The following is a 144,179-nucleotide window of genomic DNA, read 5'->3' as shown; positions in this document are numbered from 1 at the left end:
TTGTTTCTTACTTCCCTTGCTTAAATTGAGACTTTTATATGATTGTTTTATATTTTCTTTTAGCATTTAAGTAAACTTTTTAAACACTTAAGTGAGTGCCCTAGAGTCTACAATATACGTTTTTAGCTAATACAGGTTAATGTTCAAATAACACCATCCTGCTTCATAATTAGTGCCAGTACTCTGTAACAGAGTATTATTAATTCTTTTGTCCTAGTTCTTATGATTTTAGTTATTCATTTCACTTACACAATTTATGAACTCCACATTATTACTATTACTTTAAGCAGGGTTATCTTTTGATCAATTAAAAATAACACCCCCAATTTTATTTTATCTTTATTCATTTTCTTTCTCTTTTTTCCTTTATGTAAATCTAATTTTTTTTTTCTTGGAACGATGTCTAATTAATTACACTATTGTCTTAATAACTTTGAAGCTCATTTTAATGTGAACTATGATATTTTATCTTTTTTTACAGAATATTTAGAGCAGAGCTTTCTGAATCTTAGAGTCTAACTTTTATACGTTCATTTTTATTATTAAGAAATATATTTAAATATAATTATGGAAAGCGACTTTTATTCTTCAGATAGTCAAAGGTGTCATGCCAAAGTTGAAAGCATAGGTTTTATTACAGGTGCTTAAAAAGATCTAGAAACTAAACTAATGTTTTTACAGGAAATTAATCATTACCCCCATAAGCATATTTTCTTAGAATGCATATCCTTTACATAAACTTATTCAGGAATAAGGCAGTAGCTCCCTGTGTCTGTTGCAACTCTCCTTAGCAGGAAGCTCCAGGAACTGTCTATTGTCTGCTGTTCTAAATAGAGAAATTGTAGCCAGTAAACATTTCATCTTTTGATGTGTTCAGGTGTTTGTGGCTTATCTCTCCTCTACATTTGGAATTTCCAATTTGGCAACCCATTCTATTTTCTCCTTGGAACCTAAGTAGGGATCATTAAAAATAGTGTCTTGGCTCCCCTGATTGAAAAGAATGGTTTGAATGAAGAAGAATAAATATTAAACTGAGGATGGATTTCTTTCCACTAAGACAGCATTAAATTAGAAGTTCCTCTCTTTGTAGTTCAAAATATATTTGTCCCAAGTTTATCTTTATTGCCACTCTTCTTTTTCCCTTATGAATATGCTTGCCAGTAAGTTTGAAAAGACAACCCTGTACTTTACTCCAAAACAGCTTAAGCTCTCTGTAATGTTCACATCTGTATTCTGTTTTTCCCCCCAGGCATTCAAAGTTAACGTTTGTGAAAACCCCTTTCCCTGAGATATTGTGGAATAATTGGATGGCACAAAATGACTAAAGATCTCTGCTTCTCATTAAATGTCTTTGAATATGATATCATTGAGTTTAGTCATTGTTTTTCATGATGTATTTTGTGGTAAATTGTCACACTTAATATTCTTTTTTTGTTTTTGAATGTCTCCGTGGGTCATGAATTGGATACTAAGAACCAGACAGTCTGACTCCAGAAAACTAGAAAGCTTTTATGAAAGGATTTCTATGTAAGGCAAGGATTTCTATTAGTGCATGATGGCCAAATAAGAAAATACACTCAGCAAGAATAATAGCGTATAATTTTGTAGCATACTGCACTAGATACACATAAAATATTGTTATGAAAATAATATTTTTGTTAATATTAATTTATGTGTTAATAACATAAAGGAGAATAAATACATCCATCCCTGGTATGTAGGTTAGCTTTTTTTTTTTTTTTAAGAAAGAGGTAAATCAAGGAGATTCTTCTGTCATAAAAATAATGTATTTTGAAATTCTCAGCTTTCATAGATCAACTAGTGGAGTAATATTAAACTCTTCAGATGTTAATTTATATTTCTTATTTGGATGTAAAGGGACTGAGCATCATTGTATGAACCAAGAAAATTGGAAATCTTTCTATCAATACATACTTCTCTTAATTCATCATGTGTACTGTTTGTAGCTTCACACATATAGCCTATGGTAGTTCCCATTGCCTCCAATAATACTTATTTTTAATTTGTAAGTTATCAGCTCCATGGCAACTCTTAGGAAATACTTCGTTTAATAAGGTGGTAGATTTCTAGAAAAAAAATTTAATAATCTGGAAAAAATATAATAAAACTCACAGAAAAGCAAATATACTTTAAGGCCGATTTGGTGTCATATGGTATCATCTTGTATTGTTGCACACCATAGCAATACCAAGTAAATGAAGAATTGAATGATTCCATGACAAAATACCAGTGATCATGACTTCTGCACTTTTCTACAGAAAAGAAAAGTTGAAAATGCACTAAAGTGGGGTGTCTGAATGGCTCAGTCAGTTGAGCATCTGCCTTCGGCTCAGGTTATGATCTCGGGGTTCTGGGATGGAGTCTTACATGGTTTCCCTGTCTGAAGGGAGTCTGCTTCTCCCTCCCCCTCTGTGTGCTTGTTCTCTGTCTCAAAAATGATTAAATAAATCTTTAAAAAAGAGAGAAAGAAAATGCACTAAATTTCTGGGTTGATATTCTTTGAAATATATTATGATCATAGAAATTAACCATAACATTTCATAATAGTCTGTATTAAATAAATAACCTAGCTACTTTCTATACCCTTGATAAATTTCTTTCATATCTTCTCTGGATAAATACTGTATTAGGGTTCTTTTTTTTTTTTTTGTATTAGGGTTCTTGAGAGAAACAGACCAATAGAAGCTATATGTGTATCCATGTGTCTCACACACACACACACACATCTGTATATTTATATGTTCTTAAAAAAACATAAAATGTAAAGAAAAATTAGCTAAATTATGCTTAACATAATAAAGAACCATCACTGCCTTCCATTCATTAAAAGAACCAGATTTTAAAGAAAACATTTAAGTTGCTTTTATATTAATAATGGAATTAGCTCTTGTGGTTATGGAGGCTTGCAAGTCTGAAATCTGCAGGGTGGGCTGACAGGCTGGAGAGCTGCAGAATTCCCTCTTGCTCCGGAAGGACAATCTTTTGTTCTATTCAGGCTTTCAACTGATTTGATGAGCCCCACTCACATTATTAAGGGCAATCTGCTTTACTCAAAAAGTCCATTGATTTAAATGAAAATCTCATCCAAAAACACCCTCACAGAAACATCTAAAATAATGCTTGACCAAATATCTAGTCATCGTGGTGTAGACACGTTGACACATAAAGTTAACTGTTATAAATACATTTGGAGTATGTGACTATACAATGAAGCAACCACTGTATTCACTGATTGCTAAAAAAATAGGGAAGGGGGAAAAAGACACAAAATGCCATAATATGTCTTATTATTTTTTTTAATTTTTATAATTGTTGATATAATGTAGATCCAGCTTTTCTTTCATTTCACAAAAGATGGTTTTTAAGTTGTTGTTGTTGTTTTTTTAAAGATTTTATTTATTCATGAGAGGCACAGAGAGAGGCAGAGACATAGGGAGAGGGAGGATCAGGTTGTCTACAGGGAGTCTGATGTGGGACTTGATCCCAGGACTCAAGATCATGCCCTGAGCTGAAGGTAGATACTCAACCAATGAGCCACCTAAGTGCCTGGTTTCCAAGTTCTTTAAAACAAAACAAAACAAAACAAAAACTTGTAAAGTGTAGAAGGAAAAATTAGATAAACTAAGCTTAAATAATAAAAACAATTATCATCTAGATTTTAATTCAATAAAGAATGATTATTATCTAGATTTTAATATACTTACCTAAGTTGCTGTATCACACAAATTTAAATAAAGTCTAATTTCTCTTGCTGTATATATCATAAAGTACCATTCTCATTTAGTTCAGAAATGTTTATGATAAAATTTGATGGACTTATTTCTCAAATATTGCAATTAGCGAGGAAGATAACAACTTGAGTAAATTTGTAGGATCTGGATATTAGTTTATCCCAACATATTTGTAATCACATTACCCTGTTAAGGAAAATGACAACTGATAGAAGTTCGAGAATTTTAATGGAAGATACTTTAGGGAAGCTATGCATATATAAATCCATGTAAACAAATCTCTTGTCTTACACTTTTGTCTTTTTTTTTTAAGGATTATTTATTTATTTATTTATTTATTTATTTATTTATAAAAGGCAGAGAGAGAGAGAGAGAGGCAATGCAGAGACATAGGCAGAGGGAGAAGCAGGCTCCCTGCAGGGTACCCAATGTGGGACTTGATCCCAGGACCCCAGGATCACGACCTGAGCCAAAGGCAGATGCTCAACCACTGAGTCACCCAGACGTCCCTTTTACACTTTTGTCTTATGCTACATGTTGAGTGTTGATTAAATGTCTTAGATATTTCCATCTTTAAATAGGAAAAAAAAAATGATTGTGAGAATTGCTATAAATGTGCTGGAGACTGTTCAGTGTCAATAATCACATGTAATTATCAAGAAGGCAATATAAGTCTTGATGTAAGATCTTGCAGCCTGAATTACTAGGCCGTAATTGAAGTGGGTTGTTTTTTAAGGCACAGTGGACATATCTTACTTGCATGGCTAAGAAAGAGAAGGAAAGGCCTGAAAAAAGGAGACCATCCAGTTATAGCAGTATCTGATATAGGAAATCTGTGGGAAACTGACATATTGTGTGTTGGGTAGCATGTGTGGGGGGCATCTCACACCTTTTCTGAGATATCAGAGCAAAGTTTGGTTAACAAAAGAAGGGATAGGGCTTTGAGAATGATGGTGTTGAGAGATACACATTATTTATTAGTTTTGTCTGATAGTAATACTGCATGTAATCTCCTGAATTAAAAAGTGTAGGACAACTTACTCCCTGACTTAATAGAAAAACAAACAAAAAACCTAAATGGCACTATTTGAGGTTGAACTATAAATAATTTTAGTTCTAGTAGTTGGTTTATTTTGTTTTGTTTTTTTTGTTTGTTTGTTTTTTTTTCATTTTTTATTTTTTTATTTTTTTTTCTGGCTCAGAGATTGGTGACTAAGACAGGAAATAGATGGCAAATATTATTTAATTTTTTCAGTATTGGGATGATATTTGAATGTCCTTTGAATTACCAAATGACTAGCAACCTCAAAAGTGAAATACATAGAATAGAGAAACTACTACTCCAAGCAATACATCAATCTACATGTGTAAAAGCTCTGATCTCCCAGCTAAAAGGTGAGTAATCTTTGGAAATAGGTAAAATTTAAACTTTAGCTTTCTTCTCTGTAAAATGTACTTCATAATATCTCCTGTAAAGACTTATTATAAAGATTAAAGTAGGTTTGTGTGGGAAATGTTGATGTCTTTCTATAGTCTACATATAGCAGTAAACAAAACAGTCAAAGTGCTTGCCTTTGGAGATCTTTCATTTCACTGGCTAGGGTGAGGATAAACCCATAAAAATTGTGGGCAAAATAGATAAAATATACCAAAAGTACACTTATATCTTGGTGAGCCCTGAATAATGTATAGAACTCTCGAATTATATTGTACAACTTAAACTAATACAACACCGTGTGCTAATTACACTTCAGTAAAAAGTAATTGTGTGATAAACCCAAAGACAAAAACCACAACACAGGATAAGGGGAATGGGCACAGCTGTCTCCAGATATGTGTGAGTGGGGGCGGGGGGAGGTTGATTCTATTTTATGTGGTTTGGTCAGAGAATACTTTAATGATGAGGAGTCATTTGATAAAAGTGTAAAGACTCAAAGAGAGGGAAGTGAATAGCATATTTCGTAATCAGCAAAGAGGGTTTGGAGAACAAAGGAAAAAAAAATAGGAGATGAAGGTAGACATACCAGGGGGTTAGGGGATACCTGGTCCTTTAATCACTCTTGGGAACATGACTCCACTGAATGCCATAGGTAGTCAGGGGAAGGTTTTGAGTAGGGGAAAGGCATCATCTACAATACACATTTTAAGAGGGTCACTGTGGCAGCTCTATTGAGAATAGGCTGAAGAGAAGAAAAGGAAGACACCTTCCCTTAAGTGTTTGCTGCTATGGTATCATTATCATCACTTAAAAATACTATATATTTAAAAGAGAAAATACATTTCTTTTATATAAAGTAAATTAAGCTAAATGCCGGTATGTAAAGTGCTTCTTTGTGAAAAAGTAAATTTTGTTTGTTCATTTAGCATACTTCCTTTGTTTGTTCATACTTTTTTAAAAATATTTTTATTTATTTTATTCATGAGAGACACACAGAGAGAGGCAGAGATACAGGCAGAGGGAGAAGCAGGCTCCATGCAAGGAGCCTGATGTGGGACTTGATCCCAGGACCCCAGGATCACATCCAAGGCAGGCGCTCAACCACTGAGCCACTCAAGCGTCCCTGTTCATACCTTTTCTATAATAAAATTTCTACTTTTAGTGGCAGCTGGGCAAAGCAGCCAAAACTGGAATGGAAGTGGTAACAAAGTTTTAATGTAATTTATGTAATATTTTATATTTTACTGTCAATATTTCCATAGCTTTTTTATTTCTGTTGGCAAATAAGGTAAACAAAAAGAAATCTTATCAGCTCATACATCTGATATCACCCATTGTGATCCACAAAAAAATCAGGACCTCCTTCTCGTTTTTCTCCTTGCTATTATCTATATCCTTGCAATGCAATTTTGTTTACGTCTACTTTTCAGGGCACTGGGATTTTACAAAGATATCAGTGATTTCATATGCAGCAACAATGGCTTCTATTCTGTCAAAATGTACAGCTATCGGTTTGTATTATTATGAATGTTTAAGATTTTAGACCTACAACATGTAATTTAAGTCCTCTGGCAACAGTGAAGCCTTATGTACCATCATTTATATACTGATTTAGCCAAAGATCAATAAATGCTCGATGGTACTTCTATATAGACATAGTCTTAATCTGTGGCTTTCTAAAACCCATCTCCTGAGAATTTTCACCACAGAATCAATATTCATGTTTATCCTCACGATGACTGATTTATATTTTGAGAGATCGCACCCCAGCATTTTAAATGTATCCCACAAAGCAAGCAGCCATCCATCAATGTACTATGAGTACTTGGAAAGTTTGCATCTAATTATTAATAAGAAGCCAGAAGGAAACAAAAGTGGTTTTTTTTTTTAAGATTTTATTTATTCATGAGAGACACAGAGAGAGGGAGAGACATAGACAGAGGAAGAAGCTGTCTCTCTGCTGGGAGCCTGATGCAGGGCTGGATCCCAGGACATGGGGATCCCAACCTGTGCCAAAGGGAGATGCTCAACCACTGAGCCACCCAGGCATCCCAAAAGTAATTTGGTTTTATTGTTATATTTACATAGTCAAATATTAAGGAAATAGATTCAAAGTCTACATGATTCACTCACTTATAGGATGCTAGCATTCTTGGATGAAAACCTGTAAAAATGTATAATGTGAAAAGAGCCAAAATTGTTTTGATATTCAAAAATAGTTCAACATGTGTGAAAAAAAAGTTGACAAGTTTAGGGATATAAAATGGAACCAGTGAAGAAATTATTTCTTATAATTATTTTCAATAATTATTTTTATTCTTATAATTATTTCAAATAATAATGTTTCCTTCCCCCCCTTCCTCCATTCCTTACTCTCTTTTCTCCCTTCCTCTTTCCTTTCTTTTTTTACCTTTTTTTAAGATTTATTTATTTACTCATGAGAGACACAAAGAGAGAGAGAAAGGCAGAGACACAGGCCTAGCACTTTTCAGGAGCCCGATGCAGGACTCAATCCTGGATCCCGGGACCAGGACCTGAGCTGGAGGCAGCCGCCCAACCACTGAGCCACCCAGGCATCCCTCTTTTTTTTTACTTTGGTGGGAAGGCCTACAGTGTTACATCAGTTCTGTAAGATAAGAATGGGAAACTAGACTATAAAGGAAAACTATGGATAAAATCTTTCTAATTATTAGAGTTGTTTTCAGGCCCAAATTTTATATGATAAAAGTGGCTTTTTATATAAGTGGGTGAAACATAGAAGGTATTAGGAATCAGGAGCTACCACAATTAAACAGACACAAATGGGTTATCCTTTAAAAGGGCCCAGCAATAGTAGCATCTCAGAAAAATAAACATGCCTCAAGTTTGGCGCAGAGATTCTGGGTCCCCAGGACTGAGAATTTGATTGCAGCAACCAAGGAGTTGAGGGGCAGTAGATTTGCACCTCTGACTTTGTCTTTCTGTGCTGCCATCACAAAGTAGCTTAGACTGTGTGGCTTAAACAACAGACATTTGTTTTTTCACAATGAAGGAGACTGGAGGTCTGAGATCTACATGCTAGATTGGTCAGGTTCTGGCCAGAACCTTCTTCTGGGCTTGCAGACAGCTGCCTTCTTGCTGTGTGCTCACAGGGCTTTTCCTAGGTGTATGAGGATAGAGAGAAAGAGCAAACTCTTCCCATGTCTCTTCTTTTAAGGTCCTGATCCCATCACAAGGGTCTCGCCCTCAAGACTTCATCCATACTTATTTACCTCATAAACACTCTCATCTCTAAATACCGGTATACAAGGCTTGAAAACATGAATTCTGCGAAGACAAACACATTCAGTCCATAATGCCTTCAAAACATTCCCTGTGATTCATGTTTTATTCCCTGGAATTTTCAGATATGGGGCCAGGCTGGCTGGCCCTATTATATAAGGAAAAAATAATTAGAAATAACTGACTCCTAATTAGTAGCCAAAGTTCCTGCAACTCTGAACAGGGATGCTTAACCGGTCAGTTTTGTTTTGTTTTTTGTTTTTTTTTTTTCCTCACAGAGAAGAGAAATCAAACATCGAAAGACAGATATTTGAAAAACAATAGCAAGATCCTTTAATAAGTATTAACCAGGGTATTGTCATTTAAGTAAACAAATTAAAAGACTCTCACGAAGAACAGGAGCTGAGTAAAAGAACTGTTAAAGAGAAGAAATTCTGGAAAATGCCTGCTTTCTAAAGTAGACACTTCCTGGTGATAGTCCCCTAAAAGTTAATAACCCCCCAGGTAAGTCCAGCCATTCATTTTATGAGTACAGCCAATTTGAGTAAATAGAGGTAACTAAAGTCTGTTACAAGAGAGTGAAGCATCATTTAATTCCAATGAACTTTATGTGTTCAATGCTCTTTTAAAGTTAAAGTATTTATTGGAATATGAAAATAAACAAATGGTGGGGTATTTTGATTATACATCTATGGCCAATTCCTATTATTCAAGTTATGCAAAGATTCTTTACATCAGGGCACGTAATCCAAACAGTCCAGCTATTTAACAACAAAGCAGACAGATTCAGTGAAAGTTCAAGAGGTCATTTCTAACTTCAGCTTCAAAATTGTGTCCTGAACATAGGTTTCTACTTACCTCCCTCCCCAAACACAATTTAGCTGAAAGAACCAAAGGAAAGTGTGAGAAACCAATAAAAGTAATGGGAATAGAAAGCATTTTGTCAACAGCCTATCTTTACAGCGACAAAATTCTATAAAAAAGCAAAAAAACCCAAAAAACAAAAAAAACAACCACCACCACAACAAAAACTGAGCTAGAATTCACCCTGGTGAAGTCTGGGAACCCGACTGGCACAGAGGAGGATGAGTGTAGCAGTGAAAGCTCTTTTTTTCAAGAGATCCCCAGAAAATGTGACCTTTGTACAGGGCAAGAACTGGGAAGAGAAGAAAGGCTGAGGCCAAAGTTAGAGTAATTAGCTGATTGACCATAAAACGTTTGGATCCATGATCCTTCTAAGCTTTCATCGTGTCCCTCTGTAGCCCCAAGAGTAACCTTCATGAAACTCCATAAGTAAAATGGCAACTTTCCTCTGCATCTTCTTACTGTGTCCTTTGGCATTAGAGAGAAACAGGAAAAGGCTGCTTTGAATCTTATTGATAAGGTCAGAAAACATACAAAGAAAAAGAGAAAGTTTAACGATAAAATGAATTATAATACATAAATCCAGATTCATTTTTTTTAACTTTTTTATTCACATGGGCTATTTTCTTTATGACCACTCCAACTGACCACTTTGTGTAAATACTCCCTGCCCACTTAGCCACACGGCCACAGCCAGGTGATACACACAGTGGAGGGATAGATGTGAAGCAGACTTTCAAAGCTGGATAGAAATATTATGCTTTGCAATTAAGAAAGCCAATGCTTTACTTATGTCTGTATTACTCATTTAAAATCATTAGTCATTGGAAAAGCAAAGAAACAAGAATACACAGAAAAATAATGTTCATAAAATAACTGATCCGAAGGACAACTGGGTGGCTCAGTGGTTGAGTGTCTGCCTTTGGCCCAGGGCGTGATCCCGGGGTTCTGGGATCGAGTCCCACATTGAGCTCCCTGCATGGAGCCTGCTTCTCCCTCTGCCTGTGTCTCTGCCTCTCCCTCTGTGTCTCTCATGAATAAATAAAATTTAAAAAATAAATAATCTAAATAAATAAATAGATAAATATTCGTTAAAAATAACCAATCTGAGGAGGAGCAGATATAGAGATAAAAAATAACTTGGATTATTTCCTCATGAAAGTCTGCAGAAAGTTTGAGGCATGTTGCAATATTAAGGAAGGTTAGTTACCAAGAAAACAAAATAACAAGAGAATAAGAATTCTCAAAAAATATGAGTATCATTAATGTATGTGGAATGGGATAATTCGACTTGGATAACGGTTATATCTGGCTTCTCATCTGGTGGGGAGTTATAAATATTAGTCATTCCCAATTTTGTAAAAAAGAAATATTTAGAGTGTTATTTAAAAATTAAAATTAATTGCTAAAAAATGTAAATCACGTACACTACCCTCCATTAGCAGTGGAAATATCATTAAATTTCAGTAAACTCTGAAAAGTAAAGTGAAAAAAAAGAAAAAGAAAAATTTACAAGGAGGCTTAGAAAATAAAATATATAAAATATAATAGCGGGTCCATGTCCAACACATTAAACATTTTCATTAAAATGACTTACTCTATTGAAAGGCAAGAACTCTCAGATTATTATTTTTTGTTTGCAGAAGTCTTGAGAAATATATTCACAAAAAAATGATATAGGTTTTGAACATAAAAGAACAAAGAACGCTAAACACATCAGAACAATAGGAAAAATAGCATACTTACTCTGATGCCAAGTTAAATATTGAATAGAAAAAGTAAAGTATATATTCTTAATGCTGCCAGCTAGCAAGATGATATATTCTTTATGCTGCAAATAATGCCCCATTACTATTTATTTAATTAAAATAAATAAATAATTGACTAAACCCATAGTATTGGGGGGAACACCCAAGGTAGAAAAGTATTATGCAAGGCCACTGCCTACAAAGTAAGAGCTGCAATTCTAGCATCTAAACACATGACACCTCTGCCTGAAGGAGTGTGACTGGCTTCCCACGGAGAACCATGAAAAGATGTGCAAGGATGTGTAAGGTGTGATTGGAATGGGGAGAGTGAAGAGGCCAGCATCAAAGGGACCCTGTCGCACTCTGAGGAGCAACGCAGGCACCGGTCGGGGCCCACAGCCAGTGGGTTCCTGTGGCCACTGCCCATGTGTTTGTCGCAGTGAAACCTCTGCTTCACCTCCACTGCCCAAGGCCTCTCTCCACTCACCTTAAGCCCTTGGGGTTCTCAGTTGAAAGTCAATCAAAAGCGTCCTGAAAGGACAACTCCGAAATTTAAGTATTGGAAAATTAACAGTGACACAGCTATTTTGGAACCCAGAGTTCCATCACAAGTCAAAGCTAAATTTCCTAAAGTTTCAGAGAACTGTTTCAGTCACATTATAATAACCATTTCTGCTCAGGCTTCATCCCTGATATTGACTCAGCTATCCACTGCTTGATATGCTAACATCTCCTCTCTGAATATCCGCTGTCAAACTCTTGAAGGTGTGTATGATTTAAAAACAAACAAACCAACAAAAAGAACACTCTGGCATTAAGGAACAAAAAGACCATTTCTATAATTAGCATTTATCCTTCCCTTAAGTGTCTGCCTTCTTTAAGACAATCCAGTGGGTGTATTGACTGTGATTCCAACTTGTAATTATATCTGGTCATTGTTTCAGTACAAAGAATAATATTGTTACCTGCTTAGTGTGTGAGGGATATTACACATTATGTTTTTTCACACATAATTGGATTTGATTCTCATAAAAACTCTTGAGGTCGATGTTATTAGGCTGATTTTTGAATCAAGGTTTCGGGGTTTGAAGGGTTTGACAAATTGACAAGTCCTTACATATACAATGTGGCAGAGCTTGAATTTGAACATATTTCAGTCTGATGTCAAATATATCCTCCTTACCACCTCATTATACTGCTTTGCAAATTCTCCTGTGAAAAATTTAAACTAAGCAAATTATTCTGCACCTTGCAGCCTTCATCTTTACGAAATATGTCCCTGCATCCTCCCATTCCCGAGGGGGACAATGGATGATGGAAGTTAAAGCAGACAGTCTGAGTGATGAACTTGTTTCTGCTTTAAACTTCCTAATTCTTCTCCATTTTGCACCAATCATGTTATTTATTTGCCAAGTAAGAAACAACAGCTTTGGGCATCTGGGTGGTTCAGTCAGTTAAGCATCTGCCTTCAGCTCAGTCCATGAAACCAGGGTCCTGGGATTGAGCCCTATGTCAGGCTCCCCTTGCTTGTTCTCTCTCTTAAATAAATAAATAATTAAATAAATATCTTTAAAGGACAAGAAAACAACAGTTTCCAGAAGAAAAACCCATCCGAGGAATAAAAAGGATCATCTAGGGTTAAAAAAAGAAAAGGAAAATTAGTGAATGTAACAAATATACGGTTTCTTTTTTCACTTGTATTTTTGGTAGAATTTTTCTAATTTACAAAATGTAAGGAAATATTTTTAATGTATAGCTGTTTATCATCTACAGCTCTTACAAAATAGATCCTCGATGTTTGAAGTATCTATGTGTCTGCAAACCTAAAATCCAGAATAATGCTGTATATAGTTTCTCATTACAGCAATTTTTGATGGGAGCATGTTAAATAATAGGCATTCTTAAGATGAAGAAGCAGCAGGCTCTGTGTTTAGACAGATTCCCCTTTATTATAAGGAATTTAGTATGCTTAGTTTTCTGAGAAGAAGCTGTACTTATTTCTGAGTTAAGATGGGATTTTATTTCTTGTGAACTTATCTATAATGAAATTCCTTTTGTAGTAAAATGGAATAGAATTCCATAAATGTTTAGAGAATGGCAAGAAACCAATTAAAATTCCCTTTGAATGGAAAATTGAAATTGCACTTTCACGAAACTGTCTGTTGAAAATAAACCCATTAATAGAATAATATTTCAGTTTCATGACAAGCTCTCATCACTTTTAGACTAAATAGAATTAGGCTAACTTAAAATATTATAAGAATGTCGATTGTGTTGGAATAAAAGAGCTAAAATAAAAATTGCCAGCAAATATTTTTCTTAAAGACTGATGGTAATCTTTATCATGAATCATATGAATTTATCTTGTATTGTTTTGATAGTAATATCAGTTAAGCCAAGCGTCTGTGCGTCTAACAATTAGTCATCTTCAACAGTCTCTCCAAACTTAGATTATAATTGTTTTTTCCCACATAAGTGGAAAGAATATTTCCCAGCAACGGTTTTCCAGAATTCCATATCTTAAAACATTTTAGTTTAATAATTGCTTCACTCTAAAATTAAATGAATGAATTTACATGCAAATAGACATTGACAAAGCTACACCTTATCCTATGTCTACATCTATATCTAGCTTACATCTATGCACCTACTTGTTACCTGTATCTGTTCTTAATCTTAGACCTACTAGAAAGTCTTCCACACCACACAATTTGTTTTGACAGTTTCTGCATCAAAGGCAATAAATGTTGGTTAAATGACAAATGTATGTATGTGGAGGAAATTATTTGACTCCTTAAATGTACTAAACAATATACTTCCCAAACAAATTTTTTTTTCAATCTTCCAGGAAAACAATGAAAAGAACCCAAAGACCTGTCTGGAATTAGGTTCTATCTGAAGTCTGGCCCTCAAGGTAATTGTTAGACCATTTGTCATGTAGTGGATTTACTGATCCTTTTTAAAATTTTTAATTATTCTAACTTGTAATTTTTTGAGCAGAGAGCAAGGTTTATTTCCTTCCCTGGAAATTACCATTATTGTAGAGAGAAGTCCTTTATTGCAAAACTCCTTTCCTTTTATCACCTTTACTTGCCAGGGCTGTAAGATTGCTGGAATGATTTTGATGATTTGGGACATTGGAAACAGACAACAGAATCTAGAGGAAAAAAAAAAAAAAAGGAATCTGGAGCATAGCTTCTTCATTTTCCCTGTCTTTTAGTAGCTCTCTACTCTTCTGTTCCTCTCTATCCCTTCATGCCTTAATTTTTCAGCAATAAACACTGTCACTATAGCAGAGATTACTCTCCTAATGTGTGACTGGCTATGAAATGGTGAGAAGTCTGTCTCATTCCCAGATTCAGTTTTTGGAAAACATCAGATATGAGCAGCATTCTCCATCAGCTTATTCTCCAACAAAGAAAGACCCTCTGGTTTCAGATAAACCTTATAGCTTTGTCTAATTTCTCAATAAGTTCAGCGCTCTGGCAAGGAATAAATGACAAGGCAATAATAATAATTTTAGTGAGAATACATGTGCCAGTCACTGTCCTAAACACAACACACATATAAATTCAGGTCATTCACAAATTAATCTTACTAGTTAAGTGCTTGCTATAAAGCCTCATATCTAGTAAGTGGCAAAGACTTGTTTCAAAACCTAAGCAATCTCTTCAATAAATGGTGCTAGGAAAATTGGACATCCACATGCAGAAGAATGAAACTAGACCACTCTCTTGCACCAGACACAAAGATAAACTCAAAATGGATGAAAGATCTAAATGTGAGACAAGATTCCGTCAAAATCCTAGAAGAGAATACAGGCAACAACCTTTTTGAACTCGGCCACAGTAACTTCTTGCAAGATACATCCACGAAGGCAAAAGAAACAAAAGCAAAAATGAACTATTGGGACTTCATCAAGATAAGAAGCTTTTGCACAGCAAAGGATACAGTCAACAAAACTCAAAGACAACCTACAGAATGGGAGAAGATATTTGCAAATGACATATCAGATAAAGGGCTAGTTTCCAAGATCTATAAAGAACGTATGAAACTCAACACCAAGGAAACAAACAATCCAATCATGAAATGGGCAAAAGACATGAAGAGAAATCTCACAGAGGAAGACATAGACATGGCCAACACGCACATGAGAAAATGCTCTGCATCACTGGCCATCAGGGAAATACAAATCAAAACCACAATGAGATACCACCTCACACCAGTGAGAATGGGGAACATTAACAAGGCAGGAAACCACAAATGTTGGAGAGGATGCGGAGAAAAGGGAACCCTCTTGCACTGTTGGTGGGAATGTGTACTGGTGCAGCCACTCTGGGAAACTGTGTGGAGGTTCCTCAAAGAGTTCAAAATAGACCTGCCCTACGACCCAGCTATTGCACTGCTGGGGATTTACCCCAAAGATACAGATGCAGTGAAACTCCGGGACACCTGCACCCCGATGTTTCTAGCAGCAATGTCCACAATAGCCAAACTGTGGAAGGAGCCTCGGTGTCCATCGAAAGATGAGTGGTTAAAGAAGATGTGGTTTATGTATACAATGGAATATTCCTCAGCCATTAGAAACCACAAATACCCACCATTTGCTTTGATGTGGTTGGAACTGGAGGGTATTATGCTGAGGGAAGTCAGTCAATTGGAGAAGGACAAACATTATATGGTCTCATTCAAACGTGTGGGAAATATCAGAAACATAAAGACTCCTAACTCTGGGAAACGAACTAGGGGTGGTGGAAGGGGAGATGGGCGGGGGGTGGGGGTGACTGGGTGACAGGCACTGAGGGGGGCACTTGATGGGATGAGCACTTGGTGTTATTCTGTATGTTGACAAATTGAACACCAATAAAAAATAAATTTATTAAAAAAAAAAAACCTAGGCAATCTGGTTCCCAACTTCACTACTTCTCTTATTAGAACTCTAAATCCCCTAACTCAGAGATAATTTCAATGACAAAAACACTACCACCAACAAATAAAACAAAACAAAGCAAAAAACCCTGAAACCACTTTCATTTTGAATCAACCCCACTTTGATTTTGTTTTCCTTACAAAATAATTTTATTTCCTATGGAAAACAGAATCAGTTCTGGCATCAATAAAACTGATTTTGTATTTTTCTTCTCTTTGTCAAAGATTTAACTTATGCTTCCTATTTTCTTATTTTCTTTTGAGTTTTTTTTCTTGAAATTTACGTATCAGGCTCTTAAGAAATCGAATCGATGGAAATATATATACACTTAAATAATTACACTTTCAATAAATATTTTTTTTTCTGAATTTACATTATGGTTACATAGTGACTAGCATTGATAAAATTTCCATAAATATTGAATTAATTTTAGATACAGAAAATTTAATGAAGAAATACATCTAATAATAAGTAAACCAAAGAGCATTGATTAAATGTTTTTTAAAAAAACGTCTTCAGGGATCCCTGGGTGGCGCAGCGGTTTGGCGCCTGCCTTTGGCCCAGGGCGCGATCCTGGAGACCCGGGATCGAATCCCACGTCAGGCTCCCGGTGCATGGAGCCTGCTTCTCCCTCTGCCTGTGTCTCTGCCTCTCTCTCTCTCTGTGTGAGTATCATAAATAAATAAAAAAAATTAAAAAAAAAGTCTTCATTCAGAAGCTTACCTAAAATAAATGGTTTTAAATATTCATTACATACATATCATGCATGTACCAACACACATTAAGGGGGGGAAGAAAATATATACTTCATAAAGAACTTAAACCTGAGCAAAGCAAAATCAAGAATAATAATAACAATAAGAGAAGAGAGGAACTAAAATCATATATAGCATATATTAGATATATACAGGTTTTATAGAAATGCTATCTGGAGAATTCATGAGAACTTCTTAACTGAGTAACTACCATATGTAAAGTGAATTTTCAAAACAATAGTTGGTTTTGTAGCATACAGAGCATAGGCATCATGGAAAAGGGGAGCAAATAGTAACTACAGCTGAGAAATATTTAGTGAATGTTCAGCAACTTGCTTTCAGTTGTATCACTTTAAAGTATTCATTCCATTCCATTCTCATTCATTCCACTGTGTTTCCTTAATATCCATGACATCCATTATTAATACAGTGCTCTAATTTCTTCTTCTCCTGAGAAGGTTGGAGATTGTCATATTGTGACACTGAATTGAAAGGATACCAGCTCCTAGCACCTTTTGCAGGGTGGCCCAGGAGCCTGTCCTCAAAGTGCCACAAAAGATAAAGACAGAACTCTCTCTGACTCGCCAGTGCTTAAATGATCAGAGGCAGGCTCACTCACCCTGACTCCTCTTTATATCCTGATGACATTTCATAACACCTAAGTTTTAAGTATTATGAGCTGCAATCTCCGGCTCATAACTACAGTCAAAACTACAAAATAAGTTTTGTATTTTAGACATTTTATGTCATTTTCTAGTATGAATTTAATTGATAAAATTTTTTTTTCCAGAATGGCAATATGCAGAATTATAAGAAAAAGAATAATACAGCAGAGGAGTCAAGTGTAACTCCTAATTCCCAGGCTCCATGCTGTAAATATAGATTATGCTGCTATATAACTGCAATGGATTTTAAAAAAAAATCCTGGTATAACATGTTTAAGTCCAGACTCCATATCCAGTTGTACTATCTTTCCCTGCCCTATAGTTGCATAATCTGAGAGAACATTAAATAAAAAGTGAGAGAAAGGTATTTTTTGCAGAGGTCTTTGCAACTTTCTAGTTATAGTTTCTGTTCCATAAAACACTCTTGTAAAGATTGAAAGCAGTTATTATGAAATTCAAAGTGTGCATACTTTTCTTATCCTTTTGCATGACTGGATTTTTATAACCTTTCACAAGTAACCAATTAAAACTTTATATAGAGAGCAAGATGAAGAAGAAATATTTACTGCCTTGATTTAAGTTAAATTTTACCTTGTAAGTAAACCACTCCTACAAGACATAGTGCCTTCTCTTATTGAATTATATGCATTTAAATGTAGACTTTGAAAAACAGCCAAGGCTGTGTGGGAAATCTTTCCACTAATAACAAACAAGAGACTGAAGCTCAGTCAACTACAGTATTTTTTTCTGTAAGGTGAGGTTTTAATAGATACTTTTCAGGATATTGACTTTCAGATTATAATGCTTTTATTTCAGAGTGTTAACATGATGGAGTCAAAGGAAGAGGTGGTAAAAATAAAATCTTGGCAAAACTGAAGCACCTATATTATTTAGCTTCAGAGCTTCTATTTAATTTTGTTTTTTTTTCCCCTCTGAACAATGTAAATCATTCTCCAAGTGAGCATATTCCCTATCTCTTTTTTTTCTTCTTGTATCAGTACAGCTGCTCTTGTCTTCCTGCAGGACATGCAATAACGTACAATTAAATGCAGGTGCTTTGGAAAAAGAGTGCCCTTGTTCTTTATAATGATTTGTGGTTAGTAATAAAAAGAAAGGAAGAAAAGTAAAAGTGTCTGTTTAGTAAAGCATGAGATCCCCTAGGCCTGAAAATGAAGGTCTGTTTCTTAGTAAGGACGTGAGCCCCTTGAACATGTAAAAAAAGTACTCTTATTAAATTGTTTTATATGGAGAAAATTAAATAACAATCATGGGAAATCATAATTATTTATGTGAAAGAAAGAAGAGAGGAGAGAAAAAGAGAAAAAGAAAAGAAAGAAAGAAAGAAAGAAAGAAAGAAAGAAAGAAAGAAAGAAAAGAAAGAAGGAAGGAAGGAAGGAAGGAAGGAAGGAAGGAAGGAAGGAAGGAAGGAAGGGAAAGAAAGAGAAAGAAATAAAGAAAAGAAAGAAAGAAAGAAAGAAAGAAAGAAAGAAAGAAAGAAAGAAGAAAGAAAGAAAGAAGAAAGAAAGAAAGAAAGAAAGAAAGAAAGAAAGAAAGAAAGAAAGAAAGAAAGAAAAAGAAAGAAAAAAGAAAAAAGAAAAAAGAAGGGAGGGTGGGTGAAGGTAATAAAAGAAAAGAGAGGGGGTGGGGAAGAATTAAGGAAGAGACAGAAGACAAGAGAGAAAAAATATGTTGGCTTCTATAAAAATAGTAGGGCCAAAATATTTTGCCTCTAAATTTTATATATATATATATATATATATATATATATATATATATAATTCTTGAGAGACACGGAGAGAGAGGCAGAGACATAGGCAGAGGGAGGCATAGGCAGGCTCCTTATGGGCATCCCGATATGGGACTTGATTCCAGGACCCTGGGATCACGCCATGAGCTCAAGGCCGACACTCAACCACTGAGCCATCCAGGCATCCCTAGCCTCTAAAATTTAACACAGTACTGCTCTCCTACTATGTAAACAAACAAAAGAGAGTTTTTTCTTACTAAGTATTTTGTGGATGGAAAAGTCGTAATTGTTACGCACTAATTATTGTCTATTATGATAAAAGTTTTTCACTCTTTTGTATTTTTATTCATCCTTACACAAGCAGTGAATGAATATGACATATTCATCTCCCTCACAATGTATATCTACATTAAACACAATTTTATAGTTACCCAAGTAGATACCCTAACAGGTACTCTTGAAACAGCAAATTAAGAAAATCAATTCATGTATTATGTTCTATTTCTAAATTTAGTGTTCTATTCATTTAATTCCTTTGCCTTTGTTGCACCTATCATACATAGTTTATGTTATTAGAGTTTTAATATTTGGTAATAAAACCCCACACTATTATATTTCTATCTCAAAAAATGCCTTGCATATGCCTTTTTATCTTCCAAATAAATTGACAATTACACATTCCAAAAGAATTTCTCCTCTTTCAATTGAAAACAAATTATATTTTGCAGCAAAATCTTTTCTATAATAAGAAACAATTAATTTCTCTAATTATGTGTACAGTTGACCTTTGTATAATACAGGTTTAAGCTGTGCCAATCCAGTTATACATAGACTTAAAAAAAAAAAAAGAGTTGACTGCAAAAGCCACAAGGCATTCATTTACAACGGAACACCTTGGGTGGCCTTCAAGGGCTACTTGAAGTCTCCAAGGACTGAATGGAAGGCTACTGGGGCACATGTCTGCACCTGCTGCCCCCAGAGTATGTGTGGTCCCTCTCTGCTAGTATCCTTGGGCCCCAAACCTGGGAAAGCTGATGGTCACCCAGGGTGTCAATGGAGTGGTTGGGTGTGGACTCCTTTGTGTTATTGATAAGACTTCTAGTCAACAGTAGGCTACTAATAGTTAAGTTTTGTGAGGTCAAAAGTTCTATGTGGATTTTCCACTATGTGGGAGTGAGTGCCCTAATCCTTCTGTTGTTCAAAGGTCAACTCTTTTTCTTTAATTTTCAATGAATTATTTTATAATTTTTTTAGACCTAGAGATAAAATGCAGTGATATTTAAGAACTTAGAAATTGTAATCAGAGTAATATGGGTTCAAATATTAAATCTGCTGTTTAAATTCACGACCCTGAATTTATACTGGAGATGGGCTCTGTTATTGTATTACTAGATCCTGATAATTGTAGATCCTACTTCTAATCAGATCAGAAAAATGAAGATAAGGGAGCCCAGACAACAGATACAATTAAAAAAGGAAAGGACAAGGGGTTTCAAGTAATTAATCAGAGATATCTGGTGCAGTCCACTACACCCATCACAGTTCCTTGTACCTTCATTATTACCATCTCCAGTATTACAAGAGGGGATTTATTATGGATGAAGACTCCATAATTCTTCTTGGAGACAGAAAGTATAATCTGTCACAGAGTCCACTTCAAGGTGGTATCTTTAAGAAACAAGCTACAGTCCTGTTATTTAGTGTAATTGCTCTTATAGCTAAAAATATGTCTCATCATCTGCCTTCCCCATAACCTATTTTGATTTCTCTTACATCTGGGCAACATTTTGGTCATTCAGCGATGCTTCTATGATAAGAGGACTGCTATGGTCTGAATGTTTGTGTCCCCTCAAAATTCATAAGTTGAAACCTAATGGCCAATGAGGGCATACTTGGAAGTAGGCCTTCTTGAGGAGGTGATTAAGTCATGAAGACTGAATCTTCATGAATGGAATTGTGCCCCTACAAAAGGTACGCTAGAGAGCTCCCCTGATTCTTCTACCATGTGAAGTCACTGTGAAAAGATGTTATCTATGAATCAGAAGGTAAGATCTCACCAGAAACCAGGTCTGCTGGTGCCCTGATCTTGGACTTCTCACAATTTTTAGAATTGTGAGAATTACATTTCTGTTGTTTATAAGCCAACCAGTCTGTGTGTGTGTGCGTGTGTGCGTGTGTGTGTGTGTGTGTGTGTTTAACAGTGCAAACAGACTCAGTCAGTGACACCCATATCCTGCTGCAGGTATCTGAGTCTTAGTAGCTTTGTTTTCTATTACCCCTGGACATACACACACCACCAAGTGCCCAGTGAATCCCCTAGATTCTAGGTACTTTCCTTACTGTTGCAATTGTATAGTGTCGGTTACAGCTTCTTGTCAAAATCAGGATCTATTACCATTTCCAGGAAATTCACTCCTTCTTTTGCCCTCTGGCCCATATGCCAAAGAATCCAAAGTGACCAGTGGGGAGTGGCAGCTCCACATTCAGTGGGCTACTTACTGTGTTCCCTGGCAGAAATAACTTCTCCTTCTTCCTAATGAGCTAGAAACCTTAATCCAGTTTTTGGGATGGAATGAATAATTCATTATCATGCATGTGGGTTATTGGGAGTGATGGTGAGAGGGGCCATTTTTTATTTTTACCTTTCCTCCTGACCCCATGTATTGTAGCTATTGGGTATATGGTACAACATCATGGAATATTGTTTAATTCATTGAATTTAAGATGCCATTGTTTATAAGACACTTGTATTTTTTTATATGTTACCAAAAGACAAAATTAAATTGCCAGTTAAACTATCACACAGTGTTTTCATATCACGATTTTTTTAAATTCATTTTATACCCATTGAATGAGTTGATATTGTATTTCATGGACTCTAAGACTAACCATTATTTAATATATCATTATGAAAAAAATAGAGATGCCTGCGTGGCTCAGCAGTTGAGCATCTGCCTTTATTTAGTTCGGGGCATGATCTCGCAGTCCCAGGATCAAGTCCCATATGAGGTTCCCTGCATGGAGCCTGCTTCTCCCTCTGTCTCTGCCTCTGTGTGTGTGTCTCATGAATAAATAAATGAAATCTTAAAATATATTAAACAATTGGAAAATAGAAATTTAGCATACCATTGATTGTAAGTTCTACTTTTATTCTAGAGATATTAAGAAATGAAAAATAATGTGACTCTAACACCTGATACTATAAAATAAAGAGAGGAGGGAGATGATTATGCCTGATGCTGAGGGAGAGGTTGTACTCTAACATATTGAATGGTAGAAATGTGAAATATTTTCAGCCTTTTTTGGAAATCAGTCTGTCAATATCTATTACAATTTAAATGCCCATGCTCTTGAACATAACACTTCGAGTTCTGAGAATTTGGTAGCTGGAAATAGAAATTCTACTTCAAAAACTTTATGGTCAGTAATATTTACTATAGATTTGCTTATAGTACCAAAACATTGTTGACAACATGAATGCCCAACATATTTGAGTTTGAGAATAAGTTGTGGCCATACAAACAATACACAAGTATTAAGGCAATAAAATAATTAGAATAATAAAAACATGATTACATACAATAATTTCAAAAATATATTGTTAAGAGAAAAACTTATGTAGCATGAACCAGTTTTGATTAAATAATACAAAATTCTCCTTGTACATTTTGTATATCACTTTGTTGGTATGGAGAAAAGGGTGGAGTAACTAAATGAACTCTACGGGGGGAAAACACATAATAGGTCTTTTAAAAATAGAGCATTTTTGATATTAAATTATTGGAGAATGATTAATACATAATTCCACCTATGAATGCTTTATAAAATATGTGAATATTGATTCTGTACTTTGCAAAGTGCAGTTCGCCTTTGCAAAGATGAAAAGGATTATACTAATGAAAATATTCATTTGATCTCTTTATAAATCTGGATGGATTTCTTGGATTCTATTGGTTCTGTATGATGTCTCTAGTAAAGTTTTTAGAAATAAAGTTATAATTATCTATGCATGGTGAATTACATCTTTCATCTTTATAAAGCTACCCTCTTGTTGCTTTGAATACTTTTATTCAAAACTATATATTTTTTCTGATATTTGTAAAATAAACAATGAAAGTATTTAATAAGGAATTGGGCCCATATTACTATAGCTGATCTGAATTTGAAAACCTTGAGTGAAGTATTTGAGTGTATGAGAGAGGCAGTAAGGGATATAAGAAACGGTTCACTCAACCATATATTAATTTAATGCTTTTTCAGAGTGGTTTGAACTTTATTTTCTAGTTATTAGTTAGGGGAAAATACATATCCTACTTTTCTCATATTATCTGAAGCAGATAGAATTTAAACCAATATTTTGCCAAGATATAAGCACAGAGAAATACATTTCCAGAGTATAACCTAGTGCAAGCTCAAGGTACAAAACAAATAGATTGAAATAATAAACCCACAACTGACCAGTTTATGATCCTAAAGATTTACTGAAGTTCACTGTATCGTCGTTCTCTCATGTTAAAATAAGAATAGTAAAAATACATACCTGAAAGAGCTATCGTAATACCATGCATGTATAAGAGCTATTTAATGAGGGTGGACATACTTCCCGTGGAGAAAATACTCTGAATAGTCATTAATAAACACTCAGTAAGTGCCAGCAGTTACTGTTGTCATTATAAATATCCACTCAAGAAAGGCTGGTAGGACAATGACAGTTACTTGACCTAGTTTCTCTGATGGACAATGTTAACATGTTAAAATAAACAATGGACTTATGTCCACATCCATCTCTCTTTTGGTCTTTCTTTCCTTTTTTTTTAAGATTTTATTTAATAATTCACGAGAAACACACACACACAGAGTCAGAGAAACAGGCAGAGGGAGAAGCAGCCTCCCTGCGAGGAGCCTGATGCAGGACTTGATCCCAGGGCTCTGGGATCACGACCCAAGCCAAAGGCAGACACTGAACCACTGAGCCACCCAGGTGCCCCTTTCCTTTTCTTTTTATCTCTGTCTTTCTATAAACTACTTTCATGTTGTAAACTTTCTCAAACATTAACCCTGATATCCAAGTATTTAAAAAGTAGAAACAAATTTTCTATCTTTATTGTATTTCTATAGCCCGATACATAATACAGTGAAGACCCGAATATTGACATTATTAGCCTCTGAACGTTGAAAATTTATGTCATCCAGAGAAGAAAGGAGACAAATAAAACACAGAAGAAAAAGGAAATATCATTGGCGTCAGCTTGGCCATTATTTCCGTTAGTCAGTGCTGGTTTCCCAGAAGCTACAGCTACAGCTTATTAATATAAACAGTTTACAGAAGTTTCTCATCATGAGGTTACTTGCACATACTACTCCTGGCATCACAGAGAAATATACATTTTGGATGTTGCCTTTATGTTTAGTAGAATTTGAGAGATTTTAAGCTTCTAACAAATGTTAAATGTGTGTGTGTGTGTGTGTGTGTGTGTGTGGTGATAGGAATTAACCTGTGGACCTTATCTAATGCTTGTCTTCCCTTGGCTGTTCCTTATTTGCATCTCTTTCCTCTTAGAATGTACTATATGCCAATCATGGAAACTGAAATCTTAGACCTGCCACCAGCTGGTCACATGGATCTCTGTTCACCCTCACTGCACATTAATTTTGGACATTTGACTGGATTTGGAAACCTTGAGGGTGATACTAAAAGAAAAGGTTTTTGCTGTGTATTTTCCACAGTCTCAGGCTCTTGCTGGTCTTTCTGTACTTCTTTTTTATATATTCTCCCAGACATTTTTTTATCTGTGTCATAGTGACTGTTATTACTGCTAAGATTCTTTATTCTGATTGTTTCAGCTCCTCAGAAATGATGTCCATGTTTCAACATTTTCTGAACTGGAGAATTATCCTCTAAAGATCACTGGGTTGAGACTTGAGGGTTAGAAATCTGGGACAAACGAGGGCTCAGTGAGGAACAGTTTATGTTTAAAGGCTAAAACACTTCCCCACAAGGAAATCTCTAGACCTACATGACCTCACTGATGAACTCAATTCAACATTTAAAGAGGAAAATATCAATTCTACACAAACTCTTCCAGGAAATTGAGCAGGATGGAAAATGTCTCAACTCATTGTATAAGGCCAGGAATATCATGATGCCAAAAGTAGATTATGACACTGAAGGAAATAAAAGTTACATCGCAAAAAACTGTAAAAATTCTCAGTAGAATTTTAGCAAATTGAATCTTTCAATAAAAAATAATAACACACAATTACCAGTATGGTTTTTCCAAGTTGATTTGACACATGTAAAGTAAATTAATTCACTATATCAAATTTAAAAAATAAAAAAAAATCACACAACCCTCTCAATAAATGCACCCATCATTGAACTGGAAATTTTAGTTAATATAATACTATAAAAATAAATTAAAGAATCCAAATTCTAAAGGAAAAAAGTTTTTTTCTGATGATCTTCTGTATCTTTATTTGCAAATAGCACAATCATCTATTCAATGTAATCTGTGAAACCTACTGAAACTAATAAATGAACTGAACAGTACTACTAACAAGTGAGTGAAGAAACCAGTATCTTTATGCAAAAATCAATTGCATTTTTATGTAATAGTAATATATAAATCAGAAATTGCATTTAAAATCATATCATATTCAATAGTATCAAACACATGACATACTTAAGGATAAATCTAACAAAGATATAAAAGATGTGTGCATTGGAAGTCATAAAACACTAGTATGATAAAGAAGATCTAAATAAATAAAAAACATAACTTGTTTATGAGTCAAAAGACTTGATATTGGTAGGGGACAATTTTGTTCAAATTGATATAAAGATCTGAAGGAATTTTAACCAAATTCCCCACAGGTACTTTGCAAAAATCAAAAAATTAATTTTAAAATCTATATGGAAATCAAAAATCCTATAATACTCAAAACAGCTTTGACAAAGAACTAGTAGGAACAACACTCCTTTTTTTTAATAAGGTATTATAAAGTAATAATAGTAAAAATATGTGGTATTGGTACAAATTCAAATAAATAGAGAAATAGAACAAAATATGGTATGGTGATATAGTCACAAAAGAAATTCAGTGAAGAATGGTACACTTTATAAAAACAGTGTTAGAAAAAAAAAGTGTTAGAATACTTGAATATTCATACACGAAAAATTTACTTAGACCTGTGCCTCACACCACATACAAAAAATAAGTCAAAATGAACCAGAGATGTAAATGTAAACCTTAAAACCTATAAAAATTCTAGAAGAAAATCCATATTGCCATGTATTAGACAATGATTTCTCAGATATGGCAACAAAAATATGCTCCATCAAAACAAAACTGAAAAATTGGGACTTCATCAAATTAAAAATCTGCTCCTCAGAGACACTGTTAGGAAAAAAGAAAGGACAATCCACAAATTTGGAAAAATATTTGCAAATCACACATATGATAAATAACTTTTATCCAGGTTATATAAAGAACTTTCAAAATCAGTAATAAAAAGAAAAAGCCAGTTTAGAATGAGCAGAATATTTGAACACACACTTCACCAAAAAGATAAATACAGGGTAAATAAGCCCATGAAAAATATTTAAATACGCTGTTTATTAAAGAAAAGTAAATGATATATCACTACATGTGTGTCAGAATGCTAAAATTTAAAAGTCCAAGCAGACCAAAAGGTGGTGAGGATAGAAAGAAATTAGAATTCTCATTCACTGAGACACTCAGGAAAATGGTTTGGCAATTTCTTTAATATTAATAATACTTCTACATACTTTATGATCCGGCCATCCTCCCCCTCACTATATACCTATGGGACATGCAAGCATATGCCTATACTTTTGCATGAATATTCATTGAAGCTTTATTTGTATTAACACAATCTAAATGTTCATTACAATGCAATGGAGAAGCAAATGGATAAACATCCATGCGTTGGCATATTGCCCAATATAAAAATGAGTACCTGCTACAAGATAAATGAAGTCTTAAAACAATTTTACTGAGGGAAAAAGTCATACTCTTCAAACAAGAATGGATACTGTATAATCCTATCTATATAAAATTTTAGAATGTGCAAAATAATCTAAGTGGATATAAAAGGAGATGAGTGGATGCCTGCAGATCTGAAGAGGATAGGAAGAGGGAGGAAGGGAAATAATATAAGGGGCAAGAGGAGGTTTTGGGGGGCAATAGTATATTCAGTATGGTTTTGTAGTAATGGTGTCACAGGTATGCATATATGTCAAAACTTGCGTGATTTATGCAATTTATTGTATGTCAATTACTCTGCAAAAATTCTGTTGGAATATTTTAACTTCGGATGTACTAACTTTGTGTTATTTTATAATATTTAAAGTAATGAAAAACTTTGGTTTCAGCTCCTGAAGAAGAAATTCTGATGTTATGTAAAATTCTAAATGAACTCCTCTGACACTGCAAAATAAAATATTGGAGTGAAAAAAAAAATCAATACAACCTAGGTATTTAGTAATGTAAATGATTATTAATAAGAAGTAGAATTAATTCAGTATTTATTATTCCCAACCCCCCTTTTTAAAAGATTTTATTTATTTTTTCATGAGACACACACACACAGAGAGACAGAGAGAGAGAGAGAGACAGGCAGAGACACAGGCAGAGGGAGAAGCAGGCTCCATGCAAGGGAGCCGGACATGGGACTTGATCCCGGGTCTCCAGGATCAGGCCCTGGGCCAAAAGCAGTGCTAAAAAGCTGAGCCACCGGGGCTACTCCCAACCCCCTTTTTAAGAGCATTCCATATATATTATTAACGTACAAAATCTTATTCTCATTTTTTCTAGGGGACTCTTGGATAATCAACTTGATAACCAGATGGATTTTTTTTTTCCATGCCATAATTTTACTTTTACCTGAAAAGAGTCTGGATCAATAATCTCACTCTATTATTTCTAGAGTCTAGACTTGGAGAGTCACTTTCTTCCAAGATATAATTTTCATATGCTCTGATAGGTAAGTGAGCAAAATAATGTAATTTTTGTCTCTCTTCTCTGTCTGGAAAATTATTCATGCATGCCACTTTTAATATTTTTATTAGACTATAGGAAAAAAAAGATTGCCTTTGACTGTCAAAACATAAAGGTGTGGTAGTAGATAAGTTCTAATTAGATATCATTACTGTCAATTATCTCAAATATGTATGAGGTTAAGGCACATTTAACTCTTTGGAAACAATTCTTGCAAAAATTCAAGAAGCTTAACCATTTAAAAATTTATTTTTTGTCTGCTCAGTCTATGTTGCCTGAATCTCATGTCTAGTGTTCCTGGACACAAAAGTCGATATTTTATTTTGAATATTTAGTACCCAGGAAAGTAAATAGCACATGCATGGGCCCAGTGTGTGCTAGTTTAACTCAACTGGATGCAAATGAAATAGGAGTCTCAACTTGCTCTAAGAAGTCTTGTTTTTCATCATATTCATTTATCCCTCTGTTTACCCCATTTATTATTCATTATGAGAATTGCATCGGATTTTGTTAATGAAGTCACATTAAGATAGGAATACAGAAGGAATAGTATTTCAATGTTGTTTCATATGCAATGATTCTCATGAGTTTTGAAGTTTCTGCTTTAGCATTTCGTTATCATCTCATATTGCAAACATCATTCATCAAACCAGGAAGTTTTAATTTCCTGATTGAAGAGCTATCCTTTAGATCCTGTTCATACCTTCATATTTAACCAACACACAATTCACCCTAATATTGTTGGTACTTAATTTAATCACTTTATATAAAACATTGCAACAACTTTGATCTTTGATTTATATTTTATTTCTTCCAAATCTGTGAAACTGCTATATAAATGAAGTTTAATTACATCTATATTGATCATTTATATATTAATACTCTAGTACAGAATGTCAAATATTCAACTTTAATTCAAACAACTCTGTTATTTCTAATATTTATTTTATCTACTCCTCACACTTTCTATATCTTTAATATTCATATTACATTGAATATAATATAATCACATAAGCACAGAAGTTGGGAATTCAGTTTTTTCCAGAATATTTTTCCTTTATATAAATTTTCTTTAGCAGGGGTTAAACTATTTGAATAGTTGTCAGAGGAAAATAGTGTGAAAATATGTTTTTAAAATGCTCAGAGCACAAAATTAAAAAGACATATGCAAATATACAATATTGAAATTTTTATCTTTTGTTAAGGCTCAAAGTGTTGTCAATATCTTTTATAAAATCCACACTATCATTTTAACTCATTTTTATGGTGTAACCATTGAAAGAAAGATGAAAATCTTTCTGTATGCCATATATTCAATATTTATTGAGTGTTATATAATAGATAAAGAAAAATCAGTAATTGGTATTGTCCCAGTCCCAACAAAAGTGATACCTCTGTTTCCTTTTCTCCTATCGTAGTGCCCAGATTGCTGAGGGTGAATATAGAAGTTGGACATTGACTTAAAAAAAATATATTGGCTGATCTTATTTGTGATCATTTCCTAATAAAATGCAATCTAAATTATAAAACATTATAAAATTACAATGACTAAAGTAAAAACTTTGATTCCAGACTGTTCAGTTTGTCAGAAATTTTATCATTGAGTTTCAGGGCAGGGAACTCTGACATTTTAGATTTCTGAAAACATTTAGATCATTGAAGAGAAAGGACCGAAATCCACAACAAAATTTTAAAAGACTTTGTGTCCACTTAATTTTATGTTAAGTTTTAAAATATTTAAGTGTAAATACGGTAAATAATATTTTAGTTTCTATGATTAAATATCCAGGCAGGCAGGGGGAAACCAGTGAAACTAATTCCTGTAATCTTCCTGACCAAAGATAAATTTATCAGATTTATTTTAAGACAAAATTAAACATCAAGTCTAGGCATCAATTCTCAAGTTTATTATTATAATGAATTAGCAGAACATCATTTGATATTATTTTTCTAGATTAAAAAAATAAACATTAAGATCTACAAGCAGAAAATAATTGTGTTCCTATGAAAAACCTACCAGGTTTGACAGTTAATATGCTTCTCTAGAGGTTGGTGAATACTTTCATATACTCTTTTTCATTAGAATAAAAATAAAAATTAAGTTAAAAACAACTGAGCCCAGGTGGCTCAGTTGGTTGAGCATCTGCCTTAGGCTCAGGTATGATTTCATGGTCTTGGAATTGAGTCCTCTGGTTCTCAGCTCAGGAGGGAGTCTGCTTCTTCCTTTCCCTCTGCCTCTCCCCATTACTTGCACACATTGTGCTCTCTCTCTCTCAAATAAATAAATGAAGTCTTTAAAAAAAAAGTTTAAATAACAAAGACAACAATGTCACCATTGAAGTAGGTTACCCGAAGCTAGTAGGGATCTGTGTGTATACTATTGTGTCTTGAAAATGGATATCTCTCCTTATATTTTTAAGTTATATGTTTGATATAAGGTGGCTTTTGTAAATTCAACTAAGAGCAAAGATTTTAACTTACTTTGAATTTATACTGACTCCTTTGCCAAACCATTCATTAATAAAAATGTAACAACTATTATGAATTTGACAATAAATATCTTTTATCAGAACAGTGATGGGAAAGATACAGATGCAGTGAAACGCCAGGACACCTGCACCCCAATATTTATACCAGCAATGTCCACAATAGCCAAACTGTGGAAGGAGCTTTGGTGTCCATCAAAAGATGAATGGATAAAGAAGATGTGGTTTATGTATACAATGGAATATTACTCAGCCACTAGAAAGGACAGATACCCACCATTTGTTTAGACATGGATGGAACTGGAGGGTTCTATGCTGAGTGAAATAAGTCAATTGGAGAAGGACAAACATTATATGGTCTCATTCATTTGGGGAATATAAAAAATAGTGGAAGGAAATAAAGGGGAAAGAAGAAAAAATGAGTGGGAAATATCAGAAAGGGAGACAAAACATGAAAGACTCCTAACTCTGGGAAACAAACAAGGGGTGGTAGAAAGGGAGGTGGGTGGGAGGTGGGGGTGACTGGGTGACGGGCACTGAGGGGGGCACTTGATGGGATGAGCACTGGGTGTTATGCTATATGTTGGCAAATTGAACTCCAATAAAAATAAATAAATAAATTTTTAAATAGAACAACCATGGGAGGTAATATATCAGAACATCCATGGAAGGTAATAAAATTATATCCAATCATAATAAAATATCTGAATAATTGTATAAAAATGAGTCTTGATTATATATGGATGGATTTTTATTTCTAAATTTAACAAACATAAGAATTTAGATCTAAGAAGACTTTAAAATCTAAACTCTATTCATATCAATGCTAAATTTGATTAATTAAAAGTATTCCAAATGACATAAACTTTATGTAAATAGATCATAATAAAATAAATACAATCTTTAAACCCTAATGATATACTCTGACATCATTCTATTATGGTGTATAACTCTGCAACTTTAAAAATATAGAGCTCTATCCAATAGAACTCTCTCCTAATATAATACATTATATTATTTCTTCTATAAATACATCTTGTATTTTCAGAAGCAACTTGAGCAATTCTCTTTTTGTTAGAATGACTTGATCCATCAGTTCAATAGTATAGTAGCTGAATGCATCTCTTTCTTAGGCTTTTAACCATATAAGCATCCATGCAATTGCTGATCTAATAATTTCAATTCTCTCTATGCCTCTTTGTCTCTCTAATAATTTCAGTTCTCTCTCTGTCTCTGTCTCTCTCTCTCTCTCTCTCTCTCTCACACACACACACACACACACACACAAATACTCACAGAGCATCTCTACCCCTATCATTTAAAGATTGGCTGTGAATCAAGAAGATGTCCACCCAGATTAGAGCAAAGTCCTGGAGGTACTTGGTTGGTTCAGGAAGAATTATTCCTATTTAATATGAGTATTCATAGAAGGGGACACACAACATCAGACATATAAAGTCCTGAGGGGTTAGATATGATCAATAAGACAGAACAGAGCTTAATACACATGTGAAGTTTCTTTGTCATACATTAGCTGAAATTTATGTTCAGATTTCTTTTAAAAATAACATACATAATTAAAATATATAATATATAAAATTCTTAAGGGAGAAATTTTTTAAAAATTCTAAGAATATAAAAGATAAACTAGAAAAATTCAGAAGAGAAGACAGACTGTAAAATTTTTCAGAGGGACACCTGGGAGGGGACTCAGTGGTTGAGTGTCTGCCTTCAGCCCAGGGCATGATTCCAGTGTCTTGGGATCGAATCCCACATGGGGCTCCCTGCATGGAGCCTGCTTCTTCCTCTGCCTCTGTCTCTGCCTCTCTCTGTGTGTCTCTCATGAATAAATAAAATCTTTAAAAAATTTTGCGTAAATATTTCTTTTTAAGATTTCAAAAAAGAACAATCTCTGCTCCAAACAGAGTTAATGACAATGAACATCAGCTCAAGTGAAAGTGAGCAAACTAAATGAGAAATAAAAAAAAAAAAAAGTTGTTCAGAGAGACATTTCACAGATGTGAATGATCATTAATTATACCCCATATATCAGATCCCTGGGTGGTTCAGCGGTTGAGTACCTGCCTTCGGCTCAGGGCATGACCCTGGGGTCGTGGGATCAAGTCCCACATCAGGCTCCCTGCATGGAGCCTGCTTTCTCTCTGCCTGTGTCTCTGCCTCTCTCTCTCTCTGTGTCTCTCATGAATAAATAAATAAATAAATATCTTTTAAAAATCATACCCCGTATATCCACATTCCCAATACATCCATAATTAGGATCACTGAGGAAGAGAAACAGATAAAGTGGTTACAGAAAAAGAATTCAAGAAATTTTTACAAAAATAATAGAAGACATCATTTTATAGCACAATGTATTACATACTATTCCAAGTGAGATTCACTGGATACCAACCAAAACTGTGCCAGATTTGTAAGATCAAGAATAAATCCCTTGAGAATATAGGAAATAAAATCATCTCCTTAACACACACACAAAAATAAAAGGATGGAAGGAAGGAGAGAAGGACAAAAAAATGCTGACTGACTTCAGATATTACTTCTGCAATTCAGAACGAGAAGAAAATAAATAGTGACTATAAAGCCTTTTGGGAAAGAGACAGTGATCAAATAATTTAAAAAGAGTAAGACCATCATTTACATATAAAAAAGCATAAGACAAACATTTTCAGACATTGTAAAACTTTTAGAAAATTTTGTTTTCCATCTTGAGAAAACTGCTGGACCACTGGTTTCAGTCAACTGAAAAATAAAACAAGCCATAGAATGACACCAGGAAGATGGAAATATAGGAATTTCTAGTGTCTGTCCTCTCCCAGAAATATCAATTTCAGTAACTGTCCATGCACAAAATACCTTCATAGAAGAGGATTCCAAGTGAGGAATTACAGCTTTTGAGTGAAGTGCAGAAAGAAGAAAGCTGCATTGAAGAATGTAAGAAATCTAGATTAACATTATGCCTATCACTCACTTCTTCCCCAAGCCCAGGATACCCAGCATGGAGAGAAATACCCACTCCACGTTTAGCAACCTACTTCACTGCAGACCTCAGCACCAGAAGCTCTAGCACCAGGCAGACCAGGCACCTAGCAAGCTCCTGTGAACCCAGGATCACAGCCTAATCCAGAGTTGGCCAGCTGCCATTGCACTGGGCCCTTCTATGGACCCCTGGGAACCCAGGTTCCTGGCCTGGCCCAGCACCAGGCAGGCCCCAAAAACGAGTCTCCAAACCAGTTATGCAAATTAACTTAACAAACAATGATAGAAGAAATAAAAAGAGAAACCAAAAAAATATCTTTAAGAAAATGAAAATGAAATTGAAAAAACAAAACAAAGCAAAACAAAAACAAAAAAGACAACAACAAAAAAAGAAAATGAAATTGAAAATTCAACATATAAAAATTATGTGGTAAGGAAAAGCAGTTTTAAGAGGGATATTTATAGTGATAAATGCCTATAAAGAAAAAAATAACAAATAAGCAATCTAAATTTACAACTCAAGGAACTGGAAAAAGAATAAACTAAGCCCAAAGTTAGCAGAAGGAAGAACATAGTAAAAATTGAACAGAAATCAACAAATTAGGGAATAGAAAAACAACAAAAGAGATCAATAAAACTAAGAGCTGATTTTTTAAGTGATAAACAAAATAAACCCTTAGATTAACAACAACAATAAAGAGAAGACTCAAATAAATAAGATTAAAAATGAAATTAAAGACATTGCTTTTGACATTACAGAAATATAAAAGATAAAAAGGGAATACCATGAACATGGTATCATTATATACCAATAAATTGGAAGACCTGGAATAAGTGGGATAAATTCCTAAAACATGCAATCATGAAGAAATAGAAAAATTGACCAGAGCCAAAACACATAAGGAGATTGAATCAGCTTCCTTACTGATTCAATATCTACATAGAAAAGCTCAGGACCAGATGGCTTCACTGGTGATTTTTTTTTTAATTTATTTTTTATTGGTGTTCGATTTACTAACATACAGAATAACCCCCAGTGCCCGTCACCCATTCACTCCCACCCCCCGCCCTCCTCCCCTTCCACCACCCCTAGTTCGTTTCCCAGAGTTAGCAGTCTTTACGTTCTGTCTCCCTTTCTGATATTTCCCACCCATTTCTTCTCCCTTCCCTTATTTTCCCTTTCACTATTATTTATATTCCCCAAATGAATGAGAACATATAATGTTTGTCCTTCTCCGACTGACTTACTTCACTCAGCATAATACCCTCCAGTTCCATCCACGTTGAAGCAAATGGTGGGTATTTGTCATTTCTAATAGCTGAGTAATATTCCATTGTATACATAAACCACATCTTCTTGATCCATTCATCTTTCGTTGGACACCGAGGCTCCTTCCACAGTTTGGCTATCGTGGCCATTGCTGCTAGAAACATCGGGGTGCAGGTGGTTAAAAATAGACCTGCCCTACGACCCAGCAATTGCACTGTTGGGGATTTACCCCAAAGATACAAATGCAATGAAACGCCGGGACACCTGCACCCCGATTTTTTTTTTAAAATATTATATACTTCTTTGAGGGAGAGAGCATGGGGGAAAGAGCGAGAGAGAGAGAGAGCGAAGGAGAGAGAGCATGAGCAGGGGGAGAGGGAGAAGCAGGCTCCCTGTTCAGCAGAAGCTCGATAAATATAAAAACAAATTATTAGAAAAAAGCATCAATATGTGGATGGCTATATTCAGCTAGGGACAAAACTATAAACCCCGATATATAAATACTAAATACTAAAATATAAATACTAAAAAGTAAAATTATATTTGCATAGCAATAATATTACTGGAAAAACTGAATTTGAAAAACACATACTGGAAAAAATTTTGCAATGTATACAAGTGACTAATGTTCTGATAAAACAGCGAGAAAAGATCAACTCAAAAGAATGATGGGCAAAACATATTTGACAAAAATAATATATAAATGACTATAAAATTTAAGGAAATAAGTATTTCCACATATGGAAATTGTGGAAATTTCATTACATATGAAATGGGAATTAATCATGAAAAAGAAATGAAAATTAAATAGGTAAAAAGATGTATCTACCTGTCTATCTATCTACCATCTATCTATCTATCATCTGTCATCTATCTGTAATGATTTGTTCATGCAAAGAAAGGCATTGATTTGACCAATCCTAAAAGGTTTCAGGGAGATATAAAGAGATAAAATAATAATGATGATTGAGTTATTTGCTAAAATGGTATTCTCATTGACACCTATACTGCCTTTTAATAAATAATGCTATTATATTAATTCCCCTTTTTAGAACACACTTTTCAAATCAAAATTCTTTATGTTACTAATTTTTATGTGTGTTTATTGTTTTCTTTCACTGTTGGAATGTAAGCTATTTAAGGTAAAGGTCTCTTCTGTTCACTGATGGATGCATTTCAAGTATGTAATAGCATGCCTCACTTACTACGAACTAAATAAAACTGTTGAATGAATGAATGAATGAATGAATAAATGAATGAGTGAATAAATGAATATGGGAAAATAGAGAAATTTATCACAATAATATGCTTTATATCAATTGATTATAATGTGGAAAGTAATTATTAAAGCAAAATAAAAACAAAATTTTTAGAAAAATGCTATTTCAAATGATGCCTTTATAGACAAAAAGAACAGAAAAAAATAGAAATAAAGAAATATTTATAGAGGTATTGCCAATTACCAGGATTCTTAGTGTGTACACAAGCGTTGCCGCAAATCGGTTTTTCACAAACTTATGTGATCTGAGGGCTGCACTGACATTGGACAGGCAAATAAAGATGTGGGAAGCTGGTACAATCTAACTGCTCTTGGTTGATGAGCATGTTGAACCTGTGAAGTTCCCTGAATAGATCCCAGGGTGGAAGTAAGGGTTGATTTAGTGATTTAAAACTAATTCCTATGCTTGAGCTTGAAACTAAGTTTAATTGCCATCTACCAGCTTTGAAAATGTGCAAGACCCATGAGAGTTCAACAAATTACAACCATAAAAAATGAACACATAGAAATTGACTTGATAAGGACTTATGATAGGTTTCTGAGTTAGTTCAATCGCGGACCTTGTCATAATTCAGTAGTGAGATATATATGCTTAGACATAAGATGCCAACTAAAATTATATTTGAAATGTGAAACAAAAGAAAATATTAATTGGCTAAGGAGATCCATTTTATTACACTGACAATTACATGTCATTCTACTTTTTTTTTTCTTTTTCACTCCACAAAAATGCATCATGAATACATTTACATGTGATAAAGGAAAAGATAATGTGAATTGCAATAATGTAGCCAGTTGAATTGTGCTCCTATCAAAAGTGAAAAAATAACATCCTTAATCCCACATTGAGTCCACTTAATGAGAAAGCTGGCAGGTAGACATTTCTTGTTTAAAGCCCTAAAGATTTTGCCAGTATGACATTTTGGAATATATACTAACTATTCAACTTACAAAATAATTGAAAATGGGGAATCTGTCAAAATGGGGGTTTCTAGAGATTTAAAATAAAAAGAAAGGTATGGGCTTTTTAGTATACTATTTCGTGTTATCTGCTATGCTAGCTAATCAAAGATATGATTATCCTTTCATTTGCATAGCCTCAAAGACTATTTAATATTTCAAAGTCAATTTGATAGGTTGATAATAGTCTGTGGCATGTTTGGGCCCCGTATGGATATCATATCATAACAGGACACTAGTGAAGTGGTCTTTTTTAGATCCTGACATGTCATTTGGGGAGGTGACACTCTCATCCATCTGTCCTGATGGCATAATGCCCAATCCTGGGTCAGCTGAAGTACTTCTCTGGAGTTTAAATAATGACTTTTCTTGCTTTTCAATTTTTCAAGTGATTTAAGTGTTCACAAATTTGACAACCATCCACTTCAAAAAATTCAAATATTCTGAAAATAAGTACAGGGAACGTTGTGTCAACGAGTATGTGTTCTTTAAATGTCATGAAGTAGCTAGTGGAAGTGAGTTCAACAGTGAATGTTCCACAGTCTCTTTCTATTGCTGGTATTGTTGTTGTTGAAATTATAGAAAAAAAAATAGCAGTAATGGCAATGTGAGGGTGGATCTTATTACCTATGCACCTTCCCCTAAGTCAATGGAATGGAACACCCAATTCAGGAGATGTTACTTGGCAGTCTTTTAGCACAGCTCCTTAAACAGTAAGAAGCATCTCAGACATGTAGGCAGCACTGTCCTTATGACATTCAAGAAAGCCACTTGTTTTGAAATTACGGGGGGAAAAAGTCACTTTACATATTGTTAGGTGGGAAGTTTTGGTGGGGAAAGGTTCAGTGAAGAGAAACAAAAGCAATATATTTTTTCCAAATCCCTGAATATTTAAAAATGCACTAAAATTTTAGATTTCCATGTAAGTTGGTATGCTTTGTCTGACATGTTTAGTCATTTTCCTAAGCAATCAACATAATTTTCCCCATAAACTGCGTATTTTTTTAAGATTTTATTTTTTCATGAGAGAGAGACAGAGAGAGAGAGGCAGAGACAGAGGCAGAGGGCGAAGCAGGCTCCAAGCAGGGACCTCCATGTGGGACTCAATCCCGGGTCTCCAGGATCAGGCCCTGGGATGAAGGTGGCGCTAAACCCCTGAGCCACCTGAGCTGCCCATAAACTGTGTATTTTTAATGCAGCATGAATTATTCCAATATATTTGGATACCATTGTTTACTACAAGCCAATGCATTATTATTTTATTGATAGTATGGCCTTCTATTCCTTAATGAATGAACTTGGCGTTTTTCTACTCAGTACTGCCCAACAGTGCCCAAGGAGTCTGTAATGACACTCCTATGGCCAATGGCACCAGAAAAAGGCAGACCCTCTGTGCTGAAATGGATGAACTTGTTGCCCTATTCATCAGGAAGTGGTGGGAAATCATCATTAATTTTAGTTCATATGTTTTTACTTCTACTTTAAGCCCCTTCATGACACCTCTTGAGATTATATGAATTATTATATCAGCAGGTATGAGGTACTGAAGCATGCAATTTCATGCAGGGAGAAATCAAGCAGTTGAACCATTAAAATTAATGCAAATAGCCTGTTTCTATTTAAGAAAGAAAAGGGGGAGGGTAATGTTGAGGAAGAATTATACGTAGTATAACAGAATTGTCCAAAAGCTACACTTAAAATTTTGTATTGTTTTAATTGAAAGTAATTATATTTTTGTAATAGTAATTTTCTTCCTATGAGTATTAATTCATTATAAATTAGCTATAAAAAGATCAGTTCAAATGTCTAAATTTACTTTTATTTCCATTTACTATAAACACAAGATTTGTTTTCAACCTGTTTTCCAGCAAGCCAACAGGAATTTTTGAAATCTATTTTTTTTATACTTATGATCCTGTGCTTTATGTAAGCCACACCCGCCAGAGTGAAATACATTGTGTTCCTTGAAGCATAACTCATCTCCTCTTGAAGCAAGGTCTTCAATGAGGATGCCTGCTACAATGTGACCTAACGCATAGTCAGAAAAGGCTTCCCTGTACCTAGGTCACCTGGGTGGCTCAGTGGTTCAGCATCTGCCTTCAGCTCAGGGTGTGATCCCAGGATCTGGGATCAAGTCCCACATCGGGCTCCCTGCAAGGAGCCTGCTTCTCCCTCTGCGTACGTCTCTGCCTCTCTTTCTCTCAATTTGTGTCTCTCATGAATAAATAAATAAATATTTTAAAAAATACTAAAGCTTTAGGTTCTGTCTTTGGCAATTGGGGAGAAGTACTATATTTAGCACAAAACATATTAAATCATCTTTTGTATCACAGACTCTTCTCACAGAACATAATAATCTTTTGTACAGTCTCACATAGCCTAGAATTCTTTGATTCTTTCTACATCCCTCAATCTCCTCCTTACTTATTAACATATAACATGAAAATGTCCAAACTGTGTATTTCCAATGTAAGCTGCTTGTATGTATAGTTTGGTTAGGTGGATCTCATCCTTTATGTGGGTTCTAGTTTAGCCACGTCTCCCTCCAGCAATCTACCACCTTTCTGATTTTCAGTATCTTCATATTAAAAGAAGGAAATAGCCCCTGTTCTTTCCTTAAAATATATAAAGAAAACCACTTTATAAATTTTTAACATATTTTAAGTTTAAAGAATCATGGTAAATATCCTATAACATAGACAAAAATTCTATCATATTTCGGGATCCCTGGGTGGCTCGCTGGTTTAGCACCTGCCTTCGGCCCAGGGTGTGATCCTGGAGACCTTGGATCAAGACCCACATCAGGTTCCCCACATGGAGCCTGCTTCTCCCTCTGCCTGTGTCTCTGCGTCTCTCTCTCTTTCTCTGCCTGTCATGAATAAACAAAATCTTTTAAAAAAATTCTATAGTATTTCAATCATATGATTGACTTTTATCAACCTCTGATTATAGAACCCAAAATCACTAAGACTTTTTTCAAATGCTTATTTTTCACATTTGTAATCATTTTGGTTGTGACTTAGAGAATTCTTACTAGATAAATGAATCACCTAGTATTATGGAGAGTTTCAAAATACATAGCATCCGGATTGACTCTGACACTGAAACAACACAAGGAGAATGGCTGATGATAATGCCTTTTCCTACCATGAGCAGCAGCTGATGTTATTGCTTGCTGCTTGCTTTCCACTGCAAAATAATTATCTGGAGCAGATAAGATCACAAACTGGTTAATATCACAAGCCTGCCCCTGCTGCTAATATGATCTTATCAGTTACTGACTGATCACTTTCTAGGGAAGAGTATCAGCTTGTGCTCCCCTCAAACTTAAAAAAAAAAAAATGATCCTAGGTGTAAAGCAAATACTATACACTACAATAGTACAATGAGCTTTTACGTTTTCTTTTATTCTTTGTTAAATATTTTGCTCACAGAGCTTGTGTTTACCTCGTGGGACTGTTGCCAAAGGCAGAGGTTCAATTCCATGTGCTGAAATATATCATCATGTTTTGGCATAATTGCATTTCTAATGGGCTCTCAGAGAAAGGAATGCATAAGTGCCAATTACAGCATGGTACAAATAAAGCATTATTATGTGCTCTGGAACAATCTGCATAATGGCAATATAGTCATATTATATTATGTTCAGTTATTTCTATTTCCTCTGTCTGAATCTCTCTGTCAACAAATGATTTTTTAAAGAATGCCCCAAATGTGATTTGAATGCTATAAAGATAATTTCTTTGTCAATGAAGTATGTATAATAATGTATATAGGATTATATAAGTATATGTATAATTGTGCATACATATATAGAGAGAGAGAGAAAGAGAGAGATCAGAGATACATATATAAACATCCTATACAGATATAGGTATTTTTCCCCACACACAGATACAGGTATAGTTGTATATTTCAAATATCTCTCTGATTATAGTATTTTGATTTTCTAAACTACTGTATTACGCATGGGAAGATAACTACACATAGCCAGTTCCAGACTGCTTGATATGTGATATGAAAAAGCGATAGAAAACAAACACCTGGACAGCAAAACTCTACCATAATAATTCAAAAAGAAATGTAAAAATTGAACATAAGTACTGAAATGCCATATAGATTGTTCCTAATGTTTGAAGGAAAACCTAATTTATTGTTGAAATAAATATTATGCTATAGGTGAAAAAATATATTACTTATTTTCTTCAAGTCAAAACGCCTTTAAGGATTATAGGCTATTGAAAGTGTTATGGTGAATCAAGAAGATGCTCCTGCTAATGCCAAACATTGAACACCTGCAAAACATTTTCTGATCTTGATCTACATGACAAGTTACAAAGAATATTTTTCACTTCAGATTTTACCAAGTTAGAACCTATTTGACAATATGGCAGCACCACTCAGGAAAGGACCTTATTGGTTTGGGCATCTAGTTAAAAGTGAGACAAACCATAATATGTTTGTGCTAAAATGACCGCTGTTCTTAGAGTGTTGCCCTTGAGCAACAAATTTAAATCTGTCAGTGGGGAATAGATTGTTTTTTCAGGGTAACAGGCTATTGATTTGGGGAGAAAATTGCTTAATAAAACTTTATTTCAAAATATGTATACTTTCGCAAACAGATTTATATGGAAGGTGTTTAATAATTATAAATATTAAATATTTAAACAATATTAAATGTAAAACATAACAGGGAAGAATAAATACTTGTTTCATTAAGAAAGCCCAAATGGTATATTGTGAGGAAAATATATACAGTAAAGATCGTAAAAATGTCAGATAATCCTTAGAAGAAAAATGGGATGGCAGTCTGGAGAAGAGGGAAGGATTGGAAATGAGAGATATCATCTTACATACTATGGGGTGTGTAATGAAGATTTTCCTTGAGTTAAGAACTTTTGAATTCTTTAATTGAAATTTTCTAGTAGATAAAGAAAAAAGTAATTATATGCTACATCCATCAGCAGACAAAAATATTGTTTTAGAAAAGTTTTCATGTTCTAACAGTGTCTCTTCACTTAACAAAAGTTTTAATAGCATCTTATTTTGTTCTAAAAGCAATAAACCACTTCCTGTGGAAAAAAAATTATATGCTTGTTCAGTGGCTTAAAAAGTCAATCATCTTACTGCTGGATTAGCAAACATTAGAGGTCATCGAAAGCTCCAAATGTTAAACTCAAAATGTATTAATGACTTGAATATAAGACCTGAAACTGTAAGATTTCTAGAAGAAAACATAGAAGGCAAGTCCTTGACATCAATCTTGGAAATGATTTTTAGATTTGACAACTAAAAGCAAATATAAACTACTGAGACTACATTGAACTAAAAATACTTCTGCACAGAAAAGGAAACTATCAACAAAATGAAAAGGCAAATAGTTAAATGGATGAAGACATTTGCAAATCATATATCTGGTAAGGAGTTAATATACAAAATACATAAAGAACTCCCACAACTTGATAACAAACTAAAAGAATCTGATTTAAAAATGATCAGAGGATCTATACAGATATTTTCCAAATAACACATACAAATGGCCAACAGGTGATGGAAAGGTGCTCATCATCACTAATCATCAGGGAAATGCAAATTGAAACCACAATGATATATTACTTCAGTTTTTTTGAATGGCTATTATCAAAAAGACAAGAGATAGTATGTGTTAGAGAAAATTTGGAGAAAAGGAAACCATTCCCTTGGTAGGAATGTACATTGGGGCAGCCACTATAGACAGTACTATGTAAGTTCCTCAAAAAACTAAAAGTAGAACTATCATGTGATTCATCAATTCTGGGTATTTATCTGAAGAAAATGAAAACATTAACTCAAAAAAGTCACCTGCACTTCTATGTTTAGTGCAACCTTATTTACAATATCCATGATACAGAAGCAACCCAGTGTCCATCCATAGATGAATGAATAAATTTCACACACACACACACACACACAGAGACAGACACACACAACACACACACACACACACACAAATATTAGTCATAAAAAAAATAAGAGCTTGCCATTTGCAACAGCATGGATGGACCTACAAGATATATACTAAGTGAAATGAGTCAGAAAAGACAAATGATTGAAGATGTGTGATTGAAATATGATTTCAATAAAATGTAGAATTTAAGAACAAGACAAATAAGCAAATGAAAAAAATAGACAAACATAAAACCCAAATTCTTAAACACAAAGAACATGGATGGATTTTTTTTATAAGATGTCTTTTATTTATTCATGAGAGACACAGAAAGAGGCAGAGACATAGGCAGAGGGAGAAGAAGGCTCCTGCAGGAATCTGATGTGGAGCTCCATCACAGGATCCCAGGATCATGACACAAGCCAAAGGCAGACACTCAACCATCAAGTCACCCAGGTGCCCCACATGGATGGATCTTGAAGGGATTATGCTAAATGAAGTCAGAGAAAGACATAATCTCTCTTACATGTGGAATCAAATAACAACAACAAAAACCGAACTCAAATACGGAGAACCAGAGATATGGAACTCAACTAAAGTTGAGTAGAGTAGGAATTGCTAGAGTAGGAGAATAATTGAGGGAAATGAATGAAGGTGGTCAAAAGATACGAACTTTTTTTTTCTTTACCCCTAATTTTCACCGTGTATTAACTAAAGACAAGGATATTCTTATATTTAACCACAGTACAATTATCAAAATATGGAAATTAACACCAATTAACATTAGCTACAGACCTTATTAGAAGTGTACCATTTGTCCCACTAGATCTTTTACAGCAAAAAAAAAAAAAAAAAAAATATTTTTTCTTGGTCCAGAATCCAATCCAGGATAACATGTAGTCGTATCTCTGAAGTTTTCCTTAATCTGGAATAGTATTTCAGTCTTTGTTTTTCATGACGTAGACTTTTAAAGAATAAAGGCCTGTTATTTTGTAGACTGTCCCTCAACTTGGGTTTGACTACTATCTCTTTGTTATATTTACATTATGCATTTTTTGAAGAAATCCTCAAGCATGATGTTTTCTCTTCCTCAGTGAATCTAATCAGGAAACATACAATATTTTTCCTATAACTGATAATACTCAAAAGGACATTTTTGAGACAAATAGGGAAAACTGAAAACATAAGATATTAAGAAGTTATTGCTAATTTTGTTAGATGTCATAATGGTATGTGTTTATGTTTTTTAATAATGGCATCGATCTGTTAGTGATATGTGCATTGCAGAAGACAAGAGGCTTGATGTCCAGTTATAGGGAGTTTGGTTACTTTACGCAGGAAGCAGTAATAATAATAGAGTCAGATCTTGACTTTTCTGAAATTGTTTCCAATTTGTACATTCTCCAGGTCTTTGACCATTTTTTCTTTCTTTTGGTCACTACTTCTACAGTTTACATAAATAGTGTAATATACATACATATAAAATATACACACATATACAAACTTATAAAATAACTAAATCCTGGGGTTTTAATGTATACAGTATGATGACTGTAGTTAATGACACTATATTGTATATTTCAAAGTTGCTAAAATTCTCATCACAAGAAAAAAAAACTACAACTATAGTCAGTGATGAATGTTAACTAAACTTATTGGGGTGATCATGTCACAACACATACATATATCATCAAATCATTATTTTGTACACCTGAAACTAATATGATGTTATGTCACTTACACCTCAATAAAAAAGCTACAAGTGAAATTTAGTGTTCATGATCACTGAAAACCTTTGTCGAATCTACTAGATTTTATGTGGTTTCATTACATCGCACTTAATTGATCATATTTTATAATTGCATGTATATAAACGATATTTGGGTACCCATGTAGTAGTTGTATGTTAGAAATTTCAAGCAAATGTGTTGTCAGTGGAGAGTTTTCATAATTGTATACACATTTAGAAGCTATATGTGTAACAATATATTACTTTAATGTCAATGAGAAAATTCAATCAAATACGTTGTTGGTAAAAAGAATAATTTTTTCCTCTACAGGTGACTGTTCCTTCTAGCTTTAACTAAGTACTTCTTGTAAAAGGAAATGCCTTTAATTTCGGCTACTAAGAACCAGAGAGTATCATACCATTTTGCATATTTCTTTTGATACTAATAATGAATTGTAAAATATCATTAACGTGAAACTGCTGTGGGTTTTCCGTGAATGCTATTATGTCAAAGCGTTATTTGTGCACTTTCCCCAAAGAAGACAATCCATCTTGTTAGTTCTTTAACCATATTGTGAAAGCAGAACTATATTCTGTGCATTCTTAGTTGACATTAAAATGATCTGTTAGTTGTGCCTAGCAGAATGTCATCCTTTCTGCATTATATATTTAGATTAACTCACCCAACAACTTCAGACCAACAGTGTGTTCCTGCCTACCCATCTGTCTGTAAGAGTGAAAACTAAGAGGTGGGTTTACTAATTTGTTAAAATATCTTCTCCACATGTCTTAAACTATGAATAAAAAAGCTGTATTTCACAAATGACTGTGTTCCTTTTAACGGTATATTTGAAGCTCTTAGGTCCTAAAAATATGACCCAGTTAGAGTTAGTATCAGAATATGTAAAAGAAGATTATGACCATCCACATATCAAATATAGTTAATTATTTAATCTGTTTACTTGTCTCCAGTCTCTCTATACTTAAATTTATATAAACATATAATTTTCAAGTAATTTCTCTGTCAAAAATTTGCATGGGTTTCTTATTTCATTCATCTAATAAGCATGACCTCTTTGAATTTACTCTCAAGACCTCTATAATATGGTCTTCCTGTGTAAACTGCTCCCTCGAGTTGGCTCTCTTCATACTTTGATCCTTTTTACATACTGTACTCATTAACCACTTTTAATGGGTTTCATTGTGGCTGACGTTTTTTTTTTATTCCTTCCTTTTGTTCATAATATTTTTATTTCTAAATACCCACTCTCAATATTCTATTAGCTTTTTCTGCTTTCTTCACTCAAAGAGTCTTTCTTCTGTCTCTAAAAGTTGATCAATTCAACAGTTAGTCTCTGTCAGCAAATTGATAATATATCAATAGCAATACTTTCTCTCTTTATTCCAAAAATCTAGTAATGGAAGATTATTGCTATTAAAAAATCCCATTTTAAAAAAGATACCATAAGGAGAACGAAAACAGATGACAAATAGGACAAGCATGTTAAGTATTATGAATTGAAAGAACTCTTACCGGCATAAAAATAATAGCATCTAACAAGGAAATATTAAAGAAAATGTATTAATAATTCACAGAATTAGAATCTTTAAGTAAATGTGCTTATGTTTTCCATCATGAAATACAAAATAATACTTAAAAATGAATGCCATTTAAGTTTTTCAACAAGAAATCCTTGTCTTTCTCCAGTTATAAGGAACAGTGAGGAGAAATGGACATTGTGATATATTGCTGGTACAAATAGAAATGGGAAGCAAGTTTTACACAGAAGTAAAAACTTTAAAATATTTATATGGCTGTGGTAACAATGCCACAATTGTACCTTTTCCCTAGAGAAATAATGAAAATAATTTGAAAGTTTACATACATGAAAAATCACCATAACATAATTTGTGTTACTAAAAATTCAGTCTACAGCTATAGGTGGATAGTTAAAATGAAGCTAGAATATTTACTTGTAGGGATACTGAATAGTTATTGAAATCATACTGAAATGATGATAAATGTAGCCATATAACCCAACTTAACTGATGCAGCTAATATCAAATATGCTTTTAAATAATTAATTATTTATTTATTCATGAGACACACTGAGAGAGAGGCAGAGACATAGGCAGAGGGAGAAGCAGGTTCCCCGTGGGGAGCCTGAGGCAGGACTTGATTCCAGGACCCCGGGATCATGCCCTGAGCCAGAGGCAGACACTCAACCCCTGAGTGACTTGGGTGCCCCTAATATCAAGGACTCTTTTCAATTATTTCATGTAATTACACACTTATTAACACATTTTCTATTATTATTTCTACTATTTAAGAATACATTCATGGATAATGATTTGTTCTATATCTTCTAGTCTAGATTTAGGATCCAGGATGTCCTTCTTTATTACAACTTCCCACTGTCCATGTGTGGTTTGTGTGTTCTGTCCTCATTATTGATCTGTATCTTTCAATTCACTCTTTCTTTTTTTTTTATTATCCAAGTTCAGATCTGCATTATCTTTCCTCTGAGTCCCTTTTTTGTACTTCTTGCTCTTCTCCCTATCTCCAGACTTATTCAATTAAAATTCACACTTCAATGGCCTGCCTAGAAGATCTATGCATAATGTAAATCAGATTGTATCACTTTCCTTAAAATTTAGTTTTAGGATAAAATCTAAGTTCCTTGACCTTCCATGACAACTTTCATCTCCTGTCTCCCCATGTCGCTCTGTTTAAGCTTCATTAATACACATTGCCCACCGTTCCTCCATTCTGTGCTATAATGCTACTTTTGCTTATTAAAATTATTTTCTCTATTTCATTCTAAAACATGTTTTATTTTCTCAAACTTATATTTTTAGATTGAACTTACAAATATATATTTAGTAATGTCAACCTGACCTCATCCAAACTTCTCTCTGTGATAATATTTTTGCTAATTTGATCAATGATGATATGTCAAAGAAAAACTGAGGACCACTATTCCTTCTAAGTTGTCAATATCCTGTCAACTTTAATAAATGAAGGTAAATGGCCATATATCTGAGGCTGTGACTGGGATCCAAACATGATTTTATAAAAAAACTAACTGACCTAAGTTTTAACCTTTGATGTCTTTAAGGAAAAAGGGCACAAAAGAATCTATTCATTAAATCAGGGAAAAAATAAAATCTTTCCAAAATATTATGTAAAATGATTAACTAACAACAAATAGTTAAGACTACTGTCATATATACTAAAAAAAGGAAAATCTCAGTGTCAAAGAGATATCTGTACCTCACCTCCATTTTTACTGCAGCATTGTTAACAATAGCCGAGGATGGAAACAACCTAAGTGTTCACTGAAGGATAAATGGATTTATTTATATGTATATTCAATATTATATGTATATGTATTATATGTATATACAATAGAATATTATATGTCTATACAATAGAATATTATATGTATATACAATAGAATATTGGTCAGCTATGAAAAAGAATGAAATCTTACTATATTTGAGAATATGGTTGGATGTAAAGGGTATTATGTTAAGTGAACTAGGTCAGACCAAGAAAGAAATACTGTACAGTTTCACATATATGTGGTATATGTGGTCAAAAGATACAAACTTCCAGCTGTAAGAGAATTATCTTATGGGGACATAATACACAGAATGATGACTATAGTTAACAGTGCTGCATCCAATCTTTGAAAACTGATAAGAAAGTAGAACTTAAAAGTTTTCATCACAAGAAAAAATGCAATTATGTGAAGTAATATGAGGCAATGAATGTTGACTAGACTTATTGAGGTGATTACTTCACAATATACGCATATAAGAAATCATCATGTTGTACCTAAAACTAATGCAGTACGTGTCAATTGTATATCAGTAAAACTGTAAAAAAGAAAAAAAAAAGACCGTCGCCTAGTATTCTAAAACTATAAATGTAAAATTTAGATGATTTAAGACTGAAAAAGATATGCTGGATTTTGGGCTCTTCTAAAATCTATACTACAATAATATTTATATCGTGGCAGGTCCTAAATTAAAACAGAGTTAAACTAACTGGTATTTTTAAAAATATAAAAACTAATATCCAAAATTAAAATTATTTTCGATCTGTTAAGATCTACATCACCTGTATCAGAGTTCAGGAAACTGTGACCCAAAGGTCAGATGCTTTTTTTTTTTTTCTTTTCTTTTCTTTCTTTCTTTTTTTTTTTTTTTATAAACAAAGTTTGTAAGAGCACAGCCAGACCCATTCTTTTACTTATTGTCTTTGGCCACTTCTTCACTACAAGGGCTGAACTGTTGAGTATTTATTTACAAGAGAGCTTGGATGACACTCAAAGCCTATTTACAGCTTCTTTACAAAATTGTGTGCCGACCCCTGACCAGCTTATATGTTTTGTTCAAATCTGACTCCACTTCAAAACAACATGAAGGAATCAGGATTCACTCATTCTCCATAAGTTTCCTACAGTTTCTATACTCCATCTATCAGTGTCATTTATTGATTCATAAACAGTTTACAGATTTTTCGGGGGTGAGAAGAGGGTTTTTTTTAGCTGTTTCCTTTATTCATTTTTTTGTTTTTATTTCCATGAGTCATACACATTCCAAAGGAAAAATTTTAAAAAATTAAATTTAAATTATTAAAATTTTAAATTATTAAATTATTAAAAATTTAATTTTAAATTATTGGTTCTAAGTATATAGAACTCACTGATTTTGGTTTTTAACTATTTTTAATTAAATTTGTTATTTCTTTTCTTTTCAAAGCTTTATTTAAATTCTAATTAGTTAACATATAGTGTAATATTATTTTAAGAGTAGAATTTGTGATTCACCACTTACATATAATACTCAGTGTTCATCGCAAGTGCCCTCCTTAATGACCATCCCCCTTTTAGCCCATTCTCCACCCATCTCCCCTCCGTGGAGATTAAACAAGTTTGATCTACACATTGTATAATCTCTCAGTATATATCTCACTACTATCCTATCTATGACAACTGATTATTCAGCTTTGGACCTAAATTAACCCTCTCATCTGATGAATAAGAAAGCTTCAGTACTTTGGGAAGATAATTTTTCCAAGTTAGACAACACATTAAACATGTTTTTACATACTACCTCCAGTTTATTTGAATCTAAGTATCTCACTGGTAACACTTAGTATGACACTATGAGATAAAAACTGTTTTTTTTTTAAAGCTTATATATTATTTTATGTGAAAAAAGGAAAGGAAGGGTCTACCAGTTACAAAATCCAAGCCAGAGATAATTCCACAGCATAAGAAGCCTCACTTATTTTCAATTCTGTCTTTAATTAATATTAAAGCAGCTTTAACATATTGCAGCTTTATAAAGCTTCTAACCACAGGGGCTAGGCAATCATTTATTTAATATGTTTTCCAAATAGAATGTTTGCTCTATGATGTCAGGGAATGTGTCTCATTCACCCAGAATCTAACAGCACGCAGCGGGCACTCAGAACACCACCTGTTAAATGAATGGACTGATGTTAGGTAACCAGATCCTCCCTACAACATTGTGAGGTGCTAACGTTCCCAATTCCCAAAGAACGTGGGGAAGACCAGAAATATCCCATGACTTATCCTAGAGCACACAGCTTTGATAAAGAGACAGGATTTAAAAACAAGAAACAACAACAAAAAACTATATCCTCTGTAACACACGTGTCTCTTTGTTTATAGGGTATTTCCTTTCTTTAGAAAAACACAGAAACTGGAATTGGTTGACTTAGGGAAATATTTTTATATGAAGAATTCAGTGAATGGGAAGAAATAATTAGAACATATTTTTTAAATGTTCTTATTGTTTTTAATCTGTATAGCCCAAGACCCAAAAATAAAACTGGGCTTAAACTGGAGATAATTCAAGTAGGCATAGTAAATTTTTTTCTTAATCTTTCATTATCTTCATGACTGGGACTCAGCGCAGATATCATCTGCTTACTTTTGCATTTTAATTATCACCACATGCTAACTGCATTAACTACCATAAAAACAGGATGCGTAGCCAAGAGTTGGAATGTAGTTACTCCACCCACAGAGAAGCAACGTAGACTCGTAAAAGATTGTCCAGTGGCTCTTCTTAACAACGTGTATAAGGGAGGATGCAGAAACGTTTTCAAAATCACTATATGTAAAACGTTTTGAGTATGGATATTATATCTAAGATTCATTGATGATTTTATTTTATTTTTTTAGATTTTTATTTATTTTATTTGAGAGAGAGAAATAGCAGGAATGAGAGGAGAGGCAGAGAGAAAGGAGGAATCAGACACCCCACTGAGCAGGAAACCTGATGTGGAACTCCATCCCAGAACCCCGGGATCATGACCTAAGCCTATGGCAGACGTTCAACCAACTGAGCCCCCCAGGTACCCCAAAGATTCATTGATGATTTTCTTTGATTATATCTCGTATATAATTTCAATGTTTTTAAAGGCTTGAATATCACTATAGCCATAAAATATGGCCCCAATATGTATCATACATGGAAGAAGATTTTTTCCACCAAAGAATTTGATTATTTCAATAAATGCAGAGTTAATTAAGATGAAAGACGTGAGAGGCAATGTTGAGTTTAAAAATTCAGCTCTTTTTTTATCCTTAAATATTTTATTCTTTTTTTTTTTTTTCAAAATGGACAATGTGCAATCATTCGGTTTATTTTGCCGAGAACATTGTGCTAAATTTTATTACAAAAATTGTGATAAATATTTAGAAGTAAAGAATTATATATTAAGAAAATATTTTTTAAATATGTAAATATGACCATTTGCTCACATACCTGATCTTACTCTCCAGTCCCTACATAGGTTATACTAATATCATGTGGCCCAAGCTTTGACTATAAATCACAATACTAGAATAGATTACCCGGCACGGCCCAAGGTCACCAAGTAAGCAAAACAGTCCTGTTGAGGAGGACATTCTATAGGCTACCAGGATTCCCTTCCAGGAGCTGGAGGCAAAGGGCCAAACCTTTCCTTGGCCAAGGTCAATCTTTTACTGCATATTGCCTTTCTCCTCTGGATCAAATTATTTCTGTGCTTTGGGATCATTCCCATCAGCATACTAATATGTCATAGAAGGTAAATAAATATCAAATTAAAAAGCAGCGACAGCAGTAATGCAAATTCTCTTGTGATCCATGTCCTTCCTCAGATACTACGTCATTTCTTTATTATATTTTTTATGTAAAACATTTTGAATTCTCCAGTCAGGGTGTGTTCTATCACTAGCAATCTCCAGGGCATCGGTAGAAAGTTTTTTCAGTTCAGAATCAATGTAATACCACACTGACTATATTGAAGCCAAGTCATTGTCAGACAATAACTCCAATGTGCTTCAGAGAATCCAGAGCTCCTTTGATTCACCCTGGGCATAGTTACTAGAGTCAGCAATATCAGGCAGTCTGTTGAAGTGTTGGCAGCTAAAAATATATGTGGAGGATATTTACACTAGCAATCAATTCTTTTTATTTGATGCAAGTTCTGTTTTCTAGTTTATTCTGTTCTTTCATGCAGGTTTATTCCATTCGATGTTGTAAGTATTTATCTTATAAATAGCTGGGTATGCAATTTTCTTTTAAATTAGTTTTTAATTTGTAGCTGTTTCTCAGTATTTTTCAAGATCCGTGAGAAGATTTTCATACCTTCCCATCACTGTTTTATGAATTTCAGAAAGTTAACAGAGTTAATGATTAGTACAGCTCCAGATTAATTTTGAAAAATCAAATCTCCAGACTAGAAGAAGAATCACAATACGAAAAGTAATAGCATAGTACAGCAAGCTAATTTCCTGTTGCTGTTACAGATTCACTCACTAAAAATATCAGGACAATCTTATTTTATAATTTTAACACAATAGTGAAGAGCTGTTGTAATAGAGCAAGTATTTATGATAATTAGGTTTTGCTGAATAATGTGGTTCTTCAAAGATGATAGTTGTGGATATTGATTTTCCAAATGGACTGAGTCATTGATTGAATGCAATTTGAAGAGGAACCGAATTAGTCTCTTGAATTTACCTGGGGCTGCTACCAGTGGAATACATTATCCCAGGAATCCCATAGCTGTGTTTCACAGGTCAAGGACTCCCCCTGTCTTTTAGTTCACTTGTGGAATCATTTCTTAGTTAATAATGTTTACCCATAAAACCATAGGTGACTACAAGGGGTTGTTCAATGATTGATTTTTTTTTCTTTGCTTAGATAAACAAATTCCAGAATAGAATTAAGAAGGCTAAGCTTTTTGATTCATACAACAAAATGAGGAAGTAGGATGTTGATTACATTTTACAAATATAAGCTATTATTGGGACATAAGATAGAGATTATTCCTGCAGAGATCACTGGCATAACAGTAAAACAAACAAATAATCCTCAGGGAGCAGACTATGGAAAACACCTTCACGTGAAAAGCAGTAGATTATTCTTTAATTCCTCTTCAGCAAAAAAGCACTTATCCACTGGGACTAGTGCAAATGTAGGCAAGTTAGTGAACTATTGTATTTCTAAGACTTTGAATATATATATTTTTTTGTATTTTAGTCTTTCTGAAATTGGAATATCAAGCATTCGGTGTGCATACTTAATATGATACGTTTAAATTCTGTGAGTAAATTGATCATCTATTTACAATAAATAGGAAAAATCTTAAACTCTATAGATATATCATGCATTTAGTGTTTTTATTGTGACCTATTTATAATATACAGAAAAAGTCAAGGAATAAGATGTCAACTACTAATACTTTGTTTTACTTGCATCTAACAAAAATGACAAAAAAAATTAAATTTTCTCTCTGATATGTGTACCAGAGAGATTTCAAGCTTTTTTTCCCCTCCATCTATTAGGAAAGACCAAAAATCTCCAGTTTTACAGACATAATTCAAGTACATATTTTTATATTATTTCATGACTATAAGCCTACAAATGCTTGCTATAAACATACTACATACATTTTGAATAACAAATTGATTCTAATATGCTTTTATATACATAATATCTGTGAAATTATAGTCAATGGGATCTTATGACAATAAATGGCAACATTTTGTTTTCTTGTGGTAAATAATATGATGTTATTTTATCTTCTCCATTTTCAATATGCCTTATTATTTTATTTCTATTTTTTTACCTTTATGAAACCATTCATTTATTTTAAGCAATATGTCTTTTTTTCTCTGTAATAGATACTATATTTTGTTTTACTTTATAATTCATATGGTGAAGTTTCAATCATTACATGACCACAAAATTTTCATATTTATTTACACTTCTTAACACAATAGGCACACGCATGTACATTTATATAAACACAGAATTTTTTTAACCTAGGGATACGTACTTTTTTCAGTTTTGAATGGTTCTAAAATATTAGGTAATCAAATACCATTCCTGCGCCAAATCTTTCATTTCAGTATTTCACACCTGCTGTATGTTTGACCAAATCATTTTATTACCTCTTTCACTTATTTACTCATTATTTCTCAATATAGTGTTTTTGAGTCTATTTTCCATTTTGAAAATGTTTTACACTGTCCACGAAAGGATTTATGCTGTCGACTGAGCCTCATTTTTATTTCAATATCTATTAATTTATTTCCAGCATTTAGAATGGACATTTTTATTAAAGTTATGCCAAATCTTTCATTTTCTTTCTTATGGTTCTGACTTATAGTTACCTACTCATTTTCACTATTCCATCTTTCCTTAATACTATCTTAATTACACATAGTTTCTATTATTTACGTGGCTATGCTGTTTATTATGGGATTTTGACATACGACAGTAGTATAAGTACAACTTAGCTGTGTTCCTAAACATACTAGAACTTTGCATAGCCTGTTGTATTATTGTCATCATGCATTTTGATTCTAAATATATTACATCATCATCAACATAATGTGTGATGTAATGTAGTCAACATCATGGCCCATGTATTACCCTTTCATCGCTTTGTGTCCCTTCTTGTATTTCTGAGTTCCTTTGTGGTATCATCTCTTCTGCCTGAAAAATGCCCATTGGGTTTCAAATAAAATATTTTAGTGCAACTATTCTGTATGTTTATTTTATATTTTTTGCATATTTATTGTATTAAAAATTTAAACCTTTCTATCTGGTATAGAATTCTACATTGGCAGTCACTGTCTTCTAATAGTAAGGCGGTCAGTTGTCTTCTGGCTGGCATTGTTTTATAAAGCTTGCAGCCAGTATTGCTAGGGCTTTCTAAAGGAAACGTGTATCTTCCTCTAGCTGCTTTTAATATTTTCTCTTCCTATTTGGTCTACATCCATTTAACTATAATAAGCCTGGTTGTGCTTCCTACGTGCCTTTTCTTCTTTGGGATTCATAGAATGTCTTTAGTCACTGACTGATGACTCACCAGTTTGGGGAACTTTCATTAATTGTGCTTGCAGTATTGCTTCTTCCTCCTTATTATGCCTGTCCTCTCTCTCTGGAGCTCCATTTGCAGATATGTAAGAACTTTCCCTGTGTACCAAATGGGAATATCTTCATCATGGACTCCTGACAACTCTTCATGCCCACACTAAACACAAAAGGAAAGCTCAAGCACAGTCTGACCTATGTTTGGACAGAATACCATGTGATCATTCACCTGGAAGTCTAATGAGGAGCTACCACAAGGCTATTTCTCAACTGTTGATTGATTTTCAGAAGGTTCCTTAATTTGTAGGAGGCTGCCACACGGCAGTTAACCATCTGCTCTCATGGTTCCAGGGAGGTATTGTTTTTTTTAATTTTGTACCCTTTTTTTTTTTTAAATTTCTTTTTATTGGAGTTCAACTTGCCAACATATAGCATAACACCCAGTGTTCATCTCATCAAGTGCCCCCCTCAGGGCCCTTCACCCAGTCACCCCAAACCCCCGCCCACTTCCCTTTCCACCACCCCTTGTTCGTTTCCCAGAGTTAGGAGTCTCTCGTGTTCTGTCTCCCTCTCTGATATTTCCCACTCATTTTCTCTCCTTTCCCTTTGTTCCCTTTCACTATTTTTTATATTCCCCCAATGAATGAGACCATATAATGTTTGTCCTTCTCTGATTGACTTATTTGAGTGTAAGTGGAGACTATGAAGTTACTTCCCTGAAGGTTAGAATCTATCCTCTGTGCCATCTGTCATCTGGCTTCCCCACTTTGATCATTTTATGAAACAGGGTACAAGAGGTGCTGATAATATGCTGATCTTGCCTATGCTATCCATCGAACTAATAAACTATATAAATACACGTGGGCTCACTGTTTCCTCTGTGGCCAAATCTATGGAATTGTGACAAAACAACCTAGCAGTTAAGCAGTCACTCTTGCTTAGAGACCGCTTGACTGCTTGGCATTTCCTTTGTTTCTTATGCTCTGTTCTACATTTTTAAAAATTATTTTTTCTACTCTGCTTTTATTTTGTCTTCCTGGCCAACTTGGCAATCTTGTGCTATATGAAATCTACTGTTAAACACATCAAATTCTTATTTTAGATAACATATTTGTTTTCATTTCTATAATAAACTTGATTATTTTTCCAATCTAATCCTTGTTGGACCTTATCCATCTCATTCTCTATTTTGTCCAACTTTTCTTGGTTTTATTGAACATATTAATTAGAGGTATTTTAAATTATTTGTCTTATAACCCTGCCATTTGGATCATCCATGGTCAGTTTCTACTATGAGTTGTATTCCAAGTATTCAGTCATATATTTGTTTCTTTTTTCTTTTGCAATGTTTAGTAATATCAATTGCAATAGCAGACATTTGCCTAAAAATGTACATGTTCCCTATCATATTTAGCACTATAGATAGGGATATTCTAGTCTCTGCTATGTGTGTATGTGTAAAATTTACATATGTATATGACTTGAAACATCAATTAGTTTTATTACTTTCTCATATTATCATATTTATTTATTTATGATATTATGAGATGATAATAAATCGTATTATCATGTGATATCATATTAGTAGATTTGTTTTGTTTTGTTATTTTAGATTTATTTATTTATTTATTCATGAGAGAGAGAGAGGCAGAGACACAGGCAGAGGGAGAAGCAGGCTCCATGCAGGGAGCCGGATGTGGGACTCGATCCCAGGTCTCCAGGATCACGCCCTGGGTTGAAGGTGGCGCTAAACTGCTGAGCCACCCAGGTTGCCCATATTAGTAGATATATTGTTAATTTGACTCCATTTGCTTACCCTCACACCCAGTCCAGACACACATGTTATAATGATGTTTTCTGATTCCTTCCTTTCAGCAATATTAGCTTATCACTTCAGTTACATAGCCAGTGGTAGGTGTGGCTTGGTTCTTATCTACCACAGTATGTCCTTGTGTCTTTTTTTTTCCCACTTTACAAAGTCATAATTCCCAGACATCTAGTTAATGAGGAGATGCTTCTTTTACTTTTTCATGTGAGAGAGAAGACTTAATTTCACCTTAGTAATTGGATTTCAGGGATGAGCCGCATGCTCCAACGTCACCAATACTTCACTACTGCCAAACTAAAGTAGAGTTCATTTCCACTCTCCAGTTCGATTGAGGTTTTGTTTTTCAGTGGACACTGAGGTTGCATCCATTTGGATAATCTCTTGAAAATTTGATTTCAACATGGTATCTATTTTTAAAAAAAAGACATTTTAAAGGGAAGTCTAATATGCCACTTTAACCTGATGTCCCTTAATTTTTATTTAATTTGAAACTTACATATTAAAAATGTATATGTGGAGATATTTCAATAATACCTTAAACTTAATACTTAAAATTTCTTTTGCATATTTTATAGTGAATGAACAAATAAGATTGCAAAATTCTATCAATAATTAATAATTAGACATTACTCTTATATAAACTTCTACTTGGCTGAAAAATCATAGTGTGAAAATAAATACAGCAAATACCCAGCCAGCATTCACAGACGTGTAAGTATATTTTAAATAAGTTATAAGGCTGTCTTTTCTGAATGGATAGATATCTAATCCTTTTGTTTAGTTCCAGTGTGCTGTGATAGAGAATAAATAATTTGGATATTATCTATGCAAACATCTATTTGTAATCAAGTTGTTTTAGTTAATTCAGGTGCTTTATTCTTCTACTAACATATGTGTTGTGACTTATTAAACAGAAATAAAACCTATTGTTTAATCTATTAGAATTTATATCCTAAATCTGTTTTGAGTTTGATATATTTTACATATTTCCTTTTACCTCAATATCCTTACTAATACTGTAGAATGGTTACTTTTGATTTGATTTTTTTACCTCAAACTCATCTCTATTTTAACTTTCACTTGAAGAGATCAAAACAGTTTATTTATTTATTTATTTAAATTCAAGTTAGTTAACATATCTGTACTATTGGTTTCTAGAGAGTTTAGTGATTCATCACTTACATATAACACACAGTGATCTCCGAACAAATACCCTCCTTAATGCCTATCACCTATTTAGCCCATCCCCCTACATACCTCTCCTCCAGTAATTCTCAGTTTGTTAGTTATGAGTCCCTTATGTTTTGCCTCCTCTCTGTTTTTATATTATTTTATTTTTCTTTCCCTTCCCCGATGTTCATCTGTTTCTTAAATTCTATATGTGACTGAAATCTTATGGTATTTGTCTTTCCCTGACTTATTTCACTTTGTGTAATACACTCCAGTTCCATGCACATTGTTGCAAATGGCAAGATTTCATTCTTTTTTGATGGCTGAGTTAGTTTACTCTGTGTGTGTGTGTATACACCACCTCTTCTGATCAATGTCTGATGATATTGGACATTGACAGACATATTTCAATTTAGCTATCAACAATAATTAAATTTCCATAATTGCTATGAATATTGCAGTGCATGTGCCCCTGTGAATCAACATTTTTGTATCCTTTGGATAAATACTTAGTAGTGAAATTGCCGGGTCTTAAGTAGTTCTATTTTTAACTTTTTGAGGAACTTCCATAATATTTTCCAGAGTGGCTGCTCCAGTTTGCATTCCTACCAACAATGTAACAGGGTTCCTATTTCTCTGCATACTCACCAACATCTGTTGTTTCCGGAGTTGTTAATTTTAGCCATTCTGACAGGTGTGAGGCGGTATCTCACTGTGGTTTTGATTTGTATTTTCCTGATGAGGAGTGATGTTGAGCATTTTTTCATTGTGTCTCTTAGCTATTTGTATGTCTTCTTTGAAGAAATGTCTATTGATGTCCCTGCCTATTTCTTAAATGGATTACTTACTTTTGGGGTGTTGATTTTGACACGTTATTTATAGAATTTGGATACTAGCCCTTTACCAGACATGACATTTACAAATATCTTTTCTCATTCCATCAGTTGCCTTTTACTTGTGTTGATCATTTCCTTCACTGTACAGAAGCTTTTTATCTTGATGAGATCCCAATACTTCATTTTTGCTTTTGTTTTTCTTGCTTCCAGAGACTTGTCTAGTAAGAAGTTGCTGAGCGTGAGGTCAAAGGGGCTGCTGCCTGTTTTTTCCTGTCTTATATTTAGGTCTTTCATTCATTTTGAATTTATTTTTGTGTATGGTAAATAAATAATTACATATTTCTACTGACAATAATGGCATTCTAGTTAATTCATATCAAACTTCTCAAAAAACAGAACTATAAGAGATGAATAAAATGTCTTTAAGATAATCTACACAAACAAATTGAAGAGATAACAAAGCATGAAGAATTATGTGGCAAGTTGGACCATTCTTATCCTTTTAATGTCTGGTGACTTTGAAAATGTTACTGATAGGCCCACAAACTGAGGAGAAAAATTGAAACTCAGATGGAAGCTAGTGATAAAAAATTGACTCTAGGGAAAGAATATGCTACATTTTTTAAGCAAGGGTAAAATAGAAGTAGTCCAGCGTTTTTTTCCATAACTGACACATTTTAAAATCATCTCCATAATCAAAACTGGATTAAGATTATCTTACATTGCTTCTACCTCCAACAACTTATGAAAGACAAAATTGCACTCTACATGCAGCAAATTACTATCATCCGTAGGCTCAAATTTTTCATATACTATATATACAATTTTTAACTATAATAAGATATAATAGAAGATGAGGACAATTGACTAAAGATCTGGAGATCTACACATATTAAAACAAATTTTTAAAAGTTTAGATTGGACAGCCCTGTGGCTCAGGAGTTTAGTGCCACCTTTGGCCCAGGGCATGATCCTGGAGACCTGGGATCGGGCTCCCTGCATGGAGCCTGCTTCTCCCTCTGCCTGTGTCTTCCCCTTTCTCTCTCTCTCTCTCCCCCACCCTGTGTCTCTCATGAATAAATAAATAAAATCTTATAAAAAAGTTTAGATAAAAGAGTTTTCAGACACCTTTAAAATAAATTATATTATTGGATTCCAGTTAAAAAGGAACCCTATGGATATCCTAGAAGTAAAAAAGTACAGAATCTAAAAATAAACCTATGAAATTTGAAATTAGAAACACAACACCATTTATATTGATACCCAAAAAAATCTCCAAACACTAAAATAATATATATACATATATATATTTATAAGATCTATATGAGGAAAATTACAAAATTGATGAAATAAATCAAAGAACTGAATAAATAAAAACACATTCCATGTTCAGAAAGAGAAAGCCAACATTGTCAAGATGTCAGTTGTCCAAATGATCAATGCAATCTCAACTAAAATCACAGGGAACTATCTTGTGGATATCAACAAACTGATCCTAAAGTTTATATGGAAAGAGAAAAGACCCAGAAGAACCAACACAGTATGGAACTTTGACAAAGGAACAAAGATAATGCAATGAAGAAAATATAGTATTTTCAATTAATGGTGTTAGAATAATAGAATATTGAACATTTTAAAAACAAGCAAACAAAAACCTTGCATTCTTTACAAAATTTGTCTAAAATGGGCTATAGAAGGGCACGTGAGTGGTTCAGTGGTTGAGCGCCTGCCTTCAGCTCCAGGGCATGATCCTGGGGTCCGGAGTACCACATCAGGTTCCCCATAAGGAATCTGCATTTCCCTCTGCCTATGCCTCTGTCTCTCTCTCTGCATATCTCATAAATAAATAAATAAAATATTTTAAAAATGGACCATAGTACTAAATATAAAATGTGAAACTATAAAACTCCTAGAGGATAACATAGGAAAAAAACTAGATTACCATGGGTATAGTGATGACTTTTAAAATACAATACCAAGAAACCAATCCCTGAGAGAAGTAATTGATAAGCTAGACTTCATTAAAATTAAAAACCTCTGCTCTAAAAAAACAAAACAAAAAACAAAAAACTCTGCTCTGCTGAAGTCAATGTGGAAAGAATGAGAAGACTTCCACTAATTGGTAAAAAATATATGCAAGAGACATTTCCGATAAACAACTGTTATCTAAAATATATGGAGAATATTTAAAAGTTAATAAGAAAATAAACAACCAAGTTAAAAAAAATGTACAAGAGATCTGAACAAACCACCAAAGAAGATATACAGAAAACAAGTAAGCATATGATAAAATATTCACCATATGTCACCCAAGAAATGCAAATTAAAACAACAATGAAGTACCACTACTAAACTATGAGAATGCCCAAACCCATTACATTGACAAACCAGAAGACTGGAAAGAATGGGAAGGAACAGTCTTTCATTCTTTGCTGGTAGTGATGGAAAATGTTACACCCAGTTAGAAAGACAATTTGAAAGTTTCCACAAAAATCAGACATACTCTTATTGTATGATCAAGTGCATTATTGGTATTTACCCCCAAATAATTGAAAATTTACATCCACAGAAAAACCTGCAGATGGATATGCATGTTTTATCCATAATGTCAAAGCTTGGACGTAATCGAGGTATCCTTCAGTAGATGAATGGATAAATAAATGGTACTATTTAATTTATATTATTAAATATTATTTAACATTAAAAAGAACTTAGTTGTGGGGCATGTGGGTGGCTCAGTGGTTTAGCATCTGCCTTTGGCCCGGGTCATGATCCCAGGGTCCTGGGATCAAGTCCAACATCAGGCTTTCCACACAGAGTCTGCTTCTCCCTCTGCCTATGTCTCTGCCTCTCTCTGTGTGTCTCTCATGAATAAATAAATAAAATCTTTAAAAAAATAAGATAAAATAACTTAGTTGTCAAACCATAAAAAGACATGGAAGAAACAAGTGCATATTACTAAGTAAAAGATGCTAATTTGAGAAAGCTATATACCACATGATTCCAACTATAAGACACTATGGAAAAGGCAAAATTTTGGAGACAGTAGAAGACCAGTTATTAATAGAGGCTAGGAAGGTGGGATGAAGAAATGGGTTGTAAATCTGTGAAAGGAAAATAATACTATGAAAAAAGGAAAATAAAGTTAATATAAAATATATAAACAATAAAATCACAAAAGTAATGACTAATATTATATACTATGCAATAATATGTAAATTATTTTCATGAACTTTGTATCAGAAACAGTATATTGAATAAGAAACAAAGTCCCAATCTAAGAAAGTAGTAATAAGTTGACCATAGTCTTCAATCTAGCCATCCCGTATACCTTCAGACCTTCAAAAATTCATACAATCTGATGACTACCAAATATTGATCACTATCCCAGCAAGGTGTGACTAATAGCTTAGAGGTATCTACAAAAGAATGTCACATCCTCCCTACTGCTACTTTACACAAAATACAAATAACAATCTCTAAGGCAGTGTTCTAAGTATTTCTTCATGGTGACCAATAGTAGAGACAGTTTTGCTAGAAGAGATTATGGCAGGACATCTAACTACATGTTTAGTAGATGTTTTAAGACTAGAAACTGGATAATAAGTAAGCTCTGGACATGGATGTGAGAATTATCCTCATATAAGTAAAATAACCCATAAAAATAATGGGATTTTATGGAGAAACTATAGAGTTAAAAGGAAAAGAACAGAGGGAGGATGGGTGGGAGGACAGTAGCTAAGGACTGAGGATTATCTGTAATCTAGAAGTGTCTATTTTTAAAGATGTCCAAAACAAAAGAAGAAAAATTGAAGATATAATTGATTTTTTTCACTTTTTAAAAGAAGATTTTATTTATTTATTCATGAGAGACACAGAGAGAGAGAGAGAGAGCAAGAGGCAGAGACACAGGCAGAGGGAGAAGCAGGCTCCATGCAGGGAGCCCAACATGAGACTCGATCCCAGGTCTCCAGGATCACACCCTGGGCCAAAGGCAGCGCTAAACCACTGGGCCACTAGGGTTGCCCCGATTTTTTCACTTTTCAATACTGTGGAGAAGTGAAGGAAAATGAGGGATTTATGAGATGCATACAATCTAAAACAGTGTAGTGTTATAAGCATAGTGAATTCAGAAGCACATTGCAAGGAATTATGATTAAAATGTAAAAAAACAAACAACAACAACAATGTGTGGCCATCTTTTAAGGAGTAAAACAATTAAAGCAAAGAACAAGTCTCCATAAAAAGTGTCATTTGAGGTGTGCATGAATTTAAAAATCAGTTCAAGAACAAGAACATGACATTTAGGGTGCAAAACCAATAGAAATGGCAGAAAATAAGACAATACAAATATAAGGGAGGCCTGGTGGGCACATGACTGATAAAATGATTGTTTTAAAGGAGATGGGGGGAATAAATGGAGAAGGGATAGAGAAATCACAACTGAAGTAGCATAAAAAGTGCTTCTGGGCCCAGAGCAAAAGTGTAAAGAATTGCATTGTGCCTGCTCTAAGAGGGTTGCCCAAGATCAGACAAGGTTAAGAGATGTTTTCTAGGATACAGCATGATGCTTTTTTAAAAAATATATATATATGTGTTGTTACTGAATTACTAAGGGAAAGACTTTGACCTTTCTGTAACAAGCCTAAAGAGAACTTTATTAATTTTTCTAATAGAAAGTACTACCATTTTTAAAAGGTGAGAAAACACAAGATTTTAAAGGAATCCTCAACATCGAGACCTATTATAATATTAATGCTTAAAAAAAAATTCAGTTAGATTATAAACTACTTCATTCCAAAAAGAGATTTGAGCATCAAGTAGATTCTATCATAAAAAATAAAAACTAAGTCCTTGAATCTGTCTTAACACTCTCTAGGAAGATATATTCAATATAGAACACTTGCAAATATTCCCAGGAGGAAAAAAAAAATTAAAAAACACACGATGTTTTGAAATAAAAGTATCTAGATTTCTCATTTACTGTCCAGTGTCACTGAAAATACATCAAGCTAGCTCAACCATAAAGCAAATAAATCTACCTACCCTGCTCATTCTCTTTTCTATCTCATACCATTTTGGAGAAGAAAGACATAAAATCATCTTTAAGAGAAATAATATTACTTCTGCAGCGAGCAATTCCCAATGATTATATTATACCATTTATTTGTGCTATAAAAATGTTCATATTTTTTCCAAAAGACAATCTTAAGGTTGTCCTCTTTGTGCTAGTCAATTACAGACTGGGGATATACTTGGCAGCTATTTCATTGTATTTACAAATTAGAGGAGGGGAAGCATAGTTAAAAATGTGCATCATATAAATATTTCAACCAATTTAAATTAGTCACTGAATAGCTCTGTATCCAAGATAAGAACAGATGCTTAACAAGGAAGATATATGCATTAATAATGTCACTCTTTGCCTACTAAGTTTGAGTCTGAATTCATAAGTATAAATTATTTGGATGAATTATTCAAATTTAGGGTTGTTTTTTCCTTTCAACTCAAGTAGGTAAGTCATAATAAGACAAACTCAGTTGCCACAAGGACATGCAAATTGACAAATATAATTAATGGCTTCATGGCTAAAATTTAGTATGATTTTATGTGGCAAAATGTTTTGATTTTGAGGGGGGAAAGCATAATATTGTGTTACCTTTTTATCTGATTTGCCAGAATTGAGATAATTTCAATACAATACATGTATTATACGGGGTCACATGATATATTAAATACACTCAGAGGAACACCCTATATTGTACTCCTTTAAACCTTATGCAAGTTCTAGATCTGCTGACCACCACCATGTGTATTAATAATGCTCATTTGGCTTAGTGTCCATAACTGTGTATTTCTTTCTACTATGCCCTTTTCTCATATAGGTCCTTAAAACAAGGAGGAATGACCAGAGCTCATATTACAACACAGATATGGAAGACAATGAGACAGTTTGCAAAAGAATCTTAATAGAGCCATAGAGGAGACGTGTGAGAAAGATCCCAATAGAGGAACTATGTTCCTTCCAGTTATGGCCAAACATTATTTCCTAAACACATTCCTATCATCTTCCCTCCTTCCTAAAAGTGGGATGAAGGTATTAGGGTGTATAGCAACAAGACCTTGAGTAGCTTGACATGCTGCTAGAAAGATTAGGACCTAAATTTGAACATTTAATGAGATATCATTGAATGAAAATATTTTAAAAATTATATGTTCTAAACATATTGCCAAAAATCTAAATCACAGAATCCAAGTAGTTAGCATAAATTCTGTGCTACATAGTTCACTGTGGCAATTGACCTTAATGATATCTAAAAAAAATCTTGTAATAGCAATAACTTTTATTCTAATATTAATTGGATGGACTTTACATTGAGAAATTTCTGGCAAAATTACTAAAAACCAAAGTTACACGTTTATTAGTGGGTGAAATATCCCATTATTTTCTTATTCATGAGACCACTGTTCATCTATGTATTAGGATTTTTAGTTGGCTGCTCTTATAGTCATGATTATAATTGTAATTATTTTTAGACCAAGATTAATTTTTTTTATTATTTCATATTTGCACATACTTTTTTCTTTCCAAAATGACTGTTACCTTTGCTGTGAAAAAGTTTTTTTTTTTTTTTTTTTTTTTTTTTTTATCATGATGTAGCTTCGATGGTTCATTTTTGCCTTTATTTCCCTTGCCTTTGGAGATGTGTCTAATAAGATGTTGGTGTGGCTGAGATCACAAAGGTCGCTGCCTGTGTTTTCCTCTAGGACTTTGATGGATTCCTATTTAGATCTTTCACGCATTTTGAGACTATTTTTGTGTATGATATAAGGAAATGATCTAATGTTAGTCTTCTGCATGTGCCCTTCAATTTTCCCACCATCATTTGTTAAAGAGACTTCTTTTTCCATTGGATATTATTTTCTGCTTTGTTGAAGATTAGTTGACCATAGAGTTGAGGGTCCATTTCTGGGTTGTCTATTTTGTCCCATTGACCTATGATTCTGTTTTTGTGCCAGTACCATACTGTCTTGATGATCACAGCTTTGTAGTACACCTTGAAGTCTGGATATGTGATGCCTCCAGTTTTGGTTTTCTTTTTCAACATTTGGCTATTCAGAGTCTTCTGTGGTTCCATGCAAATTTTAGGATTATTTGTTCCAGCTCTGTGAGAAAAAAAAGGTTGATGGTATTTTGATAAAGATTGAATTAAATGCATAGATTTCTCTAGGTAGCATAGACATTTTAACAATATTTGTTCTTCAGTCCATGAGCATGGAATGTTTTTCCATTTGTGTGTATGTGTGTGTGTGTGTGTGTGTGTCTTCCTCAATTTCTTTAATGAGTGTTCTACAATTTTCTGAGTACAGATTCTTTGCCTCTTTGGTTTGGTTTATTCCTAAGAATCATATGGTTTGGGGTGCAATTGTAAATGTGATTGATTCCTTAATTCCTCTTTCTTCTGTATTATTGTTAATGTATAGAAATGTAACTGTTGGGCAGCCCGAGTGGCTCAGTAGTTTAGCGCTACCTTCAGCCAGGGCGTGATCCTGGAGACCCGGGATTGAGTTCCATATCAGCTCCCTGCATGGAGCCTACTTCTCCCTCGGCCTATGTCTCTGCTTCTCTCTCTCTCTCTCTCTCTGTCGCTCATGAATAAATAAATAAAATTTAAAAAAAAAAAAGAAATGCAACTGTTTTCTGTACATTCCATATCCTGCCACTTTGCTGAATTCCTGTATGAGTTCTAACAATTTGAGGTGGAGTCTTTTGGATTTTCCACAGAGTATCATGTTATCTGCAAAGAGAGAGAGAGTTTGATTTCTTCTGATGAATCAGATGTCTTTTATTTATTTTTGTTATCTGATTGCTGAGACTAGGACTTCTGGTACTATGTTGAACAACATCCTAGTCATGTTCATGACTTTAGGTGAAAATCTCTGTTTTCCCCATTGAGAATGATATTCACTGTGGAGTTTTCATAGATGGCTTTTATGATATTGAAGTATATTCCACTCTCCCTACACTGTGAGAAGGAATATATATATATATATATATATATATATAAATATGTATATATATATATAATTATATTAAAAATCAAGAAAGGATGCTGTACTTTGTTAAATACTTTCTTCTGCATCTATTGATCTATTGAGAGGATCATAAGGTTCTTGTCCTTTCTTTTATTAATGTAGTGTATAACAATGGTTGATTTGCAGATGTTGAATTACCCTTGCATCCCAGGAATAGTCCCACTTGGTCATGGTGAATAATCCATTTAATGTACTATTGGATCCTATGGGTTAGTATCTCGATAAGAATTTTGACACCCAGGGCAGCCCCCCTGGCCCAGCGTGTGCTCCTGGGGTCCCAGAATTGAGTTCCACGTTGGGCTTCCTGCATGGAGCCTGCTTCTCCCTCTGCCTGTGTCTCTACCTCTCTCACTCTCTCTGTGTCTGTCATGAATAAATAAATAAAATCTAAAAAAAAAAAGAATTTTGACTTCCATGTTCATCAGGGTTATTGGTCTGTAATTCTTTTTGATGGGGTCTTTATCTGGTTTTGGGATCAAGAGAATGAATGCTGGCCTCATAGAAAGAGTTTGGAAGTTTTCCTTCCATTTCTATTTCTCAAAAAAGCTTCAGGAGAATAGTTATTAATTCTTCTTTAGATATTCGGTAGACTTCCCCTGGGAAGTTATCTGGCCATGGACTCTGGTTTGTTAGGAGATTTTGGATTAGTGCTTCAATTTCTTTGCTGGCTACTGGTCTGTTCAAGTTTTCTATTTATTCCTGTTTCAGTTTTGGTAGTTTATACATCTCAAGGAATGCATCCATTTCTTCCAGATTGCCCAATTTGTTGGCATAAAGATGCTCATATGTTCTCAGAATTTTTTGAATTTCTTTGATATTGGTTGTGATCTTTCCTCTAACATTCATTATTTTATTTATTTGGGTCCTTTCTCTTTTCTTTTTGATGAGTCTGCTTAGATAATCTGTCCATTGCTGTGAGTGGGGTGTTAAAGTCCCCTACCATTATTGTATTATTATCAATGTGTTTCTTTAATTTTGTTATTAATTGGCTGCTTACATGTTAGGGGCATAAATATCCCATGTTAGGGGCAATATAATTGTTAAATCTTGTTGGATAGACCCTTTAATTATGATATAGTATCCTCCAAAACCATCTCTTATTACAGCCTTTGGTTTAAAATCTAATTTGTTGGATATAAGGTTTGCCACCCAGCTTTCTTTTGATGTCCATTAGCATGATAAATGGTTTCCCATTCCCTCACTTTAAATCTGGAGATGTCTTTGGGTCTAAAATCACACTCTTGCAGACAGCATATTGATGGGTCTTGTGTTTTTATCTAATCTGATACCCTGTGTCTTTTAACTGGGGCATTTAACCCATTTACTCAGAGTAACTATTGAAAGATGAATTTAATGCCATTGTATTACCTATAAAGTCATTGTTTCTGTATACTTTCTCTGTTCCTGTCTGGTCTATGTTACTGTTGGGCTTTGTCTTCATTTAAAGGATCCCTTTTAATATTTCTTGTAGGGCCATTTTAATCATCACATTTTTTTTTAAATTTCTGTTTGTCCTGGAAGCTTTTTATCTCTCCTATTTTTTTAAAGATTTCATTTATTTATTTATTCATGAGAGACAGAGAGAGACAGAGAGAGAGAGAGAGAGAGAGGCAGAGACACAGGCAGAGGGAGAGCAGGCTCCATGCAAGGAGCCTGATGTGGGACTTGATCCCGGATCTCCAGGATCAGGCCCTGGGCTGAAGGTGGCGCTAAACCTCTGAGCCAACCGGGCTGCCCGTATCTCTCCTATTTTGAATGACATCTTAGCTGAATATAATTTTCTTGGCTGCATCTTTTTCTCATTTAACACCCTGAATATATCATGCCAGCCCTTCCTGGCCTGCCAGGTCTCTCTGGATAGGTCCACTGCCAGTCTAATATTTCTATCCTTTTAGGTATGGACCTCTTGTTCTGAGCTGCCATCAGAATTTTCTCTTTTTCTCTGAGATTTGCAAGTTTCCTTATTATATGTCAGGGTGTTGACCTATTTTTACTGATTTTGAGTGGGGTTCTCTGTGCCTCCTGGACTTGGATGCCTAATTCCTTTCCCAGTTTAGGGAAATTCTCTAGATAATTTGCTCAAATATATTTTTTGCTCCCCTATCTCTTTCCTCTTCTTCTGGGATCCTTATTATTATTATTATTATTATTATTATTATTTGCTTTACAGTATCACTTATCTCTCAAATTCTCCCCTTGTGTTATAGTAGTTGTTTACCTCTCTTTTTCTCAGCCTCTTATTCTCCATCATTTTTTCTCTATATCTCTAATTCTCTCTTTTGCTTCATTATCTTTGCAGTTAGAGCCTTCCATTTTTTATTGCAACTCATTAATAGCCTTTTTTATTTTGACATCATTAGATTTTAGTTATTTTATTTCTCCAGAAAGGGATTCTCTAGTGTCTTCTATGCTTTTCCCAAGCCCAGATCATATTATTATAATCCTTATTCTAAACTCTAGTTCCCACATCTTACTTCTGTTCATGCTGATTAGGTCCCTGGCAGTCAGAACTGCTTGTTCTCTTTTTCAAGGTGTTTTCTGTCCTGTCATTCTTGCAGAAAGTGGTCGCTTTTCCATTTGTAGAGTTGCAGCTATTTTTTTTCTTAAATCTTAGTTTGAGTTTGCAAGTATTCATAATGATTTGATAGCTATGTAGCTGAATTCTTGGGACCAGATGAAACTAAGGTCTCCTACTCCTCTGCCATCTTGGATCATATTATGTAATTCTAATTCAAGTCTTTTATTTATGAGAATTAAGATATTCTTCATTTTTAAAATCTACTTTCTATTATCAAATGAAGATTAAAATTAGTGGAGCAAAAGAGTATATAAGAGAAACATAATATATCAAAGGTTTTTACTGCACACACAAAAAATCCGTAAACATGCTGATTCAGTTTAATTTTAGAAGAGCCTTTTCCTTTCACCCCATCAGTGTGTTATTATCAAATGGAAAATAATTAAATTAAGTTCAACATTAAAAATATTTGGGAAGTATTCTCCATATGCAAAAATAAAAACCAACAATCAAGATAAATCTAGACATATTTTCTTAACTATAGTTTGAGCAAGAAATATTCTAAAGCATTCCAATCAGTTAATGACTGACAAACTAGTATTTTATAGGATAATCTTATATTTTCAAGGGTATCCTTCTTAAAGTTAGTATATATTAGCTTTCTCTCTTGTTTGTTTGTTTTTTTACTCTATAATATTTCTCTGCTCAGTTAATTGATTTGAAAATCTTAACCTACATGGTGAAGATTTTCCAACACAAACACTGCTTAAAATGTATTTTAGTCATCTAACTTGTGGCCTCTGATCTTTGAGAATTAGTTAATCCTAATTAACTCAATGGGTGGGATCCCATGCAGATGAACTCAGAGTACAATTTATTTTATGATCAGAAAGGAACATAAAGCTATTAGTTTGTGTGACATGTAAGCTAAACATTTTGCTACTTTCTGCCTCACTAAATCTGTGACTGGCATTTCTCAGACCAATATTCCATACCAAACAAACAAATAAACAAACAAAAAACAGACTTTAGTCATAGTTTCTTCACTGTTTTTTCTTTTAAGATTTTATTTATTTATTCATGAGAGATAGAGAGAAAGAAGCAGAGACACAGGCAGAGGGAGAAGCAAGCTCCATGCAGGAAGCCCGATGTGAGACTTGATCCTGGGACTCCATATCCTTCCTCCTATTGCTGAGGTCAGGCAATAAACCACTGGGCTATCCAGGGATCCCCAATTTCTTCACTGTTAAGCACTACATGTTATCTAACATAAATATGTTTCTAAAGATTTCTAAATATTATAGATTTTAGAATTCACTGATCCTTAGTTGGTCTTTGTTTCTTTTTTTAGCACAGGTTGTGTATTATATTTGTGACTAAACCCATTAATAGGATGGTAGGGGAACCACAAAATGACTAGTACTTGGTATCTGTTCAATAATATTTTTGAATAAGTAACACAGCAAGTAGCATGGGAATCACATAGCAAATTATGAGGTTGAAGCTCCTTATAGAAAGCTCTAGAGATGTAACTGAAAATAGAGGACAAGAAGTAAAGAGTGTCTAATCACTAATTGATTATTACCCTATAGATACTAGAAAATAATTGAAAGATTTTATGAAAATAATAACATTTTCAAATTTATCTTTTCAGTTACTAGAACCGGTAAAAACAGGACATTGCTTAAAAACAATAGGGTTTTTTTTTTTTTTAAAGATTTCATTTATTGAGAGAAACAGAGAGAGAGAGAGAGAGTGGGCACATAATCAGTAAGAGAGACCGAGGGAATTGGAGATGGAAAATCTCAAGCAGACTCCATGCTGAGCAGGGAGCCCAATTCAGGGCTCAATTCCATGATCCTGAGATCATGACCTATGCCAAAATCAAGAGTCAGACACTAAACTGACAGAGCCACCCAGATGCCCCCAAAATAATACGATTTTACATAATTCATAACTATCACATGAGGATTTGTGGAACATCTACATATACATTTTCAATATTTGGTCTTATATATATATATATATATGTTCATATGGAGTTTAAAGGATTAATTATATTTGGAAAAACAAATGTATGAGCCGTATGCATGGTAATACTTGAAATATTGTAAGTAGAAGATTTTTCTGGAGATAACTATTAGAGTAAAGAGATGAAGTAGTAGGAACAAATTGATAATAATTAAAGAGAAAAAATAGCAATAAAACCAACAAAAAAGAGATACATAAAGGATGGAAGAGGAAATCTGTCAATGGCTGTGATGACTAATTTGATGTGCCAACTTGAATGGACTATGGTGATCAGTTGTTTGGTTGAATCTAGTCTATATGTTGCTGTGAGGTTACTTTTGGGATCATATCCAAAAATTAACCAGATACTGCTAAAAGATAAACTGAGGCATAAGAATTATAGAATATAGGGCTATTTTGAGCAAAAATAATTTTGAATCAGAACAGCATCCAATCTAGCAGATAAAAAGGAACTCCAAAGAGCTGTACAAAATGAACAACTTTAATAAGTAGAAGAAAGTAGAAACAAGGAAGTTATATTGACAAAAAGTGGGTTATTACAAAGCTATTTTCTTTTAGGTATTGACAAGGGTCTATCAAGTAGATTACTTAACTAAATTAATACTGATCAGGAGATTCTTGACTGGGTGGCTTAAGATTCAATTTCTTGGGAAAATGAAACTGTAAATTATGTGTCAGTTTGGTGATGTGGGGCTTAGCATAAGGGAATCCATTTGGGGCCTGTTGTGTTATCCCTTTTGTTTTTAATCAACATATAGAAAGTTTTCAGGATGTATTAATAGTTTAATAAAAATATTTGCCTATTTTTCTGACTGTGTTGAAAATGGACTGTAAAATTAGATTCAGAAATTCTCAGAATACTTACTTGTCATTGGTTTATTTTACTTTTTTGTGTTTTTAATTCATGTTTTATAGGATGTCTACAGTGTTAAATAGGCACTGATAATCAAATATTGCTTGGGGATAGGTAAGAAGAAATCTAAGAGGATATAATGGCATAAAAAGGTAAAATATTTTTTTTAATAATCTGATTAAATTTAATAAAGAATAAAAATAATTAAAAAATAATAAGGGTGGATATGAAAATGTGTGGATGTAGGTGGATCTGTGGATCGAAGGGGTTCCATTTTGATGCCTTTTATTTTCTCAGTGTAGTGTAAAGTGAGCAGTTAAAGAATATGGAGAAATTTTGGAGCATTAAGGACTAATTCAAGATTCTCTTATTGCTAGTGACTATAAAAAATTAGGCTGGAGGATCCCTAGGTGGCTCAGCAGTTTAACACCTGCCTTCACCCCAGGGCATGATCCTGGAATCCCGGGATTGAGTCCTACATTGGGCTCCCTGCATGGGGCCTACTTCTCCCTCTGCCTGTGTGTGTATGTGTGTGTGTGTGTGTGTCATGAATATATAAAATATTTTTTTAAAAAATTAGGCTGGTAGGAAAAAGGCACAGATGTGAATTAATATTTAGTTGGCCTACTTAAAAATGTGATTTCATTCTTTTTTTATGGCTGAGTTATATTCCATTATATATATATATATATATATATATATATATATATATACATATATATATATCTTTAGCATTCACCAATCAATGGACATGGACTTCCTCCATATCTTGGCTATTGTAAATAATGCCGCTATAAACATCATGGTGCATGTATCCCTTTTGAATGAGTGTTGTTGTACTCTTTGGGTTTATCCAGTAGTGGAATTGCTGGGTTGCAGGGTAGTTCTATTTTTAGCTTTTTTCAGGGCCCTCCATTTTACTTTTGAATTTTAGCTCAAGTAAGAAAGCATACCTACATAACCAATGCAAGTATTGGAGTTAAGAAATGAAGCAGTATATTTGTAAATATCTTTTAGTAAGATGTGCCTTTAAAATGTTGTATCCTGATTAATAGAATAAAATACAAATTGTGCATGTTTCCAAATGGTTTATTTAAAAATGTAAAATATTAGGGATACATGAGTGGCTGAGCTGTTGAGCACCTGCCTTTGGCTCAGGTCATGATCCCGGAGTCTTGGGATCAAGTTCCGCGTTAGAGCCTGCTTCTCCCTCTGCCTGTGTCTCTGCCTCTCTCTGTGTCTCTCATGAATAAATATATAAAATCTTTTAAAATTTTTAAAAATGTAAAATATTATAACTTAGTATATTTAGCCATATGCTTAAATGTCACAATAGCAACAACCTGAGGTGTATATGATAAACAATGAACTTTTATCTTTTTCATATAATGCATTTCAATAAGTAACTTATCCTATATAATGTCACACGCACACAGACACCTGCTCTTTTGAATTAAGTACATATGTGAAATAGGGCATGTAAAATGCTTATTTTTCTTGTCAGTACTTTTTATATGTGAGTTAAGTAGTATCTGAAAGTAACATAACATACCTTAAGATGATTCCGTTTTTCTCTTGGGGTACTTTATAACCTTTTACATATCCATAGAATTCCTGGACATATTTAAATGCACTGCATTTGTATAAAATAAGATTAACTTTCATAGGTTAGAATTACTTAATAAACAACAGTTAACTATTGGCATAACTTACCAATTTGAATTACCAAAGTAAGTTGAATTTTATTTACACGTGTTCAATTAATACAATGAAAATCAAATTTTCAGATTTATCTACAGTTGGAGCATAAGACTTAATTATATACAGAAGCAAGGTGCACAAACAACTGTGGCAAGAGATATAGTTAACAATAAAAGTTCTCAGAGAGGAACTGAAAGGATGCCAAGGTTTAGAAAAAAAAAAAAAAAGCAGAATGTGAGATGTATGGGTTTTTTTGTTTGTTTTATTTGTTTATGGTAGAGAAGCTGTATTGCTGAAGACAACTATTAAATCCAATGATGAGTTCTTTCTAATGGTCAGAAAGCAAGTTTCTAATGTGAAGATATTAGAAAGGGTCCTAATAGAAGATTAGATGAGGTTAGCCTACCAATAAGTCAGGAAAATGGTGTAGAAAAATTATGGAAAAGGAAATTTTACGGTTCTGGTAAGAGTCACTGGTTTCAAGGCTACATCCGTCCTTCAGGTTGCTTAAAACATTTAATATAATGTTATGTTCCAAGGGCTATCAGTATGTGTGCTGGTGTTTGATCTCTACCTATATTATCATGAAAACTAACCTCAGTTACATGAATATTAAAAAAATTATAATTCTTAGAGTACCCCCTGGATAAAAGTAAAGTAACAAAAAATCAGTCATTTAGCTCAAATATCATGACTTCCAAGGAGACTTTCCAGATTTCTCCTAGCCAGAAACACTCCTCTGTTAGGGCATTCATATTTTTCAGGGTCTAAGTATACCAGTATTTGTTTATTATTTGATTAATATTTTTATATGTAAGAAGAGATTGTGTTTTACTAATACTTAACTCTCCCTGTGCCAATATCTGAGCCTTTTTATCATGTGCATGACATGTAATAGTAAAATGCTTTATATTGAATTACAGTTTTTTCATTGTTCTACATCCAACAAATAACAAGCTATTATTTATGCAAAAATATTAGATTATAAAGTCTTCAATATTTAGCAATTGAAATTAAAGTACATGCTATTAATAACATTTGACAAACATAAAGCCAAGAGAGCCGATTGTCCTCATTCATATTTTCAAAGGTAGTTACAAAAGTGGTATATGAAATAAAGCTTATTTTTGATATTACTATGAAATAAAATCACTCCACATTTTCTAATATGTATTTGTTTTGTTTCAATATTGAATAATTCTATAAACAATGTTTCATATTCTACTTACAAGGATGTTGTCTTGTTAAACATTGTTAAATGCTATCATAAAGCAAACAAGTGAGGCCTTGATCCTGCCATTTATTTCTTTTAAAGAGAAAGCATCCTATGTAAGTGAAAAAAAATATTAAATAAGAAACTGTAAAAATTATGTATCTTGAAAGGATAAGTGAACCACTATATTTACAGCCTCCAAATTTATCATTTTCAGGAATATTTTACTAAAATGAAGATATAAACAATAACCTAACATCAGACACACTATGCTGACTCTGTCTTCTCCCAGGAAGAAATGCAAGGAAGACATTACTTAGGGAGTAAAGAAAGCATTAATTACTCTTTCTGGAAAGCATGGTTCAATTCTGGGCCACATAATATTGATTTGAAATTATGCTATAATCAAATGTAAATGCATATTTTAAGTTCCTTTGATTAAATTACAATTACTCAGAAAATGATAGGGTTACTAGTAATCTAGAAAAATCAAATTAATCCAATATTAGTTTTAGAATTCTATATTCTGACAACGGGCAACTTGATACTACAGGTAAAATTGCAATACACTAAAAAGTTTTTCTAAGTCCCTGTATCTACTTTTGAAAATTGGAAGAGATAGTCTTGTAAATTCTGTGCCTTCTAATGCTCATGGCCTGTGATAGTATCAGCACACCATTTATCAGAAAGACAGAACTCACAGAAATTTATATTATAGACATATTTTGCTTCTGCTCTATTTTACATACAACTACAACTAAGCCATTTGAAGTGATGCTTTCTCCTGAGGAGCATCATTCATGCATAACTAACCGATACATGACTTTGTCTTGAATTTCTAGGGCAAGCCCACCTTCATGCAGTAGTAACTACTATTTTTTTCATCTTCTTATATATGCGATTAAGTATGGTTTTTGTATTAGGAATTTTTTCTTAGTATAGTTAGAAGTTGCTTATCATACCTTTCTGAAGAGTCAAGAGAAAGTAAAATCAGAGGATTTAAAAGTAACTTGTCTCTTAGTTGTAAACACAGAACAATAAATTACTATAAACTACAGGTGCGATATGTCAAAGGCTCTGCTAAAATAAGATGATTTAAAGGAGAAAAAGTGATTATCATTAAAACATCAACATTGATCCCTTAATTTTTCTACCCAAATCTTTTTTTTTTTAATTTTTATTTATTTGTGATAGTCACAGAGAGAGAGAGAGAATGAGGCAGAGACACAGGCAGGGGGAGAAGCAGGCTCCATGCACCGGGAGCCCGACGTGGGATTCGATCCCGGGTCTCCAGGATCGCGCCCTGGGCCAAAGGCAGGCGCCAAACCGCTGCTCCACCCAGGGATCCCTCTACCCAAATCTTATCTATGTATCTGTTTGTCTGCCTTTCAACTTATTTGTGCCACTCTTCAAGAGCTCTAACTTTATGGCCTGGCTTTATTTAGAGGTATGTCAGGCATCTAATTAGATTGGGAAAGCCTCTATGGTTTTTAATCACATAGTGTCCAACATCATATTAATATGACATTGATTATAATTGACAATCACTTCAAAAATATAATTCACTCAGTGATGTTTGCATTTTAGCAAGAATTTTAAAACAAGAAATTGTCATTAACATCAGCCTAATATACTTAAGTGTATCAGAGGTCAAGTATATTGCTAATACGATATTTCTAAGGTTACTGTGTTGTTCAAGAGCAATGTTTCTGTATCCAGGGAGTGAAGTAATCAGATCTCACAGGAACCAACACATGCAGATTCAATATTCTAACTGTAGGTATATATCAGTATTCTGGAATGGAAATGTAAATAGGGCCAGGACAAGAAAGTTTTCCTTTTTTTATTTTAATGCATTATTTGCATTTTACAGTGGATATGCATTTATAGTAAACTGAAATGAATTTTTTAAGACATATTGATACAGAAATCATCCCTTCCAGTCTAGGATGCTATGATGGCATTTCATTTTGTTATACTCAACAAAGGCACATCAGTGCAACTCAATAATTAATACATTCTACATCCTCTATGGAAAGAAAGCTAGTAACTGGTATAATCTAAGGAACATACCAGAATTGACCCCAGCAGGGTTGAAGTACAGGAAAGGAAATTTTAGAAGGGGTAAAGCAGAAGACAACCAGGGAACTGCATAAAGGGCACTCCAGGACAGATATAGGATAGTGGAAAAGAGTGTGCTACTATAAAGAGCAAGCTTGGGGGATCCCTGGGTGGCGCAGCAGTTTGGCGCCTGCCTTTGGCCCAGGGCGCGATCCTGGAGACCCGGGATCGAATCCCACATCAGGTTCCCGGTGTATGGAGCCTGCTTCTCTCTCTGCCTATGTCTCTGCCTCTCTCTCTCTCTCTCTGTGTGCCTATTATAAATAAATAAAAAAATTAAAAAAAAAAAAAAAAAAAAAGAGCAAGCTTTACTTTCTCCTCCACTCTGGCAAGGCCATCTCTGAATTTTGCTCTCCATCTGGCTGGGTATATGGAATTGAGAATTAATAAAATCATTTTGATTCTCTTAATGGCCATTAAAAGCATAAATTGTCAACAATTTATACTTAGAAAAATATAATAACAGCACTTACCAGTAATAGGGTGTATTTTATCTCTATGTGCAAACTTCAATTGTAGTAACTACTTTAAATACATTACTTCAGTTAACACCAAAACCACTTTGAAATGAAGAGTATTAGACATTTTAGAGAAAGAACCCAAAAGTTGAGGGATTTTTCTAATATTAAGCAGCTATAAAATGGAAGGAGCTGGTATTTAAACTAGACAATCCACTCCAAGGTCTTGGATACTTAAAATCCTATGCTAAATAAATTCTGGAACTAATGGGAGACTATTTAAAAACTGAAACAAGAATTTAGTCTTATTGGTACTGAAATTTGAATGACACTTTGGCATTTCCACGACAACCACCACCCCCACGAAAATCATTTAAATTGTTCCTTCATTAGGCAGTATCTCATTCAGTGGAATTTAATATCAGGAAATGTATTTTTAAAAATGTATACATACAAAGGAGAAAGATTATAATAATGGAAAATCGGAAATGACTTCGTTCTTTCTTTAGAGAAAAGACATACCTGCTTTATGGACTATTAAGTACTCATAATAAATGTGAAGACTTTTTGGCAACACGGCAAATTGCATACACATCAACAAAAAGTAAAATATAAAAAATATAGGATTCACAATTGTTTATAAACTATATTTTAACTGCATATAAAGTTTATATTAAAATTTGCATTCAGAAATACAAGATAAACCAGATATCTTAAGGTAGTAAAAACATGAATGATTACTTAATTTTTTCTGTTTCTTTTTCTAACATGCACTTTTACTTTTAATAGGATATTATTGAATAGAAATTCAGATCATTATTTTCTTAAAGGTTATTTGGCAATATTTTTCTGTTCTTTGACCTTTAATTTCACTTTTAGAAATTAACCCTGGGGCACCCAAAGACTTTGAACATCTGTGTTCATAGTGGAATTATTTGTGGCAATAAGACATTGACAACAAAGTAAGCATCTAAAATAGATATAATTCTTGAGTCTAAATTTTGGGTCACCTATACAACGAGTCATGAATATTTAGTTGAAAAATATTTAATAACATAGGACCTTGTCAAGAAATACTGTAATTAGCTTAACAGTCTTATCTCTGTGAGTTGAATTTATGGGTAATTCAACTTTTAAAAGATATCTATTTGTCAATTTTTCAGTGGTCAGCATACGTAGTGTTACTTTGATCTTTGCAAGAAGCAAATACGTATGTCTGTGTCTTAAGAAATCATTTTGCAAAAAAAAATCATTTTGCAAATGTTCAATATCAAAGTTTTTATTTTTAGTGTTTCATTATTTTTTGCCCATAAAATTGTATGATATTAAACCAAAAGATATTTGCATTTGATAGCAAGATCTATTATACTCTATCAAATTAAATCATTTTTTTCAAATTTTTATTTAAATTCTAGTTAGTTAAAGTATAGTGTAATATTGATTTCAGGAATAAAATTTAGTGATTTATCACTATGTATAACACCCACTATGTAATGCAATAAGTGTCCTTCTTCTTTTTTTTTTAAGTGTCCTTCTTTATACCCATCACCATTTTAGCCCATCCTCAAACCACCTCCCTTATAGCAACCTTCAGTTTATTTTCTACGACTAAGAATGTCTTACTGTGTGCTTCCCTCTCTGCTTTTTTCCCTTCCCTTATGCTTATCTGTTTTGTTTCTTAAATTCTGCGTAGGAGTGAAATCACTTAGCATAATACTCTCTAGCTCCATTCACGTCATTGCAAATGCAAGATTTCAGTATTTTTTATGGTTGAGTAATATTCCATTGTATATACTTCCTACCTCTTCTTTATCCATTCATCAGTCAATGGATATTTGGGCTCTTTCCATAATTTGACTATTGTTGATGATGCTGCTATAAATATCAGAGTGCATGTGCCCTTTTAAATCAGTATTTTTTGTCCTTCAGGTAAAAACCTAGTAGTGCAATTGCTGAGTCAAGCTATTCTCATTTTGATTTAAATTACACTAAGTAAAACAGCAGCCAAATATTCATATACTGAGTAAGATTTATATTTGTTATATGTACCTCCATTTATTTAAACCCGTTTCCTAACTCTAGCTCTACTTAAAAAATATGAGTAGTAATTACAGCTTTATAGGATGACCCTTCCAACAGAAAGTTGACATATATTTGTTCAATAAAAACCCATTATTAGCTCTGCAACCTGTACCTTGTCGACTGTGGGCAAACAGAACAATTTAATCTCAAGCACTTTCAATTATTCTTCTAAGTAGTGCCTTAGATGACTTTTTAATAAAAGATTCTTTTAAAATTGGGACCTTCTGAATTATAGTGTGTCAAATTTTCAACACACAGAAAATTGGTACTGAAAAATTCATATAAATATAAAATAAATATGTCTACATATATTCTAAATTTGTTTGTGGCATCAGCAAGACTTATGGTAGGGATACTCTATCCATTTTAAAAAAATGTATTTAGAATATGATGAAATTAAGCTCCTTTGATTTTTTTAAACGTCACTTTAAGTTATTTTTTGCATTGTGTCTTTATCATAATATTATCTATGAACACTATTCAAAAGGCTATTCTATCTTTAAGAATGTCTTTTTTATAAGTCAAGATAAATGACATTTTTATTATAATGTTTATGTAAGTTCTAAGTGATTGGAAGCTTTTACTATTCAAAGATCATTTCTATAAATAGCTTTATGAAGTGATATTACTTTATCACTTGACTAGCACTATAGCATCATTTTCAAGGAAGCTATCCTTGAAATCCAATGCATTTTAAGAAGGTTAATTAAGGTCAAATTTATAACAGAATCAAGCTAAAGTAACTTAATATCAGACTATGAAGTGGTTCCCAACAGAATACATTGATATTTAGGAAAGGAGAAATAGAATGGATAAATAATTGTGCCACACATAAAGGAATGTTTGCATATACAGAGATACTGATGTATCTTTAGCTCAATGACCCTAGCTGAAAAATTCTTTAGATTGTGATATTAGTTTCCTCAGCCTGCTGTAACACATACAACAAACTGTTTAAAGCAACAGGATTTATTGTCTTAGTTCTGAAAGCTCAAGGACTGAAATGAGGTGTTGGTCAGGCCACACTTCCTCTGAAACCTTTTGCCTTGCAAAGGCAATCATCCTTTGCCTCTTCCATCTGGTGGTGGCTCTCAATCTTTGGCATTTCTTGGCTTACAGCTGAATACTCTGTTTTGTTTTGTCATCACATAGAATGCTCCCTGTATGTCTGTGTGTGTGTGTTTAAATATCTGTGTTTTGACCATCTTTTTTATAAAGACACCATTCTTTGGATTAAGGGTACACTCTATTCCAAATGAGCACATCCTGACTTAGTTGACTTAGTTGACGTACATCAGAATGGCCCTATTTCCAAATAAGGTCACATTCTGAGGTACTTTGGTTTAGAATTCCAACATATTTTTTGTAGGGAGGGGACTGGGGGACACAATTTTACCAGTAACACTCATGATGACTATTACATGAGGTCTCTTAAAAAAATAGCAACCTATCTATACTAATTGTTGACAATGCTCTACAACTCAGATAATATTTAGAACTCAAAGCATAGCACAGCATTTTACCATAACACATCTAGAGCTGTGCAGCATAAACAAGCTGCAGGGCCTCAGGAAGTTCACTGTCACTGTGACAAGAATGCTCCTTGTTCAAATGGATGGCGGGAGTTTTTCCCACCACAAAAAGAGTTTGAGTATAAGATCTAAGGTTCTCAACAGACAGTGATCACTGCTAGTAGAGGTTGGTTCTGAGTAGGAACTTTCTCCATATGAAACACTCTTCCTCCTACACTGCTCCTCCTAAGTCTCAATAGAAGCTTCCTTGTAATATTTAGATTATGCAGTTATAGAAATTTATAGAAAATTGAATGATTTTGGATAAAAATATTACACCGGGGCACCTGAGAGTCTCAGTCAGCTAAGTGCCTGACTTGGATTTCTGCTCAGGTCATGATCTTAGTTGTGAGATCAAACCCCACTCAGGCTCTGCCCTGGGGAGGAACCCACTTAAGATTCCCCATCTCCCTTTCCCTCTGCCCATCCATGCCCTCTCCCCCACCCCCACCCCCAAAGCACAGATTCTTATTTTGTCTTTTCACTATTTTCACTATTTCCTTTCTGTTACCAGTTTTCACATTTCCCAAGTTGCTATCTGCATTATTTTCTGTAGACTTTGAACATGAGAATTAAAAAAAAAAAAACTCTCAAATATTTCTTTTTATTATAAAAGTATAATCAAGCAAAAATTTACATGAGGGAAAATATAATTTGATTCTTATTTAAAAAAATCCCATGGATATGGGATGTCACAATTCCCACGTTTGTTTTCAGACAAAATCTACAATCATGAATGAAGATAGGGCTATCTTGAAACCACACAAAATAAGAGCAAAAAGCATTTTTTCATATGATACTATTCCAAAAAAGTCTGTAATTCCACCATATTATAGTTCCAAATATTCACGATTTCTGTGTTAAATGGAAAGCTTATTGCTGTATGCCATTCAGTCATAGCTTTTTAACAAGCTAATTGTGTACAGTCCTTACAATGTGCCAAACACTGGTTCAAGTATTTTTTATATGACTCATTTAATCCTCACAATTATCAGTACATGTTTTATACGCAAAAAAAATTAGGGGGTTTATAAAATAGCTGAGTGACTTCAATTCCTTAACAGTTTAAATTCATGGAAAATGGCTAATATTACATTGTGTTGAATATTTGACCCCAAGCATTAGTGAGCTTATTCACAAGACTGCAATAAATATCAAGAAATGTTATAAATATATAGAATATGCAGGAATAAATCCATGAGCACATTTCCCTCAGGTTCCTTATAATGTTTTTTTCCAGTGTGTATTTTATTTCCCTTGTCTCTTATCTAGAAATAGAACTGTTTAATAAATTTTTTGAGAAATTCTTTTGAGCCATGCTTATTTTTATGTCTTTCCCACCAAAGTGATCATCTTGCCTATTGCCTTCAAACTTGCTCTTTCTTATGTTCAGCTTGCTCTTCCCTATTCCTCCTCCATCATCAGACTAAAATCTCTAGGACCTGTGCTGTACTAATTCAGTGAAACATTTACTGATTCATAAAATAGATTGAATTCCCCTGTTCTATGTCTATACGTTTTTTTATTTCCCTTAGAGTGGACCCTTTCTTTACTGTAATTTTGGTATAATGTATTCTCCCAAGATAACTTGAAAACACGAAGAAGACAGGGGATGACTGATGTCTATCTTCTTTATTCCTATATCCCAGAAGAATACACAGTATTTCTTTCTTCATGGGGGAAAATATGGAATATTTGTAGATCTGATGAATGAATCAAAGACTAATTTGTTCATCTAATTTCTCATCTTTGACATTTAAGTGATTTATTGTTCTTCAATATTTGTATAGAACTGCATTGAATAAATCTTGCTATTATATGTCTATGTATATCTATAATTATTACCTTTAAATACATTCAACGAGAGCACTATTTGGCTAAATATATATAATTTCTAAAACTTTTGTATGGTATTGTTTTCAGAAATATTAACAAACATACATAACTGTCTCGTATATTTTGTGAAACTTATTACAACTAACATATGAATATATATGCATTTACAATCTGATCATCAAACACTGTGTTTCTTAATTATTGGATTTGCTTACTTTAAAATGTTGAATATTTCCCTGATGGCAAGTGATGCAGAGCATTTTCTCATATGCATGTTGGCCATGTCTATGTCTTCCTCTGTGAGATTTCTGTTCATGTCTTTTGCCCATTTCATGATTGGATTGTTTGTTTCTTTGGTGTTGAGTTTAAGAAATTCTTTATAGATCTTGGAAACTAGCCCTTTATCTGATACGTCATTAGCAAATATCTTCTCCCATTCTGTAGGTTGTCTTTGAGTTTTGTTGACTGTTTCTTTTGCTGTGCAAAAGCTTCTTATCTTGATGAAGTCCCAATAGTTCATTTTTGATTTTGTTTCTCTTGCCTTCATGGATGTATCTTGCAAGAAGTTACTGTGGTCAAGTTCAAAAAGGGTGTTGCCTGTGTTCTTCTCTAGGATTTTGATGGAATCTTGTCTCACATTAAGATCTTTCATCCATTTTGAGTTTATCTTGTGTCTGGTGTAAGAGAATGGTCTAGTTTCATTCTTCTGCATGTGGATGTCCAATTTTCCCAGCACCATTTATTGAAGAGACTGTCTTTTTTCCAGTGGATAGTCTTTCCTCCTTTGTCAAATATTAGTTGACCATAGAGTTGAGGGCCCACTTCCGAATCCTCTATTCTGTTCCATTGGTCTATGTGTCTGTGTTTGTGCCAGTACCACACTGTCTTGATGACCACAGCTTTGTAGTACAACCTGAAATCTGGCATTGTGATGCCTCCAGCTATGGTTTTCTTTTTTAAAATTCCCCTGGCTATTCGGGGTCTTTTCTGATTCCACACAAATCTTAAGTCAAAACCACAATGAGATACCAACCCACACCAGTGAGAATGGGGAATTAACAAGGCAGGAAACAACAAATGTTGGAGAGGATGTGGAGCAAGGGGAACCCTCTTGCCCTGTTGGTGGGAATGGGAACTGGTGCAGCCACTCTGGAAAACTGTGTGGAGGTTCCTCAAAGAGTTAAAAATAGACTTGCCCTACGACCCAGCAATTGCACTGCTGGGGATTTACCCCAAAGATACAGATGCACTGAGATGCCGGGACACCTGCACCCGATGTTTATAGCAGCTATGTCCACAATAGCCAAACTGTGGAAGGAGCCTCGGTGTCTATCGAAAGATGAATGGATAAAGAAGATGTGGTCTATGTATACAATGGAATATTACTCAGCCATTAGAAATGACAAATACCCACCATTTGCTTCAACGTGGATGGAACTGGAGGGTATTATGCTGAGTGAAATAAGTCAATTAGAGAAGGACAAACATTATATGGTCTCATTCATTTGGGGCATATAAAAATAGTGACAGGGAATAAAGGGGAAAGGAGAAAGAAATGAGTGGGAAATATCAGAAAGGGAGACAGAACATGAGAGACTCCTAACTCTGGGAAACGAACAAGGGGTGGTGGAAGGGGAGGTGGGCAGGGGGTGGGGGTGATTGGGTGACGGGCTCTGAGGGGGGCACTTGATGGGATGAGCACTGGGTATTATTCTATATGTTGGCAAATTGAACACCAATAAAAATAAATTAAAAAGAAAATAAAATGTTGAATATTTATTAATGACCATTGAGTATTTGCCTTTTAAATATTTTATATATTTATTCATGAGAGACAGAGAGAGAGAGAGAGAGGGGGAGAGGCAGAGACATAGGCAGAGGGAAAAGCAGACTCCATGCAGGCAGATGCTAAACCGCTGAGCCACCCAGGGTTTCCCGAGTATTTACTTTTTATGTTAAAATATGAGGACAGGGAATGAATGTTTTTATTTATAATCTTATTTTCCAGATAACTTAATTGTACCTTTAGATCTTGATTATGATGATGATGGTGATCACTATCATTATTGCAATTATACAGGTAGCACTTGCAGAACCAGGACCAAATTTATCTTCTAACCTCCTTAATTCTGTAGTTACTAGACATGAGATAGAGAAAAATATCAACCATTTTCTGTTTATCTCTGAAAATCTATATCAGAATAGTTAGCAACACTCCGTTAAGCAAAGGTTTAGATTATATTATTGTGATCTTGGGGCTTTATTTGAAAATGTAATAATTAATAAAATATCTCATTTCTAAATCTTCTCATAGAGACCATAGAAACATGACATGAAGGTCAAGTGGTAAAACCCCCAGCAGTGTCATCTGATATGGGGGGCTAACTCCCATGCCAAACTTTCAATGTATCATAGAAAAGATTGAATTACCTCAGTAGGTTTATGTCTGAGGGGGGGAAAATAATAGCACACTTAATTTTGCAGTCCTGCAATGCAAAGCATCAACTATCACAAAATGACTTCAAGAACATCATCAACTTCTGCAAATATTGTCTGAAAGAAATTCAGCAAATATACTGTATGTCAACCAAAATAATGAGATCTCCTATACTTTTATTAAGTTTCACTGATTATAACTAATGACAATATCTAATGCAAAAGTAGATTATCAATTATACCTCTACATTGCACTAACCAGTATTGTCAAACAATTATCAGATTTTTTTTAAAAATCACATTTATTTAAACTACAGAGTTATCAACATTGTTTGGGTGCCATTATTGAACCTAAATCTAATAGTATCTTTTGGTTTTTTTTATTTATTATTTTATCCCTCCATGTGTTTGTTTCAAAAGACAAAGGATAGTATTTCCATTTTACAGATGGAGAAAATAATGTGTTTCTAATATCAAGCAGTCAATCACAGTGTCCGGAAAAAATACCTACATCTCTATGCTTTCTGGATATTGATCTATAATTGCACTATACATACACATTTTTAAAAATGTATTAACTAGGGGATCCCTGGGTGGCGCAGCGGTTTGGCGCCTGCCTTTGGCCCAGGGCGCGATCCTGGAGACCTGGGATCGAATCCCACATCAGGCTCCCGGTGCATGGAGCCTGCTTCTCCCTCTGCCTATGTCTCTGCCTCTCTCTCTCTCTCTCTGTGACTATCATAAATAAATAAAAATTAAAAAAAATGTATTAACTATTACTAAATACATCAACCAACTATAGCTAAATTACCTTAGATGTAAAATAGTCAACACATCTTTAGTAGCACTAAAAAAAAAAAACTTACAAATTTAAAATTGTGACATGTAATTATCAAAATTTTAAGAGCCCAATTTAATCAGTATGCATTTAGTTTATATAATTTATAGTACTAATAGTGGTTGGATAAGTAACAGAATTGCTCCTCATGATTCATTTGACTTCTCGATTTGATGAAATCCTCCCTGTCTTATAGACCACTTTTTAAGAATCTCATGGTATTTTTTGTTTTCACAATGTGGAATTTTGGTAGACTTATCTACATCTAATACAAAATAGCAAAAACTTTTTTTTAGGAGAGATTCAATAGGTATTTATTTAATGTTTAATGAATGGTGTGTGCACCAAAGTGGATATACGTGTGTGTGTGTGTGTGTGTGTGTGAGAGAGAGAGAGAGAGAGAGAGAGAGAGAGAGAGAGAAAATTATTGGGAGGAGCCGTTGTTGGCATGGGGAGTTTTATGAGAAAAGAAACAAAGGCAGAGCAAGCCTTATTACATTAGAAGCCTTCTAAGTGTCATGGATTCTGTAGATTTTAGGTGGCAGTGAATAAGGGGTGGGATAGAAGAACCAAACAGACGTAAAATAGAATATTGGATTCAGTAGTGGCCTGAGTTTGGCTTCATGTGTTCTTGGGTAACATCTCTTTACTAGCCCAAGTTCACTTATGTCACTGTTGGCTGCCTGAAATCAGATATTTTGGGATTATTTTAATACTGAAAGTTAAGAAATGCTATACACCAGAACTTTTTTTTCCTCACAGAGTGCCAGTAGTTAAACTTTTCCCAGCACACTACTCCATGACCTGAAGGGTGCATTATGCATTAAGATAATGTTGAAGTGTTTAAAAGAATGAAAGATTATTACTTGACTTTTTAAAAAAGAGAATGATTCAAAGGGAAATACGTTTTAAGTCAAGTTGAAGAATTGAACAAATATTTCTGTATTCTGTGTAAGAGATTATGGAGGTGGCACTGGATATGAGGAGAGGAACAGAGAACAAAAATGTAAATGGATGGTGATTTAATCTTCTAGTAATTATATCTTTTTATGCTCTGCATTTACACACAGGTAATAGTGTGATGAAGGTAGGTTTTCCAAAAAATACTTGGTAAATGACAGTTTATTTATTTTAAGGCAAGAAGAGAGTTATTCCAGGAGGTAACAGTAAACCTATATTCCCATTTTTCAGAAGCAAAAATGGAAGTTTACATATATAATAAACTGCAATGGGGTTAAAGACTTCAGCCACAATCACTAAAAAAAGAAAAAAAACAAAACCGAACAAATGGAAAAAAAAAAAAACACCTTTGCATGATGAATAGCAATTTGCCATGTAGTGGACATGTAGATGATAACTCAAATATCATTTTATATTTTTAGAAAATTGTACCTATAAAAATAAATCTGGTTGTTCTGAGTCTATTTATCTTATTTCTGTTCTTTATCTGAGTTATCATTTCTATATACTTTAAACTACCTTCAAAAGTCTCTTCTAATGAATTTTTATCTATGTTATTTCACTGTTGATTCTATTTCCACATTTTACAACTTGTGAACCTTGAGACATCATTCACACTATTGAAGGTTATCAGGACTTTGAATCCTAGATATACATCCACCCAGGGAGTTTTTCCAAGGTGAAAACAAAGTATTGAATCCATACAAAACTATGGCATTATGGACCTATGAGCCTTTGAGGCAGATTGTGTCTCTGTTAAATAAAGTTTAAACTTTTAAGGAAAAAAAAAAAAACTTCAAAACCATTTTCAAAAGGTATATTTAAAGTACATTTTATACAAGATAAAATTACTCTAAATGTTATTAATTTTAAAAAATTAGAGAAAAAAGTGTAAGGATGAGTTAATTATTCTCTACTCTAGGGACAGAGCCTGATGCAATCAGTAAATTGCCTGTAAGCATAAGAAGTTTTAAAAGGTTTTTTCTTAAAAAAAAAAAAAAAAAAAAAAAAAAAAAAAAAAAAAAAAAAAAAACTTTTTTCTTAGCATAGAAGTATTTTCTATATGTAAAACTTTGAAATATATATTCCAAAGTCTTGTTTATAGAAACCTATATTTAAAAACCTAAATATCTGTTTTAAGGTATTCTTCTAAATCCTTGTAAAATATAATAATAAATTACATATAATGGTTTTCTGGATAGAATTCATTGCTCCTGTGTTGTAACTCAGTCTGATTTCATTTTGAATAATTTTTCATTATTTAGTCCCATAATATATAAAAATACACAAAGCAATGGAATCTCCATAGTACAGTTGAATAATATAGTTTAATTTAAATTTGTTTAATGTCTATTGTATTCCCACTGTGTTCTTTAGTAAAATTGGCATTGGTTTTATCCATTAGATTTCTTTTATCCTAAAGATCCATTAGTTTTATATTTCATAGTATTATTTAAAAAAATTTGAGTTGTGGGGCGCCTGGGTGGCTCAGCGGGTGAAGCACCTGCCTTCAGTTCAGGTCAAGATCCCAGGGTCCTGGAATCGAGTCCCACAACGGGCTCCCTGCTCAATGGGAGTCTGCTTCTGCTTCTCCCTCTGCCCCTCCCCTCTGTTCATGCTTGCTCTCACTCTCACCCTCTCTCTCTCTCACACATAAATAAAATCTTTTAAAAAAATAAAAAATAAAAAAAATTTGAGTTATGAATCACTTTCTTATGTCTAAAAACAATAAAGTATATTTCAAGTAAGATTTTACATCTCTTTAGCTGTGTATATCCAGGAAGAAGAAACTCATTGTACATGACAAAGAATAAGATCACAGAATGTTTGGGCAAAACTATCTTTGAGGACATGCATAGTTTTGTTATCCATTATTTTTGAGTATTTCCTTATTATTAATATTATAAATATAAAGAAAGTATAATCCCAGTGAATAGACTGAAAGTAATAAAAAAATTGTTATAAAAATTACCCTTTTCCCATCATCAAATGCTAACAGCAGATAACCATGTGGTACACTTCTTTCTAGTTTATTCATTCATTCGTTCCTTTTAATGAATATGCTGTTATAGTTTTAACTTATGTTTATACTCTGTGAGTCCATTGAATTTTTATCATATTTACATCATTATAGATAAGCATCATTCCATGGTTTTTTACACATTATGAATGTTTTTAAGTCAACTTACCATTTTTAACTGCTTCTGTAAAATGCAATAATGGCTATTGGTTTGAAATAATTTTTAACTTTGTTAAAGATTCCTTTTAATTTTTTCAGTATTATGGGGGAATGTATAATTTTTATTTTTAAAAAGTATTTGTTACAAAAACAAACAACAACAACAAAAAAGTCTTTGTTACATCTACTTAGATATTTGGCTTGAGGCCATATTATGTCACCTACAAACATACTTGCATTAATGAGACAACGCTTTTTTTTGGTTATGATATATTTTCTTTGAATATAATTTAAAATTTTTGTGTTAGCACTTCATTTGTTAAATGGCACCAGTTTTGTTGGTTTCTTTGAGTTATTGAAATGTAATGTATGAAAACCCAGTTGTAAGGCAGCCTGAGAGAATAGAGAATTTTTCGTAAAAGCTGAGCTACATCCTGGGAACTTGATCACTGGAACTATCAGCTAAACCATATTACTACTCATTTTAAGTGTCTGTAATAAGGAATTTTAGTTTAAGGCTGTAAATGATATTGCTTTATATTGTATTTTGTACTTATACTCTTATTATTAGATTTTGTTTGTTTTACACTTTTGTCCTATGTTAAGATTTATGTTTAGGGAACCCGGGTGGCTCAGTGGTTGAGCGTCTGCCTTTGGCCTAAGGTATGATCCTAGAGTCCCGGGGTTGAGACTCACATTGGGCTCCTGCATGGAGCTTGCTTCTCCCTCTGCCTCTGTCTCTACCTCTCTCTTTCTCACTCTCTCTCTCTCTCTCTCTGTCTCTCATGAATAAATAAATAAAATCTTAAAAAAAAGATTTATGTTTACATTTTAAAATATATTGAATGACACTGTATACATGCCATTTTCTAACTAAAAGTCAGTTCTTGTATACCTCTGCTATTTTAAGGACTTTGACCATTCACTCTATGTCATATAAAAAATAAATAAAGGACTTTAAGGCAGAGGAGTGACATGATCACTGTGGTTGTAGGCTTGAGAAAGAGACAGTGTGGATTCAGGGTGACAAGTTAGGGTGCTGATGCAATACTTCTAGAGAGAGATATTAGCTTCTTAAAGAGGTCAAAATAAATATAATTGAGTAGAAATAGTGAAAAGTAATTAGTTTCTGTATGTATTTTGAAGGTAAAACTAACAGAATTTATAGTGTCTTGAGAAAATAGATGAATTAGGCATCTTGCCAAAGATACTGTCCTCGGCATCTAGAAGGATAGACTTGCCTGGGATGATAGACTGCAGAGATAGCAGAATTCAGAGCATGAGTTCATGACATTTTAAATTTGAGATGTCTCATAGTAGAAATACATATGTTAAACATGATAATAGCTATAAATTTGAAATAATCTTTACAAATTCAGAATATATTTGACATGTCTTTCAGAGTTTTTTTAATAAGGAATATTTGTATTTTTATGAGTGATAAAATTAGGAGTATAGATTTTTTTGCTCTTGTTTGGAAACAAAATACAAAATGTTGGACCATAATTCTCTTAAGTATGGAGTTGTGTATGTACTTCGAAATATAGTGTAGGACTCTGGGCTGAAGACACAAATGTGGTACTCAGGTACATATTTATAGATGGCATTTAAAGGCAATAATTTGTATAACATCATAAAATGAAAGAATGTGGGTATAAATGAGGAGAGTTTCAAGAACCACACTCTACAGCCATTCAACATGGAAAAACGAAAGAGCAGTGAAAAAATCAGGAAAGGAGACCTAGAAGGAATACTCAATGAGTGGTAGGCAAACTGGTAAGAAGTGGTGACCTGGATCCAAGTAATATATTTCAAGAAGGAGAAATTATTTATTTCTGTTAAATTCTGTCATAGGTAAGGTAAGATAAAGACTGGCAAGTTACCATTTTATTTGGCAGTGTGTAGGTTGATAGAAATGGTTTTGAGTTGAGGGGTAGAGGGTGAATTCTACTGAAAAGGTTGATAAAATTAGACACAACATGTAGAAAGGATCTTTTTAGGAATTTTCTAAAAAAAAAAAAGATTTGAGAAATGGAGTTGTACATGACAGGGGAGAGGATGATCATGGAAAACTGTGGCTCTTTTTCCACGGAAGACTTGGACAAATCTTGGCAGAGCATAAAAACTTGTGACATAGGAGAGAGAAAGGAAATTTCATTTATTTATTTATTTATTTATTTATTTATTTATTTATTTATTTATATGTAAGAAGTGATGGGATTGGATTTAGAGAAGAGCAAGATTAATATATTATGAGTAATGATTAGAGTCTCTGGGCACATAAATTGATAGGCAAGACTGCCAATTTTGTAACTCCAGGGTATATCTTTAACAGCATTTTCTGCTGGTGTTTTGTTCTACTAAATAGCATTCACATTTAAAAAAAAAATGAATTGTGGCTTATGAATGTGCCCAATGCAAATGATCTTGGCAGTTGGATGTTATGATAGTGGAAATCTATGGAAATCCTTAGATGACTTTGTCAGCTGGAGGTGAGAATGGATTGTCAGTTGGAGGAGAGAGTGGAATGTGCAACAGTCATTTGGGAGATTTGGACAAAGGAAGTGTAGGAGAATTGCAGTGAGGCATTAATGACTTGCTTGAGGCTAGTAAGCAGGAACTTAAGGGGAACCTCCTAGCATTTTACTGTGTTACTTTCGATACATTCAACTGCCTGGGCATAGAAGCAATCGTACTTCAAAAAACCTAAAATTTAAGACGTTGATTGTTTTCATGGAGATGTCAATTGTCATCAATAGTAACTGATTTTAAAATGATAGTTTAAGGAGCACCCCGGTGGCTCAGTGGGATCTCAGAGTCTTGGGATCTAGACCTGCATAGGGCTCTCTGCTCAGTCAGGAGTCTGCTGCTCCCTCTCCTTCGGCCTACCACTCTCCCTGCTTGTGCTCTCTCTCTTTCTCTGTCAAATAAATAATTTTTTAAAAATTATATGATAGTTTTAAAACAACCACCGGTAATTTGGAAATTGCCTATAAACTATTTTCCTTTGAAGGAATGTCTATATTCTGGAAAATCAGAAGGGACACCTAAGAATTAATGAAACATATAGATATTAGTCATATATAATTTTTCTGGTGTACAAGTTCAGATATATCAACATTTTCCCTCAAGTTTTATATAAAAGCTATTTTCAAAAATGTATTATTAAAAATAGCAAAAATATCAGGTTTTGTATTTTAAGAATCAAAATTTAATTTACTCAACTGTAATTAAAATGAATTTATTTGTGAATTCATGTTATTGTGAAAAGTGATTATATATAACCCCATTTAATATAGCCTTATGAGATGTGTTGCACAAATTTAAATGCAGACATTGTTATTTTTCCAAAAATAAGAGTAACTAAAGGAAAAACTTAAGGATTCATTGTGGTAAACAGACCAAATCAGAGTTTTTTGTGTGTTCAAAATGATGCCAAACAATACTTTTGGGAAATGCAGTTTCTGTAACACTATCAAAATGTATATTTCTACTTCTTTGAATTTTTGTGTTTTATCTAAGAATAGAGCTAAAATGCCATTTCTCATATTTCTTTGACATCCCAGGCGGATACATGATCAGATGAATTCCACAGGCTTCTTACAAAATGGAAAGTTGATCCTCTAGATCTGAATTTAACCTCCCTTTTATTTTCACACAGACCAACACATACTTAGACAAGTCAGTCCTATTATAGCTTGAAATATTTCTTTTTTAAAAGTGGTTTTATTCTTCTAGTATATTGTTGATTGACTATCCTTAACATCCACTCATACAGTCTCTTTTTAAATAAAATATATATACAAGTTCTAAGAAACAATTTGTTTTATTCAATGAATAAATCAAATTGGGTATTTATATAATTTAGCCTTAGTTACAGTCTAATTAATAACTAATCAAAATTCTCTTCCAAAATTTCCTATTAATCCTCCTCTGTGCATATTAAATTCTCATGATCTTTCATTTAATAGGAAAACATATTTTTATACTTTTCATAAGGAGAATAACAATAGCAGTGTTTTGAAGTGGATTTTACATGTCATAATTAATATTTTCACTGTGATTTTTATACGTTGTAAGCTACATTGACTTTTTTATGTGTGTGTGAAGTTTACTGTGTATGTCATTAAATAAGTGAATAGATAGAAGTTGTTTATAAGTGTCTGTCATCAATATTTAAAAATGTTACTTAAAATAATTGTTCACTGGAATTTCCAGCATGAGAAATATCTTTGAAGCAGGACAAACTAAATTATTAACAAAAATCTATCATAAAATCAACTGTAATGAATATTACAGTAATGGCTAACAAGAAGCATTGTATCATGGGGATTAAATTCATAATTAGGGTGTCCAGTGGAATCTCATTTGAAACCTAAAGAGAATGACTATTATATATTTGTTGAATAATTATTGTATTGTTTATATTACTGAGTTTTTAATGAATAAATTAAGGATATGTAAATTAGACTAAGTGAACTGCATATTTAGTTTATTCTGTTAATATTTAGTTTTCTGCATCAGAAATACAGATAATTTCGTAGAACATTTGTGACTTTTTTAATATAATAAATTTTAAGGGATTTTTAAAAAGTAAATATTTTAGCAATAGGAGGGACCATTGGGATACCCATTTGTTGTATATGGGGGAAAAAAAAACACACAAAGGGTCTGGAAAGAAGTTCACATAGTTAGTGGTAAAGCAAGTATTAGATCATGGGTGTCCTAACACAAACTCTACTTATGTCTCCAATCTATGTAAATTTATGTAGAAATGTAAATTATGAATCCACCATACATGCTTTGTTAATTATATCTATGCTCTCCAAGAATAACATCTTCTCTGGGCCTCTGTTTTATCATTTTTAAATTGAAGATTTTCAACTTCATAACCATCAGATTTGGAAGGCATCTGATTTTCTACACGTTGAACAGTTTAATTCTATATTTCAACTTTATTGATATTGAAATAAAATACTATTGTAACTTCAAACTATGAAAGGATATCTTTCAGGAAACAAACAGAAAATTAGTAATATTATTATATATAATATTTCAAAAATAATTACGATTAAATTATAAGATAAAAATGCACTGGGAAATTCTCAGGGAATTCAGTGACAGAAGAAGAACTACAGTAAAATAAGAAAGCTATTTTTAGAATAATAATGAAAATTTATGAGCAAATAATATTTAAATGGTTAACATGAAAAGGCAAATCTCTAATCTGTAAAAGAGAGAACTTTCAAGCTTTTGATCATGAATTACAGAAGGAATTGCTAAAATGTTATTTTTAGATACATATCAGTTTACTACTCTAATTGGCCATAGGAAATACACGCATATACTCTGTGAGTGTAAAACAAGAATCTGAGGCAAAAATTACTTTTATTTTTTTTTTTTAAAGATTTTATTTATTTATTCATGATAGTCATACAGAGAGAGACAGAGATGCAGAAACACAGGTAGAGGGAGGAGCAGGCTCCATGCAGGAAGCCTGACGTGGGATTCGATCCGGGGTCTCCAGGATCGCGCCCCGGGTCAAAGGCAGGCGCCAAACCGCTGCGCCACCCAGGGATCCCACGTTTATATTGTTAAAGAGCATTTTAATACTTTGATTTAATATGGAATATTGTTACACACCTCAAAAATTCATAATAAAGTCAGCATGAAAGAAAATCTTGTAAAAACAAAAGAACATAAAGAGATCAGTGTTCCTCCGTAGCTGGAGTGGATGGATTGTAAGGATTGATTACTAAAGGCATGAAAAATTTGGTGGGACAATAGAATTGTTCTAGATCTTGACTGTGGTCCTGATTACACATTATATGGCTTTATCAAAAAATAAAAATCAGCCAAAATGGCTCAGTTGGAGATTGTTAGACTTAAGATTCCCTTAAAAAGAAATAGAAATACTTACTAAAAAGGATGAGTTTTGTAGTATGTAAATTATTCCTCAATAAATCTGAGCTAAAAAGAAAACTTGTAAAAATTTTTGATTATATAAATGTATGTTCATAAGTATATATATATTTATACACACATATATAAATGCAACTTCATTTTTGTAAGGGTATATCATATGCAAAGGAATTTTGGTATTTCTTAATTTCTTTCTATTACTATATAAATTATGTAAATATAATATTTTAAAGATTTTATTTATTCATGAGAGAGAGAGCTGCAAAAGGAGAGTCAGGCTCCCTGCTCTGTGGGGAGCCTGGTGCAGGACTTGATCCCAGGACCCTGGAATTATGACCTGAGATGAAGGCAGATGCTTAACCAACTGAGCCATCCAGGTGCTCTGTAAATATAATTTTTAAGGTACATTTAATTGATTCATATAATGTCAAAATTAAGCAAGAACTTAGAACTATATTTTTGAATTGTTTATTAAATTCAGATGTAAGACTATTTTAATTGCATTGTTTTCTTTCTGTCCTCTCTAAGAATTAACATAGTTTGCCTTCTCTCTTCCCTTTACAAAGTTATTGATACATTAAATTCTGAATTTTAACATGCAAATTATCTTTTGTGTGTTTGTTATATTTTTCTTTGTGATATGACACTGTCATGTTTGACATTTGTAATCTTTACTTAGAACAGTAAATGTTACACCTTCTATTAAAATTACCTTTCCTTCCTGAATTCTGTTATATTATCTTTTTAAATATTAACTCTTATTCCAAATATGAGTGAAAGAGAGTTGCCCAAGAAGTTGCTTAAGAGTCCAAAAATCAGATAATATATACATCATCATTTTAACTGTTACAGATATATAACAATTCCTACTCAAAGTCTACCATTAAATTTTAGCTGATTTGATATAAGGTTGAAGAACTTGCTTGTGATGAAACTAAAACTACATAATTCATAAAAATAGATCATCATTAATTTTTTTATCAAACAACAAAAGAAAACATATCATTTGCAAAGTTTCAGTAAAATAGACAACTTGTTTCCTGGTTAGTTTATTATACTGTGTTTCATCTATAATATCAATAAAGACTGGAGAAAAAATAATGCATGCTCTTATGTCTGTTTGTAAGAGATGAATAAAGATACATGTTTTAAAGTAATAAAAACAAGATGTCAGTAATTCTGCAGCTAATAACTTATCTTCAGTTACCCCCCAAGTTCTTTGAATTTTATGTGGATACATTTCTTTCAGGCTAATATTACTATCACTATTATTTTGTAAATTAGAAGACAGGAAAATATTGAAACAAACTTGCATATTAAGAAGTAATGAATTAAAATTTTTGTTATCTCTCAATATGGATATGGAAAACACTAATTTGTTACTTCAATTAGGGATGAGATCAAGCAGCAAACTGCACAAGTCATATTTAATAGGTAGAATTATTTATTTTAACCCATAAACAACTCTCTCATCTACAGAGCTGCCTGGTACTTATTTTCTCAATTATCTTTCTTATCAGTGCATTTACCAAAGAAAATTAGCATCTCAAGTGTTAATAGAAATACATATAAGCATATCCATAATGTAAATATGACTATTTTATTAATACAATCTTATATTTACATTTCACCTTCACATAAAAAAATATAGGACCCATTAAGATATAGAAAACATAAAATAACTGAAGGGAAGAGAAATGTGTTGATAAATTTTCCTGTGTTTATTTTGCATTTATATTTATTTCATGTATACTCATATTTATCACTGAATAAAAGAATACTAATGTATGAAACTGCCTTTTAAGTATATATAAATGCTTCAAATTAGTTATCTCTAATTTTTTAGTATATAATAAAAATGTATGATTTTAAAACTTAGCAAAGAAAAAATTTTGCTTGCAAGGAGGAAAATATCTTATGTCTTCAATCTTTGCCAACTAGCAGAGTTTCTAGTATTCTGTAGGAGTTAATACATTTTTGTTGACTCATAATTAGTTCAAAGGAAAAAAAAAACAAGGAAAATGTTTAATCGATTCCAATGAATAATTATGTTGACTATTCTAGTGGAATAAATTCCTTGAAGCTAGAAAATGGCATATTTGTCATGTGTTTTGCAACATCTAGCTCAGGACTAAGTGTAAAACAAATGACAAAAATAGGCCTTAGGAACAATTGAGTCAGTAAATTATTTAGGAAAGATATTTTAATACAGGATACAATGGAAACCAGAAAAGACTATGGAAAATATATGGAATCTCTACTCTCATAAAGTTTAAACACGATCCATCTTAACGTAAACTAATTTATGAGTTTAAAATGCATATCTTTGTGATGAATATTCATTCATTGAAAACATATAGTCAACACACACAAGATCCTATCAACAATAGTTGTCCTTCACATAAATAACAGATAAAATTCCTCTTTCTGAGGAAAAGGTATTTTTTGGAGAAAGGAAGTTCTGAGAACTTAAACTATCATTTTCTTCTATAAACGTGACACTTTCCAACAACTTCCAAGAGCAAGAACTAAATATACAGTTCCCAATCTTAAAAGTGTAGCAGCACATTAATCAGAAGGATGTGGGTTTTGCACAGATGGGTGTATCTATATAGGACAGAGCTGCCCAGGAGGGACAAGGGCAAGAAGAAATAACTTATCCATTTTACAACAAAGTTGGCAGACTATTGGGATAATTGTTCAGTGAGTATAAAACTCACAGTGGAAATTGACTTTTTCTTTTATTGGTGTGTTCTTTGTTTTGTTAATTGGTGTATTCTTTGCCTAGGCATCACTAAAATTGGAATTCACACATAATAAAATCAATATAATGGCTACTCAAATATATAGATTTAAGGAAGAAAACAAATTTCAACCTATTGTGTCAACATGCTTCTCTTTTTGTTCTTGTTCTTTTTAGCATTATTATATTCTGCTTCATTTAGTTATATTGTTTATCAGAAGTTAGAGTAGCTGATTTAATTTTTTTGACAATAAGGTCTCAGCACACATCTTCCTATGGATAAGAATATTCTTATTCTTAACAAATTGGAAAAGTATTTGAATACTAATAAAATCTTAAAAAGGAAACAACAAATTTCTTCACTGAAATTTTTTATCTTGCATAATCTGAACAGTTTATGGAAAAAATGTAAGAAAAAAAGACATCTGTAGTGGAAACTTATTCAATTTAATGAGCAAGTAACTTAATGTCTACTTTCCCCAAAGCATTGAGTTTACAAATATTATCCTTACCAACTCATCTTTTATATAATTCCTTGATTTTTGCCTTTCTTGCTCAGCTTTACAAAATTTTGCAATTTTATTTCTTTTGTGCCTTGTAATTAATATACACTTGGAAAACTTAGCTAGCACTAGCATAGATGCCCACAAATTTTATGAAAATAACACATCTACTCAATATTTCAATGAAACATTTTATGTATTTATTTATGTATTTATTTATTTATTATTTATGATTTTAGTTATTTATTCATGAGAGACAGAGAGAGAGAGAGAGAGGCAGAGACACAGGCAGAGAGAGAAGCAGGCTCCATGCAGGCAGCCTGACGTGGGACTAGATCCCAGGTCTCCAGGATCAGGCCCTGGGTTGAAGGTGGCACTAAACCTCTGAGCCACCCAATGGCTCCTTCTGAGCTGCCCAATGAAACATCTTTTAATGACAAATGTGTTAATTACTCTGTACACTGGTGAAGGACTAGATTGGGTAAACGTATCATAACAAAAACTGAATAATTGCATAACTAGGTATTCACCTGAAGGATACGAAAATATAGATTCTAAGGTACACATGCACCCCAGTGTTTATAGCAGCATTATCAACAATAGCCAAATTATGGAAAGAGCTCAAATGTGCATAAATTGATAAATGGATAAAGAAGAAGTGGTATATGTATGCAATAGAATATTACTCAACCATTAAAAAGAATGAAATCTTGCCATTCTCAATGATGTGGATGTGTTCCACATTGGATGTGCCACTCTCAATGATGAGAGTGTTGTGCTAAGCAAAATAAAGGCAGTTAGATAAAAAGAGACACCATATGATTTCACTCATATGTGAAATTTAAGAAACACAACAGATGAACATAGGAGAAGGGAAGAAAAAATAAGATGAAAATAGAGAGGAAGGCAAACAATACGAAATGCTAAATTCTAGAAAACAAATTGAGGGTTGCTGGAGGGCAGTGGGCAGTAGATAGGGTAAGTGGGTGATGAGTATTAAGGAGGGCACTTATTGGGATGAGCACTAGGTGTTATATGTGAGTGATGAATCACTAAATTCTACTCCTAAAACCAATATTACACTATATGTTAACTAACTAGAATTTAAATAAAAACTTTAAAAATAAACTGATGGGGTACCTGGGTGGCTCAGTAGGTTAAGCATCTGTCTAAGGCTCTGGTCATGATCCCAGGATTGTGGGATAAAGTCCCACATCAGGCTGCATGCTCAACAGGGAGTCGGCTTCTCTCTTTTCCTCTCCCCCCTGCTTGTGATCTTTCCTTCTCTCATGCTCTCAAATAAATGAACAAAATCTAAAAAAAACAAACAAACAAACAAAAAAAAAAAAACACCACCTAAAGAGTGTTCTATGTCTCTGGAGAGGAAAAGCTATTTGCAATAATATTTATATTTTGATGTCACCAAAACATCACAAATGCTTTTAAGAATCTTCATATTCACCTACCTCTTTGAATCTTCATATTCACCTACCTCTTTGATATGTAATTAGGAGGTTTTCAGAAGTTTGAATAAGGCTAATGTTCAATGGTGAATGAAACAGGAGCATAAGCAATTTAATGAATTTGGTACCTGATAATTTTATAGAAATTGAAACAGATTTTGGTTGATCATTCTTACATTAATTTTTGGTTAATTATTAATTTTTGTTCGCTTGTAATTATATATGAGATTTGAGCATTACACTACAATTCTTTTAACACTTTGACTCTGATTGAGTTGTTCATTTCCACTGTGGAGCTAACTTGAAGAAAAGTGCTTTTGTATCATTTGTTAAGCAAGGGAGTCTTTGTGTTTTCTCTATTTTGGTACAATGGCTTCTTTTTTCACTCATTATACACATATTTACACATATATGCATGCTACAATACTGGTATTGTAAGTTAATATTACAGATGACCCATGGCAATGTTATCAATTAATAAATAATTTAAAAATAAACAAGAGTGTAAGAATCGTCTAAGGAAAAAATAGGTAAGTGCCCTGTATCTGTCTTTTCTCAGAGACACATTTTCAATTGCAATTGTCTCATGGTAGTTTGCCCCATTTATCAGTATAGATAACAACGAAAAGTTTAATGATTTTGTGGGATAAAGTGGAATTGGGGAGGAAAGGAAGAAATCTGTATCAAGATTTACAAATATCTATCTCTAAGCAGATGAGGTGTAATTTAGTAATTTAGTATCGCTATTTAGCAAACATAGTGATACAAAAATCTAAAGAAAGAAATGAAATACAGAGGAACATGTAGAGCTATGAAATAATTTCTTCCATCATTAAAGAATCTTTTTTTCACATAACTATGTCTTTTCATGTCCCTTTCTTTTTCTTAAAACTTTAATTTTAAAAACAAGTCTAATAATTTGGCTTTTGTGAAAATTTGTGGGCACAATTTTCAGCAGTAGATTGCAATTGTAAAGAAGACCATATGGATATTTAATAATAGAAATAAAATATATTTTTTCAAAAAAAGTGTTGCATTTAATAACAAAACCATTTATTAAAATCATACATGCTGAGTTACAGTATGAGATATTGTGGTTTTTAGATGTTATGTTTATATAGACAATTCCTAAATGAGATATAGCAGAGTTTTCCCCTTGATGTGTTAAGCATTTGAACTTGATTTAGATTTCCTAAAAGTACTATATCTTTGACCATGTATGTCAGGATTTTAAATTTAAAGCAATTTAATTTGATCAAAATTGAAATAAAAAATATGATACCACATCTGAAGTTTTGCAAAAACATTTCTATAATACATTTGGTGAAATCACTGCACATATTTGTTTAATATTCACTTCCTAGTATATTTCACTTTTTTTTTTACTCTTTTGGTCTATTAGATACTTCTTTTACTTAAATTAATTTTGTATTATCCACTTTGATTTTGTGTGTATAAATTGGCTCAAATATTTTATTTGAATAAGAAATATACAGGATGGCAAAAAAAATTTTGAAGAACTAAATGGGATGAGACATAATTTTAAAAATTAAGGACTAGTCTCAGATTCTGCATACTTATTTTTTAGCTACCAAGTTGTGCCTTTAGTTGATGCTTAAGTCCTGTAGGGGTTTAACTTCCTTTTTCATTAGATACTGCCTTTGACTACTAACCATAACACTTTAATCGCGGAAGTTCCTATAATGACACTGTCCTTCTATTATTGATTTGTTTGTTTTAATTGCAAGGATTTTAGGGTTAATATTTATTTGCTTTATGGAGTAGTGCTCTCTGAATCTCCCCAGGTAATGTGCCTATCCTGTAAAGAACATAAGAAGAAATATACACAACTCTGTGTGGGGATAGAGTTTGGAACTTAAAGCTTTCAAGTCAAGATATCTATCCATGGAAAAACATCAGTAATTTTTTTTTTAACATCAGTAATTTTTATAGGCAAGACTTAATATGGCAAAATACCAAATTCTCAAATCATTTTGAAATATTAATGCAATGTGTTTTACAATCTATAATTTTGGAAAAAGATTTTGATGTAGCCATTCTAAATTTATACTCTATGTAAATTTATGTGTATATAATATATGAATATAAATGGTAAAATAAATATATACATTCATATACACACATATGAATTTTAAAATTAAAAAGTAATATGAAGGTGAATTATTTGAATAGTTGAGAGACTTTGCACTACATAAAACTACCATTTAGCTTATATTAGTGACATAGTCACTGTCATGACTGACAAAACAGATTATGTAGAATAAAAATATAAGAAATTCAATGTATATAAAGGTTTATTAAAAGATAAAATTGATTTGAATTAATGAGAAAGGGGTAGCTTATTAAATAAATAATATTGGGAGACATATCTAGCACAAATAATAAAGCAAAGTCCCTTCTAAATGAGCTAAAGAATTTGAGAGGAAAAATAAAATTTAAATTTAAAAATCAAGGTAGATGTGTATTTTAATTATATTGACAAGGTAGATGTGTACTTTAATTATATTGACATGACATTATATAACATAAAAAAGTTAGCAATTTGACGAGGTAATATTTTAAATTGATGCACATAAAATTTAAAGTAAATGCCAAACTGAAGCAGAAATTTTAAATTTACAAAGTTCTAAAAACCCACATCACAACTACAGAACACTTGCAAAGAAATGATTCTCCAGAAGACAAAGTGAAAAAAGTTCATGGGTATATGTCAAATCTTACTAATGGACAATATATGGGGCACGCAATTTTTTTTTAATATTTTCTCTTTTAGAGAGACAGTGAGATTGGGGGGAAGAGACAGAAGAAAAGAGAGAATCTGAAACCGATTTTGTGCTGAGTTTGGAGTCTGACTCAGGGTTTAATATTATGACCCTGAAATCATAACCTGAGCCAAAACTGAGTCAGATGCTCAACTGATTGAGCCCCCAGGTGCCCTCATACCAATTTTTAACTAAAAAATAGGTTGCAGGTATCATAAGTACATGTGTTGTGAAAGGATGAATACAAGAAACATTTTTATAACATAGGGATATTTATTAATAATTTTAAAAAGTGCTTTTTACCCAATAAATTTACATCTATAAATATATCCCTCAAATAATGAGATCTTTGCATGAAGATGAAAGTAAAGCATGTTAATTGCATCCTAATTTATAATAACAACAAAACTGGAAACAAGTTAAGTGAAAATAACAGAGTAAGCAGAAGTAGGATGACTTTAGGCCACAAAGGCTTTTTTTTTTGTTTCCAGTACAACATGGTGTCTGTGGCTTGATGGGGAGGTGGGCCAGGGAGACACAGGAGAAGGGCTCCCACCTTGTACTCTGCTATGCCAGCAGTGAAACCGAAGTATTCAAAGAATAATCAAGGCAGAAACACGTTCCAGTACAGTATCCCATGGGAAAAGAAAAATAAATCTGGATGTAGGGAAACTTCAATCAAATTAAAATATGTGGAAATAGAGATAAAAATACCATTATATAAACAGGACTGATAGTATAGTTTTAAAAAATAGTAAGATATTTGGTGCTGTTTCTCCATCTCATCTTTAGATGAGGGAGCTTTTGCATCATGATAGTAACATCGTTCCAAGGACACAGCGACCTGTTATACTAAGAGTGTTATGAGGTTCAGAAGGAAACTAATAGTCTGAAGGCATAGGTGTGCCCTGCCTGACAGGAACCACGTTAGCTCCTGCCAGCTGTTGGTCTTTGCCAAGCAGCAAAAGTAAGAGAGCGGGGCTCACATTTAGCTTCTCATAGTTTGCAGATGGCACTTACTCTTCATGTAGCTTGAGTTTTGTCCCACTAGATGATTTCCATTCTCTCTCACACTTTTCCTTTCTCTTTCCCTCTCTTTGCTCCATTCTCTCTCTCTTTTGTCTAGGATTGAGGTAGCTCACCTAAATGCCACTTTTATAACTATGACTCTTTTCCCTTATACTTACACTAATGAATTGGAAGTGTTTCCAAGTATTTGCAGCCTTTCCTTTCTGATTCTATAGTAGATGAGTTATTTGGGCTGTATAACCCAAACAAAGTGTAGAGAAAGACTTTAATGATGATAGATATATAGATAAAACATATTGATACAGATGCATATATATGATTGAATATATATTGTTATATATATCATAATATTGAATACAATTGAATATTTATTATTATGTATTTTTGCATAAAGATAAGTAATATGTATTATACACTACACCATGTATAAATATTGGAAAATCCATAAATGATAGACCCTTCTGAGTGTGGCAGGCTGTAGACAAGCTTATTACATATGATTCAGCAACCAATTCCAACATGTGGAGTTTGTCTCAACACAAAGCAATTCTCTGATAGCCGTTGTGTGTCCTACAATTTAATTTAGTTCTGGTACTATCTACCCAGAAATACTAGTAGACTCCACAGGTTAAGTGTTCAGTCCCACAACACTGCCCCACTCTTCGGATGCCAGGCACAAGCCCAGGTTGTTATCTGTGCTTCTCATAGACTGGGTATAAATCAGAGGTTTCCATAAGGCAGTTCTTGGGTTATTTTAATTTGCTGGAAGGCTCACATGACCGAGGAAAAAGGTTTACTCATTAGATGGTTGTTTTTTTTGTTTTTTTGTTTTTTTTTTACAAAGGAGGTTCAAAGGATACAAACCAAAAGTTAGATGAAAGATATGTACAGCAAGGTCTTGAACCAAGGAGCTTCTGTCCCTGTGAGTTTGGACCTGGCGTACTGGCATGTGGAAGCATTCTGTTTCACCAACCTGGAAGCTCTCTAAACACATTCCTTTTGTTTTTTGTGGATACTTCATGGCATAGGCATGATTGATTAAATAATTTGCCATTGGTGATTGATTCAATCTCCAGCACTTTCCTCCCCTCTCTAGAAGTCAGGAGTTGGAACTGAGAATTTCAACCCTCTAATCCTAAGGTTGGTTCCACTGGCAATCACCTTACTCCTCAGAAACTTTCTAAAAGTTTTAGTTAACATAACAAAAGATACCTAATTTCTCTAGCTCTCATTCCTGGAAATTCCAAAGTTTTAGAAGCACTGTTCCAGGAATGAGAGGAAACTAAATTTATGTTTCTTATTATAAATGATAATATATACCAAAACACCTAATGAACCTGATAATATAGTAAGAAACAGAATGGAAAATCCATGTAACAGTGGTTTTTTTTTTAAAGATTTATTTATTTATTTGAGAGAGAGATTGAGAAAAAGTGGGGGAGGAAGAGGGAGAGAGAGAACCCTGAAGCAGACTCCCCACTGAGCACATAACATGGTGTGAAACTGGATCCCAGGGCCCTGAAATCATGATCTGAGCCAAAATCAAGAGTCAGGTGCTTAACCATGTGAGCCAACCAGGTGCCCCAGAAAACCACATAATTATAACATAAATTAATATCCTTTAACTGATTTTGGCTTGACTTTCTTCTAAGACTAAAATTAAATTCAAGGCACTGAAGCTGAGGATTTCGGTATCTCTGCCTGGTAGATTCACTCTAAATGTATTGCTAAATCTACTGCATTTTAGTCCCATATTCGTGAGGTTGAAAAATCAGAAACATTGGGAGCTAAGGCCACCTTCTTTTATCTGGGATCTTAACTAATTCCTTTTCACAACTTATTGACTAGTTTAATAGTAAACCAAACTGAAAGCAACTTTCAAGAGTCATTCCTACAAGTTTTAAAATTGTCCCAAACTTAGTGCTGTAGCAATCTCTGTAGACATATGAGTGCTACTTATTTTCTTCTCTGAAAGTTAAAAATTTATCCTGTAAAGATGCATTATATTCATAACCAGCAAAAGGATATCCTTGAAATGAAATCAGTGTCACCAAGTACAATGTGACATTTTATTGGATCATCTTGTACAAATGCAATTTAAATGAAGAGTGTAAGTTAAATTTCTATTAGAAATTTCTTTAGACAAAAAAAATAAGAAATTTCTTTAGACAGGTTGAATAGCCATAAACATTTAACTTTAGAGACCTATCTCTAATACAATCCAGTAAAAATAAAAAAAGGCATTATGAATATCAGTTATTCAGTAGAAAATTTCTCCTTTATGAATCTTCTAAACATGTCTATTAACTATTACTTTATTTTTTTTTTAGTGCAGTAACAGGGGTGCCTGAGTGGCTCAGTCGGGTAAGTATCCAGCTTTTGGTTTTGGCTCAGGACATGATCTCAGGGTCCTGAGATCAAGGTCCCATGTAGGGGGGGGTCCAGGCTCAGCAGGGAGCCTGCTTGATTCTCTCTTGCTCTCCATCTGTCCCTACCTCTGCTTTCACTCTCTCTCTCTCAAATACATAAATAAATGCATATATATAAAATATATAATATATATAATAAATGCATATATACTAAAAAAATAAAGTTCTTAAAAATTTAAAATTTAAAAATGCAACACCAATTAATCTTGCTGTCTTGGTATGTCCTCTCAAGTTGCTTTTCATTGTAGATCTATTACTTAAGGACTGTTCCCCAAAACTGGTGGGCAGTGTTACTGACATAATGGGTGACATAATTTCTAATAGATTAAATATAAAAATCATTATACTTATTCCAAACTTTTAAATATTAAAATCAACAACCTTAAAATGAGCATGACTTTTTAGTAAATCTTAAATGGTAAGTGTTCATTCTTTCTTTTTCAGAAATAACCTGAATTAGCAACCTTCTGATTTTATTTTATTTAACCCTAAGTAAAACAAAGAGGAATAGAACTAATTAATTCTATTTAAATTCTCTCTCTCTCTCTATCGTGGAAATGGATGCTTAAAATTACACATTTCCAGAGAGTTTATGTGATGTATGCTTTAGTAAAATTTAGCACTGTTACTAGGATTTTTTTTCTTTTTTAAAGATTTTTAAGTTTATTTGGGAGAGACAGAGAGAACACACCCGAGGGGTGGGGCAGAGGGAGAAGAGGGCATCTCAAGCTGGCACAGAGCCAGATGTAGGGCTTGAGCTTAGCACCCTGAGATCATGACCTGAGCCAGAATCAGTTGGATGCTTAACCGACAGGGCCACTCAGGCACAATGAACACATAATTTATGTGCTATCACATAAACACAACAAAATCAATGTTTTGTTTTTACAAAATTATGTTTTAAAAGACAAACTTTGCTAAGCTACTTCTACCATTATTTACTTAAATAAATTACAATTTTGTAAGCTAGAAAACACTAAATCATCTTTGATGTTTCCCTTTTCCTTAACTCTTCCAATTTCTTACCAAGTTCTGCCTAACGCACATCATAAATATCCATGCAATTTTAATATCCTGCATTTATTAGTGTACTAATTTATTTCCTTACATGCTCTACTGTTCCCTCCATACTCTGTTCACATCGCATCTAGGGTAATCATTTACAATATAACATAAAAATTTCTCTCTCGAAAGGTTGCTTGAAAACCTTTGGTAGTTCACATAAAGGGCTCCAAATAATAAAAATCACACATTGCAATGCTAATCTATCATGGCATTGGGGCATTCCACATTCCAGCAAGTTTTTCTGAGTACATTTAACTTTCCCTGTTTTCTCCCACTCTAGGGATTTTCAATATGGTGGAAATGAATGTTGTACTTCCTGATAAATGGTGCCCTACAACACACACACACACACACACACACACACACACACATGCACACACACACACACAAGCAGATGCAGAGGTAAGTGGGGAGAAGTCCTCCTTAACTTTCAGACCTCTTTTCAAAGATGAAAGATATCATGGCTTGCACACACAACAGCCATCACTCCCCATCAGTTCAGATCCTGCTGCTTTCCCTATCCATGATTGCATGGACTTTTCTTTTCCATCTTCAATCATAATCTATAATTAAATATTTGATGTTGCCTCCCACTTAACATTTTATCCTCTAGAGAAAGATATTTGGCTGAATGAATACTTATGTTTACTATAGGTATATAGAACTATTTAAAGAATGATAAAAAATTACAAATGAAAACAAAAGACTAATTTTTATTATATTCACAAAATATAATTATTTGCTACCACAAGTAATTTTAAAATATTTATAGCCATACCTCATGACATATATAAAAAGTAACTAAAATGAATCATAGACCTAATTATAAAGCCACTTTAAACTTAGAAGAAAACATGATTAAACATAAACAAATATTTCTTAGCTATGATATCAAAAGCAATATCAGCTCAATTTTGAAGATTTTTAATTTATTTATTTTAAAAGAGAGAAAGAGAGGGAGAGAGGGAGAGGGAGAGGGAGAGAGAGAGAGAGAGAGAGAGAGAGAGAGAATGCCCAAAAAAGTCATGATAGGGGAAAGATAGGGACAAGCAGACTGAGCTGAGCATGGAGCTGACATGGGGCTCTATCTCATGACCCCAAGACAATGACCTGGGCCAAATTCAAGAGTTAGACACTTAACTGACTAAGCCACCCAGGTGCCCAAAAATCAACTCAATTTTTAAAATGATGAATTAGACTTAAGAAAATTTCAAACCATTCATTCTCAAAAAGAACTATACAGGAATGAAAAGAAAAGTCACTAAGGGAAAATATTCATAAATCAAATCTTTTTAAATGGCTAAGATTAAAACCCCTAGTAATATTAATATCCAGTGTTGGTGAGGATGTGGAGGAAATGGAACTCTCACACACTGCTAGTGGAAATGTAAAATGATACCACTTTGGAAAGCACTTTAACCATTTCCTAAAAGTTAGACACTTATGATCTAATAATCCCAATCCTAAGTATTTAGTCATATTGCCCCAAACCTACCAACACCAAACTCAGATTCTTTACAGTTAATTTATTTAAGTATATTGCAGTTAGACATCTATTTATTCATTTAGATTGGAACTACTTTTCATACCCTGTAAACTGCATCCAACATTTGCTAACCATAAATAAGCCAAACCCTATAGCTATAAAAGACTTCAAAATTCTGCTGCTTTAATGGAACTGTATAACCCAGAGAATTCCTACCTTGCTGCTAAGCAAATTAGCCCCTTCTCTGATTTTGTTTCTCCCCACAATAGCTTCTATTTCTCTTGTAGGAAAGAGCCTCATGCAACTTCATGGAAAATATCTTGCTGGGAGGGACTTCCTCTCTCATGCAACCTTGCTTAAGTGTTACCCAACAAAGCTTGTTGTATATTACTGTTTCACAATCCTGTCTCTTCCTTGATTAAGCCAATTTCCAATTTTTTAAAGATTTTATTTATTTATTCATGAGAGGCACAGACAGGGAGAGAGGCAGAGACACAGGGAGAGGGAGAAGCAGGCTCCATGAAGGGAGCCTGACATGGGACTCGATCCTGGAACTCCAAGATCAGGGTCTGGGCTGAAGGCGGCACTAAACCACTGAGCCACCCAGGCTGCCCCAATTTCCCATAAAATTGATATATCTAGTAGTAATATTAAATAGAAGAGGTTTATACAGACTAGTCCTGAGCATGATGAGAAGACAGAAGTAACTTATTCAAGCTTATGATTCACAATCCTATGGTATCTTCTCTTGTTAGGCCTCTTCCTAAACCCAAGATTGATGGTAACCTCCTTCTGACAAACTCCTTAAAGAGTGTAAGTTGCAATTCTGTTTATGGATAGACCTGAATAATCTCCAGTCACGAGGATCTTCTACTTTATAAAAACTCACTTTCCAAAGGTCAGAAGATGAGACAAGTTTGGTTGTCCATTTCTCATAAAAAGAAAAAAATGGTCTAATATATGGATCTGCATGGACTCTTGGACAGTGGCTAACAGGTGGGCAAAATTTGGAAAGTTTTACATAGACTAATACTGGCAAATTGGTCCAAGGAAATCTAAAGAAATGTAGGGATAGTTCTTGGAAGAGAGTGAACACATCTGTGTATCACATGAAATGTCAAATCAGAAGGTTTCTATAGTAGAAGAAGCTTTCAGTAGTTGGCTGTTGAACAAAGTCTCTGTGCCAGGAGACAAAACAGTATGGTCTTCTTTTCACCATGATCTGGGTGTTATTACTGACATAATGACTCTGTGACATAGTAGAAATTCCTGGGTTTCCAGTCAGAGATAATGGTGACTGGCTAATTATATTACATTTTTTTCATCATGGAGGCTCAGCCCTTTATCCTCATAGGGAAAGTAAATATTTCAGATGTGGATTGCCCATAATGCCATTCGGGATTGGACTTAACATAACATGATTGGACTTCACTGTTCTATATCCAGTGCTACACTGTCCCACACGACATTGACTATGGTGTGCTGCTATTTCCATGCCCAATGAGACATGGCTTTACTAAGACATGCACACATACCCTACAGATATTAATATTGGTTGCAAATAACTTAGAGCCATACCTTTCTCTGCAGCATTGAACTCAGCAACCAGTGTTAGATTGATATGGGGTATAATGGACTATTTCCTTGTCTCAAGACAAAACAACCTCTGTGCTTATGTTTTTACTTCAAATCCTCTCAGTGTGATCAACCTGAAGCTATGTTTCAGCTGAGACAACACTGCTTGGCTTACTTGCCCCTTACCCTGCCTGCCCTTTATCCTCTTGAATAATTTACTATACAAATTAATTTTACAAGCATCGTCAACTTAGGTTAGATTTCTCAACTTTCAAACAGGATATATTTTATAGCAAAGGAATTGTAATAATTGGTTCCCACACAAAGAATTTACTATCTTTGCCATGAGTCCCATCATTGGGAAGTAACTGATTTGATTATATGAGAAGATGGCCAGCTAACAGGTGAGTTATTATACCTGCTTGGAGGACATACCTTTGAGATTTAGGCTTTTTTTTTTTTTCTGCAAGATTTGGCATATTGTTAAAACCATGGCCAGTAAATGCTATTGTCCTCCCTGTGTACTGAATTCACAGACATGGGATCAAAAGATAGGAAGTGGGGCTCTCCCCTAGCACTATTATATCTAAAAATCCATTTGAAGAATTTTTACTTCTTATCTCTGATCCCTTATGCTGAGTGGGTTTAGAATTTCTAAGAAAAGAGTTTTTCAAACAGGGAAAAGGTCATGGATTTGGTCAATTATAAACAGAAATTTTCCACTTACTATTTTGACTTTCTTATGAAAGTAAACCATCAGGAAGAGAAAGAGGATCATTCTTCCAGTTGGTATGACTTATCTTTATAAATCTAGTTGGTTTCACCTCTCCTAAGATTAAAGAAGGAGCAAGGCAAAGCTTTCTATGGTCTGACTGGATATCTCTGCTGGTGTTTTGCAAGCACAGACCTCTACAAATCTTCATGCGGAGAAAGTTACTTTAATACTGTTGGCATTATATATTTTTCATTATTTTCTGCTCAAGAGCGACATAACATCACAACTATGTCTGGTAGATTCAAAAAATAAATTGAAGTCAGGAGTCTTCCCATGTCTGTATAATTTTTGACACTGCATATGATTTTTGTCTATAAATACATGCTCATATAATATGTCTAAATATTATTTATGTATATTTATGTACATACCTATGGTTCATTGAACATTAGCAAAAGTTATTGTGTAATTTGGAGATTTCCACAAAATTAAGTATCCTTAAAGAAACTTAATGCCTACCAAAAGTTACATATCAGTCTGCACAACCATGAATGCCAATTGACATATGCAGCTGCCACTAACTGATTTTTAATTCCTCTACTGAGTTTTCTAATACTTTGGTAAAATACTTTATACCAGGTGAGTGAGGTTCAGTCGTCTCCTACCAATAAAATGAAAGAATCATCAAACCTTGAGCAAGTCAATCAACCTATCTGGTAAACAAATTCAGAAATAATAAGCCTTATAAGTGAGTTAATGAGTTCTTGGGTAGTAAAGTATAGGAACAATGATTTTACTTCCATGTTTATTACTAACTAGCAACATGTCATTTTATTTCTTTCAATGAATGAATAAAATGGGGAAATATATTTATTAAACAACTTTACTTAATTTTTGATACTGTAAACTTTTAATATTTATCCATCACAAATTATATTGGCCTATTTCAAATTAATATACAAAATTTATTTTTCATTTTGATGGTATTAAAAGTTCTTTAGCTATGTTTGCAGTAAATCTATGACATATCAGGTAAAACATTAACTCAATATATGTATTTTTTATGTAAAAATGCACTCCTGAACTTATTAAACAATGATGTTTATTAAACAGTAACATGTTGACTGGTTTTAGAAGTTCTTTTGCTAAAATAGGTTCACGTACAACAAGTCTTGCACGCAAAGCTAGCATCAACCCACCATAATGAAATAAAATATAATCAAGTGGCTTTGCTTCATTGTGAATGAAATAACTTCTGTAGATTTCTAATATTACTATCAATAGATATTCTTATGAGTTATGTTTAACTGGTGACACATTCGAGTAATTTAAACCACTTTCATGAGCAGACACAATACAAGGGAAAATACATCATATTATTTTTATTTCCTTTGTACTCTTCTCATTTTTCTGGTCTCTAATTTCTACAGACACTAAAAGTAACTGAATTCTTCTGATTGCTTTTCAGAGACTCAGTGTTTCTATAACTAAGGCACAGTCCCAGCAGTTGTGTGGAAAGGGAACTTGTTGATATTGAAGAAATTTGAGAGAGGTGTAAATTAGTTTGCTTTTCACTAGGCAACTGACAGATGGCAATATTTTGGAGAAGATAAAATAGCAAGGGGATTAGCTGTTGGTACCTCAAACTTCTTTCCATGCTCTATTTCCAGAAGCCGATATTAAGGGCTCTCCAATCTTGAGAGTGATCTGAAAGAAACAAACTCAAATAATGACCACTTTTTCTATATGATCTGAGGTGCCCTCAGAATGTCTGGAATATTCAGATAATAACTCAGCTGGGAAGGCTCAGCTCAGGTATATACTTAGGTAGGAGTCAGGGTAAGTCAGTGGGGGCTACTTATTTATTCAGCTTAATATTAATATTTTCGAATGTTCGTATATTTATTACCCCATATTTAAGTGTCCTCATGGAAATGCTGTTGTGTCTCCCATGAATCAACTGATATCCAGTTTACCTTCAAAACATTATTTTTTTTCTCCAAATACTTTCCAATTAAACTAGCCTATTGACCATATATTAGGACCCTGTACCTCACAAGGCATTAAGTAACTATATTTTGTATTTGTCATGTACTTTTGCCAACTATTTCATTTGGGTGGCTCAATAGTTGAGTGTCTGCCTGTGGCTCAGGTCATGATCCCAGGGTCCTGGGATCCTGTCTGGCATCGGGCTCCTGCTTCTCCCTCTGACTGTCTCTTCTTCTCTCTCTGTGTCTCTCATGAGTACATAAATAAAATCTTTAAAAAAAAAAAAGACAAGAATATCATGATGATGTTGGAAGAATATCATGATGTTATGTTCAGGGATTCTGTTGGAAGTTTTTAGATCCTTGAGCTCTCATTTCCTCTCAGAATACTCAAAAGACACTGAACAGAACTGTAGTGACAGATTGGTGTTTGGAAGTATTGCTGTTTTTATTATGAAAGTGATTATGAAGTCAACTTCCTTCATATAATGAGCTGCATATTTTTAAAAAGCATTCAACTGGAGAGGTAAACGTATGAATGACTTAAGAATGGCAATATGAAGGATACAGTTTTTTTAAGAAAAATATGTCACTTCGATTTAATTAAATATATTTTGAAAAAACAGTGTCATATTAATCAATATAGAAACTTCATATTAACTAATGGAACTAATCTTAATATTCTTTTAGGATTCTATATAATATTTTCAACTATTTGTTTTACTAATTTTTACTTAGATCATATTTTACTCCTCAAAATTTGATTTTGAAACTTTCTATTTTTTATTTTTTAAAAAGATTTATTCATTTATTTTAGAGAGAGTGAGAGCATGGGGTGGGGAGGGGCAGAGACAGAGAGGATCTCCAGCAGACTTTAAGGGAGGGGCCCTCCATGGGGCTTGATCCCAGGACTCTGAGATCATGATCTTCACTGAAATCAAGAGTCAGATCCTTAATGGACTGAGCCACCCAGGCACCCCTTGTTTTGAAACTTTTTAGATCATTTTAAAAAATAACCTCTGCAATCAAAAAATATTTTAAGCTTTGGGGCAACTGAGAAGCATTCCTTATGCAGAAAGAAACAAATAAATTCAACTGTATTTTCCTTTTATGTATTATTATATTACAGCTTATCATTAAATTAATATTTTATTCATACCAAAAATTAACTGTAATGAAATTAGCTTACTATTTGTTTTTTACTGGTAGTAAAGAGATGCATCAGAACATTTACTGAACTTTACTGGTCATTAGATTACTGTTTCATTATATTTTCTAAATTATCCAAAGAGTCCAAACTTTATTTCAGTTACTGGAAGAAAATGACAGCAAACCTGAAAATATATTTTTAGAAATGTGACTCATGTTTAGAACTTTTGCAGAAATGCTTAGAAATTTAGAAATTAACAATACAAAAATTAAAACTGATATAACTAAGGTCTTTGCTATGGTTAGAGTCCCATCCCAAGATTTTTATATATTCTAAACCAATTTATGCATATGCATAATTCAGTCACAGAAGATACCCTATCTATATAATGTTTTAAGCATATGTTGTTCTCAAGAGACTTTTTATTGGCTTAAGAACTGAACGAAACTTTTAGTCAGGATGTCTATAGGAAACATTTCGGTAGGAAACTTGACTAATCCCTTCAACACTACATAACAGTATTTTTGAACATTTATAACCATCATTTTGAGCATATCCTAAGATAAACCATTTTATCACCAGTGTACCTTGATTTTCATACAATTATTTTCACATTACAATTTATATAAAATAATTAGTAATCCATTATTAAATACAGATTGGCTGGTGAGGAAGAGACAGAGTAGGAGTTATGAATCTACCTGAATTATGTATATGTGTTTTTGCAACATGTTTATGTGGGTGGATGGAATAAATGGAAAAATCACTGCTTTTTCTTTGTTGTAGTGCTTATATTCCTTCCAATGGCATCAGAGTGAGGACTTGAAAATGAGGATAAAAAAATGTGGGTTAAGATGAGTTCTCAACTTGATTTCCTTCCTCATTCTCTTTCTCCCTCCCTTTTTCTCTTTTTCTTCTCTTTCTTTCTTTCTTTCTTTCTTTCTTTCTTTCTTTCTTTCTTTCTTTCTTTCTTTCATGATAGTGCTATAGAAAGTCTGATAAAAAATAAGACCTTTAGCATATCTGTTGGTTTAGAAATAGGAATAAGATGTAGAATATCACTGTCATTAATCAGTCATATAACAATGAGAGCCTTGAACTTCATTCAATGAGAATGAAGAGTTTTATATATAATTTGTGATATGTTATTGAATGAAGAACTTGAGAGATAGTGTGCACAAATAGAATGCCTTATTAAATATAGCTAATGAACTGAAATACTGTATCATTTATCTAATAGAAGAGGTTACGGACTCAAATCTGGCCGAATGAGAAAATGGATATGTAGGGGGGTCATGAGAACATGATATTTTTCATTGCCAGGCTTACTAACACTAGCCTTTTTTCCAAATTATACTGGAGAAACTCTCACATGAGGCAATAAGTTAACATTGTCACCTAAATTTCTTGTCCTGACTCCTGCTCTGAGAACACTGTTATGTCAACTGACCATATCTTAATTTGGGTCCAGGGATGGGAGAACTGCTTTGGTTTTAGAACTTACCATCTTCTAACCCTGGGCACACACAAAGCATGGGAATCTGCTGATTTTTGCTTAATGCTCTAAATTACAGAACCAAATACCATAATGGAAATCTCAGGAATATGCATTTTATACTTCATCCACTTGACATCTCTCTCTTTTTAAAGGGCTTTTATTTAAATTCCAGGTAGTTAACATACAGTGCAATATTAGTTTCAGGTGTACAGTATGGTGATTCAACACTTCCATACATACCCAGTGCTCATCACAAATTCACTCCTTAATCCCCATCACCTATGTATTTATTTATTTATTTAATGATTTTATTTATTCATTCATGAGAGACACAGAGAGAGAGAGAGAAAGACTCAAGCAGAGGGAGGAAAAGCAGGTCCATGCAAGGAGCCCAATGTGGTACTTTATCCCGGGAATCCAGGATCACGCCCTGAGCCAAAGGCAAATGCTCAACTACTGAGCCACCCAGGTGTCCCTCCCCATCACCTATTTAACATATCCCCCATCTGCTTCCCCTCCAGTAACCATTAGTTTGTTCTCTATAGTTAAGAATCTATTTCTTGATTTGCCTCCTCTCTACTCTTTTTTTTTTTTCCCTTTGCTAAGTATGGCTTAAATAACCAGCCCCATGTCATCTTTCTATTTTTTTTATATTACTTTCATTGATGATAAATAGAAACTCTTTTGATGTTTGAAATTTGTATTACTTTACTTCTATTAGATATTTTTTAGACATGCTTCAGACTCACAGCACCTATAGTTAGCTTATGCACCAGGATAAGCTTCCCTAATAGCTGCCCTAAAAATTAAAAAATATAATAATAACTTAGATCCCAAATCATTACTCCCCCCCCGGTCTATATTACCATGATTATACAATTACACATTTCTGTGGTAATGAAGATATAACAGAGCTTAGAAAAGTGCTTGAATTTCCTGAATCTCAATTTCCTTTCCTATAATTTAGAGATGATAATTCCTACTTTACAGAAGAATATTAAATATTAACATAAGATAATGTATGCAAACATGATTTATAAAGTGTGAATCACTATTAAAATGTGAGAAGAAATTTTATAAGCAATAATAACAATCTTTCATAATTTGTACTTAACTAAAAATTCTCAAAAAAGAAAAGTATATGTAAAAGAAATAAGAGATGTCTTTATGGTCTGATCAAAAAGATTATGTTCAATCAAGATATGTCTACATAGCATTCTGTACAAAGCAGCCAAATCTATACCTTGGTACACAATATAATGTTATTTTTATTCTTCATAAAGATCTTTCCCCTATAGAGCTTAGTTCTTTGATTGGCTCTAATGGTTTGTTTCTGCAATAAAACCTGACTATTGCTCAATGTAATACTGCTTTTTCCTTAAAGAACTATTGTTAATATAATTATTTAGTGTATCTAATGAGAGAGAACTAACGGGTGGATTTTGTTATTATTAGATTTATAGTTCACTTGGGGAGACCAAAAAAAAAAAAACAAATAGTCATTTATATGACAAACCCGATTGATTTAAGTGTTCTAATACTGACAAACATTAAGAAGAATATGAGCAAAGAGTGATTATTTAATTCCAAGAAGGAAAATAGACCTTTCCTCCTGGAGGAGAAGAAAACTGAGTTTTTAAGAATTTGTGAGTAGAACTACAATACTAAAGAAAGTAAATAAAGGATGAAAGATTTGACATTAAGGTTTGGCATTCACTTTTTCAACAAATATATATTGATTGTCTACCTGTAACAGGTACTCAGTTATAAACAGGAGATGGAAATATAAATAATAAATGGTCCATATCCAAAAAAAAGGCAGAAAAATAGGACAATAATTACAGTTCAGTGAACTAAGTGCTGCGATGAAGTCTGTTACTGGAGCACACACGCACTCACACACACACACACACACACACACACAGACACACAAGCCAAAAAATCTACGTGACAACAGAGGGTGCATTGCAATCAAGCAAGAATTGATCTGCATTTTTGAAATATAAGTAAGTTTATAGTTAGTTCAAAAAAGAATCAAATTAACAGCATTTATGAAACAGTGTTGTTATAAAATAGATTGACAGGTTAAGGGAAAAACAATCATTTTGTATCACCAGAGCAATAGAGGACATTAAATGGTCATAGATGATGAATTTGAAATGATGTGTGTTTTGTTTGCTAGGCTAACGTGCTTGAAGAACGTTTGTAAGTCTTTTAGAAGTCTTGGGATAATTTGGGATTGGAAATTACATTTTCAAATTTCACTCTATTATTTTCTTCACTTGATATTTATAGAAGACATCCTATGTACTAAAAGCTGTTTTAGAACCATGGTGTATAAAAGAGGCCGTTGCTGTCACAGATCTTATATTATGGGATCCTGACACTGGAGCTACATGTGAGCGATTGAAAAAGGACAAGGCCCTAAAGATCAGTTAGAAAATCTCTACAGTACTGTATTGTAAAATTACCAGGTTTGTACCTAAGACTGTTGATGAAATAATGAGAAAGAGAAGCTATATTTGAGAGTCATAAGAGAAGTACTAATTATATCTCTCAGTGAATTTTTAGTGTGAAGGGAGTAGAGGGAAGTAGGTGAGTACTGAAGAGTAATCCAGTAAATATCCCAGCTTTCTGGGCTTGCAAGTGATGAATAGTATTTGTAACAGTTAATTTTATGTGTCCGCTTGGCTGGACCATGAGATGCCCAGATATTTGGCTAAACATTAATTCTCTATGTTTTTGTGGGGATGTTTGAGATGAGATTAGCATTTGAATCAGTAGACTGTGTATCACAGATTGTGTTCTCCAGTGCTATTGGGTCTGATCTAATCCATTGAGGGTATGAGTAGAACAAAAGGCAGGGTTAGAGAAAATTCATGTTCTTTGCCTGATTGCTTAGAGCTGGGACATCAGTCTACTTTTGTCCTGGGTCTGGAACTCACACCACTGGCTTCCTGGTTCTCAGGCTCCTGAACTTGGACTAGAATTGAAACTGCAACTTCTCCTGGGTTTCAGGCTCTAAGACTCAGACCAAAACTACACCACTGGCTTTCCTGAGTCTCCAGCTTATAGATGACAGATCAAAGGAAAAATGAACATTACGTGTCCCCTGATATGATGCACATTGAAAGATGTAAAATATATCCTGTAATGTTCCTGCCAAATGGTCTAACCTGCACTTAGTCACCAGGAAACACCAGCCAAGCTCAAGTGAGGGGCATTTTACAAATTAATAGCCATGTGTTCTGACACTGACAGAATTTGGGATTCATGCAAGATAAAAAAAAAAGTCTGAGGAACTGAACACTTGCTTTTGGGTTGGGTAATTATTCTTGCATATTTTCTATAACTCCTGAAATGATAACAAACTAAAAAAAAATAATTAAAACGAATGAAAAAAATTGAGCAGGGGAGGAAAATCACTGAAAGGGATAAAAGGAAGCAAAACTCACAAAAATGAATATATGAATACTTGATTGAAGAATGAGGGGTTGATGGGAAATCTGCCTGAATATGTTAAAATTAAGAATTCAAATCCCAAATTTTTTTCCACGATACAGTTAATGATCATTTAAATATATAATGTATGAAAAAAAAAAAGAACTACCACAAGTAATGACAATATGGTACTTTGTGTGCTGGAAAGCTGATCTTGGGAAATGAGCCAGTTTCTCCCAAAGTAAATTGGACTTTTTTTTTTTCTTGTCTGTAATCTATTTTTAAAGATTTCAAGATTTCAGCATAGTAACATAGACAGTATGTTAGTAAGTATATACCAGTTATTTTAAGCTTCAAATCTATGTAGGGGCAATCAGAAAAACATCCTGCAGGAGTGATTAGCTGTTATCATTTCAGAAAGGCTATTATTCAAGGTAGTACCGGCTGTTCCTACTTCGTACAACTAGATCAATGGTTGAGTATTTCCTCGTTAGAGAATTTGAAGTACAAATGAGTTTTTATTAGTGAAAGCACTGATTTGTTAAATAACATGATGCATTAGAAACAGGTTCTCAATTTTAAATTCACTAAGCTTGGAAAAGTTGAATTTTTTTTTTTTTGAATACTCACCATTTCCTTAAGAATCTAGGCAAGCCAGAAGCTTGATCCCTACACATACTTCTCTCCAGAAATTGATTTTGAAGAATTTCTATTTCCCTGATGGTAATCTTAAGGATAACAGAGTCTTGCCTCCAGAATACTATTCTCTGCTTATCTGGACTTTTCATATGAAGTTGTCAAGTTGGGTTTTGCCAAACTCCTAGAATATTTCAAATGAGATGCTTTCTATTCCAAAAATGTTTCTATTATTGTCTAATAAATGTTTGTTGGCTTTTTATGCATGAGACAATGTTCATTCTGAGATCTGCTTATATTTTATTTTAACATGGTAGTGAATTTGTGGGCTAGTTAACTCTCATTTACATCAAACATCTTTGGAAACTCTCAGAAAGAATGTAGGAGATGAACACTACTAAAAGGACTTTGGTCAGTGAGCAACATACATCTTGAGAGACAAATCCCAAATTTATTGCTGAGCCTGAGAGAGCTTACAGATCATCCCAGAATAGTATCTGACGCTGTGGCAAGGTGACTAGAAAAGAAATGGGAGGTATATTGAAAAATGACTTCTAAACTCTAGTTAAAAACAAGCAAAGCACAATCGCTTCAGTCCACTCTTAGTTTCAACTGATTTAAACAATTACTTTCAGACAATTTAAAAAGTATAAGATGGGAGAGAAGGCTAAGAAAGAAAACATATAGATTTGCTTCTCTGTAATATGTAGCTAACTTTTCAACAGGACAAGGGAGAAAGAAAAAGAAACGGAATTCACTGCTAAGGATAGTCTTGGTCAGATCACCAGAAGTAAATGTTAAATCACTGCAGGGGACAGGAACATTCAAGGCTTTAGGGCATTTTCTACTTATTTCCTTCTACACCAGAGCAGAGAATTATTCTGAGAGAGAGTATTCATGAGGAAGATTTCAGAGAAAATGGGCCGAAGTCCATGTGGCCTACTGACCCAGGTCTTTAGTCTGGTCCCGCACTTAAACCACCCTTCAGCAAACAGCCAGCTCAAAAAAGTAACCCTACATTTCAAAAGTGAACAAAAAAAAATCACAAAGGAACCAGTATAGGATCTTTGAAAAGATATTAAAAGACAAGAGGAAAAAGAAACATTCAGAGGGAAAGGGGGTAGGAGGATATAAGATATACACCAAAAAATTACATATTAGAAAAGCCATCTCACAGATTTGTGGGTAAATGCTATAAGAAATCAATCAAATTAAATAAAATATTATTTGTTTAAAATAAACATGCAAAGAAAATATACAAAGGTAGTATGAAAAGGATGGTAGAAGAGTTCAGAAAATAATGGAAGCAAAAATAAAATAATCATAGAAATGATCCTCATGTAGGTGCAGCAGAAAAGGAAAATAGGCACCAGCTTTAAACAGTCAAGGACATGGAAGCTAGGCATAAAAAACAAGGGGAGGAAAAAATTAAATCAAAAGTTACAAATTACTAGAGAAAATATATATCGGTGACAGATAACTCAAAGCCAATACAACCACAATTTGCATTCTTCAAAGAAAAAGAGAAAAGTTGAAACAGAATCACATTTGAAAGCAAATAATGAAATTAACAATTTCCTGAAATGAAAAAAACACCCCTCTTGCTCTTCATGCCCCAAAAGCCAAAAAAGGTCAAGGTAAGTGTAACAGGGGTACTGTTGGGGGTGGGTCCTAGGACCCTTGGATTCAATGGCTCACTGGTAGGACTCAGGGATCTATAAAAGCTGTTTTACTTACAGTTATGTTTTATTACAATGAAATAATACAAGTTAAATTCAGCAAAGGAGGAACACCTGGGTGGCTCAGAAGGTGAGTTGGCTCAGGGCGTGATCCCAGGATGGGGGATCAAGTCCCACATCAGGCTCCCTGTGAGGAGTCTCCTCCCTCTGCCTGTGTCTCTGCCTTCTCTGGGTCTCTCATGAATAAATAAATAAAATCTTAAAAAAAAAAAAAACAGAAATAAAAAAATACAATCAGCTAAGGAAAGAAACTCCTAGGTCAGAGTCTAGGAGATACCAAGCAAAACTTCCAGTTTCCTCCTCCCAGTGAAGTTTTGCAGACAAAAGTTACTTTACCCAGTAATAGTTCATATATACGGACATACGGCAACACATATGGAGTATGGCCAACAAGCAAAGATCACATGGGCCTTGGTGTCCAGGTCTTTTGTTGGGAGGTCACTCATATTAGCATGGCTGACTTTCAGACTCCTATCCCTGTAGAAGTCAAGCTGATGCTGCATGGCCTGAGGCCCCCATTATAAACCACATTCTTAGCCTAGTGTGTGCATCCTGGCCCAAGGCCCTCAGAGAAACAAACACTCAGACAGGATATTCCAAGGACTTTTAGAGGTTACTTCCCAGACAAGGACCAATTTTTCTTTGGAATGTATGGGTTGTGGACAACTCTGACTTTCCAAGTTAATTCTTTACTGCCTAGGAAGAATAAAGCTGATCTTAGATGTCCAACTAGAGTGAGGAGATTGTGAAAATATGTCTTAAGAATACTCAAAAAAGGAAAACAAGGATTAAGACAATCTAGACAAGCCTAAAGGTTTATCTGCAGAATGAGAGAAATCAGTATACATAGCACCCTCAAGTCTTTCTCTAAACAGTTATGCCAATTATGGTTATGGAATTTTAAAAAGGAGTTATAAAAAATGATATTACAGAAAAGAAAATTAGAATAGTGAGAGGCAAAGTGATAAATTAGGTATGCTGATTTCATATTCTTTCAGGATTAGCAATCAATGATTAGAATGAGAAAAATCAACATTGTGCTGCTCTTTAATGCTGATAAATTCACTAACAGAAGTGTAATAATATTACTTAAAAGTGTAGATGTTAACATCTGTCAAAATAAAAATGTCAAAATTTTAAATATTCAGCAAGAAAAACCCCACAAATACATGTTCATTCACACATTCACGACAGTAGTGGAAGCTATAGTAAAAGATAAAAATTAAAGAAACATCCAAAGCATAGAATAAGAGCTAAATTAAAGCATATTATTAATATGGTTGAAAGTGATATGCGTAGTCTTAGAAAAAGATGGCATACCAAACAATGCAAATAAAAATAAAGAAGTTTGAAACCAAGGCAAAATTTTAAACAAAATGAAAGAGAGAATTTCATATTGAAATTATTTTTAAAAGAAAAACTTGCAGTACATAATAAAATCAAAATTTATCAAACCCTACAGAAGTTATATTGGAGAAATTAACAGAAACTCATAATGATGTTAGAATTTTAACTTATTTCTAAAAATATACAAAGCAAGTAAACAACGGGAAATTAGGTCATAGTCTGAGGACCTAAATAAGTTGGGGTAAATAGCTACTATTAAATTCTGGCCCCTGAAAACAGAGACTACATTATATTCTCAAGTGATATGAAAAAGTTATAAAAATTCAAAATATATTAAGCCAGAAAGTGAATGTTAATATAGATTGCAAAACATAGAAGTGCTACAGACCAGGGGCACCTGGGTGGCTCAACGGTTTGAGCGCCTGCCTTTGCCTCAGGTCCTGATCCTGGGGTCCTGGGATCGAGTTCCTCATCAGGCTCTGCACAGGAAGCCTGCTTCTCCCTCTGCCTGTGTCTCTGCCTCTCTCTGTGTCTCTCATGAATAAATAAATAAAATCCTAAAAAAAAAAAAAAAAAGAAATGGTACGGACTAAAATATGCATGAAAAATGCAAAAAGATACTATTCATAATCTTGTTTGGAAATTCTTTCTAAACTGCTATCAAAACCCAAAAACTATAAAAGAAAAGACAAAATTTCACTATGGAATTTTTTTGGTAGAGAAACTATACCAAAAAAGCAGTAAAAATAAAAACAAAACAAAGGAAATACATGATTACAGCAAATGTGACAGACTACAGTTCTAATGATTCTGCTACAATAAGAATATAAAAACAAGAAAAGTGGATGGTTGATAAACATAAATAAATACATGCAAATTCAAAGACTATGAAGAAAAAAAACGAGTCTTTTTTTATCATAGTAGCTTGAGAAATATTAAAAGAACAAAACTACGACAACCTAAATATCCTAAAATATACCATAGTCATATATCAATAGTCTCTGAAGTTGTACAAATCCAGAAGTTTTATCTTTATATTTCATTGCAAATATCTCACAGTTAGATGCTAAGTAAAAGGAACAGATTGGTTCATATATTTTATTTTTCACTTGGAATAAATAATGGAGACAAACGGAGTTGTGTGTGTGTGCACGTGTGTATGTAGACAATTTCTGGATGGACATACAGGATCTGCAAACAGCGATTATTTTGTAAGTTTGAAAATATTCTCAGGAGTAGTATTTCTCATTGTACACTTGTAAATACTGTGGATCTTTGTGCACATATTTTTAAACAGTCAAAAATGCAAATAAAATATAGCATGATTTGTGATCCTCAGTTCATTAAAGTCAAAGACTGAAAAATTAAATGGACTTTTGATCCTGAGTTGTTGTATATGTCCTTACGGGTGATGAGGGAGATTTCTTGAGTGTGGTGAAAAGAGAAGCCGGATGACTGTGTTCTGAGGAATCAATGAGAGGTACAAAATAATGACATTTGGTGTAGAACACTGTCTAAAACTAAGCTGGCTTTGCTATCAACAATATCTTTTCTGTTTTCACTATCTTTTTATCTGCCCCCAACTTTTGGTGTTTCCAATATCTAAAGGAGGAGTGTTTTAATTTTTTTAAACAAAAAGTTAATCCCATTGTGTAGGAAATGATTAACTCAGCAAGTCTAAGTATGCCCACTCTGTACATTAAAGGTTTATTCTGGAATGCCTGTGTGGCTCAGCGGTTGAGCATTTGCCTTTGGTTCAGGGCATGATCCCAGGATCCCGAATCGAGTCCCACATTGGGCTCCCAGCAGGGAACCTGCTTCTCCCTCTGCCTGTGTCTCCACCTCCCTCTCTGTGCCTCTCATGAGTAAATAAATAATTTTAAAAAATTAAAAATAAAGGTTTATCCTTTGCCTGATTCTAAAGAGGTGACATCTAAGTCCCTAGACTATCCTGTCCAGCAAGAGCATCCTTGTTTGCCACAGAGATTTGGGCAAAAAAAGGATAGTTCTTGATAATAATGTGACTTGTGACAAGCATGGGCCATGACTATCAGCTTGCTCTCTGTTACGGCTGGAGAATAAAGGCAAGCCACACAGCCAGCTATAGATCACGGAACCTCCATAAAAACCACATCTAACTCATTGGTTGGCAATACTCTATGTATGTTGTCATACACGGTGGCTGAGAGAAATAAGCCCTGCCTGTCTATACCATCCACTAGGAGAGGACACCTGGAAGCTTACACCTGGTGTCTCTCTCCTGGACCCTCTGATATATTGCCTACATGCTGTCACTGCAACACACTGCAGCCATGATACAATGTTTTTTCTGAGTTTTGTGAGTTTGTTTTAGCAAATCACTGACCAGAGGTTGGTATTGGGTACCTGCAAAATCAGACCCATATAGACAAAAAATTGAACAGACTATCTAAGGTACTGGTTCTCTTTGTCAAACTCCTTACTTGCTAATGTGAAAGAAGAGCTAAAATGTTACTATTTGCTGAATTCTTAAATTACTAAAAACCTGACAAAATACAAAAGCAAAAATAAAAGTTTCCTCTAAGAAAAAGAGATATTTAGGAAGGGATTATTTATCAACTGGAGATGTACATAAAAATATGAATAGCAAAAGGGAGTAAATTTTGAAATATAGACTAATAATGAAAAAACATTTAAAGTTTACTTCCAAAAAATTCTTTTTTTTTTTTTTTGGTGATATTTTGGCTCATTGAGATCTACTCTTATTGAATTGTTTGCTAATTTTCTAGTTTTGTGTATCATCAATAAATATTCTTGAGTGGTGAAACTTGTTGAATCAAATTACTGAAACAATTTACAAAATAAATTTAATTGATAATTTATTTTGTTTCTTCTAATTTATGTTAACTGAGGGTCTTTTCAGACCATGTCACAAAAATAATTTAATAGGATATGTATTTGAAAATCCAAATTACAGTTTCCTTACCACATTTAAGGCTTATGACTTAGTGTGAACCCACATGCTAAAAGTCTTCCTCATCATTGTTAATGATTTTCTCTCAGGACCTTGTACTTTGACTTCTGTTTGCCTTTTCCTTTATTCCATGTTTATTTAATATGACTAGATATAGCTGAAACCTAACTGGGCAGTAGTGTTTTAGCTATTTGTTAACTGAGTAGTCTCACATCAGTTAATTGAGGTCTGGAGTTTCTTCTAATTCCACAATGTTTAGCTTCTTAAGCTTGTATTTTGCTTAAGGAGAAGGGCTCATTGAATATGATCCAAAAGTAATATAAAGGATCATGTAGTGCAGTGAGAAGAGAACTATTCTAGTCACCAAAGGACAGAATTTATTTCTAATTTTGTTACTTATTTTATTAATAAAAGGGAAGGGGCACTATTTTCTTATGTGCAACACACACACCCAAGTGCCTGACACCTAGTCTGTTAAATATTTGCATTGCTTTAAAGACAGTATGTCTATACATGAGGAAGTAGTCATCTTCTATGAGAAGTTAACAGGTTTTAAGTTTATATCAGTTTTACATATTCAGTAACCTCCATCTTTTCTTATTTCTAGTGCTACCTTCTATCTGAAATATCTCCCATTTATTTTTGCTTGCTCATGTCATCATGACTCTTCAAGGCTCTGCAAAGATGTATCTCACTCCCTTGTAATTCAATTTCCTTCCTATATTTACTGCCTCAAAACAAGAATATATCTAGCTTATCTTTATAAATCCCGTAGGAATGTAAAGCATAGAATTTTGCATATTATAAATATCATCCCATAAACATTTGTTGACTTGAAGTGAATGAAAGTTAGATTAATATGAATTTTTCTGAAGATATTTTTGCATTTGGAAATAAATTATTTAGTGTTCATTATATGCTTTTCAAAGAGCAATAGGGGAATTACTTTGCTGGGAAAATATTTTTTGCTTTTTTAAATTTCTTATTTATTTATTTATTTTTCTAAAACCTTTGGGTGAATGGCTACTCTCTATATTTAAGAAGAAGGCTATAGAGATTTAATCATTACACCCCCAAAGATTTCCAAACTTCTAGATCAAATATTCTTTTCAACTTAGTCATCTATTGCCAACTTAAGGGGGCTTTAGCAGAAGGATACTAAAAACTTAAAGTTGTTATTTTTCCCATGATATTTTGATAACATAGTGACTTAATGTATTCTTTCTTCTAGACTACAATCTCTCAGTGTTCAAAATATTAAATAAATTAACCTTGGTTAGAATCTTATGATTCGAGGCCTCTAGCGGTTTATTACTTGTATTGTTAGAGTTTGGGTGCTATGTTAATAGAGGGATTTATTTTCCTCATTTAATGAAGTCTGTTTTATTTTAAATGATTTCTCAAGGACATAATTTTAACTCATGGGATTGCTAGGCAATTCACTTTTCTATGAGTAATTTCTAAATTGCTTTTTAAAATTTATTATATGCAGGGAGAAATGGTTTGAAAACTTTGTAATAAATTTAATATATGCCAAAAGTATACTCTTGTGAGAGCAGATATGTCTGTTTTGTGGCTACGATAGCAGTTCATTTTAAATCTTCATAAATTTGTAGGCATTATATCAGCTTCTATTATAATGACATAAAAATAGTGATGAAAAGACCTAAAAAACCAGAGTATTAAATATGAAGGCTGAATCTAGAAAAATGTACTCATATAAATAACTAGGAAGTATAATATCTTGTTTTGTAATTTTTATTATTGTTATTCATGGGCAGTATAAGAACATTGACATTGCTATGTCCCTTCCAATCTAGTTAACAGATTAGACAACTACAGTAGATTTATTATGACCTGTTCTTTTCTACGGTTATGCAGGAAATTGAGAACACTCTATAACAAGGCACCTTCCTTCATGCCAGAGTCTAACAGATACACAATGTGCCCCAGTTGTTGATACATACTAAGTGGATATTTAAGAAGGTGACTATGTTGTGACTTCCTGTTTCAGCCTGGAATTGGACAAAAATAGCCTAGGAACAAGGTAAGTCAAAATATTAGGGTGCCAGGGCATTATCTGTAATCCTATTTTCATCTTGATTCTCTCATTTGGGAAACAAGTGACTTTCATTCATACTAAATAATGGCCATGTTGAGCAACAATTACCTACCTCTGTACCTATAGTGGAAGTAAAATATTTCCATTCACATGGGCATTTATTGAAACAGACAAGACTAACAATGTTTGAGAAACAGATTGGTTCTACACATGCCAAACATTTGCTGCTACCTCATTAGGCTGATATCTCACTGCTAAAGGCCAAGTAAATATCATCTAAGGCCATGCATTTTGAAAATTTAGTTTTTTCGTTTTGTTTCAGAATCATTTAAAGTAACTGGAAATAACAGGGACCCAAAACAGATGCCAAAGTCCTTGCTAGAATTTAAATCTTATAGGAAATTTTCTATAAAAACTTCGAAGAGATGTGTGCAATATTTGTAGTCTTTATTTTCTTATGCATGATAAAATAACTCTTGTAGTTGTTTAGTTCTAAAAACTGAATTATCAGTTTCTACTTATGTTAATGTTTTTATGTGAAACCATGCTTTTTTGTGTATACTGATCCTTTCTGGCTGTTTTTAGGGTCACATGTGCAATTCAATAAATGAATGACCCCGTATCCTCAATGTCCCTCCAAAAAAAGAAAAAATCCAAGAGCATTTACCTTACCTCCTGTGTTTTGCAGATTTTCAATGGTTCTTGAGAGCTATTACTGGAGCAAATGAGAGATTAAAATTAAAATATTAATAATCACAATATGTCAATATATTCAACTTTGAAAATATAGGCTGTATAATAAGAATGCACAGAATGATTCACCTTGTAGTAAACAAGAAAAGCAACGTGAAATCTTTTGAGACTATATTAATGATGTTCCATAACATTGAGTATCTTAGCCTGTTCATTCATAGATTCAAGTAACTCAAATACTCAAATATATAGAATATACATATAGGCAAGTTTGAGTCTATTTATAGTCATTTGGCACAAACATAAACAGGGTATATTAGTTTTTGTATGTGTAGCCTTATTCAAGTTACATAAACAAATAAAACGACCTAAAAATTCATAAAGGTACTTTAGATATGATAAATATATTTCTAATATTTTAATAAAATTGAGGAAATGTCTTTAAAGATTGTGTAATCCAAATAGATGATCTTAGAAAACATAATTCCAGACCAATGAAAAAATAGATCTCAGTTGAATAGATGCAGTTTTCTGTGTGATAACAGTTTTTACAGTAGCAAAACTTTGTAAAGATTGGCCAGTTATGGGATGCCTGGGTGGCTCAGTGGTTGAGCATCTGCTTTCAGTCCAGGGCATGATCCTTGGGGACCCCAGATCCAGTCCCACATCGGGATCTCTACATGGAGCCTGCTTCTCCCCCTGCCTATGTCTCTGCCTCTCTCTGTGTCTCTCATGAATAAATAAATAAAATCTTTAAAAAAAGATTGACCAGTTAGGATGTGGAAGCCAGTACTAAATATTTTATGTAAGTTACCTCATTACACCATTATTACATATTATGTGGATTTCTACATGGCAAAAGCAATCCTTTTAGAGGTCACAAAGTGTGTCCAAGGAAATATAGAATGGGTCTGCTGTTACCTTGATCCCAAAACCAGACAAAGACTCCACCAAAAAGGAGAATTACAAACCAATAACCCTAATGAACATGGATGCAAAAATTCTCACCAAGATACTAAACAATAGGATCCAATAGTACATTAAGATAATTATTCACCACCTAGGGATTTATCCCCAGGATGCAAGGCTGGTTTGATATTTGTAAAACAATCAACGTGATAGATCACATCAATAAAAGACAAGAACCGTATGGTCCTCTCAATAAATGCAGGGAAAGCATGTGACAAAATACAGCATTCATTCCTGATCAAAAGTCTTCAGAGTGTAGGGATAGAGGGAACATTTCTCAATATCTAAAAGTCATCTATGAAAAGCCCACAGCAAATACCATTCTCAATGGGGAAATACTGAGAGCCTTTCCCCTAATATCAGGAACACGACAGGGATGTCCACTCTCACCACTGCTATTCAACATAGTACGAGAAGTCCTAGCCTCAGCAATCAGACAACAAAAATAAATAAAAGGCATTCAAATTGGCAAAGAGGAAGTCAAACCCTCCCTCTTCACAGATGACATGATACTTTTCATAGAAAACCCGAAAGACTCCACTCCAAGGTTGGTAGAACTCATACAGCAATTCAGCAATGTGGCAGGATACAAAATCAATGCACAAAAATCAATGCCATTTCTATACACTAACAATGACACTGAAGAAAGAGAAATTAAGGAATCAATCTCCTTTACAATTGCACCCATAACCATAAGATAGAACACTTATGAAAGAAATTGAGGAAGACGTAAAGTATTGAATGTTTTTCAATGTTCATGGATTGGAAGAGTAAATATTGTGAAAATGTCTATGCTGCCCAGGACAATTTACATATTCAATGCAATCCCTATCAAAATACCATGGGCTATCTTCACAGGGTTGGAACAAATAATCTTAAGATATGTATGGAACCAGAAAAGACCCTGAATAGCCAGAGGAATGTTGAAAAAGGAAACCAAAGAAAACCACCACAATGCCAGACTTCAAGCTATATCACAAAGTTCTAATCATCAAGACAGTATGGTACTGGCAAAAAAAACTGACACATAGATTAAGGGGACAGAAGAGAGAACCCAGAAATGGGCCTTCAACTCTATGGACAACTAATCTTTGACAAAGTTGGAAAGAATATCCAATGAATATGAAGAAAGTCTCTTCAACAAATGGTGTTGAGAAAATTGTTCAGCCACATGTAGAATAATGAGACTATACCATTCTCTTACACCACACACAAAAATAAACTCAAAATAGTTGAAAGATCTATATATGAGACAAGAATCCATCAAAATCCTAGAGGAGAACACAAGCAATACCCTTTTTGAACTTGGCCACAGCAACTTCTTGCAAGATACTATGAAGGCAAAGGAAACAAAAGCAAAAATGAACTATTGGGACTTCATCAAGATAAAAAGCTTCTGCACAGTGAAGGAAATGGTCAACAAAACTAAAAGACAGTCTACAGAATGGGAGAAGATATTTGCAAATGACATATCAGATAAAGGGCTAGTATCCAAGATCTTTAAAGAACTTATTAAAGTCAATACCCAAGAAACAAAAATCCAGTCATGAAATGGGCAGAAGACATGAACAGACATTTCTCCAAAGAAGACATAGACATGGCCAACAAGCACATGAGAAAATGTTCCGCATCACTGCCATCAGGGAAATACAAATCAAAACCACAATGAGATACCACCTCACACCAGTGAGAATAGCTAAAATTAACAAGACAGGAAACAATAAATGTTGGAGAGGATGTGGAGAAAGGGGAACCCTCCTGCACTGTTGGTGGGAATGTGAACTGGTGGAGCCACTCTGGAAAACTGTGTGGAGGGTCCTCAAGAAGTTAAAAATAGTGCTACCCTACAACCCAGCAATTGCACTACTGGGGATTTACCCCAAAGATATAGATGTAGTGAAATGATGGGACACCTACACCCCCAATGTTCATAGCAGCAATGTCCACGATAGCTGAACTGTGGAAGGAGCCTCAATGTGCTTCAACAAATTAATCAATAAAGAAGATGTAGTCTATATACACAAAGGACTATTACTCAGCCATCAGAAAGGATGAATACCCACCATTTGCTTGGGCATGGATGGAACTGGAGAGTATTTATTATGCTGAGTGAAATAAGTCAATTGGAGAAAGACAATCATCATATAGTTTCACTCCCATATGGAAAATAAGATATAGTGAAAGGGACTATAAGGGAAAGGAGGGAAACTGAGTGGGGAAAAATTAGAGAGGAAGACAAACCATGAGAGACTCCTAACTGGGAAACAAAGGGTTGCAGAAGGGGAGGTGGGTGGGGGGATGGAGTGACCGGTGACGGGCACTGAGCAGGGCACTTGATGGGATGAGCACTGGGTGTTATACTGTATGTTGGCAAATTGAATTTAAATAAAATATTAAAAATAAAAAGAAAAAGAATGGGTCTGCTGACTAGGTTGGCTGGTGGAAAACCACCAGGTTTGTTATGCTATACTAGTTTTTATTTTCTTGCATGATTCCCCAATGATATATTGATTTCAAAACAATGTAAAATACAGAAAAAATACCTAATAACTGGGTTGATATTTTGTCACCACAACTAAACAAAAAAACCAAAAATGTAAAATTCTTTTATCTTGAAATGTGATAGATTCTATTCTGAATCAGAATAGGAAGCATTTTTTTTTTTTGCTACTGCTATATCACATGACCCAACATACTGTAGACATTAATATATATTTGTTTATTTGTTTAATAGATGATTAAGTATCCACATGAAACAAGATACAGAGAAACTGAGAAAGAATAAGAGAGGAGGAGGAGAGAGAGAGAGAAAGAGAGAGAGAGACAGGAGGTAGGGGAAATTAGGTTAACATGGGAGGTTTAAAATATAACCAGAGGAGTAATTTGCAAGTTGTTCAAAGATAAACCAATTGAGTTCAACGAATTAGAATTCACTCATCCATTTAATACATTATTATGCTTCTGTAGTTTCCAACACTGTGTGAGGCAAGAGAAATTCAAAAGTGAGCAAAATTAAAAAGAAAAAAAAAAGCCCTTTTGTCTCAGGGAAAAAAGTAAATGAGTAACAATGATCAACCATAAAGTGTGATGAGTGATAGAAATGAGAATGTACAAAATTCGAAGAGAAAGCAACCACTCTAGTCTCTTTGGGAAACAGATAAGATTTGCATAAGCAGTCAAATTTAAGACTAAACTTAAATATTGAAAAGAGTGAACTTTTAAGCACTTTTATGAAAGAATAAGGGAATTGCTTTAAAAAATCTGTTTCAGGGCCTTCAAGTATAATTTTTAAAAATAGAAAAAGGTTGTGGATGGGTCTATAGTAGTTTTCTGTTAGCATTATTTAATTTGAATGTCCATGTAAGATTCAAAGGGAGTCGAGGAAAAATAAAATCAATTATGATTGTGCTACTATTTAGTTAATTTCTAGATCCTCCCCTATTTCTTTCTCCGTTTTTCCCACACAAACACACACAATGGTTCTAATCTGTTTTGTAATTGATTGAACTCACTCTCTGACCTCACAGTATAAAGCATGTTGTACTACACAGACAAATTATATTTAGGGAAATTCACTGTCTCCAGCTGTGAAGCTGATTAATGTTACAGTATGCAGATAACATCTCTATTTGTAGTGGCATTTATTATCTCAAAGCAAGATGAAAAAATACTTTTAAGAAACTTATGAAAAAAGACATTTTTGATAATCTCAAAATAAGGAAGTGTGCCACATAGCAAAATATGTGAAAATTCAGTACTTAATATGCGAAAAATCACCTGACTTTGGCATAGCAGCAACCATGTTAAATTACTTAGAAACATTTGTCTATGAAATAACAGATTATCTTCATGGTTAACAAGAACTCCAAATTCATTATTCTACATGGGCATTTTCTGATTTTTCACATTGTGTGAATGCTCTTTTGAATCCTCATAGCAGTTATCGTATAGTTGATCCTTGAACAACATGGAAGTTAGGGCCACTACTCCTTCCTTCTGCCAAGTTGAAAATTCACGAATAACTTTGACTCCCTAAAAATGTAACTACTAATATCCAACTATAGACTGGAAGCCTTACCAAAAACATAGTCAATTAACACGTATTTTGTAAGTTAAATATATACTGCATTCTTATAATCAAGTAGGCTAAAAAAGGGAAAGTTGATTAAAATCAAAAAGAGGAGAATATACACTTACAATACAGTACTGTATTCATTTTTTAAAAATCTGCATATAGGGGATCCCTGGATGGCTCAGCGGTTTAATGCCCGCCTTCAGCCCAGGGCGTGATCCTGGAGTCTGGGGATCAAGTCCCACATCGGGCTCCCTGCATGGAGCCTGCTTCTCTCTTTGGCTATGTCTCTGTCTCTTTTTCTGTGTGTCTCTCATGAATAAATAAAAAAAAATCTTAAAAAAAAAATCTACATATAAGTAGACCCATGCAGTTCAAGCCTGTGTGGTTCAAGGGTCAATTGTAGGTTTTCTTGACATTTTTTTTTATCCTTTTCATCCCAATAGTCATTGATGTTTGAAGGCAAATACTGTTTTACATAGCTCTACATCTGCTATAGTGTTTAGTTCCAGTGACTGCTAGATGAACCAATATAATTGTAATGAATTTTTATTCTACTCTTTAAAAATTCTATGCTATTTATGTAGATTTTGCAATCCTTGAAAATTACAAAACACATAAGGAGCCTGATTCCTCCAAAATATTTTTCATCAAAATGACACAAGAAGTTAAAACTATCTGTCACATATAAATCCAATACTTATGTAAATATACTCAAACAGGGAAATGATAGATAAGTGCATATAACAAGAAACACAATGTCCCGTTCTACTGTGGTTAATCTCTCTTGCCAGGATGACTTGTTATAATCTTTCAAAAAGACAAGTCAAAAGCCCATAAAACCAAATTCTGAGAAACTTACCTATAAAATGTCTCAGATGTTAAGTCTTTTTTTTTTTTTAAGATTTATTTATTTGAAAGAGACAGAGACAGAGAGTGATAGAGTGTGAGGAGGGAGGGGAAAGAGAGGAAGAGAGAGAATCTCAAGTAGGTCCCTCCCACCCCTCACCCCCCACCCCTCTCCATTGAGCATGGAGCCCTGTGAGGGGCTTGATCTCAGAACCTTGAGATCATGAACTGAGCAGAAATCAGGAGTAGGATACTTAACTGACTGAGCACTCAGGCACCCCAAATGTTAATCCTTATTTCTAAAATGTACTCAAATCAATTACCTGATGAAACAAAGGAAACTAGGCAAGTAAATGTGAGCTTTTCAGGTACAGAAATCAAGTCGCAGAGAAGCTTAAACATTGTTATAATTCACTTTTAAGATAATACTAGAGCACTCAGGGGGCTTCCAATACTTCCTATGGAATTCTCCTTTGAGACATTTTAAGGCAATTACCACTTGTTTGTCTTACACTAGTTTGGTGGTTCCATAAACTTTTTTTCTGTTTTTTGTTTTGTTTTGTTTTTTTGTTTTTTTTTTTTGTTGTTGTTGTTGTTGTTTTTTTTTTTTTTTTTTTTTTTTTTTTTTGGCTGGGGATTCATTTAAATTACACAGCTGCTAACTGACAGTGGCAGGAAGAGCCAGAGCACCTCTGATTTGCCTGGGGTTGTACACCCACACAGACTTCGAGACTACTTCCAACACTCTAATTGGGGGAAATAATTTTCATGACATCATTTTGTTGAGGAAAAATGTGGAAAGGTAAGATAAAAACATGACAATAATGTCTACAACAAAAATTATTCCAAATCATAGTTACATACAAATTAAGAGATTCCTGTGTTTGGCCAAAGGACATAGAAGGTGATTCCAGAAAAATATATTTTTGTTATATATTGGCCTATCACTCCAATTAGGAAACTTTGGTTGAATGGAGTATTATTTTATAGCTTAAGGTGTCTGTATTTCAAGAATAGAATTGCAAAGGACAAAAACAAGTAGAGCAAGCCTTCATGCTCTGTTTACATAGACATCCAAGGTGTGCCTTGGTGGAGAATACAGATAATTAAACAAACAAAAAAAAAAAAAAAAAAAAACCCACACACACTAGTGCAAGAAACGAATATCTTAAAAAGCCTTCCAAGAGAACATATTGAAGAAGTTGGCAAAGAAGACAAAAGCAAGATACATAACCTCAAAATAGACACAGATGCATCGGAGAGTAAAGTTACTGAAGAAAATAGAATAAACTCAAGTTTCCATGAAATATTAATGGACTTTTAAATAAAATGGTAGTTAAAGTAAATATAAATCTCCAATCCTGGAGAGTCATCGAAAGAAATGGGTAAGGAAGAAGAAAGCAAAAACAATCCTTGCTTTTGAAAGAACCCAAGATGTATTGTATGGAAATGTTGAATTACCCAATTCTACACCTAAAACTAGTATTATGTTGTTAACTAATTGGAATTTAAATAAAAGTTTGAAAAATAAAAATAAAAAAAAACTAAGATAAAATATTTGTCCCAATTATAATTTTAGGAAGAAAAAATAAAAGATTAAACTACAGCTACAAAGAAATGTTATTTTTGGAAAAGATTCTGATTTGTGATTTCAAAAAGAAAAAAAAAATACCCTTGCTTCAGGTTCAAGAATCTAGTCACACTTGTCTTTGATTTAGGTAGAAAACCCAAGCTCCTATGACATCATATTCTCATGTGACAATTAATATAGGCTAACTGAATTGTTCCAAGGTGAGAAATAGTGGAGATGGAATGATGGGGCAGGGACGTGTACCACTGGAATCTAGAACCAGGGCCCTGGGGACACTAAATGCACCATAGTGAGGAGGGCACAAGTGTGCTTAAAGAATGATCCCCATCAGATGCCAACAGCGTTTCTGAAAAACAAAACAAAACAAAACAAAAACATGGAGCTAAATGATCTTTCAAATCCTGAACACATGTTCTGTCTCCCTTTCTGATATTTCCCACTTATTTTTTCTCCTTTCCCCTTTATTCCCTTTCACTACTTTTTATATTCCCCAAATGAATGAGACCATATAATGTTTGCCAAAACATGAAAGACTCCTAACTCTGGGAAACGAACTAGGGGTGGTGGAAGGGGAGGTGGGCGGGGGGTGGGGGTGACTGGGTGGCGGACACTGAGGGGGGCACTTGGCGGGATGAGCACTGGGTGTTATTCTGTATGTTGACAAATTGAACACCAATAAAAAATAAATTTATTAAATTAAAAAAATCCTAAACACATCTAGCATTTGAAGATTCGAAAGGTCTGGGGTATTGCCAAAGGGAAAGGAAAAAAATGGAGCGTGAGGATTTTGCCAGAAATGCTGAGGTAAATATAACTGTCAACAATTTAAGAGCCTAAACCTGAAAGGAAATCCTTTTTTGAGCAGAGGTAAAACTAGGAGCTCACTTTGCATGTGATAGTCAATGATGGTTTGCTAAAATGGCAAGAACTATAAGATCTATACTATCTATCAAGGGAAAATAGAATTGTATGGCCATTAGAAAGCATCCCATCCTCCTTATTATAGAAATGAGAAATCTGAGGCTCAGAAAGTTTTGTGACTTACCCCCAAATACCCCAAAATAATGTCCACTATTAATATCCTTTATTCTTCCTAATAGAATGTTCTTTTTATCTCAGTAATAATATTTTACAGATATGTCATTTAAAAATGCTAATTAAGTGAAAGCTGTGTTCTAGAAACCTGCTAGTAAAAGCTAAAGTGAGAGAAAATCCTTTTATTTTGCCCGCTAATAGATGGACTATGCAGGGATTTAAAAAACTTTTGCATGATTCAGATCTTAGGCATGTGAATGTCTCCTAAGGGGGTTCTGAATGCAGAAAAGCAATTGCAATGGCTCTTTTTAAAATTTTTGTTGCAGATATTTCAGCCCAAACTGGCATTTTAAAGAAGTCTTTGCTCTGTTCAAATCTCGGTTCTTCCACCCAAGCACCGCGTCTCCTACGTATGGACAAGTTGAGGGCATCCCTGAGTTCCTGACTCATTTAGAAGATAAGTGGCGATGCAGAAGGCCTGCACCGTCAGGATCCGCATTATTACCGATTGCCATAATAGTGATTCTGTTCTGCAGTCAGGCAAATATTTAGTTTACATTATAGTGAATACATTGTGGAAACTACTCTGTCTTCTTAAAGAAGCGACAGCAGGATGTGTTATTGGTATTTGCAGTAATCTAATTAGTGAATTTACATACTGACTACCTCTCCAACAACTTCCTCCTGAAAAGGTTTTCTGCATACAAAGTGGCTATACATCTTGAAGATGGAACATAACAGAATAAAACAACCGGGTACCTTTTCCTTTTGTGATTTTGAAAAATCTAAAGACCGTTTCAGGGGGTTCTAAGAATTTTACTCCCAATGTCTACGTGCATCTGAAGCGTATTATTTCCGTGAATGAACTAGAGTAGGTTATATGTAATTATTAAAGGTCACTCACCTCTCACTGTCATTTAAATTGTAAGTATTACATTGACACCTTGAGTTCTTTCTTCAGACGTTAATATAGCTGGACAAACTCAGTTTTAAACTATAGAGTGTTAAATTTTCTTTTCTAGTGACAACCGTCCTTTGGTACAAACTCGAATTACCTGAAATTTGGAGCACTCTTAACTTTCAATTGCCCACCATTAAAAAAAAAAAAAAAAAAAAAAAAAAAAAAATTAATGTACAATGATTATTTCATGTGTTCAATACCAATTTGGTGACTTCTTGAAATTTAAGTGAAAAAACAGTTGAAGGTCTTTTTTAATATTCTTTTTTTTTTTTTCATGCTATATCTTAGGTACAGGACCTCCATGAAATTGTATGCCTAGCAGCTAAAATAAAACACAAGTGTTACAGTCAGGGAGCCCTGACCTCAAATCCTACTCTGCTACTTAATATCTGGCATTCTTAGGCAAGTCATGTAATGTCTTTGGGTCTCAGCTTCTACTCGTGTAACAAAGGAATACCAGTCCCATGGCGGAGCACTGGGGATGTAGGTGTCTTAATTGTTGTTAACTTGTTAACTTGCAGTGTCACTGCCACCACATTCAAAACCTCCTTTGCATTAGCTCACAGATGCCAAAAATTCTATTTGCCCTAATCTCCTTTTCCATTTAGTTATTGGTTTGTAAAATGGCAGCCTCACCCTGGATTTCAATGGAGAAGAGAAGTTAGGATTCTCTGCAGGTGATGTTGCTCGATGTTTGAGTGGACCTGATATGCACAGATGCTTCCTCATGGGCTCTTTGGAGCTTCAGCATGAGGTCCTCCCTCTTTTGTTTTGTTTTTGTTTGTTTATTTTGGTTTTGGTTTGTTCTTTTGTGAGTACTTCTTTGGCTTTTCTTGCCCTTTCTGGTGTAAGCCCCTAAATCCTATAATAACTTGGATTATAGTATTACATAGAATGACTTCTGTTTCCTGAGTAAAATAGACTGATATATCAGTAACATCATAAGACAAGACATGTCAAATATTTTAAACAAACTGGATAAAATGTAAACATAGTCATATGTTTATTATTGAGGTAAAAATAATGTATCATTTGTTATTCAAAAGTAGTGGTAATGATACAACTTGCCCGATGATATACAAGCTATGAGCAGAAGAGTAAAACCTTGAAATAAATAAGTTTGGCTTTTCATCATCAATGAATAATATACTATCTCAATATCTGGTTTTACCCTAATGCTCCATATTTCATACACTGTGTCTAAAATAACTACCCAGTGAGGCTGCCGTATTAAATATTTCCTTAAATACTTAGCTTGGTGTGTCCTCCTGAATAGACATTAAATAAGAGGACATCTATTAACAATATTACTAAAATTGTTACTTTTAACTTTAAGACTTCTTCTAATAATGACCATAGAAAGTTCTCTGAGGGCAGAGACTTTGCTTTGCTCATTTCTCTACCATGGAGCACCTAACACAGTGCCTGACATAAGCAGAATTGTTCTAGACCTTCCACTATCATTAACAATAATGAAATATTGCTAGTGAATTGTGTTTAATTGCCTTATTTATAAAACTCAGTTCACAAAATTAAAATAGTCATATTTCATAAAATAGTACTATGAAATAATATTTGTACTGGATTAAGAGAAGATTATTAATAAAACATTGTTTGCATTGCAGGAGACTTTAATTTGCAGAAGCACAGAACAGATTTTTTTTTTTTTTTTTTTTTTTGGTTCTGGTATAAAAAGTATCAGGTTTAAAAGAAAAAAATTAACATTCTCTTCCGATGGTGATATAAAATGATATTTCCAAAGGATATTACTTAAAGAGGACAGATTATATTCATAAAACAAAATTATGTTATTCAAATAATACTTTAGGAGTCAAAATATTAGCATTATGACATTTTAAAAATTTAATATATATGAGTATATTTTAGACATAGAAACACATTATGTTTAGCACTTATGCTATGTTATCACTTATACAATGCTGTAGAGAAATGATTTATGAACTATACAGTTTAGGTAATATAATCATAGCAACCAACATTTTCCCATACTCATTAAATTTTATTAATGAAAAATAAAAATAATTTGGAAAGAAAATTAAATCTTATCTAAAATGGCTACATGTAAAAAAATAAAATAAAAAAATAAAATAAAATGGCTACATGTGTCTTAGGATAATAGGTGCCTGAAATTATTTTCAGTTAGGAACACAAAAGAGAGTTTGACTTTCAAATATGTTGCCAAAGTTTTCCTCCTTCATATTCAGATTTTGATTCTTTAACAAGTGAACTCAAGATCATACCTCTTTGATTATTTCTGACATTTTATAAGACCAGCTATGCCAAGGGTTGAGAAAATTTACTTAACTAGTACATCATTCATATCTGTATAAAATAGCTGAAATGGACCTGGCTTCTAGAAATCCTTCATCTTTGATAGTATTAATCTGTTTTTTCATAAGGATTTTTTGGTAGTAATCATTCCCTTTTATTTAATACGATATCTCATTTGTTTGTTTTTTAAGTGTGTAAGGGACAAATGGAGATGAAGGTCAAATATATAGGCTATATGTTATATAGTTTATTTAGAAAATCTTCAGGCAGTTTCCATGGCAGCTTGAAACTAAATATGTGATAAAATAAATTATTTAAACTTTAACTTCTTTTTAAAGATATTAGAGTGCATATCTCTCAGAGACAGGAAGGAATTATTAAAGGCTATTTCAACCTGAACGTAGCTTATTAATAAGTATATTTTATATATTTTTTAAAAACTAGGCATACTTAAATTGAAAAGAAAAAATAGCTATATTATACATTGGGGATTTCAGACTTCAATTATAGGAGCTGTCAGGAAGACTATATATTTCATTTGCACCCAATATATTTTAAGTTCCACACTCCCCTGCATCTCTGAGATACCAGATTACCTGTAGTTGTTATATCTTATAACCCACACCTGAGCACTTTAGTCACTATGGTAACTACACCGTCTCTTCCAGTAATGCAAAGTTCTATCCATGACCATATAATCTTGAACAAGGTTCATAAATAATCCATGTAGAAGTGAATCTTGCTATCACATTACTGTCTGGCTAATCTGGTTTGGGCAAATGTATAATTACATTTATGAAATTAGTAGGTTGCCTGCCTTCTCTTCAGTACTGATGTAACAAGTCTTATTGACCACCAGAACTGCAAAATGGAAAGAAAAACAGTGCCTTCCTCTTAGAACTAGATTTACTACTGAAGAAGCTACGCAGTTAGGTGGAAAGGGAGCTGACCTAATAAATCTATCATATGACCTCTATATCCCATGTGGCAGACTCAAGAATTTTAATATTCATTTTTATATATCTCTAATCTTTTTTTTAATATTTTATTTATTTATCCACAAGACACAGAGAGAAAGAGAGAGAGAGAAAGAGAGAGAGGCAGAGACACAGACACAGGCAGAGGGAGAAGCAGGCTCCACACAGGGAGCCCAACATGGGACTCGATCCTGGGACTCCAGGATCATGCCCTGGGCCAAAGGCAGTGCTAAAACACTGAGCCACCCAGGCTGCCCTATGTCTAATCTTTAAATAAATATATTTATTTATATGCATATTTATTGTCTCTATATTTATTTATATATGGAATAGATTTGTGTCCACAAATGTGCATGTGTGTGTGTGCATTTCTTGGTTTTTGTTTTTGTTTTGTTTTAATTTAATTTTATTTTTTTAAATTGGATTTCAATTTGCCAACATACATATACTTTCAGGGATCATTTCTATAGTTTGTGTGTGCATTTCTCTTTCTGAAATGTAATTTTTTATTTTGTTTACCATGAAAGTAAATAGTACCCTTGCTGATGACTTTTTATTGACCATTAATATTTGGATACACTATGCTATTGCATTTTTCCTTCCAGTTAAAATATAAATATATCAATACTATAAAGTTCAGAATTAGAGACATAGTTTCCTTGTATAATTATATTGTCATGTTTATCATTTACTGCAATCTCCAATGCATTTTATTAATTATTTAATTATTTTAAATATCATATGTAGTAATGTCCATGTTAACTGCACTGTGCTTCAAACAATGTTTTTGAGTTTGGAATATTTCAGAAAATAAAACTGCCATAGGGGCTTCTGGTTAAGTGTGTGCCTTCTGCTCAGGTCATGATCCCTGGGATCGAGCCCCACATTAGACTCAGCCAGTAGTCTGCTTCTCCCTCACCCTCTGCTCCACCCCTCTTGCTTGTGCTCTCCCTGTCTCTTTTTCTCTCTCAAATAAACAAAATCTTAAAAAAAGAAAAGAAAATTGCCATATATTGGTATAAATTTCACATAAATTTTTAAGAATCAGGAAAAGAGAATGACAGCAGAGCACATGAAATTAAATTAAAATTTTAGAGTAAAATCTTTAAAAGCAAAAGAAAGCCAAATTAACATCATGTACAAGAGAAAATAATCTCAATTTAGTTTCTTGCTTGGTATAGTCTAAGTTTCAAAAATATTTTAATACTAGTTATGTCTTATGTCTCTTTCCGTGAAAAATGTACAATTCTTTAAAATTTAACATTATTTTCAAAAGAGATAATTGTCTTCACAAACATAATGTTTGTTCACTTATGCTGATAATGCAGAATGAATTTTAATAGTTATCATATGAAAATTAAATAGATGTTTCAACAGATTCAGTAAAAGAGAGTGTGTTAAAGAGGTTTTTAAGTACTTTAAACCCACTAAAGAAAACACTTGGAACATCTGTTATTTTTAGTATATAATATTTTAAAGTCTTTCAGTCCATATGCCAGGATAGTACTGGTAAAATCAAGTCCTAAGATGACCTTATTTAATAATGGAGCAGGGATAGTGAAATATATATGAATACATCTTTAAAATGCAATTATTTATCAATTCAAACGAACACATACAACAATGATCAAATATGCTTTCAAAAGGCAAGCTCAAAACTTCAATTTCAGATTTATTTTGTAAATACATATTCAAGAAGAAAAAAAGAGTGGTTTTGTAACATATCTATGTCACTATGATATTCTCATTAATAAAAAAATAGAATTTAATTGGCAAGCAGCAAATTATTTTGAGAATAAAGACATTACTGTAAAGAGCTGGATTAATAAACAGACTTTGCCGTAATGATTTACTTTGTAGTCAGAAATTTCATTGGCAGGGTGAAAATGATACAGGTATTAAAATATTCTATAATTATTAAAAAGTACTAAAGTAACGAAAACAGTAGTACCCATGCTTGAAAATCAGTATTTATATCTCACTCATAAAAAGAAGAAAGAAAAGCTAGGAAAAGAAGGTCATTTAAGCCTATCTTAGCCACAGACAGGAAGGGGAGGTTCTGGTTCAGGATCTTAAGGTAGATTATTTTTCTGGGCCTGCCAAAAATTACTAAGCTAAGATTAACCATGCATTTACTACATACTCTTGTTTTTCCTTTGTTTTCTTTCTTTTCTCCTTGTCCTTCTCTCTCTCTCTCTCTCTCTCTTTTTTTTTTTTTTTTTTTTTTTTTGGTAGCAGACAG

The 144,179-nt window shown here is 33.5% G+C and overlaps 1 long non-coding RNA gene across 7 annotated transcripts; it reads left to right on the top strand.

The window, feature by feature from the left end:
* The first annotated feature begins 50,266 nt into the window (after nt 1-50,266).
* On the top strand, nt 50,267-139,839 carry LOC140611662 (uncharacterized). 7 transcript variants are annotated; one of them, XR_012012773.1, is made up of 10 exons: nt 50,267-50,346; nt 51,052-51,224; nt 53,402-53,464; nt 57,647-57,782; nt 72,639-72,728; nt 106,745-106,778; nt 110,150-110,390; nt 118,616-118,794; nt 128,318-128,483; nt 138,034-139,839. It is a non-coding gene; the product is annotated as an uncharacterized lncRNA (long non-coding RNA). The 7 variants fall into 7 exon arrangements; XR_012012771.1 differs by lacking the exon at nt 118,616-118,794 and adding an exon at nt 135,737-135,883 and having other exon boundaries at nt 138,034-138,794; XR_012012767.1 differs by lacking the exon at nt 118,616-118,794 and having other exon boundaries at nt 138,034-139,838.
* Nucleotides 139,840-144,179: the final 4,340 nt, after the last annotated feature.

Source organism: Canis lupus, chromosome 20, assembly GCF_048164855.1.
Source record: "Canis lupus baileyi chromosome 20, mCanLup2.hap1, whole genome shotgun sequence".
Lineage (NCBI taxonomy): Eukaryota > Metazoa > Chordata > Mammalia > Carnivora > Canidae > Canis > Canis lupus.
This window is presented reverse-complemented; position numbering and strand designations above follow the sequence as displayed.